This window comes from Peromyscus eremicus, chromosome 3 (assembly GCF_949786415.1).
Source record: "Peromyscus eremicus chromosome 3, PerEre_H2_v1, whole genome shotgun sequence".
Taxonomy (NCBI): domain Eukaryota; kingdom Metazoa; phylum Chordata; class Mammalia; order Rodentia; family Cricetidae; genus Peromyscus; species Peromyscus eremicus.
The window spans coordinates 19,444,725-19,588,903 of NC_081418.1; the positions used below are offsets into that span (position 1 = coordinate 19,444,725).

Sequence of the window (144,179 nt, forward strand, 5' to 3'; positions counted from 1 at the left end):
CAGATTCAGATCTTGAGAAATTCAAATTGGGTCCCAGCAAGGTTTTACAGTAATTGACAAGCTTATTCTAAATTAAGTCAAAATACAAAAAAATAAAGAACACTCACAAAGCTTTTTGAATAAGAACATTTGGAGGATTTTACTACCAAAAATTAAGGTTTACCTTAAGTGTGCTATAATTGAAACAGTGTGTCTGTAACATGACCGATAATCCAGTAGAAGGTAAAAGAATACAAGTGTAGACCCCCATGGACATTCTCATTTTTGTTTGGTTGGTTGGTTTTGTTTTTCAGACAGGTTATCACTAGGTAGCCGTGACCGGCCTGGGACTCTCTGTGAAGATCAAGATGGCCTTAAACTCACAGAGATCCACTTGTCTCTGCCTCCTGAGTACTGAGATCCATGTACCACCACAGCCAGACCTGTGTCTTCATTTTATTCAAGGCAAAGTGCCGGTAGGATGCAGTGGATCGAAGAGTTTCTTTTTGTAAAGGACACTAAGCTCATTGCTATGTACATGTCTGTAAATCTTAATCCCTACTCAGAGGATGCTCCAAAATGTTTTATAGATATCTAATACATCTAAATGCATAACAATAACCCCTTCATAAAATATCAAGCAAACATACTTAAGAGCCTTGGGGACCATGAAGATTTTATGAATGGATACAAAAAGCAATATCCTTAAACAAAAACACTGATGAATTGAACTTCACCAAAACTGCAGTTAATCAAGTTAATCAAGATAGGTTTGCAAAAGTGGTAAAACTCACCAAAACATGGATGAACATGTTTCAAATGCATGCATCTGCAAAGGACTCATGCCTACAAATCAACTTCAGAAATAATGGCAAATGTTTTAATGGGCAAAAAATTGACTATTAAATTTTGGCAAAGTAGAGTGAGTAGTATTTTCAGCTGCTGTGTTACTTTCCTGAACCTTTACAAGAGCAAATTAACGAAGGAACCATTTATTTGAGCTTACGGTTCAAAGGTACAGTCCGTGGTAGCAGGGGAGTCATGGCACCGGCAGTCTAAGGATCACAGGCATCCACAACCAGGAAGCAAAGAACAATGAATATCACTCCCTAGCTCCCTTCTCTTTTTTACATAGTCCAGGGATCCAGCCCATGAAATAGTGCTGCCCACATTTGGAGTAGATCTTCTTGGTGCCTCGATTATTAACCTAATTAAAAAAAAAAAAGTCCCTCACAGGAACACCCACAGGCTCCTTTTCTAAGTGACACTAAGACACTGACAATCAATCTAAATAAGTACAAATCCTTCTCCTGTCAATTGCTCTCAAACATAAGACTTGTAAGTCGTAGCCTTCTATAACTTGTCTGTATAATTCCATAGCCATCTTATCATGCAAAAATATATTTGGTCAAATTTTTAAAGTCCTTGTAGTCTTTAACAATTCTGACATCCTTTAAAAGTCCAAAGTCCAAGTCTCATCTAAAACTCAAGGCAGTCTCCTACCCATGAGCTCCTATAAAATGAAAAACAAATTATATACTTCCAACATATAAGGGGAAAGTGGGACATATCAAGGAATGATCATAACAAAGCATGACCAAAACCCAGCATGGAAAATAACAAATCTTGGAGCCTTGACTTCCTCAGTGTGATGGACTGTACCTTTGAACTGTGGGCCATCAGAAAGCCTTCCTTTGAAATTAAGTCATTTTTCAAAAATAATTTTATCATAGTAACTTAGACACCAGGATTAGTTAAAATCTATTAAACATTCAGATAGATGTTGAAACAGGTTGTCTGAATTTATGTTCAATATCTATGTCTGGTTCCTTAAAATTACAACATCTAGGGCTTATCCACACCTTGTTTTTTTTTTTTTTTTTTTTTTTTGAAAGCTCGTTAGAAACTCTCCTGGAAATTCCCAGCAAGATAAGGACAGGGGAAGAGTCAGGAATCTAAATCTGTGTGCTGGCATGTCTGACTATTGTTTTCAACATTTACTCATCTATTGGCATGCTTTTAGCTCACAATCTTATGGTTTTGAAGACCAGTGGCCTCTCTGGAACCCACTCATGAACAGCATAGTCTCTCAGATCTTCAGTGTGTATGCAGACTTACTGTAAAAATCCAGTGTTTTTTCTGTCGTGGAAATTGATAGTGATCCACCTGCACTGCATTCAAGTTTTCCTTCCTAGAGTCTACGGCATTCTGTGGCTGATGGGATTCACCAGTTGGTTTGAAGAAGCACAGAGATGACCTGATGCACAAAGTCTGCAACCTGATGTGCATGAGTCTGTGCTAAGTACTCCTTGTTCCCTTTCCTGGTCATCCTAGATGGACAAAGCCTTTTCTGCTGCGTGGGGAACAGAGAGCATCTGTCATCCCTGCACGCATTTACTTTCCCACTGGTGGTGGGTAAGGTTCCCTGTCTCCCCATTTCCCCATCAACACTTGCCCATGCCAGCCTTTTAATGTTCGCTGGCTTAGTGGGTATAAAGTAATTTAAAAGAGCTTCTGTAATTGGCACTTTTCTGATTACTAAGGGTTCAGAACATCTTTCATGTGCTTCATTTTTCTCGTTTCTGTAAATTGCTTCTTCACACCATCCACCCTGCTATTCCTTGGGGTTAATATCCCCACTTCGTTATTGTCAAAGATTCCTAATATACTACTTGTTCATATCTTGTTAGCATTTGGATCTTTCTGATTCTGGTGTTCATCTATTCTCCTGTCTTGGAATGAGAGAGGATTTTACCTGCATCCTATAAAATTCCCTATATTTTCTGTTGTCACACTCCCCATATTTCCTAGAACCAACCAATACCTAGACGTTTATGATGACTACCACCTTCATATTCTGTCTGGCTCAACCACCTATGCACACATCCCCCAAACAATGTTGGTCAGTTTTGCCTCTATTGGAACTCCCCAAATAAAGACCTACAATGTGGATTCATTTTCACCCACTGTAGCTTCGCATTATATGTGAACTATACACGCATTATTAAGTATGGCTCTATCTGTACTCTATAATGCTGTATTGTATTCTAATCATTGTATTTCTTTATCTAAGTATTTATGGGCACAGCTGTTTTTAGGATTTAGTTTTGTTTTATGTCAGTTTCTTAAACTCATTTTTTTTTTTTAGTGATTATAGAGTTATACAAAAATCTCCAAACTCTTACTAAAATTTTATTATAAAAAAAACTTGCGAACACCTCACCTGGGCAGCACAGTAGAGCTGGCCCTGTCAGCAGGGGTAAGGGGGACCTGACCCTGAGTGTGTGAGCATGGGAGAGCTGTCCTCACTACTCATCTGCCGCGTGGCAGTGTGGGTGAGTGAGAGATTCCCCCTTGCACCTCACCACTTGCGGTAGGCAGGAGAGCGCCCCGGGTCATAAGAGTGGGAGAACTGGTCCTGCCTGTCACTGGCTGCAGCACTCAGGGGAGTGGGTCCTGCACCTTGCCTGGGCAACACAGTAGAGCTGGCTGGGATGGTGTGGGTGTGAATGAGCCACCCCCAGGGCACAAAAGTAGGAGAACTGGCCCCACCCCTCGCTGCCTGCCACATTGGGTGAGCTAGATGGGGCAATGCTGGAGAGCTCACCCTGGTGGTGAGGATGGGGGAGAGCTGGCAGGCTGACCAACCCAGCCACCACCAAGGTCCAGAACCAGGGCCGTGAGTTGGCCCACCCCGACATCCACCCCATCCATGAACTGCCGGAGCATGTGAAGGGGCTGGTCCTGCAGATCCAAAGCTGCAGAATCTCCATGACACAGGGCAACAACAGGGTATGTAAGAGCAGTCCCAGTGAAAACCCAGATAATGTGACAAAAGCCAGAGGCCTCAAACCAGACCAATGACTCATTGCAATGAACATTTGCAAGTAAAGACACAGGGACTAAAGGGTAAACTGTGTGACTCACTGGGACAGACTGCAGCTTCCATGACACAACAAAATTTGTTTTCTTTTAAATTTTCTTTTATTTTTTTGTGGGGGGAGGTTCAAGGGCAGAGGGAGGATATGAAGGGACAGGGAAATGAATGGAATGGGGGTATATAATGTGAAATCTACAAATAGTCAATACAAAGTTTTAAAAACTTGCAAATAAAGAATATCATGCATCAAAATTAACCAACCTCCTAGTCTCCACGTCTCAACAAACTTCTATACCATTAGAATGCCCATTCTGAAGCTGTGGAACTTCCAGGTTTCTGTGTATAGCCTTAGCTGTCCTAGCACTCTCTCTGTAGACCAGGCTAGCCTCAAACTAAAAAGGATCTGTCTGCCTCTGCCTCTGCCTCTGAGTACTGGGATTAAAGGTGTGTATCACCACTGCTGGGCTGGTAAACTGGTTTTGATCTCAAAGATACACACAGAATTGTCCTACAGGGTAACTGAATGGGAAGTTCTTAGTCCTAGTTGGACATAAAGGCCAAACTTTTCACAATGAGTTGAAACAGTCATCTGGGATCTGTAAAAGCTGTTTCTTTGATAGTGCTGAGGTTTGAACCACAACTGTGTGTATGTCACACAAGCACTATGCTACTTAGCTACATTCTTAGCCTTTTTAATTTTTTTCTTTTTTACTTTGAAGCACGGTCTTGTCCAAAGCTGGTCCTGAAATCTCCATGTTGCTCAAGATTCAACACTGTCATATAATAAGCACTGTTCATTTATTCATATATATTAATATTTTTAATCCTTCTATCACTTGTAGGCTGTAGTTACTATTACTGCCTCAACTTTAGGTTTGTTAAACGGTAGTTACTAAAGGTAAATGATAATCCCTGTATAACTGAATTTATAGAAATCTGAAACCCAGAGGCCAGAGTCACACAATTAATAATGGACTGAATGGGGGTCAAGTCCCAGAAAACTGACCTCCCTGGTCTCCCCTTGTCTAAAACACCATTATCTTCCAGCAGTATCTGTATCTAAAGCACCACGATCATCTAGCAATGTCTGTATCTAAAACACAGTGATCATCCAGCAATGTCTGTATCTAAAATACCATGATCATCTAGCTATGTCTGTATCTAGAGCACCATGATCATCTAGTAATGTCTGTATCTAAAACACAGTGATCATCCAGCAATGTCTGTATCTAAAACACTATGATCATACAGCAATGTCTGTATTCTGTAAGCATCTATATTTAAGGAGCTCTCATTTTCAACCACTTAAGGTGAGCTTAAACATGTAGGAATTTGAGCCAAGAAGTGGATTATATAAAACTTTAAACATAAGTTCAAAGGAGAGTGGTGTCACATAGTTGCAAAACTGGGAATCCTTGTTTTGTTATCAGAAAACAGTCAGTCAGTCCCACTGTTTGCTGCAGTGATTTGAAAGGCCAGTCACTTCCACAGAGATGATCAGAACGTTTGCCAGCCTGGCTACTGCCTGAGGTTTTTGTCAGAGGACCATGAGAAAGCAAGGGACTCGGGTAAGATCTGGTGACTGTAGGGGAGACATCTGGGCTGTAGCCGTGGCTCAGGAGTAGAGTATTTACCTAGCATATGCAAGGCCCTGGTTCAATCCTCAGCACTGTAAAATAAAACAGTAAAATAAAATGATTGAGAAAAGAACTAAAAAACCTAGAGAAAATATCCCAAATAGAGATTTGATTCAGTGTCTCAACAGCAGGAAGTAATATTGTGACAGCCACTGCCTCCCAGTTAGGAAATCCAGAGACACAGTCCTGTGGACTGCAATAGCAAGGCCCTTCCTTACCACTCCTTTGTTCAGACAGTCGCCAAGGAGACAGAATTGAAACAAGGGAGTAAGAAACGGATCATGAATCCGGGAAGTAAAGTCAGAGCTGTGCTCTGAAATGGAATCTGGGTTAGCATGGACGCTAACCAGAAGGAAACAGACTAGAAGCTTGTTGTGTTTCCAGGGTACTTGATTTCAAAAGCGACCGGAAGGGAGCCCAGCCAAAAATGTCCCGACTCTCACCCTGACACCTCTCGAAAGCAGGCCATTAAATAGTCTTTCCAAGATCCCCTTCAGATTCTGCCTTGAAGCTGCATTGACCGGAAAACATTTTGAGTTATGGAATTTTCATATTGCAGAAGACCTTGGAGAATAGATGATGGCTAGGATGGGGGACATTTCGGTTCCTCTGTGATGGGCTGGTCTCGTTACTAGGCACTTCAGAGCGTTGAAGACATTTATTTTTCCATTTCATTAGTGGTCACACTCAATTACTGCAATCGGATATGATGGAGACAAGATTTCTATTTTCTAGCCTTGTACCTGCAGCCACATCTGGAACTAATATGGACATTAGAACATCATAGCATGATTTTGAACTTTGAGCTGCAGGTAGGATTTAGATGGAGCTTTGGGGAGAGGGAAGAATTGAATGTGTGAGGTGCAGATGAATTATTCACTAAACTTTATTCTGCACTTCTTCTTGAACACGTTGGTCTCTGGCTGTATGCCACTACCCATCTTTCTTTGCTCTGAGTTAGATATGGCCATGCAATTAGCTTTCTGCACTGGAGGGGAGTGGAAGAGATGAATGCCGTATCTGGTTCTGAGCTCTATTGCTCCTTCATATCTTTTCTCATTTTTCTATTTCCATTTTGATTTTGATGGACCACAGATAGTGTGGCCTGGCTTCCACCATGCAGGAACATGTAGAAGACCAGGCCCTGCTAAAGTTACTCTGTCATGGACTCCCTGCTGACCTGCATGTGGGTGGCTCTAAGGTCCCCATCCAAAGCTCCTGTCTTCTGACTTCTAGTTGGGAGGGTAAAAGAAGAATGAAATCAAGTTGGGTGTGATGGCTCATGCTGGTAATTCCTGCACTAATGAGGCTGAAGTAGGAGGATCCGAGAGTTCAAGGCCAGCCTGCACTTACAGTGAAACTGTCTCAAAATTAAAACAAGAAAGGAAAAGAATTATTGTTTTCTCCATTGTCTCTTTATTGAGTGGTTACGTGTTGGCTAAACATTTTTAAGTAGCTGTTTCTGCAAATATGCTTGCAAAACCCAGGGAGGGAAAGAGTTCCTGACCCTTCACCACCTCATTTCACCCTTCCCACTGCTCACACTACCTATTAGATTTGTTTGTTTCCTGTGAGTCCTGCCCTTATACCAAGCGCCCTCTTAAAATGTCCCTCCAGGCTTAGAGGTGTAGCTGAGACAGTAGAGTGCTTGCACAGGGTGACAGATTCCATCCCCGGCACTCACAGTGGTGGTGGTGCACGCCTACAGCTGGACAATAGTGACAGGAGGATCGGAAGTTCAAGGTCATCCATGACCACACAGAGAGTTCAAAATCAGGCTGGGCAACGTGAGACCTTACCTCAAAATACGAAGGTCTCTTAAGACTTTCCCTCAGCAGACCTTCTCAGTGTGGCTTCTCTCTCCTGTGGAGACTGACAAGGAGGGTCTCTGGAAATCAAGAAGAGCAGCTGGGAGCCAGAATGCCAGCTCAGCAGGTGAAGGAGCGTGCCACCAAACCTGACAGCCCGGCTCAGCTTCAATGTGTGGGACCCATGTGGCAGAAGAGAACCAGCTCTAAGCTGTCCTCTGACAAATGCATAATAAATAAATAAATAACTATAAACACACTTCTTAAAAAGATGTGGTCCCTGAGGACTCGTAAATAAAAGAAATAGATGTACATTTGTAGGCACTGAATTTTTATTCTATTTGTTATAGTAACAGATTCAACACTAATTAACAAAGTTATAGTTTTCCAATTACTTTCATTTCATAAGATATCCAAATTTATTGGTATAAAATAATTTTTCAATTTTTCTATCTCCCATGACATCTGCATATTCTATTTTCCATTTCTGACATTACATATTTGAAAATTTTTCTTGTTCATCTCAAGTGTGTATTATTGTTTGTTTTAGTTATTTTTAATCTTCTTAAGGAATAAACATATAGCTACTGCTGAATTTTTCCATAGCTACTGTTAAAATTTTCCATTACATGTTGATTTTCTGTCTCACTAGTTGTACAAGCTATCATTAACAAGTTAATCCAGAACACAGCTTCTTAAAGGAATTAAACTTTTGGGATGTTGTAGGCATTCTGTTACAGGATGTGCAGTTCTCATGAGCAGGCAGAAAGGGCCAAAGTTTTCTGTGCTATCTTCTGCAGTCACTGGACATAGTGATGATAATTTTTCACCAACAACCAATCCCTTCCTTCTATTTTCTCAGTGCTAAGGCAACTTTCCTTTTAGGCTTCTGGAAGTAGAATGTAGAGGATAGTTTACATTTACTTTGACCTTAACTGGATATTCAGCTCTTTGAAGTCTTAGGTTTTAACTTATATTTCTTCTGTTTGGAAAACCTTAATAGCCAAATCTTAAGTAATCCAGAAAATGTGAGGGTCAGAGATAAAAAAAAAAAAAAGATTGTCAGGTTATTCAAAATGGACTGAATTATAAGTATGCATAGCCTTGATTTCTATTTTTATTCTGAATCTTCTTGATAACTATGTTTTGTGTGTGCATGAAGATGTACATGCTTGTGTACACATGTGTGTGAAGGCCAGGAAACAATCTCTGGTGTTGCTCTGTAAGCATCATCCACATTTTATTTTCTTTTGTTGTTTGAGACAGGGTTTCTCACTGACCTGAAGTACACCAAATAGGCTAGCTGCCAGCTGGCAAGCCCCAGTAAATCTATTCCCCCACTGTTGGGATTACAAGCACATACCACCACACCTAGCTTTTTTTATGTTGGTGTTGGGGATCAAATTCAGTTCCTCGTGTTTGTAAGGCAAACTCCATAACAACTAAGCTAACTCCCCATAACATATAGCTATGTTTTGAAACTTAAAATATGACGACTACCTATAATATTCAGCTGGACCATTCCTTCCTTGAAAGTTATAAAATCTTAATGTCTAAATCAGAAATTATTACAAAGGTTAAAAGAGTACCATTTTATTCTGGCACAAAACTATTTACAAAACTTTTAAGTAAGGAGTGTTCTTTAGAATGTAAAGAGGTCTCCTAAATTCCCCATCACCAGAAGAGATATTGTATTGGGGGGGGGGTGGTAATCCACCACTAACAGAAGTTGCAAAAAGGAACATGGGTGCATTGATGTTCATCGATGATTTGACAAAAGTCATCATTGTGTGTGTTTTGTTGTTGTTGTTGGGTTGTTTGTTTGTTTGTTGGTTTTTTAACCAAGAAACGAAGGTCTTTATTTATTGTCAACAATAATAAGTTTAGATTTGTCCTTAGGACATGCTGTTTGTCTATAATAATATTAATCATTTTAGATTTATTGGTACCAATCAGCTGGAGTGCTTATTAAATGTCTTTTGAGTTAACTAGTAGAGTGTTAGGGTCGGCAAGAAGTCCCATAAAAGACCGCCAGTCATGTATGTAATTAGCAAGGGCGTTTATTAAAAATTACCAACATATTGGGATCTAACCATCTGACAAAGTGACAAATGGTGACCCCCAAGAGAAACTCACAGGCTCCTTTTAAGCAAGGTTAGGGGAATTCCAGAGAGGAGAGATTAGTCTGGGGACTGATTGGTGGGTTTAAACAAAAAGTTTATAGGATTGGTAGGTAGCCCTAGCAGTTAGGGACTTCCAAGCAGCAGGGTAAGGAAAGCTATTTTTAGCTAGCAGAAGGCTGTGGGACATTGGCTGATTGGTTGCCTCTGAGTTGTGGTTTCCCAAGAACTGCTTGTTCAGCTCCAGCCAGCTCCAGTAAACCAAAACTAAGGCCTGGTCTCTGGCAGGGCTACTAGGAGCCTGTCATGGCCCTTGTCTGACTCCCCTGCCCTCTCTTAGAGAAAACTGAAGATGGCTGTCCCAAGGCCCATCTTACGTTCAGAGCCAAGATTAGTGATCCTCATAATGGAAGCATCAGTATAAATAGTCGTATTTAAACAAGCACATTAGCATAGCTTGCACTAAGCCAGCTGACGAGACTCATCTATGTCAAATTTCCAGAATCCTGTTTCCTTTATGGCCACATTTTAGGGTAAAATCAAGTCCAAGGCAGGCTTTGCGTTCTCAAGAGGAGAGTTATAGGTCTGGATACTTGATTTTAAGATGGTGTCCCACACAAGAGAGAAAAGAGAATAATAATTGTAAGTAGTTAAATATTGTCTTTTTTCACTAGTGTGGACTGCAGCAGACACAGAATATCACAGTTGTGGGAGGCAATTTTGCTAAACAGTTACCAAGAGACACAAACCTAAGTGAGCGGGAGACCTCAGTGGTCACAGCCTGTATATCCCACTATATACAGGATATTGGGGACACTCGACAAAGCAGTATGTATGGATTTCTGGTTGGCTCAACATTAACTTGACTCTTGATTTCATAGATATGAGTTTCTGTACTCCTTTTCTCCATAAGAAAAGCCAAACACACTTCCCTGGTAGTTGCAAATAATTATAGTTCCATTTAGCATACAATTATAATTTTACTTTGCCAAATATGAAAATTATGAAGATTTTTGAGAAAGACCTAGAGTTCACAATACAGAGCTTTGTGGAACACAGTGCCTATGAGCACTTTCTCACGGTACACAGAAGCTACAGTGCTGGCCTGAAGCACAGAGCCATCGTTGGCATAGAGTGTGCTCACCCTGGGGTTATCGGACAAAGCATCCTGGATGCGTAGTACCTGTAAAGAGAAGACCAATCATCAGTGTCCAAGAAAAGCTGTCTACAGATATTTCCCTTCCCAAGAATTCTGGGTCAAGGGAATACTTTCAGAAACCAATAAGCTAAAAGTCTGAAGTGTATCTGAATTAAGTTTTCTCCTAACAAAGGTACTAGTGTCCCAACAACATCTCTGCACTAAAAGGGACTAACTGTTAACATTAGTCAAATTCCTCTATAGAGACCTTCAGTGGTTTGATAATTTGGCATCCATAGAGAAGAAACTTGGGTCCCTAAACACTTGTCTAACTCCAGCGTTTGCAGTAATTCTCTGACTGTGAATGTGCCTTTGACTGAGCCCACAGCATGAGGACAGAATCCTGGACAAAATGACTAAAGGACACCCAGTCAGCTAGCCCAACCTGCTAGTCAAGACGGTGGCAGTCTTCACTGCTGAGGGACCTCATAACTGTGAAGCAGCTAAGAAACAGAAAGAAAGTGTAGGAGTTTGGAGGCACCCCTGCCTAGGGCTGTTGTTGATCCCCAGATTAGCACACCCAGCTTTGCTTATCAGTGAACACACAAGCTCTCAGGTTTCCAAGTAGCCTGGATGAAGTTCACTGGGCAGGGTGGGGGTGGGGGAGGGCAAAGATAGAAATCGAAGGAAAACAACCAACCACGAAGCAAAGGTTTGCTTTCCTGATCTCTGGCAACAGAACGAAGCTTCAGATGTTTTTTTTTTTTACTTGTTTCCTTTCATTTTTGTTTTTCATTCCAAGCTCCAACAACTTTGTTTCGAGTTTGCTAGGTGGAAATAATGGAGCCTGGATCTCGTGCAGAAAGCACAAGACTACTAAGAGGAGACGGGTCCCTAACTGTGGATACATAAGGCTTATCTAGAACGAACAGGTGTTCATACGTGAAAATAGGGGCATGAGAAACAGATCCTCAACAAGTTTTCAATTATCTCACAGTGATATTTGCATTCCCTTTGTGCTGGCTAGTTTTATGTCAACTTGACACAAGCTAGAATTATCTGGGGGGAGGAAGTCTCAACTGAGAAAATGCCTCCAGAAGATCAGACTGTAGGGCATTTTCTTAATTACTGATTGAGGTCCCAGTTCACTGGGAGTGGTGCCATCCTTGGGCAGGTGGGCCTGGCTTCTATAAGAAAGCAGGCTGAGTGGGCACGTGGAGCAAGCCAGTAAGCAGCACCCTGCCATGGCCTCTATATCAGCTTCTGCCTCCAGGTTCCTGCCCTGTTTGAGTTCCTGTCCTGACTGCCTTTGATGCTGAACAGCGATATGGAAGTATAAGCCAAATAAACCCTTTCCTTTTCAAGTTGCTTTGGTCCTGGTGTTGTATCATAGCAATAGAGACCCTAACTAGGACACACTTAAAGCAAACGCTGTGGCCAGGCTTTTGTAGGGAAGCTCTGTTTGTCTCTAGAAAGGCAGCAGGGTGTGTATCTGAGTAAGATTCTTCTCATTCTAGGCTTAGTTTGCACTTCTGGAATTGAATAATAGAATCTAGGGCAAAGTCAGAATATGTTGACTAACTCAATCTCAAAGTCCAAGGGATAGCTCTGTCTCCTTGAGAGCTTCCTGTAGAAACACAGAAGTTGACTGCATGATTTTTATGCCCTAGGTGAACATTCTAGCTCTTATTTAAATTACCACAACATAGAATCTAGAATTTCTTCAGTATGTAGAATAACAGCTATATCTATCCAAAGGCACTTAATTGGGTTGTCTTAAATCTTAAAAAAAAAAAAATGGTTTAAAGGAGAAATCTATCACTTTCACATCTGATGTGTTTTTATTTACTTTATATAAATGTAAATGTGAAAAATTTAATAATGAAACTACATAAACATATGCCATGCTTTAGATTGCTCCATATAATAGGTATCAGTGATATAAAAAAGCTGGTGTGTAGATAGCAAGTGTGTAATTGAAAGCTTGTATTCACTACCTATTTTCACTACGTAATTGTACATCAAAAGCTGTTCTACTTTGCTGAAACTTATTAGTGAATTTTTATCTAATATTTTTGAGAACCTCCTACATAAATACTGTATTCACATCATTTCTACCCTCACTCTCCCCAGCCCAACTCTTCTCATATCCCTCTCAAGTCCATGGCCTCTTCTTTAATTATGACTATTAAAGGCACACACACCCTGCTGAGCCTGTTTAGTGCTGATGTTCACGTGTTTAGGGATGACCACTTGAGACTGTGACATCTTCCCCATCTACACTGGTATGTCACCTGCTGTTGTCACTGAGTGGTTCTTATTTGTAATGTCTCCTAGGCGTTACTGGAAACTGCACCCATACAATCTCAACAGTATGATTGCCTTAAAATATTTCTTGATGCTCTGTCTGATCTGGGCGGTGGTGGCGCACGCCTTTAATCCCAGCACTCGGGAAGCAGAGGCAGGCGGATCTCTGTGAGTTCGAGGCCAGCCTGGGCTACAGAGTGAGTTCCAGGAAAGGCGCCAAAGCTACACAGAGAAACCATGTCTCAAAAAACCAAAAGAAAAAACAATCATGACTGATATGTTAAATTCAAATAAGAATAGTTAAAAACCAGCCATACTCTTCTGTGGAAATGACCTCTCCTGGGTCAATGAACAAGCTAAGATTTGAATCTCAGTTTCTCAACTTCCCAAACATGTCATACCTTTCTTCCAGCCACACCTTCTATTCTCTTCTCTGTCTTCAACCCAGGACCTGCCCACAGCTTTTCACAGCAACCTTCACCCTCTACGTAACTATGCTGTTTCTCCTACACAACTTACCGTCTGTGTAACTTATACATTCCTTTCGTAAATGAACTTACATGTTCAGTTAGTGTCTGGCCTTCTGTCCCCTAAGAGCAGGGGCCTTGTATGTATTTTTTTAATATTTGTTTAAAGTTTTATTTTATTGTTTATTTTTTAGCGAGCATGTGTGTTTGTGTGAGCAGACACAAGTGCAGGCACCCACAGGCCACATCACTTATGGAGATCAGAGGACAACTTTCAGCAGTTGGTTCTCTCCTTCCACGGTGGGACCAGGATCGAACTCAGGTCATCGGTCTTGCATGGCAAGTGCTTTTTTACCATCTCACCAGCCAATGTGTGTTTTATTTTCTGATATAGCCCAAGCATTAGAACAATATCTGGCAAATGTAGACATCAGCAAATAAGTCTTTCCAAGTATATGTGAAAGAATTTGTAGTTGTAGTTAAGTTCAATTGAGTTTTAAAATTTGTTATTATTATTAAACTCAATGTCATAGAAAATGCAGTGTCTTATGCAATTGGTTTTAATGCTACAGATAATTCAATGGTTTTTTACTTTAGATGATGTAATTTTAAATTAAAAAAATCTTTAAAAGAAAACACTCTTGAATACTAGCATATCCATTAGAAGCCAAGAACAAAAATTTATCTACTTCAGAGTCTCCAATCATTCAAACCCTTGGTGTGGGCTGTGTACTCAGTGGTATGAACAGAGACGGTTCTATGCATGTCTCCACTGCAACAGCTTCTCAGAGTTTGCATTCTGTTGGAAACACAGTAGGGCCATCTATGTCAATATCAACTCTCATGCTCATCTTTCCTCATTACTCTCAATAGCAAAAAAAAAAAAAAAAAAAAAAAAAAAAAAAAAAAAAAAAAAAAAAAACCCTTACCAAGTTATGACCTGCTGTCTGGCAGTGATATTACATTAGCCCCCAGTGGCTTAAAAAACTTAGGGACCCCATCTCTTTAAACTGCCAATATCTCTACTTTTTTTTATATAAACATTTTGTTCAGTTCTGGAACATAAATGTGACCCATATAAATCCCCTCAACATCACCTCAGCATATTTCCAGTCTTGCAGACTTGCCTGTGAGCTCAAGTATCAGTACTTACTTCTGACCCTGGAGGGTCCTCAGGGTTGTAGGTCAGTAGCTTCATGGGGTTAGGATGGCATCCTGCCAAAATATCTCCCGTGGCAGGGTCCACAGTCAAGTTATCCACTAAGGTGCCTAGTTGAATGACCTTAAACAAAGAGTAAGTAGTGAGGACATTATCTCAATGCTCTCTGCCCTTCCTCTCTCCTACCAGTTTTTCCTGGTACTGGACATTGGTATATTTAAGGGGCTTTATGATTGCACTCTAAAAGTGTAAGTAGCCATGGATCCATAAGAACATTTCATGGGTTAAATATGAGACTTATGTATGGGTCCCTATTGTGCAAGTTGGCTGGGGAACTCTTACCTTCACTTGAGTTAAATCCCAATTATCATGTTTTTTCATTATGTGCATGTTCTTAGCTATTACATCAGCTACATAGACATACCTGTAAGTAAGTAACACTTAGTGTTAGCAAGTAGTAATGAAATACGATACAATCTTCTTTTTGGAGAACAAATACAAAAATTCAAGTTGGTTTGAAGTACTACTGTGATGTCTTTCTACAACACCATAAAAGTAGATAAAAGGGTGGTACTTTTAAAATTAGTGAAATGTTCAATAGGCTTTTAATGTGAAATGGGACCATGAAGTGAAAGGTAGTATTGCAGATGACATATAGACTCAGTCTCATTACTTAGGAGTTATAATTTTTTCAATTGAATGAGGTAAGAACATCCTTCCAGGATGAAAGAGTCTGTACTTCCAAACTTAGAGCTTGAAATAACTGTGGGGTGGCCACGGAGCTCAGTCACACTGTGCTTTCAAACCAGGAAGAATGTCTAGAGACATTTTCTTTTTTGTTGTCAGTTTTGTTTTGTTTTGTTTTGAGAAAGGGTCCCACTATGTAGCTTTGGCTTTCTTGGAACTCACTATGTAGACCAGGCTGGCCTCAAAATCACAGATATCCTCCTGCCTCTGCCTCTCAAGTTCTGGCATTAAAGGCATGCACCACTACATCCAGCCTAAAGGCATTTCTATTCATGATCTCAAATCTAAATGTTGTTATTCATAGTATATCTCTGCTTTAAAAATCTTTAAATCTTAATTATTTGCCCAGGATGTTCTCTGGTAAAATTTCATGTAGCAAGCTTTCTTGTCTGAATATCTTTGGATCACCAGTCCCCTAATAATGACATGGAGACTTAGTATTGATTATGAAAACTTGGTCTTAGCTTAGGCTGGTTTCCAACTAGCTCTTATAACTTAACTAACCCATATTTTTTATCTGCATTCTGCCACATGGTTCTGTTACCTCTCCTCAGTATGGCACGTCTGACTATCTCTGAGTCTGCTGGTGAAATCCGCCCCTAGATTCCTCGTCCTCTCCCCCTCCCTCCCTTCCTCTCTCTCTGGGGAAATTCCACCTATCTTCTCCTGCCTAGCTATTGGCCATTCAGCTCTTTATTAAACCAATCAGAATGTGTCTTGGGAAAGACATATCTTCACAATGTACAAAAAAGATGATCCCACAATATTTTTGTGCTTCTTAAAAGCAGTCATGGTATTATCCTAAGTCTGCCAATTGTACCATCACATGAACAAGGCAGGCTTCTCTCTCTACTAAGAGCTTTTAGTCAATATGGCCTTATATTATGTGGTTAAATACCTTCTGGCCTTATAAGGAGCAAAGATATTGCATATTCATCCTGCTTTTAGAAAGAATGTTGGAAAAGAATGTATTTATTTATGTAAGAATTTAGAACAAAGATCATATTTTTGAGTCTCTCTTTTTCTGGAGGGGACTTGAAATTCAAGAGGACAAATAGTTTTTAGGATCACATATTTCTTACGAACTCTGGGCGCACCTGAGCCTTCCTCCTACATACTGACTGCTTGCACCTCAGGGAGCTCTTGAAGGAGCTCTTTAGTGTCTAGGACAAAGGGCAGAACCATTCTGAAAGCACATACTTCTGGTCTAGCGAGACTGTGATTCCATTGGCAGAACTAAATCCTTGGGCCACTACTTTGACCTCACTTGGGCTGTAGAAAAGAACATAAGTCCAGTGAAAGTCCATGATCATCTCCAGAAGTACCAAGAAGTAGCTGGTGAAGTAGTGGTCTCTTGTAGCATAGAACTGCTCTGGCCCAAGAACCACAATGTCATTCACACTAGAAAAAAAAAGGAGGGGAAGAAACTCATAAGATATTTGAATGTCTTGATTATTGACACAGCCGCTAAGATTCATCTTGATCACCATGATCACCAGTTTTAAATGATAGACTCGAATTAAGATGAATTAACTAATTCCATAAAACATTCTGATTTTACTTTCACATGTTATCTTTGGGCTATTTATTATTTTAAGTAAAAAATGAATATGTATGCTAACAAACTCTAGACTTGTAGATGTTAATGATGTTTTTCTGTGACAGATATATTATCTTTGTTTTTCTTCTAGAATGAGACTTAATTCTTAAAGTTAAGCCTGTCATGTGACTTGTTTTAACCAAAAAAATAAAGGAAATGTATATGGCTTCTTTTGTTTGTGTGTATTTGTGTGCAGATGCACATGTGTGATGTGTGTCTGGAGAAGGCAGACCAGAGGTTAACTTTGTGTATAGTTCCTCAAGTCCCATCTACCTCGATTATTGAGGTTTCTTGTTGGTCTGGAACTCCCCAAATAGGCTAGGCTGGTTGACCAGTAAGCCCCGAGGATCTACCTGTCTCTGCTTCCCCAACACTGGGATTATAAGCACATGCTACCATGTCCAGCTATTTTTTTTTACATGAGTTCTGAGAATCAAACTCCAGTCCTTATGCTTGCAAGATAAGCATTTTACTGACTAAGCCATCTTACCAGGCCCCATGTGTGGCTTTTTAATGAAAGACTTGGAGAATCAATGAGTAATCCATTGTTTTTTCATGGGAACAAGCAATTTTTCTGAGGGTGTACTATTGTGGTCCTCATAAGACCCTAAGTGAGGATGATATGGCACTAGGTCCTGATCAACACATGGAGCTTGAGTGAGGAAACAGAAGAAAACCACATAGCTTTGACCCACGGGCATTCCTTCCTGTCATTATAGCTTAACCAAGTCTATCTTGACATTTATGTTTTCTCTAAGCAGGTAGGATAACGGGTGATACTCTTTCTTTTGTTCTTTCTTGTTGTTGTTGTTTTGTTTCTCATTTTGGGGTTTCTCTGTGTAACAGCCTTGGCTATCCTCAAATTCACTCTACAGACCAGGCTGGCCTTGAACTCAGAGATCTGCCTGCTGCTGCCTCCTGAGCACTGTGGCGTGTGCCACACCCAGCCTTTTTGTTCTTTATTTTAAGAAAGTAATTAGTGTTATAATACAACCAATGAGTGTATAATACAAACGTGTGTGTATTTTGGAAAAGAAAAAATGTGACTTGAAAATTAAAAAGAAAGATGAAAGGTATTTTACATTTAGTTGTGTGTGTGTGTGTGTGTGTGTGTGCACATCCGAGAGCTCTATAGCACATCTGCTACAGTGCATGTGCAGAGGTCAAAGGGCAGTTTGCTGGAGCCCATCCTCTCCTTCCACCATGCACAGCCAGAGATCAACCTCACGTTGTCAGGCTTGCTGGCAAGCACTTTACGCACCATGCCATCTCTTACACCTGAAGCATTTTTGTTTTTGTTTTAAAGAAATAAAATTTTAGAGAAGGGAAATTTGGACGAGGAAAGGAAATATTTTGTAATTTTCATGCAGTGTCCCTTGTCACTGGCCTATTCATCCTTCCTGACTCGTCCTAAGTGCTCCTTCTTCCAAAAGATCTCTAGTGACACCATAACATTAAAGGCTTGCCTGGTGCCCTGCATTAAATTCCCTTAGTTTCCTTTTGTGACACTCTATTGTGCCCTTTGTACTTGCTACTCAATGTGTGTGTCACGGTCCCTCTCAAGCTCCAACTTAGAGCCTCACAGCCCCACCTGCCTCTTTCCACTGCCAAGTAGGAGCAAATTCAACCCGTTCTGGGGAGATGGAGTCTGACAGATTTTCCACCGGTGCCACTTCGCAGCGCCTTACCCTGTACCTTGGCCTCTTGTCTCCCACTACAGACTTGTTGCTGTCAAAGCACAGGATACCATCCAGTCTGACTTGTACACACACAAGTGGGCAGGGTAAGGGTGAGAAGGCCTCCGGGTCACCTTTGACTGAGAGGAGAGGGAGGTTGTAGGATAAACTCTTCTCTCTTTCTCATCTGGGTCAGATCATTGTGAAGTGAGGCTTATGTTGCCTCTTCAGGGTTAACCCCATGATTTTGAGCTGTGTCTTAACTGCACCTTGTAATGACTGACTTGACAAGGCATTTTCACAGCTTCCCCATGTAAGTGTTTTCTGGATCGGTCATAACAAGCTACCGTCAACTGTATGGATTAAAACAGCAAAAGTTATTATAACACAGTTTACAGAGTAAGAGTATGGAATCAAGCAGGTAGCCCAGTCATGTTAGCAGAGCCAGGTTCCCAAGTTTCTGTGGAAAGACCTGGTTTTTGACTTCTAGATCGAGGTAGCATTCACTGACTTGGAGATCTCTCACTCCAGTGTTGGTATGGTATCCATCACTGGGTGCCGGTCTTCTGTATCCCTCTGCTTTCTTACTGGATTAAGAATATATCGTACGTTATAGTACAAAGTAAAGCTTCATCTTCAATTACCTCTGCAGGTATTTTTCTAAGTAAGGTCACATTCTGAGGTATGTGTGGTAGGGATTTAAATATATATTTTTATATAAAATTTTAGAAAAGTAAATGCTGGATGACTTGGGAAATATTTTACAATTTTGTGGGACCTAATTCAACTCATCACATTTCCCTTTCTTTACTTCAGGCTGATCTGACTTAAGTTTTCTAGGACTGAACATTCTGATAATGTTTTCCCATAAGGGGTGTTTTCTAGGATTCCTCCTGTGAGGTTAGATGAGCCTCATAATCTACCACTGAGGTAAGTCCAGTCAATGGGAAAAATCCTCATTTTACTGTGAAATTGAGGCACAACTTAAGTGACTTTTCCCATTCCCCAGAAATTCTGTGAGGTTCTGATCCACTGTGACTCGAACCTGGTGATATGCTCACTTCATAATAGAAAAATCCTTTATTGTTTAAGACCTGAAATTGACTATCCATTAAAAATTTTAATTTTCTAAATCCAGTAAGAATGATGTTGATCATTGCAAATTAAGAACTCAGTTTGTAACTCTGATGGACCCAGGCTTAACCTGCTGATCGCAAATTGACTCAGGCAACCTACCTGGCCCACAACTTCTACGAGACTCAGTTTCCTCTTGTTTGTTACTAAATGCTATGTGAAAATTCAGTTAAAGTATTTTGACATAGCACTTGGTACATAGTCAACATTTAATAAAGGTAATTTTTATAAGTGCTTACAGGTTGGTTTGTTTGATTTTTTTTTTATCAAATTCTTCTTTAAAATAATTGGGTACAAAGAAATAAACCATCTGGAGGTGGGTTCTAATACCCAGTGGGTAACGCTTGGAGAACACAACCTACCTGGACAACTGGGAGAGGGAGTAGGCGTTTAAAGAGAGCACAGTATTGAGTTGCTGTAGCAAAGAGGTTGAAATTAGAGCTGGGAATCTAATTGAGCACCTTTATAGGATTAAAGAGCTCTCAAGAAGTTGCAAAATATAGAGACATTCAATACGGAACACAGCAGTTTCTACTGAGGTCCCACCCAGGGAAGCTCTGGAAAGCTTCAGAGGAAAGCATGGCTGTAAAACCAAAGTTACGAGAATGCCTGCTGCGGAACCAAAGCTAATGATGTGCACAGCAGCGGTGTGAAGTGAATAGAAGCCCACAAGGCTTTAATTCCATACCTCTTGAGAAGTTCGTGTTTTATAGTTTTCAGGTGGATGAGAGAACGTTGCTGTTCTTCAAATTTAAATATCTCCACAGTGGAATCCATGTGAGGATGATTCACCACATAAAGATACACAGTGTTGTCTAAATGGGGATGGGTGGGTATAATTTCAAAGGAAGATGTAATTTCCAAGAAGTTTACTTTTCTTACAACCATTATTAGACTTCTTTAAGACCCTGATCATCTCCCAAGGCTTTGGGTTAGTCTTAAGATGGGGTCTTGCTATGCTACACAGACTTATCTTGAACTTCTAGGCTCCAGATCTGAGTGGTTGGGACTATATAGACATGTACTACTGTGCAAGGGTTTCCTTTAGGCGTTTTGCATGTCCATCAGATGGGTCATTAACACCAATGCTAGATTCTTCTGTTTTTGAAGAATTGAAACTCAAATGGGGGTGGGGTAACCCAGTGATTTTACCAACACCAGGACACAGAGCAAAACATGGATGTTTCTGCAATGGTCTTCTCAGCCTCAACAGCATACCCTCTCAGAGGAGAAGATACAGAATTATAACAGGAGGTAAACACCTACAGTTTCCCTTTCAGTGACTGAAAGCAAGCTAATCTCTACTGAGAAAGTTTGGGGTGTGTCACAAATGTCCACATGTCAACAGAAGTTCAAGAAATCTCTGGACATGTGAATGCTTTAAAATAAACAATAGTTATTTCCCAGTTACACAATGAATTTCTAGCTCTAGTCAAATACCTGAGGTTGAGTAACAACTTAGTAAACTCAGTGGACAAGTAAAGTAAATATGCCAAAGGAAACAAACCAGCTAATTCTGGGAATTATCAGCCTCAAAAATATCCCTACCTTCCTGTTTTCACTCTGGAATGTTAACTGCTGTGAGATTGAAAGCAGTGACCTTTCCTGACTTATCAGAAGGGGTAGGTCTGAGTTTTTGAGAGACTGGTCCCATACTCTCACTGTGGAACCTGTTCTGTATTTGTTTCTAGTCACTTCCTTCATGTAGATACCAAACATGTAATGGAGCAAGTCTGAGTCATGACATGCGACATTTGCACTCAGGGCCCCTGAACACATTGAGCTGTTTGAAGCAAATTATGGGGAGCTACTCCCCACACAGGCAATCTCTCCTTTGGTCTGTTCTTGCTGTGTTACAGGGCTCAGCCTTTGGCAACAGGACATGGGTTGGATTTCAGGCCCTAAACAAACAGACATTTTGTGGGATGCAGTATGGTAATCATTCATTCTGCCCTGGTTTTGCCATTCTTATGCTTCTCCTGGATCTTCCTTCCATGGAAGAGAGAGACGCTTTGTGAAGATAATTTTGTTCTACCTCCTTGCTCTATCCTGACAGTTCCCTGTGTAATGTTTTGGTCTGGTGAAGTAGTCCCTTAATTAAGGAAGGGGACTAAATGAATAAAATGGGCTGTCAATCATAATACATCGAAATTTTGGAAGCCTACATATGTGGCTGGCAGTTAATCCAAAAAATGATCCCATCTTAGAATGCCAGCTGCTAATAACCCTAACTCTAACATCCTATGCAGTTAAATAGTGTAGGTTAATCTGACCACTTCATTACATCAACTCTCATGGAATGCATTAGCCAGCACAGTGTCAGGCAAAGAAGGTTTGGTTTGCGGGGATTAAGTACGTGGTGGTTCCCTAATTTTTCCCCCATAAAAGACACAGATAAGTGAAACCACCTGGCTTCTAACTCTAAGGCAGCCATTTGCTAAGCCAAGTCAGCTCTGCCTTGCGCTTCTCTCCACTCCAGCTTTTCCATCTTATTAAACGGAGTATTTATAAGCTGTCCTGTCCCACAGTATCGATATTCACATGCTCACTGAACATCTGTTTGCTCAGTTCCTAGTCTGTCTCAGTCACTGTTCTTGACTCTCAGATTCCAGTAAGGAACATGTTACATACACTTTTATGGTGAATATACCTAGAGATGAAAAGAGGAGAAATAACTAGTAAGTAAAGTAGAAACAAAGAATGCTGGAGGAGGGAGACACCCTCATTATACAATGGTACCCATGTGCTCAATAGACTCGCACATATATTTAATTCAAATTAGTTTGGAATTATGGGTTACGAACAAGTGAAATGTATCAGAGATTGTTATTTTGAGAGTGAATAATAATAATATGATTTGTTTCTGGGGTAGTTTCTCCAGATATGAGTCATATGTCATTAAATTCAGTCTTGCAAAATGTAAAATTTAGTGAGTTTTGGTATATTCTTGTGCAGTAATGACCACTACCTAATTCCAGAATATTTGCATCAGCCCCTGAAGAAATCCCTCATTGTCAAGTTGTTTCTCTTCATTTTCCCTTCTTCCTAGCCTCTGCTGACTACTGGTCTACATTTTGTCTGTATAATTTCGCCTGCTGGATGTTTCATGTGGATGGAATCATACAATCAGTGCCCTTTAGTGACTGAATTCTTTCACATAGCATAGCATTTCCAAGGTGCATCTGTCTAGCATGCACCCCCAGCTCATTCTTCCTGTTGCCAAATGATGCTCTTCTGTACAAATTATGTTGCTTATTTATCAGGAAATGGGCATGTGGATACTAGGAGAAATGCTGCTGTGAACATTCGTGTAGGAATATATGTGTGGAAATGTTTCCAGTTCTGTTGATCACACACCACAAAGTGAAGCTGCCATGTCACACAGTAACACCATACTTGAAACTGACAGACTATTTCCCAAGGTGGCTGCACCATTTCACAATTCACCAGCAACAGGGCCCAATTTCTCAACATCTTTGCTTGTCTCGTGTGTGTGTGTGTGTGTGTGTGTGTGTGTGTGTGTGTGTGTGCGCACACGCTCATGCATGTGTATGTCTGCATGTATATATGTGAGCTGCATGCACATGAGTGGATATGGGGGCTAGAGCAGAACACTGGGTGTCTTCCTCTGTTGCTCTCTACCTTATTGCCCTGAGACAGGGTCTCTGGCTGAACTGGAATCTCATTATTTTGGCTACTATGGTTGGTTGGTGGGCTCTGAGGACCCACCTATCTCCTCTCTCAGTATTGGAGTTTCAGGAATAAACAGCCATACTTACTTGGCTTTTTAGGTAGATGCTGAGGATTCAAACTAGGATGTCTTTGCTTGAAGAACAAGTGTTGTGACCCACTGACCCAGGTACCTAGCCTCTTGTCTCTTTTATTATTGTCATCCTTGTGGATATGAAGAAATGACTTATTTTGACTTGATTCACATTTCTCAAGTGGCTGAAAATGTCAAATATCTCTTAATATCTTAATGGGCATTTGTATATTTTCATAGTATAAATGTCTATTCAGATACTTGTCCATGTTTAAATGGGGTTATTTGTTTTTTGGGTATTAAGTTGTGTGCTGAATATTTTTATGTCAACTTGCCATAAGTTAGAATCATTGGAAATGAATGAATCTCAGTTGAGAAAATGCCTCCATAAGTTCTGGCTGCACAGCATTTTCTTAATTAGTAATTTATGAGGGAGAGCCCAGCTCATTGTGAGTAGTACCAAACATGGGCTGGTGGTCCTAGGTTCTATAAGAAAGCAGACAGATCAAGTTATGATGAATAAGCCAGTAGGCAGCACTCCTCCATGGCCTCTGCATCAGCTCCTGCCTCCAGGTTCCTGTCCTGTCTGAGTTCTTTCTCTGACTGTCTTCAGTGATGAACAGTGATGTGGAAGTGTAAGACGATGAAATCCTTTCCTTCCCAGCTTGCCTTGGTCATGGTGTCTCCTCACAGTAGTAAGACTATGTATATGTAAGACACATATATGTATGTATGTATGTGTGTGTGTGTGTGTGTGTGTGTGTGTGTGTGTGTGTGTGTGTGTACAGTCTGGGTACAAGCTCTTAACCAGAAATTATTATTATTATTATTATTATGATGATGATGATGATGATGATGATGCAGATATTATCTGTCATTCTTTGGGCATTTTTACTTTCTTGACAGTATTTTTAGGTACAAAATTCATGGTTTCAATTTCCACGATTCAAATTTATTTTTTCCCTTATGCTATGATTTTGAGTGTTACATTACTATTTTCAAAAGACTTTTGGTTTATATGGTTGATTTCTCCGAAAAGTATTCAAACAGGTTCTGGAAGTCAAATAAGAAGAAGAGTACTTTCCTCCCATCCCTCCTATCCATTCTTCTTTAGAACAATGTTTTAAAGTTTTTTTTTTTTTTTTGTGAACATTAACAAATTTGCAAAGATTTGCACACACTTCTTTGGCAGAATAGCCCCTGTCCTCTCCCCTTAATGAGGACGCTGAGAGGTAGTGGATCTATGAATCCCTTTCCCCCATTTCCCTTAGTCTCAGTCATTAGGGTTTTACCTTTGTCAATGAAGGTGCTGATCCCATGAGGATTCAGTGACTCCTTGTCGAAGCCATCACTGATTTCCAGTGCTTGTGCCTTTGGGTTTGGCTCATTCAGATCCATCAGGAAAATGCTTCCTGGTTTGTCTGGTGCAAAGTTTGGCATGCCTGGATATTTCAATCCCTTTAGAAAAGAGAGTCAGTCTACACACATATGCTTATTTAAATAGCATTTTCATAGGGAAGCCAAAATCTCAAAGACAAACAAAAATGTTCCAGGTTCTGCATTTCATTTCGATTTGGGGGATTTTTCACTCTGAAGCTATAGCCATTATCTGATCTGGGGAAGGGTGTCAGCAATGCCTTTCCAACCTTAGCTGCGAATACAGGAAGAGTCATGTTTGAGATAAGAAAGCATTTTTAATTTAGAAAGAGTTGAGCCACAGATTACAATGCCAAGGACCAAGCCATGTTACTTTCTCAGAGTCCTTTGGTCTGCCTAGGTCTTGGGGTGCTTGTCTATAAAATGAAACAACTGAAACTTACAATGGTTAAGATCTTTCCAATCTTGATGTCTGATATTTTCCTTTCCCAAAGCATAGATAAGGGGTGTGTGGTTTAAATCTATTGTTCTTTTTCTTCCATTACTTATATTATGTAGTCATAAATAGCATCAGCCACAATTCAGTACAGGGTGCTAGCATCATATAGATTTATAATTTATTTTGTTCCTATAGGAGTGTCTGAAAATTCTAATTTGAATCCTATTCCAATGAGCATAAAAAGTTCATTCTAGTACTTTTGGCAGTGACCCTTTCTACCAGTAGGGCTAACTCTTTATCAATCAACAACAGACCCCCACAAGGTATTGAACCTTTAACATACCCTAGTTCCTTGTGTCAAACTTTGGGGTTGGTTTATCTTACACCAAGTACTAAACAGTTATTTCATGCTCATATCTCTTCCCCATCTCTCTGATTTAACTCAAAATAGACCAGCTTCTTTCTTCCCCCTCAACCACTAATCTAAATATTCTCCTCTCTACTCTATTGTTTCTCCTTGTTTCTCTTTCTGCTCTTACCCTTGCAAACACATATACTTACTGATCCTTCTGTTGTCCTCTCAATGCAGGGTGGTCAGTAATCTCTGAGCATCCCCGTCCAGATCACTTTTCAAGTGTTTTGAAAAGATTTAATCATTCTTATTTTTTATATATGCATGTTTGAGTGCATGCATGCATGCCTGTGTTCCACATATGGGTCTGATGTTCTTGGTGGTCAAAAGAGAGTGTGAGATACCATGAAACTAAAGTTTTTACATGGATGTGAGCTGCCATGCTGGAATAAAAGCATTAAGTGATCTTAACTGTTGAGTCATCTCTCCATCCTCCTTCAAGTTTTTCTTAAAATCCTCATCATCATCCAAGGCTTGTACCTCAGTGTTGTTGGAAAGAGGTCTCTGAAGCCATCAGAGCAGTGGTAGCCATTCTTGAACTTCCCTTCTTTGCCATACCCAGAAGGAGAGATGGGCAGGGCCTTACTCTCAGATTCTGTTTCTGGGTCAGATTCAGTCTCTGCCAAGTAAAGAGGCTCTCTAAGGAAGCTGCACCACTTGCTTTTTCAATGGATCCTCTCTCTGCTCTTTCTTTGCTGGTCAAGCTCTTAAGAAGGTGGATGCCTTCAGCCAGAAATGGGACATCTACATCACAGCATCAAGCCAGTCAACATTCTAGCAGGGAGCATGGAAGAGCTCATGAAGAGCTATTGACACTTGGTGTCTGCTAGGAAAGGAAAAGTCAATTTTCTTTAAGGCTATGGCCCCTGATAGGTCAACCAAGCTCCAATGGGTGACCCCATACCAATGAGTATATGGAATCAACATTCTACCTCTTGTATCCTGTCAAGCACATTTCTCCAGGTTGTGCAATAGTCTCAAAGTGTCTTCCTTGACAACTCTTCTCCTTTCTGTAGCTGCAGCCCTGGGGCCCTGGACACTGCTTCCTTCCTTCATGACAACAAGTTAGAAGTAGAGTTCTGAGATAGAACTTCTGTCTATTTCTGCCTCCTGGATTTGTCTTCCTTCTATCCTCTTAATGCTTTCCTCCCCTGTGCTCCCTCCTTATAGCTTTCATTCATAAAGCTTCAGTTACTTCATGTCTCCCAGTGATTCCCACATATACATGTTTCCCCACAGCTTGTCCCTGGTGCTGTGGCTTACCTTTCCCACTCTCTCCTCAGGTCAGCTTCAAATCAACTTGTCAAAAACCAAAGTCAAATGTCATCACTCCAGATCCTCCCTTTCATGGATATCTATTCTCAGTTAAGAATGTCACTATTCCATCACACCATAAAATTCGATCCTCATTCCCCCTCTCTACAGCTAATCTGTCCCTAAGTTCTTTGGCTCAGAGACTGGCAATACCAAAGGAGGAAATGTTAGGGGCATCTAGCCATTTGCCTGCCATTCATTGTACAGCCCCCTTCTGCCGCAGCATAAATATATGAAAGGGTAAGTGTGTGTCTCAAGGCAGCACATCTCTACAAGTGCCTTGGTATCATGGATACAGATGAGGACATTGTCATCCAAATGAAGAGATCAGAAGTCCTAAATATGGAAAAGATATGACAGGAGCAAGAGCAAGGTACTGCAAATGAGTTTAGCTTGGAATAAGAGTGCTAAGGAAATTCTTCTGGGAGCAGGTTTAGGTTTCTGTCTATAGTATTCTGTGGGGTTGGAATTGGTAGCAGCAATCCTACAGTATGCTACTAACAGCACACAATTCCATTCCTACCACTCATCACTGGAAATATTGACAGTCACCTTGAGGTGTAGGCTTCTGATTTTCCCCAATGTATTGCAGGTATGTGAGGACATTCATTGCAACCTCCCACGGTCCTCATTCATCCTCAGACCTCATGTGTTCAGTATTATGCTGGATACCTGGGGTGTTAATGAACACATCTAAGTCCCAGATTGAAGAAACTTAAAGTAACATGATGTCACAACAAGAACATATCAGGATAGGGTGGTACCTATGATAGCCCATCCACATCCAACAACAGAACCAGGGAAGACTTGCTGAGGAAACTGCGTACCTTCACAGGAAGGCTTCACTGAGAAATAGAAGTTAACTGGCAAATGAGAAGATGAGAGTAATCCTGTAGGCAAGAAGCGTGCCAAGTCTCCAGGCTAGGGGAAAAATATCTTCCTTGTCATTTTAGAAAGGCTAAGAATATGTATTTGCCTAGAATCACTCTCTGGATCAGCAGCTTCTGAACATTGTCAAAAGAGGCAAGAAGGTCATAGGAGAGACCAAGGAGAACAAGATGTTGAATACAGGAAGATGAGAAACAGAGCAAAGAGCATAAATCCCAAGCACTGAGTAGGAGTTGCTGGTTTACAGAGAGATCAAAAGAGAAAAGGCATGCTGACATCTCTCATGCACTGTTTGGTATGAGAATGCTTTCTTTCTGTTTAGTAATAACTCTGAAGCTCTGCTGCTGGGGGAAGCAGACGGTAGGAATGACAAACACTTCCTAACAGCAAAGACATCGTCTAACTATATGGAGTAATCACTTTTGCAGGTCTGTTTGGTGTAGCCCTGAAAATCAAACTTGACAATAGAAAATTGCGGTCAAAGAAAAAAAAAGGCTTTTCCAGACACTTTTGTTTTGTCTTTGAGTTTGGAGGAAAAGTGAAGGAAGAGAATCCTGCCTCCCACCATGTGAAATTTACGGAGCCCTTCTCTGTACTAGTTTCTGCACACTTAGGAATCTGGAAATTCGGGTTGTGGTTGCCATAGGATGCCTTGCTTTGAGCCAAAAGTATTTAGACTTAAAATTCATGCAAGTTAGTGGTTTGGAAAAAGTAGAATATTTCCACATGCAATTCTAGCAACAGAAATTAATTCACCCAAAAAGTATGGTAAATTCACATTTTCAAAATCTTGGACCCAACCTGTGGACTTAACCAGGCAGTGGAGTTCATGCCTGACATGCACACATCCCTGGTTTCAGTCTTTAACAAACCCTCAAGAACAAAACCAGCAAACAAAATCTCAGACCCGATTCCAATGTGCTATTGGCTTGATAAATCCATGACAATATTCAACATCTAATAAAGATACTACTCTTTTGTTTACTGATTTTGTTGTTGTTTTATTCTTCTACTATAGCTTCCTGGTCATTTAAAATTTGTCAACGTGGTGTTGAGAACAAAATACACTTTCTTCTCTACTCATGGAAACACATTGAAGGAATAGCTGGGAGTCCTAGTATTGATGTTAAACTCTTTAACATTAGAGTGCTCTATGCATAATCAGGCATGGCAAGAATACTGGTTAGTGCGAAGGTGACTATCAGACACGAAAGTACCATCCAATAAGGCAGTGATGGAGATGAGATGTAACAGGACAGATCTGAAGACCAGCCTGAGAGTCAAATGCACATCAATACACATTTACAGAGGCCCTAGCCGAGCATGCAGCTGACCACAGGGAGCTGCCCACATGAGGCAGCCAGAGTTAGCCATGCCTGTGGTGTTCTAATTAGCCTTCCAGATTGCAGTTTGGCTTTTGTAGTTGACTGTTCTACCCAGAGGTGGGATGAACATGTAGGGGTCCATCTGGCATCTCGAGCTGGAAACTTTAATGCACTGTCTATACAGCTATTGATGTGAGCATCAGAGCGTTTGGCAAATACTCACAGTAGAGATAAAAGCCAGCCCACTAGGAAGTATATCAATATCTTCAGAGCCATTCTCTGAAAAACAAAAAACAAAAAATAATCACAAAAATGCATATGTGGAGCCTTCAAAGAAGAAGCTAAATGGCCCAAACTTTTGAGTTCTTTTGGAAAATGCATTAACTGTTTCAACCATTTACTTGGGAAATTATGGTAACATCCAGGAATCCTACAGACATAGCTGTTCTATTAGAACATCTGAGTCCATCTCTACAAGCATTAAACTCTTCTTGGAATTCCATTTTCAGGATGAAAGTGCAAAGCAAACTATCTGACAGAAATAGATTCATGTCCTACGTTTATTCTTTAAATTACAACTTGCAGGAGATGTCCTGAAAAAGTCTGTGTTATTCCCCATGAAAGACTATTCCTCCCATACTGAATAAGAAAATTCAGTCATCACTGAAAAGCTTCCAGAGAAGCCTTCCTGCCAAGTGTTCCTCATTTTACAACCTGTCAGATCTAAACATGTACAACCAACAACCACACTGAGAAATTATTCAATAGGAGATCTGTGTGATAATGATCTTAAGACAGATTGTGGCAAGAAATTCATTAGAAAGAGTTGGGTAAGTTCACTTCCTCCTTAAGAGCCTTGAGCATTTTTCTGTGGAAAAAAGTATATAATGTGTGAGCAGCGATGGAGGGGAGGATGAATTCTAGTAGAGAATGAAGTTCATAAGACACTGGGGAGGGGCTGATTCTGGAGGTGATGATTATCTAATACAGCTAACTGTATTCTACAACATCAGAGCTCAGTCGAATGTTCCTCTGAAGATGTGACATTCACATTATTCCACTGGGACACAAGGTGTGTATTCTCACCCCTTGAGCCTGGGGGAACTTAGAAGTTGCCCTGACAAGGGGAATGTGGTGAATATAATGCCATGTGACTTCCAAGGGCTAAATGTCAGCCCTAGATGTCCTGGAGTAGTCTCTCTCTCCTCTTCCTCCCTCTCTTTCTTCTTCTCCATCTCTCCCTCATCTATTCTCTCGAGGATGTACCTTGGGATCCCTGAAGGGAAATACAGAAATTCGGTTTTTCAAAGCCACAGAGCACCAAATGTAGGGAACACACGAGATGAGGAGAAAAGCCAGAGGATCCCAGGTGGCTTGTTACTAACCTTTGAGTCATCTTTGCCAATGCAAATGAAACAGTTGGGCTTTCTTCACTAAGCCCTGCCAATGTCATAAGAAAAATAACTAGGATTTTCTTTGTTTGTTCTGAGACTGGGTCTCCCTAGGTAGCCCAGGATGGCCTTGAACTCATGATCCTTCTGCCTTAGCCTCCCTAGCACTAGAATTATAGATGTGTGTCATTATGTCCAGGCTTGTTGTTTGAAGTCACTAAGTGTGGGGCGGTCTGCTACACAGACACAGTAATTGGAACGCATGGGAAATGGTTACCTGGGGAAATGGATTACTAGGCTGTCACTAGGCAACTGGGAGAGAACATGGGTGGATGAGGACAAGAAAATGAGAACAAAGCCAAAGAAAGTGTAAATTTGAACCAATAGAATAATGAGCAGCCGGTACTAACAACCAGGGACCAGGGAGAAACTAACTCTAACTAGTAATGTGAAAACTAAAACTAACCAGAGTTTCCCACTTCCTAAGCATTTTGGTGCATCAAGATTTTTACCTATCTGTGGTGCCCAGATGGCTTGAGAAACTTGATGCTATTTCCATATGGAGTGGAACACACACAGGGAAAACCCACACATCGAATAAAGCAATTTTCAGCATCACAGGTTGGTTATTTCTCCGATAATTCTCCCACCTCTCTGCTCAGCCCTTCTTGATTTCCTGTTGCCTTTATCTCTGACTCTGTTCTGAATATAGAATAAGGTCTGTCCGCCCTTGCCTGTTTCTCATGGCAGAGCCAGCAACAGTCCAGCCTTGTGCTTTCGGTTTCCACCCCCGTGCTCTGGATTCTCTGATTTGCGCCAACACATTCTTGCAAGTTCAGACTTCTGCAATCACCAGGTGCTCAACACTTCACCTGGTTTCTCATGCTCAGCAGGTTGCAAACAGATCTAGAAGTTTCTTCCATTTATATTTTCCATCTTTCGATGGCAATGAATTGTAGCAGGAATCTTAAAAGTTCTTATTAATAAAAACAAACCCGGGGCTAGGTATTGGGTTAAAGCCGGAAGATCAGAGAGACAGAACAAGCCACAGCTATCTCACCTCGCCAATTCCTCAGCTGATCCTGTTTCCTCGGACTGGATGCCTCTGACTCCTCATCTGAATGGCTCTCAGCTGAACTGTGCTGCTTAAAAGCCTAAAAGCTTAACCAGCCAAAAGCTACTAGTTTCTGGTTTTCACGCCTTATATATCTTTCTGCTTTCTGCCATCACTCCCTGGGATTAAAGGCTCGCTTTCTGGGATTAAAGGCGTGAGTCACCATGCTTGGCTGTATCCTTGAACACACAGAGATCCAGGCAGATCTCTGCCTCTGGAATGCTAGGATTAAAGGCGTGTGCTACCACTGCCTATCCTCTATTTAATATTGTAGCTGCTCTGTCTCTGACCCCAGTTAAGTTTATTAGAGTGCACAATATTTCGGGGGACACAACACCACCACAATGAATGGCACTTCTCTCCTCACGTACCTAGAGCAGGGAACTTGGAGCTATCTTTGCTTTTCTTTCTCCCCCAAAACATCACTTGTTTGTCAGATGTGTATCCTTGGGTTTCTACAATAGTTTCTTAATAGGTCAGCTTTGCTCCCCTATCCCATTGTCTGTACTGACATTCATCTTTCTAAACTGCCACGTTGACCCTAGCATTCCCCTGCTTAAAGCCTACTAAAGGTCTGCTGGAGCTCGCAGTATAAATCTCATGCTCCTTGGTGTAGATTCAAATCCATCCATACCTTGGCCGAGGCTAAGTTTCCCTTGATCCTGCCTTCCTGGATCCATTCTAGCTGTGTATTGATGCTTCCTTGAGTAGTTTATGAATCATACTAGAGTCATTAATTTGTACACACACACACACACACACACACACACACACACACACACACACACACGAATGTCTTCCTCTCCCTCCTAGTTTGGCCTTTTCTTACACCTTCCTTACCCCTAGTAGGCTGCTGGGCATGGGGCCACTGCTTCAGCTTTTCAACCTTTCCTGGGTTTGGCATCTATCTTTATTTGCAAATACTGTGGTCTGTGGGTAACTCCATCATGACATTTTTCACACTGTGCCCTGTGCCTGCTTGTTAATTTCCTATTAGACTAAAAGCTTCCTGGGAACAAGGCCTGGGGTTAATTCCATGTTGTATCTGTGTGTTCTACATAACACCTGCCTTTTCCTTGTAGACGCTCTCAATACAAGCTGTTTCACTTCATAAATAAGCATGTTAATAATTTGAACTTTGTCTCATTTTGGAGTTCAACGATATGAGTGTTATATCTGAGTACAGATGTCCCAGTTTACAGTGATTTGATTAGGAGATTTCAACTTTCCAAAGACATGAAAACGAAACACAGTCAGGAGAAACATTATCCTTGATTCTGAATTCTGATCTTCACAGTTCTTGTTTAAGTCTGAGCCATATCAGCAGAGGCTGCTCCCAATCATGAGAGGAAATGATAGGCTTTCTACAGAGACGTTCCTGACAGCCTGCTTAGGAAGGTGCTGTGAGTTATGGGTATGAAATACATTTTTCACTGACAGTCTTTTTAACCTAAAGGGGTTTATCAATGCAAAACCCACATTGCAATTTAGCTTCTTGCTTAAACAGCTATACAAGATTTTATGAGTTGTGTGAGCTCTGATTTGGCTCCTTTTCTCTCTAAAATATCATTTTATATATCTCCCATGGTAGCATCACTCTGACCTAACCTGCAATATCCAGGGGTGCTTTTTTTTTTTTTTTTATTGTTCCTGCAGAGTACAGAGAAGCTTTCAGTCCAAGATGGAAAAGCAGCATCAGCTGGACTGGCAACATTCCCACTCCCCCCCCCCCCCAACACCCTTGTCTCCATGGAATTGACAAGGTAAGTCCCAGGCATCTCAACAGCAGGGAAACCAGCTGGAGTGAGAGCTCCAGGGCTTTCCTCTGGGTTCTCCCTCATACCTGTCAGTGCATGGCTATGGTCAAAACCCTCAGTTACATTGTTCTTGAAGAAGTACCTATTGCAGTTCAACCTATCAACCCTACCATGACTTGCCATCACTTCAGTAATTTCTTTCTTTCTTCAATCATTCCCCATAAGTGCCCCAAAAGAGTGTCACTCTAGAAGAGTTACTGTATGTGTCATTTTATTATTTTATGTAGTTTCTATAACTTGCATATATAAATTATATCTTTTTATATAAAATTATATATTATTTATATAATTTTGTCATTTCATTCCTTGGGGAAGTGCCAGCTAAGTAAACAAATGGAATTCACTATGGAGTAACAGCACATCTTAGAGACCAGGAAGGTGCAGAAGGAAAGAAAAGCAGAAAGGCACCAAATACAAAACTGTGAACTTGACAAGCGTGCTCCCCAAAGCCCTAATGCAGTGAACTCATTTCTGTGTAGCTTTGGTTAGAGGCCAAGAGACACCACATAACTTCCTTGTTGAAATAATCCTCAATCCTCATAGGCTTGGAAAAAAAGACAAAGTTACTCCAAAGGGAGAGAAGCCAGGAGATAACGTTATTGAAGGAAGAATTGTTTTACCTTTTAATCCTCACTTTAAGAACGCTGAGGAGCACATTTACAATCCCAGTACTTGGGAATCCGAGGGAGGAGGATTGCCGTGCATTGGGGGCCAGTAATGGCTATATAGAAAGACTATCTATGTATGAATAAAATCAAAGGATGAGAAAAGGAGCAGGGAGAGAGGGAAAGGAAAAATGAACATGTGAAAAGGAAGAGATTATTCCACTGATAACTTAACTTTGCAAGCTTGCTCTTCACTGAGGCTGATAGCTCAGGCCTGTAACCCCAGCTACTTGAAGGGTCCAGGCAGGCAGATTCCAAGCACAAGGCATGGCTGAGCTATACAACGAGTTCAAGACTAGCCTTTGAGGCTAGCCTGAGCAACTTAACAAGACCCTGAGTTGTAGAGTAGGGTGCTTGACTAAATATGCAAGAGGTTCTAGGTTCAAGTCCCAGAAAACCAAACACACACACACACACACACACACACACACACACACACACATACACACACAAATAAAAAATTAGGTAAAAAAATAAATTAAATAACAAACAAACAAACAAAACCTGTCTGATTGTAAGGAACATAAAATCAGAACTTCCTTTAGCTCTGTGCCTGCTGTACTCTGCTTAAAGTCCTTTACACTGTTGTGTAAAACCTTCTACCATCAAGCAGTTTGGGCTTGTGCACTAATGTTTTCTTAGCTACCTCTATTTAAATATCTAGTCAGCTTCTTTTGTTCAGTTCCCATTTAGTAATATTCTAGCTATTTGCATTTTCTGTTGCAATAAGGCTTTGCTGTAATGCCTATAATAAGACGTGTTGTCAGTAGATAAGACATTATACATCAGCATTATACAACAAGGACTGCAAAGACTTGGAAAAAACCATCGCAACCCTAATCTAGGTGAACATCTGGACCATCAGGCAACTAACTCAGTCCCTCTATGTCTCAGTGTCCTTCATGTAAAGCATTGATAGCCGCATCTGCTTTATAGATTTGTGCCAAGGATAGAGCAGGTGCTTGCAAAGGGGGCACACACCTTTGACATGGGAACTTCAGTTTTTTAGAAAATAATTACCAGTATTGTTCTCTTATCAAATGGCCCGTGCTCATCCTAACATGTTCAGTCCTTCAAATATAAAAAATAAACATGTGACAGATGCAAAGCATGGCGTGTTATTTTCTTCTTCATTTCTTCTAAGCCAGCTTCCAAATATTAAAACTATTTGGGGAATCAGGGCATTGACCTATGGCTTACAATATTAATTCTAGCTTTAGTTTCTCAAATTTAGTTGACTTATATAATTTGAGAATTAGACTAGACATCAAAAATCCTCTCATCTAATTATCTCTCTAAACTGCTTGGCAAGCTCATGTCTTGAGATATATATTCGAGGTGAGGGAGATATTACTCTCTAAATCAATGGTTCTCAACCTGTGGGACATGACCCCTTTAGCAAACCTTTATCTCCAAAAACATTTACATTACGATTCATAAGAGTAGCAAAATTACAGTTATGAAGTAGCAACAAAAATAATTTTATGGTTGGGGGTCACCATACCATGAGGAACTGTATTAAAAAAAAATTCAATGTTAGGAAGATTGAGAAACACTGCTTTAGATAGTAAACAAGTGGATGGCTATCAAAATGCCTTATTTCTCATATTAAATTAAATCTGACCCATTTTAGACGTGTTTTTGGTTAATGTGCATGCATGTGTGTATGTGTGTGTGTGTGTGTGTGTGTGTGTGTGTGTGTGTGTGTGTGTGTCTTTGGTCCTTTACTGGGACTTGAACCCAGAGCCTCATTTTATGCACAGGTCAAGCTGCTCTGAAGACACATTGTGAGCTTCCATCTGGTGCTTGCTTCTTCCCAGAATGTTGTGAGGTGGTGGGCAGGGCCCCCCTAATCTCAGAAATCCGTATATGCTGCATATGCTCACCCCTTTCCAGCAGAATTTCTTGAACACTTTGGTTTCTAAAACACCAAGGTCACCGAGGGGGTTATCTCATTCTTCTGGCCATTTCTAAGAGCATGGAACAGGGCTGGAGAGGTAGCTCAGCTGATACAGTGCTTGCCTAGCCTGGCCAAGCCCTGGATCCTATTCCCACCATCACACAAACTGGATGCTATAGAGCACCCCTATGATCCCAGCACTTGGAATGTGGAGGCAGGAGGATGAGAAGTTAAACTTCATCTTTGGCTCTGTATTGTGTTCAAAGGCAGCCTGAGATACCTGAGAAATGGTCTCGAAAATAAAACAAACAACAAAAACAAAGATAAGGTTATTCTCCTTTAGAAATTGGGACAAGGTAAAAGTAGGGAATCAAAACCAAAGGGCTCCTTTTCTGTTTTTTTTTTTTAAATACATATATAAAGAAAAAGAAAATACAAATTCACATCACAAAAGTGGCTGTGTTATCCCATACCAATAAATAAGTCACAGTCTTTGACCCTGGGGAGTTTACAATCTGATAATGAAAGAGAACACCAGCTCAGAAATAAACCATGTGGTAGGCGTGGAGTCCACTGAGCTTCATGTGAGAGTGAGGAAGAAAGAGTGGCTGACTTCAGTGAGCAACCACGGGGGAGAAAATAGCATAACAAAGGTGAGAAAGACACAACACATTCCGCAGACAGTGAGCAGAATCCGGCTGGGTTTTCGTTTTCTTTTCTAGTAGCAAAACTGAGGCTTGCAGCCCAAGGAAACACTGTACCCAAAAATGTGGGGTCAGTGGGAACAGCGGAGACTGTTGCCCGCTGGGTTCTTGTGGAAGCAGGAGGGACAGAGAGGAAACCAATGCTCCTGAGATTTGTAACCAAGCCTCCAGAGGCTAATGGGCCCGCTGTGGGTTGAGGAACCTCAGAAGGAATGGCAGGAGTGTGAAGTTGGTGTCAGTTAAGCCTGAATGAACAAAATTGGCCTCAGTGATGGAGGAAGAAGCCCCTCAGTTTGAGAGGCTGGAGATGTGGCTGCAGAGTTGAGATTAATATTTTTGAAAGACATCTAGGTAGGATGAAAGTCTGAATATATATGAGAAGTATTTGCCAGAAGATGTTGAAGGAAAGGATACCTGAAGCCAAGATTGTCGAGAAGGGGGGGGGGGGGACTAAAAAAAGAGGGGGAGGGGCAGGAGCCAAGAAGCAGTAAGTGAAATTCATCAGACGATGGAGAAATGCCTTTTGCGTGAGGTAGTCTGGGCAAAATCATGCGCAGAAGCCACACCACCACGGAGTAATATGGAATTAAATCATTTAGCAGACTTGGGAATGATCACCAAGAAATGTGGCTGTCTCTCTTAGCCCTGTCATGTGCTTACCGAGTCCTTCAATCAGGTGGCAATTCTTCGGTTCTGTGGACTTTATTTCTCGTGATGTGGTAACTCTTTCTCTACAGAGAAGATTAAAAATCAACATGGAGAAACCAGCACAGATATCAGAATACTGTATCCCAGGTCAATGTCTGAAAAGACCTGGACGGCCTCCAGTCACTTTCCTGTTGTGAAAATAATGATGCCTCTTTTTTTGGATGCCACACAGATGAGCAGGCAACACCTTTGGTTTATAGTTACACAATATGTCTCTTGTGAGCACTGTACCCACACAAGCTGACTTATCACTGAGAGAATAAAGCACAATTCTATACCAAACATAAGCCCCCGTTTGATGCCAGGTAGAAATGCACAATATTGTTCATTTAAATGAACAAAATAGCATTACATTATTTTCTTAAGCCTTATCTATTATAAATCTGCATTTTCTCCCTTTCATCTCCTCTTGTTTCCTTTGACTTCCTTCCAAACTTCTATGAAGTCTCCAAGGACCTAAACCTGTAACTTTTGCTCTAACTTTGATCTTTTCAACAAAGCTTATGCTGACTTACCTTAAAATATGTTCATTCATGGACCTGACCACTGTTATAGCTGTTAGCCGACCTACCTTTCAGCAATGTTCTTATTTCTGCAGTGAAACATCCTTCTAAATGTTAGGTATAACTTAAAATATGTATTGAACTCTATTCACGAAGACTGAAGTTAGATTTATCTTTTGATCACTTATAAAAAGTACTCTTCAGGGATGGGGTTGTAACTCTGTGGAAGTGGGCTTACCAGCCTGGCTGTACTAGGCACAGGTATGTGTATGTCCGATCCTTACATTTACATTTGACAGTTCTGTCATTTGTTGTTTGGGGAGCAAGTGGAACAGTAAGCACTCCCAAGCTGGACGCGAAAGTGTTGCCAACAGACATCAGGTATCTGAACAGATTGCAGCAGTGAACTGAGACCAGCCCCTGCTTACAGGAAGAGTAAAAGCAGGATGGCAAGCTCCCCCACCACACACCCAGGAATACGGCTTTAAAAAACTTTTGAAAGAAAAGTTCTTTCAGACTAGACTGACTTTGCTTGAGATAGTTCTGGGGTGGCTGTCCCTGCTGAACCTTCTACTTCAAAATGTCAACCACCCTCCAAGCCAGTTCTGTCTGCAGAGTTCAGCTCTCTTCCTTGCTTCCCAGCACATCCTCCAGTGTGGCATGGGTTCCATTGCCCAGCACTTTCAGTGTCTGAGTCAGCTATAAACATCCAGCTGTTAGTACGGTCCCTCCCCCAAGTTCAGCACTTCCAAAGGACTTTGGTATCTCACAAGGGCAATGTATCAGAAGACCTGGAAAAGGTACCTAACCTTCAGAAATCAAATGTGGGCTTTCCTACCCTGGCAGCCTAGAGAGGCAAGCAGCTCTCCGCTTTCCTAATGAGTAATTCTCAAGGCGAGGTTGACTGGTTGGCACTGAGGACTGACACTGCTCCTTTCCACCCGCTAGGAAGTTGGAAGCGGGTTGTCCTTATCCTAACTGGGACCAGAAAGGAAAAGAGATCAGAAGACATCTCCATGGAGCTGTCCACTCACCTAAATGTCAGAAGCCTCTCGCCTATTAAGGCCAAGCTGGCCCCCAGCACGGTCAGCACCACTAGCTTCCCCATGACGACTGGGTGCCTAGAGGTGATCAGCCTGCGCCTGGTGCTGCTCCCGGGAGGGGCGGGGCGCACATGCTGTGTCCCCACCCACTGATCATTCCCTTGTGCCCCGCCCGCCTGCTGCTCCTGGCAGGTTCGCCAGTCTCCCTGGCAGCAGTCAGCAGTCCCGGGGTCTTTGCTCTCTCCTGCTCCAAGCTAAAGGTCACCTCTGCGTGGGGGGCTCAAAGCCACTTCTCTGCTTGAGTTTCAAGGAAACTTTTGCTCTTGGGTTCAAGACCATCTTTGCCGACAAGATTCAAAGTCACCTTTGCGCTGTGGTTCAAGGCCGCTTAAAGGTACAGATTCCAAGGCTACCACTCGGTGACAGGAGTTCAAGGACACTTTTCTGCCTGGGATTCGGAACTCGCAAGACTCTAGTCAGGGATCAGGAGGCGGTGACCTGTGGCTAAGGTCAGCTAAGCTCTTAGCCGATCTAGTTTGAACTCACAGTCCATGCAGGGTGGAGAGAGTTTGTTTCTTAAAGCCACAGAACTTAATCTCAGCTCCACCAGTGGACGAAGGTGGGAGAGCTGCGTGGGGATCCAGAATTCAGAGACAGAGCTTCTGGGTTCTGGCAGGCAAGATGTACGAGTAGAAATTGCTCCTGAACCCCCTAAAGGGGAGAAAATACTGAAAGCCAAGCCCCTTGACTCATCCTTCTCCAGGAATCTGGAGCTCTGGACTTTGGCTCCGGACCTTCACGGTGCCATCAGGATGCTGGACGTGATCAGAGTCCAAGTTCACCTTTCTGGGGACCTGGAGGATGAGCCGAATACAATAAAAATGACAGTTTCCATGGGAGATTCTTGCTCTTCTTTCCTATGGACCTCGGGTCCTTCTGGTGAAGAGGACCCTTTCCTCTCAGATAAACAATATGACTGGAGAGTCTGAAGATGATGGGGCACTTGAGTTTAGGGAACATCGCCCCTTCAAGCATCATCTATTTCTATTTACTAAAGGAGTAATAGCAATATAACTCAGTTTTTTTAAAAAGAGCAATTTTCTTGAAATGTGAAGATTTTATAGGACTAAGATGTCAAGAAGAAGAAGGTGGCCCTTGACATATAGGATACCTATAGAAAATATTGGGTGATGGACAGATGGCTCAGCAGTGGCAAAGAACACTACTGCTCTTGTCTCTGCAAGAGGTTTGGGGAAAATGTTATGACATTAGTTCCTTCTCGAGAAGTATCTTGGTGCCAGGCAAAGCTCATTTTGTCCAGTACACAGTGTGCCAATGGCTTAAGTCTTTCAAGAGTTTATTCTCAAGCTAACTAAACAAAGAGAAGACAGATCCAGGTCTGAAGCCCACCTCCCTGAGGATAGGGCATGAGGATGTGTATGGTATAAAGAAGCAGGTGAAATCGACTTGGAAGTGAGACCACCAATAGTCAATGCACGTATCTGTCTTTGTGACCCTTCATGGAACACATGATTGTGCAGGCTTTAGCAGGATCTGGGGATAGAGTATAGGCCCCCCTACATCAAAAGTTCTGAAGACTTGGTGTTCAACACCTAGAAAAGTAATTAGGGCAAAAAGTAATTACCCATTGATCAAAGTGTCATCTACAAAAGTATTACTAGTAGATCAATACACAGTTGCGTGGTTTTCAATATTAGTGAGTAGTAGCATCAAGTTGGAGAAAACAGTTGAACACTCAGGAGGATAGGATAGGAAGACCAAATGTCCAAAGCCAGGCTGGGGCTAGACTCTCTAGTGAGATGCTGGTTTTTTGTTTGTTTGTTTGTTTGTGTTTGCTTTTGTTTTAGGTGAAGCTGGAAGGTTTGAGCAATAGCATCCCTTGTATTCAATCCTCTCAATGCTTTGAATGCTTAAAATTTTATGTTGCTTTCTGTTTTAACCAGAAACACAATTCCTTGCACTATCAACTTCTATTAAGAATTACAGATCTGGGCGAATGGGTCACTAATGGAGCATTTGCCTAGCATGCACGAGGCCCTGAGCTTCATCTCTAATACTATAAAACATAAAACTAAAAAAAAAATCTGAAAAATTATTATTAAAAGTCAGCAATGGGAAATTTTCTGTTTTATACATGTAAAGAATTCCAGGGCTGGCTGGAGAGATGGTTCAGCAGTTAAGAGCACTGAGTGCTCTTGCAGAGGACCCGGATTCAATTCCTAGTACCAAATGGCAGCTTACAACCCTCTGTAACTCCAGGTCCAGGGCAACTGATGTTTTTTCTGTTCTCCATGGACATTGCATGCATGTGGTGCACAAATATACATGTAGGAAAAACACTCAAACACATTTTAAAACAAAAAGAATTCCCATCCATAGAAAAAGGTCAATATCTTTAAAGAAAACTAAAGACAAGAAAATTCAGTGAAACATAATGTAATTCTCCTTACATATCTAAAAGGGGATAGTCATTCATTCGTTCGCTCATTCATTCATTCATTCATTCATTCAGATAAGATCTCACTATACAGCCCTGGCTGGTCTGGAACTCACTATGTAAACCAAGCTGGCCTGGAACTCCAGAGATCCACCTGACTCTGCCTCCAGAGTGCTGAGATTAAAAGAGTGCATAATCACACCCAGCTAACAGAGTGTTTAGATTCACTTGTAACAAGAGAATAAGGGGTTGGGGATTTAGCTCAGTGGTAGAGCGCTTGCCTAGCAAGCGCAAGGCCCTGGGTTTGGTCCTTAGCTCTGGAAAAAAAAAAAAAAAGAGAGAGAGAGAGAGAGAGAGAGTAACAAGAGAAGAAAAATTAAACACATTGGAAGAAAACTTTTGAAAAGCAAGTAACTCCAGTTACAAGCAAAGGCTAAAAGAATATTAATGTGATCTCCCAGGCCTCCTTTTCTCACATGCAGAGGTTCGTTCATGAAAATCGTTTCAGGAATGAACAGTGTGGAAGGCAGATGAGGTGGGTTGGTTTCTGTACTCTCCATGGCTTTCCTGCACTGTAGTCGCCAGACGAGGTAGGTGCTGGCTTCAAGACAGACTGAAACTGAGCGACTCAAACCTAGTGAAAGGATTGTCTTCTGATTAATTATCAGGAATGGTTAACCCATGGGAAAAAATGAAAATAATACCACATAGCTTATTTAATTTTCCTTGCTCGTCATATTAAGTACTCATGTGTCATAAAAGAGCTGAAATTTTATTCAAAAGAAAGAAGAGTAAAGGCTGAAGAGACGGCTGGGTGGGTCAGAGTGTTTGCAAGAGATTCTGAGTTGGAATCTCCAAACCTGCATAAAAGCTGGGCATGGCTGATGTCCCTGCAACCCAGTGCAAGCCGAAACAGAGCTTAAGGCATAAAATGGAGAACAACAGAGGAAGACACTTGAATGCTCTCCTCTAGCCTCTGCAGTTACATGTATGTAAACACACACACACACACACACACACACACACACACACACACAGGTACACACAGAGTGAGAGACAGACACACACCGACAGACAGACAGACAGACAGACAGACACACACACACACACACACACAGAGAGAGAGAGAGAGAGAGAGAGAGAGAGAGAGAGAGAGAGAGAGAACTAGTGTCTCAAATGTGTCCCCTAGTAGTGCCAAATCGCAACTGCGACTGTGGTTTCTGTCGCTTTGGACAATGATAACTTAATCACCAAGTCGTTCCTCTCAGTATATGATCATAAAAAGGTCACCATAAATTAATACGCATTATACTTACAGTTGACAAAACAATCTCTCATACCCATTGATACCCCAAATCAGGATTCATTCAAACCTTTCTTGTATGCCAGAGATAAACAAGGCATGTGCTTATTATTAATGCGTGCCGACTTTAGCACAAATGAAATTTTGAAAAAAATGGAATGGAAAGCAACTTCACTTGACACCTATTGCACTCTGGTATTTCTTATGAGTGTGCCTTTTTAGATAGATAGCCATTGTTAACATCTCCTAAAATCGAAAACATTCCTTTCTTGAGTTGTGTCCTTAGGTAAACAATATTTAATCTTGCCTTATTCATCTGTGAACATTTCCCCCTTGGATAATGGAAGCAGCAAGAATCATTAATTTTCTTGACCTGAAATACACCCCCAATTTATTCTTACCAGAATGAATTGAAAAATCGAAAATAATAAATAACAGAAAAATATAAATACAAATACAGGCTAAATGAACCAGAGCCCAAGTTTAAGACTACCTCTGCAATTTCCATTCTAAAGCCATTAAATCATTCCACAAAACACAGAATTCAAGTTGGTATCTTGGAAGGAAACCCTCAGCAGAACACACTGAATACAATAGGGAATGGGTAACTCTGAAGTGCTGTTTCTATGGCAGTAGCTTCATATGACTGCTAATGGCACAGGGTCCGGCATTATAAACAGATTGATATTCACCCTTAGGAGGTGTGTGACCTTGACCGGCTGTGAAATGTTAACAATGGTACAATATCGACATCTATTCCCTCAAGGCTGCAATTAAGATTAAATGAAATAATGAGAGTGGTGCTTCCCTATTGTTGGACATTTGATAACTAACTGACAAGCATCTTAATGATAATGAGGAAGATGGGGGGAAGCGAAACAAAAGGCTTTGACAATGGTGACGATGGTGATTATGTGCAAGTTCTTTATAATAAAATTTTAATAAAAAACGTAAGTGACAACAGAAAGAAACACATTAAAGTCTCTCTTCAGGACTCTTCTTGGAGCTGGAGGGGGGGAAATGTGTCTCTTGTGATGTTGGCACCCTTAACCCTGATGGAGTGTAGCGCTACCTAAGCAGGCAGGCTTGGACAGCCGACCACACCTCTCCTGGCTTCTGGTCATAGTACTGTTCACTGAGTAGGTAAGATATAAGATGCCAGATCCGAGTTTTTACCTCCTCTTTGTATTGAAAGTGAGCTTCTATTTAGGAAGAGAACCTACAGGAGATGCTTTAAGAATTGAAAATTTGAAGGCTGGCTTTGGCATTGGTAAGTGGATCTCTGTGAGTTTAAGGCCACTTTGGTCTACACAACAATTTCCAGGTCAGACAGAGCTATGTAATGAGATTCCGTTTCTAAGAAAACACAAATAAAAATTTGAACTACAGTATTCAGTTGTTTGATTTTATTTTTCTGATAAAGAGCCCCTTTACATTGAGCTTTCATGAGAAATTAACATGGCCATTCTTGTCCAAACCAATTCCCTAAAAGTCACTTCCTTCCTGTTCTCCTGAGAATCTGCTTCAGGAATTAAACACAAACACAACCTTGATTTTGGTTAGTCTTTAATACGATTCAAACTTGTAAACCAGTAAACAAAGCTGTAAGTACAGAACATCAAAATGTTATCTATCAGTAGTCCTGAACATGCACAGTGGTCACAGCATGGGGACAGAAGCCGCTGGCATTTTTATAGCTCGGCCTGTTTCAGTAGCTTCTACGTGGTGGGGCACGAAGGTGAAGCCCCTCTGTGCAAAACGCATTCACTTTAGGAAAAAGCAGCTTCTTCTTTCTCCCTGGATTGGCATTTAAAGAATAACAATAATAAAGTTCATTTTCTTTTGATGCTAAAAGTGCATCAGAATTGTGGGCCTTTCCTTATTGAAATAAAATTAACTATGCATGTGGTATATTCCTAGGTCAGTACTGATGGTTAAATTCCCTCAGAATTGCAATTCATCAAAAGATTATTTTGCCACTTGCATGCCAAAAATGCAATTTAGAGTTCACAGTACAAGGCTCGCTGGTATAAAGTGCCTACAAGAAGTTTCCTATCATATATGGTCGCCACGGAACTTCCCTGGAGGACAGACCCGTTGTTGATATACACTGTAGTCACTGACGGCTTCTCGGATAGAATGTTCTGGATGCGGAGAACCTACTCAGGAGATACAAAGTATTAATAAAGAACTTCACACACCCATGCCACTCCAGCACCAATAATTCCTTGTCTTCCCCAAAGACACATGATTAAGAAGGCATGCTGTTACAAACAGCAGTCGGTTACCAATCTCCTTAATGCCTAAATTAATGTACTTTCTCCAGCCCACAAAGAAAGGACTTTTTAAAGCACCTAGTCATGCCATGCCAACATGGGATTTTGTGTGATTACAGCAATTCAGCATTAATAGAAATAGGCTCCCACCACTGTGCCCACTTTGACGCTACTTCAACATGCACAAAACTCATGTCATGTGGTGAGTTGACAATAAACCAGATATTTTTAAAATTGCCAGCATACCACATGAACAGGACCCATGTCTTTATAAAAATGACTTTTGACTAGTTTCCACCATAATTTAATTCATCAAAAGATTACTTTTCTCAAAGCATTTGAACAATGTAACATTTTGCCAATTATTGGCTTAAAGCAATTACAAAACTACCTCCCAGGTTTATTGTATTATTGGTTTAAAAGAACTAACAAATCATCCTTGTGACAGTTTATTGCATTATTAGTTCAGAGGACTTGAATAATTAAGGTTGAAAAACTCAAAATATAAAAACCTCGGACGACGGAGGATGGTTTGGGTCATACACGAAGAGCTTCTGGCCGTTAGGATGACAGCCAACCCAGAGGTCACCCGAAGAAGGATCAATAGACAAATTGTCCACCAGCGTGCCCAACTGCAGAACCTTACAAAGAAATAATGTCAATATCTAAATGAGGCAAGCAACCTGATTAAATAATTTAGAGCTAACCTTTCCTGTTCCTATGCATGTGGGAGCATTACACGCATCTCCCCACACCTGCCCTTCTAACACCGATAGCGCAGAAAATAAATTTAATGAACTGGCTTGGAGCTGTTCTTCATCCTCTCTGAAAATAAAGAACCCAGGGTGATAATCCATCTGTACAAATAACAAAAATAATGAACTCCTTTTGTTTCAAAAGATACACAATGATCAGTTAGCTTAAGAAAGTCCATCAAAGCAAGACAGAAAATTCTTAATCAGCCTAAAATATGTGTTTGTTGGCAGGCAGAAAATAATAACGGTGAGCAACTCAATTTCTACCTTCATTTATTATTGAAAAAACTGAATGCACATAAATCTTCATTTGAAAACTCAACTATTTCTTTTCAGTTGTGAAAAGTCTTACTGGGATTCATTAGACGTCGTCAATACTTCACGGAACAGTCCTAAAACCTCATGTCAATATCACTCAGTCCACTGCTAGCTGCAATCACTGTCCGTCCTAGTGACAGCTGCCAACAGATTTGTCTTGTTGGAGGGAGGGGATATGGAAGATCATAGATGGGCTGCCCTGTCTGGACCCATGATGTGTTTTCAATGTGACACTGTTACAGTTAGCCCAGCTAAAATACTGCAAAGAACAATCAGTCAGTAGCTACACAGAAAACGAAATACTTGCCTTCAGTTGAGTTAAATTCATATTAGGTTGTTTTTCCAAAACATGGATTTCATGAGCTAGTATGTCAGCAACGTAGACATAGCTGTTCAGAAAAGACACCGGTTAGCACTTTCTGCCAGCAGAGATGTCTTAATACAGCAGGAAAGAGAAGGTCCTGAAACCTGCTGAGGAGGTCATAGGGATGTGTGGGAGGAATGCTGGATAAAGGTCAACTTTCATTTTTAAAAAAAAGCCTTCAAAATCAGTTCAGTGGCGCTACAACAATCATGGGGTATTAAATTAGTTTTTAAGAGGTTTGTAAGAAAAAATATCAATTGAATATAAAGTTTATAATATTATAAATATATTTCATAATATATAAATATCCATTTATATTTCAAATATAATTAAAGAAAGTTCACTGAAATAACAAAAAAAGTTTGGTTTTATAAGAAAAAGGTTCTACCTTATGCCATACATTTTAATATTTTTAACATGGGCACATACAATGACATGGCATGGAATACTTTAAGTATTTATTAATATGTATTAATGCTTAATAAAATATTAGTACTCACAGTGCCTTAATATTAAGGTAAGTATTTATCCAGAACTGCATGTCTGAGGGGTAGTGCGTTAGATTAAGCCCCGAAATTGGAATCCAGTATTCCATGGCAGCTGTCTCACTGAGCAGTCTTCCTGTGTGAGGCCAGACTCCCTGACTGTATAACATACACACAGGAAAGGGACACAACTTTGCTCTTCAAACATTTCTAACGTGTTGACCAGTTCAAACTGGTTTGTGCACATGAAATCCCGGAGTCAATAACTGTCACAGTACCATGAAAAATAGTCAAGTCTAGAGACTGAAGAAATGTCTGGGTGCTGAAAGACCCTCACAGGAGGGGTCTCTTACACCAGAGCAGGGGACAGAGCTCTTTCTGAAAGCAGGTGAGCCAAGGCCAAGGGGTGTGAGCCCTAGACAAGTGTCAGCCACATAAAGAGCTCATTGTCTTATGGGAAGTGTGGAAACGGCTAAGGGAGGGTGGAACTACTCCATGACAGCAAGTCCAGACCTTCCCTCCTTGATCTGACAAGGACTTGGACTCTACTGAACGCTTAAGAAAGAAGTAGCCTGATGAGAAAGTGTTGGCTGGTGCTGTGGTGGACACTTGCAGCCAGAGATGGGGATGGGCTACCTGACCACAGAAGGACCACAGTGGCCAGAGAACAAAAGATGGGGGAAGGCTGAAAGCAAGCTGCAACAAACACAGAAATTCCAGAAGTGGGAAAAACAGAGACTTGACTGGCAAGGGCGGACTGGGACAGTTAGAGACGGGTTAAATGATCTATATCTGTTTTCTGACGAATTGCACCACAAAAGGAGAACATTTAATTGTCAAGGAATGTCAGATTCCTTGTGGTAGTTTAAATTGTTCAGTGAGGTTAAGGCAGAGGAAAACTAAGAATAAAAATAAGAAAAGAATTTTTGGAAAACAATTCAACAACGTATATTAAGGCTAACATAGAAAAGATTCACAGGAGGTCTGTCTATTCACAGGGTTTCATTCTACAAAAATTTTGTACAAGTGCTCAAGTAAGTGGCACTCACCACAAAGTAACTGATATCTTACCTGGGATTTGAACCCAAATCTGTTTAAGTCTAAAATCCTCAAGTTTAACCTCAAGTTTAAATATGTTTTAATACTGCCTTAGGGAGCTTTTACTTTAAAATAGTAACTTGTTGTGGAGCTAAATGAGAAGCATAGGTGGTCTAGACATGGAAAATAAATAATCAAGTATCCACCAACAAAGAAATGGTTTTAAAATCATCCTTATGACAGAAGAATATAATCAATAGAGGGACTAATTAATTAATTTAAATTTTTGTTTTGAATGAGTTTTAAAACCTGGAAATTTTCCTTTCATCTTATACTTAAAACATCAATTCATTCTAATGTAGTGTTATTTAATATGCAAACTATATTGCTACACAAGAAATTAAAAAGGATATATTGGAACCTAAGGGATTTGTTTATGGGGACAGTTTATTTAGGAGAAGTGAAGATCCTGTGTAAGGAGCTGTACTTTTTATCAGGTGAAATTGTGATCCCATTGGCTGAATCAAATCCTTCTGCCACCAGCTTGACTTCTTCTGGACTGTAGTAAACGACATTTGCCCAGCGTAGGTTCAAGTATGTCTCCAAATACTTTAAGAAAGGATCCGAGAAATAGTGGTCATTGGTGGCATAGAAGTGGGCCGGCCCAACAGCTATGATGTCATTCACACTGAAAGAGAAACAGCACGGGAGAGGAAATCAAAAGCATAGAAGATTAGATGACTGTTCACAAGCTTTACGCAGCAGGGCTTTAAAATTTGGGGCAGGTTTCCAAGAAAAGCGACGCTATAATCACATGACGATGATCCAGATGACATGATCCAGAGCCAGAGGCAATGCACTTTGGAGAGAACTGCAAGGGAACAATATCACACAGTACCAGGTAATTAGAGGACAAGCCCTTTGGCAATCAAGGCAGGACCTTTTATAAAAGGAACGCTATCTAGCCAGGAGCAGTGGCACACACGTAATCCCAGAACTTGGGAAGTAGAGGAAGAAGGAACCTGAGTTCAAGCTCAGGGTCACACACTGAGACTCTGTCTCAGAAAAAGAAAGAAAAAGGTATTCTTTTATTATTATTATTTTTGACACAGGGTCCCCGGTAGGCCAGGCTGGCTTGGAAATCACTGTGTAGTTGAAAACAACCTTGAATCCCTGGTTTCCTCTAACACCTCAGTCTAGTATTACAGGTGTGTGCCATCATGGCCAGCTAAAAGCATGTTTTCTGACATGAACATTACAGCCTATAAGGACAGAGCCGCTCAGGTGTGGAACTGGCCAGGCCCTGGCTGTCACCAGGCTGTCACTCACATTTATTCCACTCTCATTTATTCTGCTGCTGGACTTTCCTCAGGTCTCTTGCTTAGTCATTAGTCAAACTAAGGTTGACTGTTCAATTTCTACCTGCCGCGCAAAGCTGCCAAGCCGGCAATGAACGGACATTCAATAAACACTTACAGAGAGACAGATGATGAAATGTTCTGAGCACAGTGCTTCAAGAGAGAGATTGATATGCTAAAAACAATTACCATTTCCAGCCAGTTAGGCAAGGGTGTTATTAAATTGAAATTCCAATTATCTTATGCAAAAATTTCTGAAAGCGCTGCTTTCTTCTCTGTCAAATGAAAAAAATACAGAGCTACAAGGAAGGCTTTATTTATTTTTTTTCTGAAAAAGCTCCACAAATCAGACTCTGCCTGACTGGTATTCATGCTCCTGTTTATTATGAAGTACATTTTGGGGAAGAATGATTGGACGTTACATGCTTATAACCTAGAGAGGGAAGTAAAGATTAAAAAGTATCTATCAAGTTTAAACTCAAAGCAGGAGTCTAGTGCAAGCCGAGCTGGAAGGAATCCATGGGACCCCTTTAGTCACACTTTCCATCAATGTCCTTCTGGTAGTAGTGCTGCTCTTCCAACTTGGATACTCAATTCTGCAGGGACATTAGCCCACAGCAATCATGAACCCCTCAAGTATGCTTTGTATAAAGCATGTGAGCCCCACTGAAGACTAGCTGCTCCCCCAGGGAAGGGCAGGGATTTGAGCGCTAAGTTATTGAGATGAGGGTGACAGCTATAAAAAGTGGCAGGGTTTATCTTCTGTTCTCAAACCGGGCCTGAACAGTGTCACCCTGAAGTCTGGTGTTTCATCATTTCTCAAGGGAGTTCATTCAGAACATTAATCATTATGAAAAGGGGCATCAGCCATACTTTCCCTATCTACATGGAAAACACACACACACACACACACACACACACACACACACACACACACACACACGACAGAGAGAGACTGAGACAGAGATGGTGAGTGTCCCTTATCCAGAATCCTTGGGAGACTAGAAGTATTTCTGATTTTTTGAGATTTGCAGAAACATAATGAGATCTGTCTTGCAGATGGGGCCCAAGTCTAAACATGAAATTCATTTACATTTATTTCACAGACCTTAATTTTACAAAATAGTATATATATGAAATAATATATATATATATATATTAGTTTCTTCCTTTGAGAATTTCATATATTTTTACAATTCATTTTGATTATATCTACCCGTACTATCTCCTTCCAACTCCTCTTGGACCTCAATCCCCATCATGTCTCCCTCCACATTTCATGTTCTCTAATTTTTTAAAAAATGATCCACTGAGTCCAATTTATGCTGTCTGAATGCCATGGGCATGGTACCACTCACTGGAGTGGTCAGCCTATGAGAGGCCACACCCTCCCTCCCCCAGGGACCAACTGCCAACAGATTCTCAGCCAGGGATGGGGTCTCTTGAACCCCTTTCCATCCAGGCTAGTATGATGACTGCTTGATACTGTGCAGATCTTACACAGGGAACCACAAAATGATTTTTTAAAAACGTACGAGAAAGAAGATGTCATGCTGTGGATTATCTGCCTGCGGCATCATGGTTAAAAAAGACTCAAATTACAGCTCATTTCAGACTTTGGATTTCAGTTTGGAAATGGTTTAACCTGCTTAATACACATATACATTTATAAACTCCCGAAATACATATAAGATAGCATATGTTAGGCTTTATATTATGTATTAGCTAACGTAAGCAAGCCCTTACAAAAGGTGAGAGGATCACCCAAAATAATGAGTGTTTGAAAATGTCAGCAATGGGGGCTGAGAAGACAGCAGTTAGCAAAGCTACTGCCATGCTTGCATGAGGACCTGAGCTCAGTTCTCACAATCCATGGCAAAAAAGCCAGATGTCAGCACATGCTTATAGTCTCAGATAGGTAGGTGGGAAGAGCATCCCTGGCCACCCAGCAGAGATTACTAGGTAAACTCCAGGTCGACAAAAGACCATCTCAAATACACGGTAGATAGCTTCTGTGGAATGATACCCAAGGCTGTCTCCGGTCTGCACACACGCACGTACGCACACATACATAGACATGCCAGAGATAACCAGGCAAATGAGGACAGAAGGAGGGTACCTTGGAAGGAGCTCATGTTTAATTGTCTTCAGGTGCAACAGAGAATTTTCTTCTTCTTCAAATTTAAAAATTTCCACTGTGTTCTTGAATTCCGGGTGGTTCACAACAAAGAGATAAACGGTGTCATCTAAAGGATGGACAGAGCAGAGTTAGATCATAAGACATACACACAGGACCCGAGGGCAGGCGGTGACACTTGAGTACCACGGGCATGAGAAGGCTGAAGGCACAATACCCTACCAGATCATTTTTTTTTTTTTTTTTTTTTTTTTTTTGCTAGACCTTCCGGCTGCCATTGGCTTGGCGTTAGTCCTGATCACTGGTCCCCTGACCTTTAAGAAGGAGTGGCCCCCACTCTATATACAGAATTCATGCATAATGTGTTCATAGGCTCAATGGGAGACCCAGCTCTTTGTAATCCAGTGGTCACGGGTATATGAAAATGTCAGGACACCTAAACATTCTTTTGGTTGTTAATTGCTAGACATTTCAAAATGCAGCACAGTGTACTGCCAGCCTAGGAGACCTGTGAACCAGCGGCTGGTGGGAAGAACACAGGCTTATTTCATGAGGTCATCGTCCCCTTCGTGTGTGTGTGTGTGTGTGTGTGTGTGTGTGTGTGTGTGTGTGTGTGTGTGTGTTTCACGGTTATTTTCCACAGCGCCCCACTGAGCACTGTGTGCTTCTTCACCTCGGTAGCTCATCAGCTCTTACCACCATCTATGAAAGTGCTAATGCCATGTGGGTTAAATGAAGCCAGATCGAAGCCCCAGCTGACTCTTAATTCCAGTGCCCTGGGTTTTTCTTCTTTGAGATCCATCATCAGTATTCCTCCAGGTTTATCTGGTGCAAAGCTGTGGAGCCCTGGAAACTTGAGGCCCTTTGGAAACAGTGGGAGGAAAAACGAAACACAGAGGCTTAAGTACCCTCTTGAGTCAGGTTCGTACTGCACATGAATGATAAGCAGCATCACTTAAAGCTGGTGGCGCAGAACCACAGATATAAAGAAAAAGGCGGGGTGGACAGGTAGGAGCACCAAGGAAATGGAACAAAAGAAGAAAGAGACCTGGGAGCTGGAAAGATAAACAACAGATCGTTTTGCTGTGCTCTGACAGATGACTCAGATCGGTTCTCTGGAACAGCTACCAAACAAGGGGTGGACTGAGAGACTCCAGGCAGAACTGAGGGTCAGGAGAGCAGAAGGTCACATATGAACTGTGAAAACCCTCACATCCCAGGCCTGCACTCTGCAAGAGGCTGGAAGGCTTGAGCAGGGCAGACAACTGGTCAGCGAAGTCTGTTGGTGTTACCTTGAAAGGACATCCCTTCGTACAGAGATGGGTAGTTTACTCCACTCCTCCATGGCTACCCCCACTGACATTTCAGGACCAGGAAAACAGCTCCTTTGCTTCTGCCTTTCCTTCCTGACATCTATGTTCCCTCTGCATCCAGATTGTGGCAGATTATGACACACCTTTAACCAAAAGGCTAATGGCTTCCCACCTCAGTCTTATTACAGGAAAAGATTTTAGGATGGCTTGAAGGCCCTTTGTGACAGGTCTTTCTCACCCTCCCTACCTCCCATGCCCATCTCTCACCTCAGCCCATGACTTTCTTCCATACCCACAATGCCTTAGACATCCAGGTTTCCTGACCCTTCTTAATAAGCAAGCATGTTCTCACACCAGAGTTTACTCACAGAACCACTGCCCAGGAATGCTTCCCTGCAGAGATGCAGGGCTCCATCCCTCAGCTTATCTACATCTATTCCAGATGTCACATTTCAGGTGAGGCACCCTCCATGTGCAACATCCACCTGACCTGGCCTTCCCCCTTCCTCTGGCTTCCTTTTCTCCATCCCGACAGTGCCACTGGAATGCATAAGTGTTAATGCCTACGTGAGTACTATGTAGTAGATACCATTGCATGGGGCAAGGGAGAAGTGTATACGGTGGTGAGATTACCACCTCCACCCAGCTTGTTTGCCCAGTCCTCGGGGCTTGAGTACTGTCCTTGCCATGCACAAGTCTCTTCTCACCAAATGGGCAAGATTCACACTCTCATCCACCTGAGTTCAGCCATGTCCTGAACCAGCCAGATCTCATCTCCATTCCCAAATGACAGCATGATGCCACACGCACCAGAACCATCATTCTCCACTGCCCCATCTCTATCTCATCTTGACCAGAATGGTAGGAACATAAGCCAGGATTCTTTTCTATTTCCTGCTAAAGCCCAGGACCTGGAGCATGGCAAATAACTCAGTCCATAGTGTCTCCTTTCCCCTGTCCTGGACCATCATTTTCATATTGGTCTGTTAGGGGACTCTCTATTTTGTTCTTTTGATGTCTATTATGATTTCTGGTACCTATGCCCCCTCTAACATACTACTTCTTAATCACCAAGTGAGTACCTGTGTCTGAATGGAACATAGCTGATCACTTGGTCTTTGGTATAGCATGGGGAAAGCTCTGGCATTTTATATGTTCATTTTGAGCCCACATCTTCTCTAATTACTAACAGTCTATTACTTGACTCTCTGGGTTGTTTAAAAAAAAAAAACAGGGGCTCACATTATCCAAAAATAATGGCCATTTCTGTCTTTTTGGTTTCTACCTCACATTTCTTTTTCTTGTTGTATTAGGTTATTAGGTATTCCAATTGACTGGCAATCGTTTTGGGGTACAACACTTTGCCATCCTCTTGAACATCAATGGGAACATGGTTTACACTTTACTGTTAAGAATGGTGCTTGCCAATAGTGGAGAGGGATGCCTGAACTGGGCTACCCCGGTAATCAGATTGGTGACTACCCTAACTGTCATCATAGAGCCTTCATCCAGTAACTGATGGAAGGAGATACAGAGATCCACAGGCAAACACCAGGCTGAGCTCCAGGAGTCCAGTTGAAGAGAGGGAAGAGGGAGTCTATGAGCAAGGTGGGTCAAGATCATGATGGGAGAATCTAAAGAGACAACTGAACCAAGCTCATATGAACTCACAAACTTTAGACCAACAGCTGTGGAGCCTCCAGGGGACTGGACTAGGCCCTCTGCATAAGCAAGACAGTTGTGTAGCTTGGTCTATTTAAGGGACCCCTGGCAATGGGATCAGGATCTATCCCTGGTGCATGAGCTGGCTTTCTGGAGCCCATTACCTATGGTGGGATGCCTTGCTCAGCCTTGATGCAGTGGGGAGGGGCTTGGACCTGCCTCAATTGAATGTACAAGGCTTTGCTGACTTCCCATGAAAGGCCTTACCTTGTTGGAGGGGGGAATGTGGGATGGGTTGGGGGGAAGAAGTTGGGGGGAGCAGGAGGAAAGAAGAGAAGGGGATCTGTGGTTGGTATGTAAAATAAAAAGAAAAAATTCTTAATTAAATAATAATAATAATAATAATAATAATAATAAAAGAATGGTGCTTGCTAGCCGGGCAGTGGTGGTGCATATCACCACCAGGACTCGGGAGACAGAGGCAGGCAGTGAGACAGAGGTGAGTTCAAGACTAGCCTAGTCCACAGAGTGAGTTCCAAGATAGCCAGGGCTGTTACACAGAGAATCCCTGTCTTGAAACACCCCGCCCCTGCCCCCCAAAAGAATGGTGCTTGCTGTTAGTTTCTGGGAATTCCTCTTATTTCCAGTTCCCTTGGAACTTTTAACTGAGTGAGTATTGAATGTACTAACAGCTTTTACGCATTTGCAGAGATGGTCTGGGTTATCTGGCTAACTATAAGATGCAGAGTCCTCCTTCTATTCTTAAGGGAAGCCTTACTGGTGGTAATAAACTGTGTGAGAACTCACCACTGTATGCAGTTTACTAATGCAATGTAGTCACAGTTTACGTAAATTTAAGGGCGCAATAAAAACACTCATGATAAAGACTGATGTTATGCCCCAAAATGGACATAAGAAGAAATTCTTAATTTTTAACATCTATCTGTGATTGCCTACTTTCACGCTGACTGGCCCAAGAAGCAAAATAAACTACCACTGTGTCAGAATCATACCAACCCTGTGCCAGCAGCTAATAATCCTCTTTCTTCACTCATGTCTCTCAACAGTAATGTGTCTCCATCACCAGGCAGCACTACAGAGGGTGATGACTATTTGTAATTACAGTAACAGCCTCAGCTATTCCAGTATCCCTCTGCTTCAAACATTTGTTTTGTTTTTATTTTTATATTTACTTTTTTCAAGACAAGGATTCTCTGTATAGCCCAGACCATCCTGGAACTCATTCCTTAGACCAGGCTAAGCAACTGGGAGACAAAAGGCAACTGATCAGTCAGCAGAGACTCTTCAACTCTGCACTTGGAAAAGCTGAAGGACACTGCTCAATCCAACCTGCCCTGTCTTTTCCTCCGAATTTACTTTGAGAGGTGAGGAACTTAAAATCTGTTTCTACTCTATGGGCTTAAATGAACGGCCTGGTCTGCCCCTGACTGTGTATGGGACAAGAAGATGCTACTCACCACACTAAAGAAAGCCAGACCATTGGGAAGAATGTCAATGTCCTCAGCGCCAGCTTCTGCAAGTTCAAGGAGGAGATAAATGTCATTATCAAACTCGGCTATTGGTTTAAGATAGCATAACTGTGGCTTTGTTTACTTTATCTGAGTGTCTATTTCTTTAGGGATGGTTCCAATTTCTTTTCCAAGGCACTATTGTTTTTAATAAATGTCAGTCTAAAATCTCTCCCACAGTGAACTTCTGACTTTAAATGCTAGATATTTTATGTTTACTCAAATCAAAGTCAAGTTATCACCACATTTTCAAGTTCGATACAGAACAAGTTGACATCTGCACACTTGTAGGGTAAACATCCAGATGTCTATGTAGAAGTAATTGACAACAGGGGAATATTACTTCCACAAGGAAGGGCCCACAGTCATTTAACCATGCAAATCTCCTGTCCCCCTCTCTGCTCATTCAGTCTGAAGCAAAAAGACATTTTTCTCATTAACAGAGAGAAAACACCTGGGATTACATACTCCCTCTCAAAAAAAAAAAAAAAAATGGAAAAGAAAAAGTGGCTATTTGTTCTCATAAGCAAATAAAACTTCCAATTTAATCTTAAAGTTATAGGAAAAACTAGAAAAATAAAATGAATGATAAGTACGGTAAACTTATGCCCACCACAGCTTCTGATTCCAGTCTCTGGGCTAGGCTACAATTACTATTGATTGTTATTGATTGTCGGCAGTAACCTCCACACAGTATAGCAAAGAATTAGGCGAAAGACCTTCCCCACGGCCTCACTGTACACATTTCGCAGACAGATAATAGAGATCCAAACACAAGAAAGGGATAAAAATGGCTTATATTAAGCCAAATCATGACTCATTCTTTCAGTCCACAAGATCTAATCTTCCTCCTTAAGACCACTCCAAAGGTTACGGCTGAGAAAATTTCTAGGCTGTCAAAACCAAAAAGCATTTATGCCACCGTTCGGGTTTTGATTCATGACCCTGCCCATAGGTGGCTTTTTCCCCCTGTATCTCTTACCTGATCATAGAACAGAAAAGCAAAAAAACCTAATTGAGAACACAAGGAAGTTTACTTTATAACAGTGAGCCCCTGTCAGCTCCTCAGAAGGAAGTCTTAGTACAAAAGATGCTTAAGCGTGTTCTAGTGGTGGGGAGGGGACCTTGGGTCCCTGGAGGGCCACAGATAGGCTTTGGGAAATTTATGAGTATGCTGAACCTCTGCACACTGAAAAATGTCTTGTTTATTTTGCAGATGAGAACTTTTCTGTGACAAGGGTTCTTGATTTATAGCAGATTCATGCAAGGGGCTGTGATAAACTCCAAATGTCTAAGAACCACCAAATATCCTGGTATGTTCAACTTTTGACATTAGATGCTATGTTGTTATTATCATTTACGAAGCTCATGCTTGAGCTGAAAGAAAAAAAGAGAGCTGGGTGGTGGTGGCACACGCCTTTAATCCCAGCACTCGGGAGGCAGAGGCAGGCAGATCTTTGTGAGTTCGAGGCCAGCCTGGTCTACAGAGTGTGATCCAGGAAAGGCGAAAAACTACACAGAGAAACTCTGTCTCGAAAAAAAAGAGACTCTCACAATGTTTAAATCAGTTTAGGAGTTAACTATCATTGGCCTCAGGTGGCCCACATACATGTGCACACAGACACACAGAAACACACACGTAATTCTAGCTGAAGGGTTTTTTCCCCCCTGGGCCCATGTAGTAGAAACTCGATTGACTTTCCCCCCTGAAAATCATTTAAGAAAATTTAACTTCATGTACATATTCATACATATAAAAAAAGAATAACAAAAGCATTAGCACTGTTTCTTGAGTGGGAGAAGGCTGAGGGAGTTTTATTACTTTATTCTTTTCGCTTTTCAAACTTTCTATAGGCAACAGGAATAGCTTTGTAACGGGATTCATGCCTGGCATGTGTGGGGCTGTGTTCAACCCCCAACCCCCAATCTAAATGCATACATAAGTAAATGAACAAATAACTCAATAACAAGATAAAGATACAAGTTTCTCCAAATGCCAGTAATGTAGTAATAACTAAGAACACAAATTTCAAAGACATTTCATTTCGGCCACATTGTACCTTTTTATCCCATTTAATCCTATGGTCCCACTCCAGTGAGGAAATTAAACTTTGTGTCTTGCTTATTTTGGAACATTTTCCAGATCTACTTTCCCATGTTCTTGTCTAGAGCTAATACCACAGTCAGTTTTTATCAGCTCCCATCACCCTCCAATGGCTCCAAGTGAAATCATTTCTTCAGGAAGAAGCTTTCTCCCTTCTCTGACTCTATAGTAATATCAGCAGACAGAGCTGCTAACAGAATTCAGTGCTTACAAAACTATGAGCTCTTTCTAAGTAATTTCCATCATTTCACATAATTTCAGAATACTGAGAAGCAGTATCATTTTCTCATATTTTCTATATAAAAAGAGAAGCCTCTGAAAGGTTAAGCAGATTGTAAATCAATCAATCAATCAATCAGTCAGTCAGTCAACCAACCAACCAATCAGTGTCTCAACTGGGAAGGTGGGATTGGAGTCCTTTGTTATGACCTACGAGTATCAGCCTATTATTTAGTGAACTTTCTGTTCGAACCACAACCTGGTTCTCCCTAAAAACATCACGTGTAGGCAGCAAGATAGCTCAGTGGATAGAGCTTGTCACACAGCCTAACTATCTGAATTTGAGTCCTGGGGCCTACAGAACCTACCCCCAAAGCTGTCCTCTGACTTCCACACAATGATTGATTCATAATAGATAGATAGATGATAGATAGATAGATAGATAGATAGATAGATAGATAGATAGATAGACACATACATACATACATACATACATACATACATACATTTCACTTTGTAAATTCAGTCATGAACAATTCCAAATCTGAGGTTTTCTCCCCAAATTTTTTCTTTGATGCTTTTTACTAAAATGATCACCAGCTCAAGTCTGGAAGCTTTCTTTAAAACCCTTTCTCTAGAAATTCTTCTCAATTAGCACATCTGCTTAGACCCTTCTTCTCAAGTCACCAGCTGTCTGTCTGCGTCAGAGAAGGCCAGCTCTTCCCTGGATCCACACTCCCCTATTTCTTGTTATTTCAGCAACTGTCCATCGTCTGTGTCAGAGAAGGCCAGTGGTTTTATGGTCCCACCTCCTGCTTCTCCCTTAGCAACAGACACGTGACAACACAGCCGCCACAATTCCTTGCTGACATCGATGACCACGTGTGTAAGTTCAGGTCAATAGACATGAGGATAGAAGATATACACAACCATTCAGCAAAATAAGATAAAAAAAAAAAAAACTATGTGCATTCTTTCCTACCCTTTCCTGCATTGAAATGCCAACAAATGAGGTTGTAATCTTGGACAAAAATGGAAGCAATATGTTGGAGACAGTTTTATTACATCATTAACCTTTGCTCGTGAACGTTGACATACAAAGCAGCCATCTGATCACTCTGAGTCCTTTGCTAGACTACCATGTAATAGAAAAATCAAAACAAACTTCTTTAACTACTGTAACTTTCTGACAGTGATTTAGCCCTTAACAAAACCAAAAGGGTACATGTGTGTTACTGTAGCCTGTCTATTTGTTGTTGTTGTTGTTATTATTATTATTATCATCATCATTATTATTTATTATTATTATTATTTAGTCCCACTTTGTAGCTCAAGTTAGTCTGAAATTCACAAAATAGACCAAGGTGACCTTGAACTTATGGTGTTCCTTCTGCCTCTTCCTCCCATATTTCAGGATTACAGGTCTATATCACCATACCCTACCTCTTCTAAATTTTGATTCACTACTCTGGTGCCTATGCCAATCACTCAGAAAAAAAGATACTACTTTTTGTTTTTGTTTTTGTTTTTGTTTTTTTTTGAGACAGGGTTTCTCTGTGTAGCTTTGTGCCTTTCCTGGAACTTGCTTGGTAGCCCAGGCTGGCCTTGAACTCACAGAGATCCGCCTGGCTCTGCCTCCCGAGTGCTGGGATTAAAGGCGTGTGCCACCACCGCCCGGCTTACATTTTAAAATAATGTATAATATCTGAATAATTATCTGGACTCTTTAGTTCTCAGATTCTTGTGTGTCATAAAAAGGGAAAAAAGAAATGTAACTCTGTATTTCATTGACTTGGGCTTGTTTGTCTATTTTTTACACAGGTGGATTGTAGAGCAGACAATAAAAGGTCTAAACCCAAAACAAACTCAGGAGAAGGGAGTGCAGTGATGGAGAAGTTAAAAACTTTGACTTAGTCTATAACTCTGATGCCTACCTTTTGGAAAAGGAGATTATTTTGAGTCTTAAGCTAAGCTCAACCTAACCGGTTCTTGGCATTACACTTTTGATTATGTAGATGCTGGTATTACATGAAATTGTCAGTATGTGAAAGCTTGCCTGTAAGCTAGATCAGGAGGAATTTAAAAACGCAGTAAGTAGTAAACTGACTTCATCACAGAAAATACGCATCTTGTGTGGTACATGGTTAATACCTATTATTGATTGACAGATGATATGGTATGTGACAGATATACATCTAAAACACTTAAGAAATACAAAGAGTTCATTTCCAGTGATGATGAACATAGCACTGTAGTGTGTGTGTGTGTGTGTGTGTGTGTGTGTGTGTGTGTGTGTGTGTGTGATGGGGACAGAGCACTAGCAGAATGGAGTCTCCATTCTTGAATGGATTAGTGTTAAGTGTCAAGTGCACAGCTACTAAAGTCTCCCCAAATAGTTCATCCTCATTCTTGTGCCTCCACAAAAAGATGTTTGTGTGTCCATGAGGATGTTGGCCCAACACACTTATTCCTTGTAATCAAAGACCATCGGATAAGCACCTGCTGTCAATATTTATACCCAGAAGTTTTATTATCCATTACACATTGCTAACATGGCACTCAGCAAATGTTCATATGGTGTGTTCTAACCACAGAGCAAAAACAAAACAGAATGGGGAAAAAAGCACAATTGTAATTAGATCCAAAAATGTATCCCAAATGTGCTTCTAATCACTTATCGTCTCCGCTCGGTTGGCTTCTGAAGAGCCTCAGAGGCATTAAACACTTCAGGAGAGGGGGCATAGGTGACATATCTCCCCCTTCTCTCCAGTTCCAGACAGCAGCTCACACACATCACAACATAAAGGTCACAAATGCAGACAGACGCCTGTTCAGAATACAAATGCTACTGGGCTTGTTCTCCTCAGAGGCACGCTCCATTCCAGTGAGCTGTAACAGGAACACATTTGGCAGTTTGTCCAGTAATGTGTCTGAGTGTGCCCTGTTGTCTTCTCTGAGACTGAAAATCACAGAAGGTGGTCTTCACAGAGCCAAGGGCTGTTCAATAATGTGACAATTATTAACTCAATAGCAAAAGTAACCAAAGAGTTCAGTGACCCTGCCTCCCACTCTTGTCCAACACCCTTCATAGATGTCTCTTGGGTCTTGCCAGATCAGTTCTGAGGCGCTCTCTCTTTCTCTCTCTCTCTCTTCTATTCTTGCCAGGAGGCAGGATAAAGTAAGTTGTTGGATTACTTGGGACTCCACAAAACCTTCAGTTCTAGAACTGGCTGCATCATCCAGCAGAAATCAAGTCGGCCTGGCTTTTGACCCTGAGTCTGGGTGCTCCCCTTAAATGTCTGGACGGTACTAAGAAGGAGAAGCCCCATGAGAACTATTCAGAGCAGGGAGAAGGAGCTAGGAAAGTACGAAGACAGCAATGAAGAAAAGGGGACAGACTCATGAGAAAGACATGAAAAGAACATGGGGTCAGCAGCACACCTGCAGAGAAACTCTGTGCTAACACAGAGACTTAGCTTTTGCTGGGAAATTACTATAAATGCTGTTGGGACTTAGTGTGGTTATAAATTGGTGGCATTATCAGTTTTGTCAACTTGATGGTAATTCAGTGATGATTACCAAAACGTGAAACATTTCCTAAAGACAGAAGTCCCTCTGTTAAGTATCTATTCACAAACATACAAACGAAAGAGCAACAATGATCACTGATTTATGTAAGGAACCTTTCAGCAAGGTGAAGAGAAAATGCAAAGAACAGGAGGACATGTGCATCAGCTGCTCATCTGAAAAGGAGTTAGTGTGCAGAATGCATAAAGAATTCAGATAATCGGGCTGGAGAGATGGCTCAGAGGTTAAGAGCACTAACTGCTCTTCCAGAGGTCCTGAGTTCAATTCCCAGCAACCACATGGTGGCTCAAAACCATCTGCAATGAGATCTGGTGCCCTCTTCTGGCCTGCAGTCATCCATGCTGTATACATAATAAATAAATAAATCTTAAAAAAAAAAAATAGAATTCAGATAATCCCGGAACCAAACCAAACCAAACACCAAAATACAAAATCCAGCTGAAAAATGGGCAACTGTCCCCAGTAAATATTTATCGAAAGAAGACATACAAAGAGCCAACAAAAAAGTTGAATATCTAATTATTAAGGAAGTACAAGTCTAAACTACAGTAAGATAAGATATATCTCACTCCTTTAGAATGGCTCTAATTAAAAAGACCCCCAAACTAAGAAATGTTGGTGCAGATGCAGAGAAAGGGGAAGTCTTACCTGCTGCAGGTGGTGGGGTGTGTGTGTGTATAAATAATATAGCCATTGTGGACAGCAGTGCAGAGGTTCACTGAAGCAAACTACCTATGATCTAGCAATCCCTCTACTGGGTAGATATGCAAAGAAATGCAGTCATTAAATCAAAGACCTATCTGTATGACTATGCTATTGCAGCGATACTTACAACGATAAGAGATAGACTCAATCAAGATGTCCACCCATGGATGTAGACTTAACACATTTGGTAGACCTCATTTGTAGTTATATTAGAACATTATTCTATATAAAAGGATGAAGTCTTGAGCCGGCTGTAATCACAGCACTCAAGATCGTGAGTTTGAGGCTAGATGGAGGTAAACAATAACTGTTGGGCCAACCTGGCCTACACCGTGAGCCTGTCCCCCAAACCAAAACCAAACCAAAAACCTCTCTACAACGAAAACGAAGAGGCAAAGGACAGTCTCCTCTCATCTGCAGCAACAAGACTAGACCTGGAAGATTTTGTGTTGTCAGAACAACCAGGCTCAGAAAGAGAAGAGGTAACCTGTTCTTACTCAGTCGTGGAAGCTAAAAAAACGTTTGTCACACAGAAATAGACTATAACATGGGTCACTAGATGCTGGGAAGACAAGGAGGCAGGGGAATAGCAGACTGAACAGTTCATACCAAAACAGGGTTGGATGTTGTCCTGATGTTCTATAGCACAGTAGAGTAAGTTCGGTCTATACCCACTAAGTAGGTCCTTTAAAATAACAAAGACGGGAAAGTTTGAAGATGTTCAACACTTAGTAGTAGTAGTAGTATCTGAAGAGATGGAAATCTGATTCATTTGATTTAATCATTGCCAATCACATATATGTATAAAATTATAATACTGTACCCCCAAAGAAACATAAACATTTATCATTAAAAAGTTAATAAAGGAAAATAATATGAAATATTTATGTTTGATATAATAAACAAACAAGGTTTCATTTGATGTTCCTTATATACTCTGACCGAACAGGATAAAATAAGTTACTTAGTTAGAAAGTTTGAGGGTTAATATGTTTCATGTAAATATTTAATAATAAGGCATAACTTTGTAGACTGAGGTAGCTCTATAATATCTTTGACAGAAAGAATGTAATGGAAATCTTGTGCACAATTCCCCTTGAAAGTTGGTTGGAAAGTTGACCAGCCACTGGATTTCCCAATTTGATATTTAGTTCAATATTTGTTTGATTTTCTCCTCTTTCCCACTTCCATCTTTTCCCCCTTCCTTTTCACTTTTTTCTTCTCCTTTTTTATGTCCTGGAAATAGGGTGTGCTAGTCTACATCAGGCATTCCTTCAGTTTTAAAATATTAGGTACCTTAATCAAAATAAATATCCTGCCCCACCTTTTTTTTTGTTTGTTTCTAGGTAGTCTATAGAATTCCTTTGCTGAATTAATAATTAAGATAAAATTCCTCTGGAAATGCTCTGTAATCTGGGCAGGAAATTATAAGGTAAGGTAAGAGGTTATAATTAGGAGCAGCCCAATGGGTAAACAAATGTGGCACATATATACAATAGACTTTTTTTCAGCCTTAAAGCCCAGCATGGGAACCCATACTTGTAATACCAGTACTTTCGAGGCAGGAGCAGAAAAATTTTGTTGTTGTTGTTGTTTTGAGACAAGGTTTCTGTGTATAACAGTCCTGACCATCTTGGAACTTGCTTTGTAGACCAGGCTGGCCTTGAACTCACTGAGATCTGCCTGCCTCTGCCTCCCAAGTGCTGGGATTAAAGGAGTGCACCACCACCTCCTGGCCCAGAAGGATTTTTATGAGTTCAAGGTCAGTTTGAGCTACAAAAGTGAGTTCCAGTTTAGCTTGGCATAAAGTATAAGTTCTCTGATAATGAAAATACATTTAACATTACTGAATTTTATACTTCAGATGGTTAAAACATACTTTTTAAAAATTTAAAGAAACAAAAAGCCTCACAACATACCAAATGTGCATTAAAAGGAAACTTAACAAATAAATCATAGAACATGGAAATATTCTATGATTCGAGGCCAAACAAGCATTTTGAGGCCAGCCTGGTCTATATGGTGAGTTCCAGGCTAGTCAGGGCTATATAGACTATATCTCAAACAAAAACAAGCAAACAAATGAACAACCCCCCCAAAGTAAACAAAACAACAACAAAAGAAAGGCCGAGGTGGGACTTGGGTCATCATAGCTCAGGTGATAAAGTGCTTGTCTTGCTGACATAGAAACCTGAGTTCGATCCTGTCTAGGCAAATGAGAACTACTGTCTCCAAACAAAATGAAGAAAAGCAAGGTAGATAGCACCTAAGAAACATTAGCTGAGCTTGTCTTGTAGCCTGCACACCTATACACACAAATGCCCCCCCCCACACACACACATTCACCTGTGAATGAGTGCAGGAGCACACTCACAAGCACGTGTACACACACACACACACACACACACACACACACACACACACAAAACTGTGCATACAGACACCTGTACAAACCTGAGAAATAAATCTACATACTCCAATTCATGGTGCTGCCGGAAGGACAACAGATCATTAGGATGCCATTTCTGACAACAGTCATGTATATATTGACCTGCACGTGCACTAAGTCTGTGGGGGAATCTCTAGAGCTGCCCCTGAGAAAGAATGAAGTTTGCTGAAGACTGTTCTGTTTGCCACTTTAGATTGCATTTGAACACAAAATGTTTATATGAACTTCTCACAGAGAGTAGTGTTCAGCTATTAAAAAGGAAGGTAGTTATGTGGATAGAATTGGCCAAAACATAGTATTAAGTGAAAAACTCTGATTCAGAAATATTCAAACTTATTAACAGTGTTATTGGCTATAAGGAGCAGGACACTTCTGCACAAGATCAATTTTAATTTGCTTTGAACAAAATCCAACTTTCTCTCCCATGGCCAGATGCTGTCTCACAAAGGCTAGAAGGGGCACAATGTTACTTACTTCCACACTACAGCTCTTAGAGTATTCTTTAAAAAAGCCCAAGAGTTTTTGAGTCTAAAAATCTTCAAAGTCAACACTATAAGTAACGAACAGGAAGCCCAAGCTTTGCCCATGTTCATGCTGCAGTGTGTGTAGCAGGACCAGAGCAGGAAACAAGGTGTTCTGACATCTGACTCTCTCTAATCACACCATGGGCTGCCGTTAAGAAAAGCCAGCACTTCTGTCACCTGTTGATAAGTTAAAAGTAATTACTAAGAATCTACTGACTCCTGGGGACTTTGGTAGATGGCAAAGGTAAAAACCAACAAGACAGGGACTCTGCCCTGAAGGAAACTACAGAGAAGGTGGAGAGGCCCACTGCGCCTGTACAGATCCCTCGTTGGCTGCTGAAGACCCGAGCTGTTCTTAGAAGCTGCCCCTGAGACTTGGACACCATGCCACATCCTACCTAGAGTCAGGAGGGCAGGACCCACCCTGAGTATCTGCTCTGCCTTCTGTGTTCACAGCTAAGAAGATTAAATAAGAGTTTGTTGTTGCTCTTCTGGTGGTTTGAATGAGAACGGCTCCCATAGGCTTGTACGTTTGAATGCTTGGTCCCCAGTTAGAGAAGGTGGTTACAAAAGGTTGGGAGGTGTGGTTTTGTTAGAAGAGGTGTGTAACTAAGGGTGGGCTTTGAGGTTTCAAAAGCAGGCCCATTTTTCTGCAAATTGTGGATCAAATGTTAGATCTCAGCTACTGCTACAGTGACATGGCGGTCTGCATGCTTCTGCAGTCCTGGTCATGATGGCCATGGACTAACTCTGAAACTGTAAGCAAGCCTCTAATTAAATGTTTTCTCTTATAGGTAGCCTTCGTCATGGTGTCTCTTCACAGAAACAGAAAAGTAACTAACACCCTGCTGCTGTTGTTGTTTCCAATAAATAATAGTAAGCATCAATTGAAGAAGTGAGTAGCTGTTCCAGGTTTGACCTGGAAGTACTACCCCTAGTGAGGCTTCTGGTAACTGTCATGCCTACCTATGACCTGCCCCTGGGGCAGGGCCAAGATGGGAGCCCTTAAGACCCGAGGTCTGGATGTGCCAGGTCTCTTGGTTCCTTGTGATCCTGGATGCTGGATGATAGACCCAGCAGAGTTCTCCAGAGAACACCACTGGACTGCACTTCACCTCTCCTGGATCCTGTAACCAACCCCTTTACTGGCTGTAAGTTACCCCAAAATAAGCCTCCTTTTTAACTACATGGAGTTGCCTTAATAAATTCCCCAATATCTGGCACCCAATGTGGGCCATGAACCCATGACCCTGGGATTAAGAATCCCATGCTCTACTGACTGGAGTTGCCTTAATAAATCTCCCAAAAATTTTTCAGGGAGAAGACGAGATGTTGGTGACAGAACGGTGAGCAAGATCAATACTGTTCCTACTTATGCAGAATACACCTTCCTTCCAAATTCCCACCACTAGTTGACCACTAAGATATCAGAACATAGACTGCAGGGGGCATATAAAGTTTTAACTATATAACTATATAAACAATTTAAAGAAGTCCCCAAGGGAACCAGAGATCAAACAATAAACATATACACAATGAAATGGCCCAAGAAAGAAGAAATACAGGAAACCTAAGATCAAAAAGAATGGGCCAAAGAATGAGCTGTACTAATAACTGTTGAATGACAGCAGAGACATAGACAGCACCTGCCAGCGAGCACCAGACGGTACCGTGAACCGCAAGCATCTTCTCATACATACCGATTCCTTTAATCAAGTGGCAGTTTGGAAGGTCTACAGACTCTACTTCTCTGGAGGCTTTGAGTCGATTTCTGGTGGAAAAACAAAAGAGAACTATTTGTGTATGTGTTTCCTGCTTCATCTCAGAAAGGTTTTTAAGTGGCATAGAGCAAGCCATAAAGGAGATGAGAGAGATGGGGTGAAAATGCATGTAGGAACATACAAAGCACAAGAAACAACATTAATTTCATGGGGCACTTAGTTCTCCACATGGGCAGGGTTGAAAGACAGAGCTGTGAATTCAATAAATAACACACGCTTGCAATTTCCTGGAAAAATATAAACAGAGCACCGGCTCTGTAGTCTCATGGCTCTATCTCGGGAAGGGAGGGCAGATGTTCAGCCAGAAGCCCATCATTCTACTGAGGATCCAAGTGATGAAAAATGGCAGTGAGTTTCCCTCTGTGGGGAGAAGCTACCAAGAGGAAAGGGCTGGAGAGGTGGGGTTCACAGTGAGATGGTTCAGTGGGTAAAGGTGCCTGCGGCCAAGCCTGGCCACCTGACTTCCATCCCCCGGACTCACCTGGTGGAAGGGGAAAGCATTGCCACAAGTTGTCCTCTGCCTCTACATTGGTATCCTTCTCACTCTGGCACATGTACAAAGTAAAAATATGAATGCAATTTCAAAAAGGAAGAAAGAAAAGGCTGAGGATGTGGCACCATGGGTAGAGCCCTTTCCTGACTCACACAGAGCCTTGAGTGTGCTCCTCAGTGTGGTGGCACATGGCTTCAATCCCAGCACTCAGGAGGTGGAGGCAGAAGGATCGGTAGTCTGAGTTCATCCTCGGAGGATGTAGAGAGATTGAGACCAGCCTGTGATGCATGGATGTCTCCAGCATTAAAAACTTTAAAAGATACTAGCAATTTGTCAGAGCCTGACACACAGCAGAGACTCAGGAACAGTTATTAAGGAATTAGAAAGTCTCCATCCTTTTGATAATATTTTTGGGGATTAGAAGTTTGGAGAACAGCAGTCACATCTGTAACTAACAGAATTACTTGCTCAAGTGCATGTGTGTGTTGTGGGGTTGTTTAAGGAAGACTCCAAAGTAATAATAAAGGAATGTTGGGGACTAGGTGGTTATCTCCTACTTCCCTTCCGCCCCTGAGGCCTGCCAGGCAGTCTGAGCCAGCACACATGGAAACTTTTATTTTGAAGGCCACATACTCTCGGCTTTCTGCACCCACCTCCTGTGTTCTCATCCTCTGTCTCTGTTCTGCAGCCTGCAAACTGACAGGGAATGTTACACTTCCAACCTGGTTTCCATACATTTAAGAGTCAAAGTAACAATTTGTTTTGTGCTCCTCTGTCCTAGTCTCTGACGGCTTCTGCCTCCCAGGCCTGAAGAAGGGCCTTAGGCAACAGGAAGGAGGCCTGGGCCTAGATAACCCAGAACCTACAGGATGGTGCCGACTACACGTGGCCGTTCATAGCATATGTAAAGTTTACAGAAAAATGCTTTAAATGTATTATTAATGTTTGTGAGGATAATGTGTGTGTTGGGGGGATGCAAGCAGGTCTTACAATATGTGGAGGTCAGAGGGCACTGTTGTGGATTTGGTTCTCTCCTCCCACCGTTAATGGGTTCTGAGGATAGAATTCACACGTCAGGTTTGTACAGGAAGCACTTTACCCTCTGAGCCATCTTTCTGGTGCCAACACAAAAATAATGCAATCAAATAACATTATATTCCTTGAAATGCAGCCATAAAGCAAATAAATACTCTGTGAGTATGTAAAGGCAATAAAAGATACATTAAATAAATAAAAGTTTAAAAACGAATGCAATAGAATATAATGAATCTCAGTCCTAGGTGTTCCTAGAGCAGTTTAAGAAGCAAATAGCAACAACAAAAAGAGGTACAAATAATTGAAGCGGCTGTCGCAAGAACGGTACCGATAAAATTGATGCCAGTGGTCACGGCGATTGAAGGAAGGAAAAATAGCTATAATTTGCCGTGGATCTACATTGGTCACTGTTTTATCCGATATACCTCAGTGAATTCATTCAATTCTTCAACTAACCCGGTGAACTGGGTACCATCAGCCCCATCCAACATACGATAAAACCAACTCAGAGAGACGGAGGCAAGCTTCCTTGCAGTTGTTTGTTTGAGAGCCTTGGCTTTTCTCTCGGTTCTTTTCTCAGACAAAGGTGAAGAGATCTGGGTTCTTGGGTTATCAGTACTACATCCATGACCCCTGGCAGGCAGGTCAGTGGGTCCCTGTAGGTCTCAGTCTTCTTCACAGATACAGTAAGGAGGAGCCTAGAAAACTTCCAGATCCCACCGACGGCATTGTGGGATGTGGAGATGTGGAGATGCATTTAATCAACGGGTTCTAGTAAGCGTCCTGTGTTGTCGTGGATGCTGATTTTATACAACTTGCTGATGAAACCTGCTACACTATATACAACTGGGGATGAAACAATGCTCGTCAACCTTCTCAAAGGAGAGCTGGAGGACTATTAAGTTGAGAAACTGTGCAACTAAATGTAATTTATTCCAGGTAGCAGGTTCTGATGCACTGTTACTAAACAGGGCCATCTTCATCTAGGTTAGGTGCACTGTGCCATCGCTATAGATGCAATCTATCTAGTGATAATACTGTAGAGTCACAGGAGAGCTGAGTGTGACTGTTAGTTAACCAAAGAATTTTCCCCTGGCTCTCCTTCATTAGAAAAGGAGAAGGAGATTTGCTTAAATCCTCCATGGCCCAGTTGCCCCAGGAGGTCATTTTCCCTGGAAGGGCTCTCTGCCTCCGCTAGCGACTGGAATATATATTCTATCTACCCCAGATGCTACGGCTTCCCAGAACCAACACCACCTCCACTTTTCACGCTTCTTCCATGGTCTTCCCACGGGAGAGGTGGGAAGACCCATGACCTTTTATGTAGGTGTATTCAAAGGAGTTAAGTTTTGAAAAAAAAAATCTCCCTAGTGGGGACAACACAACAAGAAATCCAGCTACCCTCCATTCTTCCTCTACAACCGGGACACACACATAATGCTTGCTTCAACTGCAGGCATTCTGCACTCCTAAGGGGAATGAGGATGTAAAGTCGAGAGTGAAGGGTTAAGTCACACAAATATACAAATAATCTAGTTGTTTGAGTCCCATGTGATTCTCTCAACACAGAAGTAAAATGACTAGTCCAGGGTGTAGGGTAAGCAGCACTGTCTGTGGATTTGGGCTATCTGGCTACGAACCAGGAACTCTTAAATGACAGTCATTGACAAGAAATCAATCTCTTTTTCATTCTGGAGACAGCAGGTCCTACCTAGACTGGATCTGGACAGAGGGCTGTTGTCATCCTACCTGAAGACAGGGAGCAGTAAGACATGCTACACAATGGTGCAATGTGCTCTGGGTAAAGGGAACCCTGCAACAACCAACCAGACTTTTTCTCTTCACCATATCTCTCTGCCTTTGAATTTAAAAAAGTTGACAGGGCTTTATCTTCTGTGTACACACGTATATAAAAAGGAGTTTTATCTTCTATACACAGACTTAGAAAGCCCTTTGGAATTTGCCCCTACGGCCCCTGCAATGCTTACACTAGGTAACTGAAATTTGTTCTTAGGCATGTAAACCTGGGGAATTTCGTTCAATCATGGGGAAGCCAGGAAGCTTTGCGGGAACTGGGCCATCGGGTACTAGAAACTGAAGAGCACAGACACAGCCCTAAGGAATTCCCAGTTGGACTCACCAGCTAATCTCTCCAGAAGTCAGTTATTTACATGCGAATCAGAGAAAGGAAAGTATCTATCTAAGGAGACAGTGAAGGCACAAAAGCAAAAGGATGTTCTCCTCAAGTGTCAATCAATGTACCTTTGGGGTACGTAGATCAGCTGGTGGAGGGCTTGCCTGGCACACACAAATCCCTGAGTTCGGCCCCTAGGTTGGCATAAACTAGGCTTGCCTGCACAAGCTTGTAATTCCAGGACTCAGTAGATAAAGGCAGGAAGACCAGACATTAAAGCCCAAGACCAGCCATCTCGGGCTACATAGGAAATTTGAGGCTAACCTGGGCGACATGAAAACCTGTATTTTTTTTTTCCTTTTAAAGTTTACTTATTTATTGCCTAACATAACGAAGTTCTACTCTTATTTAATGCACGTGTATGCATGTATGGTGCATGTGTGTTGGGGGTATGTGTGTATGTATCTGTACATGCATGGGTGAAGGCCAGCAGTCAATCTCAGTTGACTACCTCAATAGCTGTCCACATAATTTTTTGAAAGAAGAGCTCCCACTGGACTTGGAACTCACTGATTAGCTAAACTAGCTTGCTAATGAGCTTCATTCAGGGTTACCTTCTCCTCACTCTAAGTCTGTGCTGTGTTTATAGACAGACACTCACATTGGTGGCTTTTATGTGGTGTTGGGGACCTGAACTCAAATCTTCATGGTTGCCCAGTGGCCACTTTACTGAGCCATCTCCCCACCCAAGAAGACTCTGGACAAAGTGAGCAGCACATTGTAGTCACACAATAAATGATGATGATGATGAGGATGGCAAAGACAGAAATAAAAAGGCTGCCCCTTCTGAAGGGGTCTGAAGGGAACTCTAGAACTTTCCTGTTAGAGTTATGATAAAAGGCGTCCGGCATCAGCTGCTGGGATGGCTCAGTGGACAGAAGTCCCTGCTACTCAGTCTTGACCTGAACATAAGGTAGATGGGCAGAACCAACTCCCAGAAGTTGTCCTCCGAGTACATTCACACACACACACACACACACACACACACTAATGACAACAATAACATTTTTTAAAGTTTTAAAGGTACAAGCATCCAAGCAAACTGTTGAGACTTGTGTCTTGGGGTTCCTGGCCACGCTTTGTTCTCTGGTGTACTAAAGTCTCACGACTCGTCCATGTCTGTCTCTGCAACAGGCAGCAACTAGCCTGGGAGTGCCGGCCTACCTCTACTTTCTCCTCTGTTGCCCAAAAAGGGAGGAGCAGAAAGGGTGGCAATCTTCCCTGGGGAACCTTAGCCAGCCACAGCTCAGCGGGATAAAAGACAACTTCAATGACATTTATCCATTGGGGACAAACTTAATGAAAATTTATCCATTGTTTATCTAAAATGCAAGTTGAAATTTAAGTGGGCATCCTGGGAGAGAAAACAGCTTGACAGCCAAAGTCCCATTTTTAATAATTGAATAAGCAGATAGAAGGGACTAGATAGAGCAAAAGGAGCAGCACAAAGCAGCCAGCTTGCTCTGAAAAGCCTTTCCAACAGGGAGCTCGGAGCACCCTGTTCTTTGAAGTAGGGTCTGAGAGGAGCAGGCTGCATTTGATCTTGTCACCACACTGCAGGCAGGAGACTCAAGCTATGCTTCAGTTACACGGACACCATACTAATACAGGGTACCTAGTCAGACCTGTCCTTAGTGTAATGATGTCATCGCAAACTGCATGCTTACACTAAAAATATGTTATATGTATATTGCTAAGAATGACAGGGCCTGCTGAGATGGCTCATTGGTAAAGTGTTTCCTGTACCAACATGAGGACCTGAGCTTGGTCCTTTGCACCCATGTGAAAGTTGTACACAGTAGCACAGGTCTGAAATCCCAGTTCTAGGGTGACAGAGACACTGGAATCCATGGAGTCTACTGGCCAGTAGTTGAGGAAGACACTCAGTGTCCACCTTCAACCTCTGAGTGTGTGTGTGTGCACACACAAATTCATACATGTACAAACATACATATAGCATATATACACACACAAAATGGTTCTCTATTTATATGAAACCCAACTTAACTGGTAAACACGTTTGTTTTGGGGGGGTTGGGACAGGGAACAATCTACACAACACTGATCTCCCCCATCCTATTCTCACATCATCCCATTTGGAGCTTCAACTATCCAATGAAGTCACCAAGTCACCAGGCACAAAATCACTATTCATAAAAGTTTATCTCAGTCAGGGTTTTGTAAAGAAAGTTCGCACCAAGTTGTAAATTACCTATCCTGTGCATTCAGTGTGTGTGTGAGTGTTTGTGTGTGTGTGTGTGTGTGTGTGTGTGTGTGTGTGTGTGGTGTAGTGTGTGTGCGTTGTGGATGCGTGGATGTGGATGTATGCACCCATGTGCATACATGTAGAAATCATATGAGGACCATGGGTTTCTTCCTCTGTTGCTCTCCACCATATTACCGAGAGCCAGCCTGGGGTTATGGGCATGCACGGCCCTGTCGGATTTTTATGTGAGTACTTTGGATTCAAACTCAGGTCTTTGTGCTTGCACTCCCAGCACTCACCAGTAGCCATCTCCCCAGCCACACTAGCTGTTGACTGTGTTTACTTTTCATAAATCTGTAACTATAATTGTCACTCAAAGGGACTTAAACGTTGGACTTTAAGGTCAGCAAGAACAGGGGGAAAGTTGACTAATGACTAAGAAAAATTCATCTCGTGGAAACATTAATGATTTAACTATTAGTGATGACTGGATGAGCCCAGGAATTTTTGTGTCTTATTCTTAACGCTGAGAGCTGAACGGACGGCACAAAATCACTGAAGTCTCAAGACCTCAAAAGCACAGGAAACAGAAACAAGAGGCTACATCCAGCTGGAAAGCTTCTGTCGAATGAAACAACCAACCAAAAGATTCGGGACACAACCCACGGAAAGGGAGGATGCATCGGAGATACATTTGATAACAGCCCAAACCTGTAAGAAACTTGCACAACGCATTAGCAAAACCAAGCAGCACAAGCCAACAAAAACCCAAATAAGCCAAAGCCCTGAGTAGAGATTTCTTAGAAGACAAGTGTTGGCCAACGTGCTTGTGAAGAAATAACCAATGTCATTAACCATCACAAGATGCAAATGGAGCTCTCCAAGAGGTACTGTCTCACTAGTTAGAATGACTGCTACCAAAGGGAGCTAAAGTAATAGTGGGCACATCTTTAGACTGGAGATTAAACACATGGTCCCACATAGGCTGACACTCTACCACTGAGCTATGCACCCTGTTCAGAAAGAGAACATTTTTTTTCTTTTCTTTTCTTTTTTTTTTTTGAAATTGTGGGTGATAATGTTAAATGTTACACCACTGTGGAAACAATATGGAGATGCCTTAAAATGTATTTAAGTATAAGTACTGTATAGGATCCAGCAATCCCAGTACTGGATATAGATCCAAAGGAAATGAAACTCAGACTGTAGAGATACTTGCATTGTGATAGCTTCCCAGCATATACACAACAGCTCCCAAATGGAAACTCCCTAAGGGCCTAGCAAAGATAGATGGGAAAGGACAATGCGGTAGACATGTAAAATGGATACAATGTCATGCTATTCAGTGAGAGAAAAGGATAACGGAGAAGCAAGGTGTTGCATGTCAGTAATCTAGTCCTGAGGAGACTGAAACAAGATTTTCATGACACAGATGCCAGTCTGGGCTAGAGAGAGAGAGAGGCCCTGTCTTAAAGAGCCAGGAAGGAGCCAGTTGTGGTGGGTGGTGGTGCACACCTTTAAACCCAGTACTCAGGAGGCAGAGGCAGGCGGATCTCTGTGAGTTCAAGCCAACCTGGTCTAAGGAGCGAGTTTGAGGACAGCCAAGGAAGGATGTCAGGAAGAAAAGGAAGGAAGCAAGGAAGGAAAATGGGAAAACTCACAGATAAGTGTGAAGACTAATAGAAGTTGAAGTGTAACTGGTTACCAAGGCTAAGGATGAGCCAGTGGTGGCAGAGGCATTGGCCAGAGGGTACAGCACTGGGATAAAAGGCAGGGGCAAGGAGTTCCGCTGTCTTCAGCAGCGCAGCGACCGTGACTAACAACAGTGGATGCTTCCATCTAGAAAGGAAGGGTTTTTACTGTCTGCATCTCAAAAAACAGAGCAGTGCTCAAGGTGCTTATCATCACAGGTCTTATATGTCGAAACATGAACATTGTAGCCCATAAGTATGTATACTTATATCGATCAAAACCAGAACATGGCCCACACTGATCTAATGCATGAATGTTCTGCAGAAGCATTACAAAGAAGGCCAACACTGCCGTTCCCTACCACGGGCATAAGCACCCCTCCTTGTTCAATGCTCCCACCTCCACACGCTCTTCACACTGCCTTATCACCAAGGGAAGCTGCAGCTAGGGGACATTGGAATTATCTTGCAAGCTGTACTATTACTTTGGCCTTGCTGCTCATTCCTGGAGACGCAGTCTGGGTCTCCTTTATCAGCCTTCTGTGATTCTTTAACTCTTTTTCCCACATCCAGTCCAGTAGCAGCATACAATACACAGGATTATCAAGAGAAGGGTGGGGTCTGTGTTTCGATTTCGTACCGTGGTGCTGGGGCGGGAACCCCGAGCTTCATGCATGCTGGGCAAGTGCTGTGTCACTGAGCTGCACTGCAGATCTTTAGGAAAGAGCTATACTATACGTCAAAGAAAAGAAAATCCTGTGGATGGTGATGGTGTGTGCCTGTAATAGCCGCAAGGCAGGAGACCAAGAATCCTGAGTTTCGAGACTGACTGGGCTTCAAAATAGAGGATACACAGTGAGACTTCACCTTAAAAAAAAAAAAAAAAATTGAAGGCCTAGGCCCCTCCTGGACCAACTGAATTAGAATTTGTCACGTGGTGCCACTTGGCCATCTCCAGGATATCCTAACATCCATTGCTCTGCTTCAGGCTCATTTGTACAACGCACAACTCCTTAGATCAGCTTGATACTAAACAACCAATAAGCACTAACACCTCCCTGCTGCCCATCAGGGAGAGCCCAACTTTGCCACCTCAAAGGTACCCTCCAGGTTTGCCCCGCCCTTCTCATCCGACTTCACGCTGCCCTGTGGTTGCTGCTCTACAGCCTTCCCTAATATGGCCCCTTTGCGGGCGCTGCGTTTGCCACAGGGGGCTGGCCTCCTTCACCGACCATAGCTGTCAGATCGATGCCCTTCCTCCTTCCAGAACACCTCCGGAAGACCGCAACCTTTCTCTTTAACTCTAGAAAGGGATTTTCCTGTTTGGGATAGCCAGTTACGATAGTTTTCTCCTGTATCGGAAAGGACTTCACTTAGGGCTTCCAGTTCTCTACAGGAACCTGGAGCAAAGGTGTACCTATTACCTAGAAGGCGTTCAACTGTTCTGGAACTCTTTTGCAAGAGGCTTATAAAGTTTGAATTGGTAATTTGAAAGCATGATATCTACCCAGAATGTTTTCGCTGTAGTTAAAATCTAGCAATCGCTCGCTCGCTCGTGCTCCTGGAGCTCTGGTGAATAAATAAGGAAATGATGTAAGAACAGTAGCCGCCTCTGTCAAGCGTCTTTGATCTCCAGAGCCAAGACTAGAGCGCTGAAGTTTCCCCAACTATTATGGTGGGGAGGGATGGGTTCCGGCGGAGAACAGCACCAGTGACCTGAAATAAAACTGTATAATTAGAGCGTCCACGCATGAGTAATAGTTTTGTTTTCAAATTAAAGCACTGGGTTTGCCCTTGGGAAATTTGCAAAGCTCGCACTTGTCCGCCTAGGCAGAGCAACTTCCTTAGCCACCAGCAAAGGCCAGGAAACTTTTCACAAAGTCTCTAGGTCGTGGTGGCAGTGGGCTGGGACGGCTGAATGGGACACCGGTGGAGATCCAAAGTTCTTCCCTCCGCCGGGTTCCCCGAGCTGCGGAAGCTCGATCACCGGTGCCCCCACAAGCTGCTGGGCCATTCCAACCTGAGGACCTGCGACCCGGGGTCCTCGGCAGCACCTACCTGAGTGCCAGGAACCGCTCGCCCAGCAGCGCCAGCCCGATGCCCAGCAAACTCAGAGCCACCAGCCGCCCCATGGCGCGGGACCCGCCCGCCGTCTGGCTCCGGCCTGGCCCGGCTGCTCGGGACGCTGGGCCAGCTCCCCGCCCCGAGCGCGCGGCCGCGCCCGGTCCCCGCCCCGAGCGCCGGCTCTGCAGCCCAGGCTCCGCCCGGCGCCGCCGCGGCCTCGGAGCACACCCGCACATGCCGGCGTGGGAACCCGACTAAGCCGACTCCTGTCCAAACACCCCGCCAAAGCTCGCCCGGCTGCACCTGCTCAGCTCCCTGGGAAACTTTAGGGTGACCTTTGTGGAGTTTTCTTGTCTTAGTTAAGTTTGGGGTTTGCTTCTGTTGTTTTGATTTGGTGTTTGGGGGGATTTTCCCTCCCTCCCTCTTTTTTTTTTAAATTTTTTATTTTTTTTATTTTTATTTTTTTTATTTTTGGTTTTGAGAAACTAGGAATCAAACCCAGGACCGTGTCCGTATTAGGCAGATACTGAGCCACATCTACAATCACAGAACAGTTTGGTTGTTGGATATATGTGTGCAATATTTTTACATTTAAATCCAAAATGTATTTAATATTAAATGATGTCGAAAATGGATTAAACATTATGTATTAAATATATAATATATATTAAAATTGTACTTTTTATTTCCTTTTGTTTTATTAAACATCATATACTAAATGTATAACATATATTAAAGTTGTATTTTTTTTTTATTTCTTTTTGTTTTTTAAAACAAGGTCTCATGTAGTCGAGGCTGGCAGTGAAATTCTGATCCTCCTGCCTCCAAATGCTTGGGCCACTCATGGCCCTGACTAGAGTAATATGTTTTGGTTTAGGTTTTTTATTTCATATGCATGGATGTTTTGTTTGCATGTATGTCTACAGAGGTCAGAAAAGGGTGTCCAATACCCCAGGAAGTGTAGCTAGTGTTCTTAATGCTCAGCCATCTCTCCAACTATGATAGTTTCAAATAGCTCTTTCCTTTTTCTTTTTCTTTATTGTTGGGGAAAAAAAAAGTTCTGGACTGTTTATAAAGGTGGAATAACATCCTTTTATATTAAGATTTATATTGGACAAAAATCCCACAAACTCAGAATTCATTGAGTATTAGTAAATTTTCTCTTCTTTCTCCCTTTTCATTTTAATACTCATATATTTATGTACACTTATATTTTTATATTCATGAGGAAATAAAAGGTATAAAAAGGGAGCTCACACACTGAGATTGGGACAGCTGCTGACTGTAACTGCAATAATCTGAAATCAGTTTCTAATTGTTCCAGGGTTTAATTGCCACCTGCAGAAGTTAATGCAGAAGTTAAAACCAGTGGATTCTTAAAGAACATCATTCTTTGACAGTGTTTTATTATTGTAGCCTAGGCTGACCTTGAATTTGAGGCTTTCTTGCCTTACCCTCAAGAGGATTACCAGCATATGCTGCCACATCAGGCCAAACTTCTGTTTTGTAACCAACTATTAAGGAAAAGCAGATGCCAGTTTGTACCTGGCCCCTCACCAAAGGGAAAAGAAAAAAGATCTCTCTGCTCCACACATCTGTGACCAGCCCTGAGGGACCCTGGGTTGTATCCAATGGCCGATGGAGAGCTGAACAACTGTTCTAAGTCCCAAAGGCTGTATCTTTTATGCACTCTCCACTACAGACACCTTTGCAAAATAATGTTTGCTAGTGCACACAATTGGATGCATGGGATTGCAAAAGAAACCAGTTGCACTGAAATGTGATCACTGAAGTGTTTTTAAAATGAGTTCATGCCACAGAAATATATAATAATGCCATACCCCTCCAAATCCTAGCATAGAAACCACCTTGTGCCCTTAATGGCACCCTTGTCTTAAGTGTGATCTTTAACACATCAAATAAGAAAGATCTAGAAGCATTCTTTCGGATGAAGACAAAGGGCCAGGGTTGTAGTGATATATTGTGTACTCTAATAATTTTTTTCTAAAGATCAGAGAATAGAACAAACCACTAGATTAAACGTAGATGCCAGGCAGTGGTGGCACACACCTTTAATCCCTTGGGAGTCACTCGCCATTAATCCCAGCACTAAGAAGAAAGTGATGGCTGGAAAGAGAAAGGTATATAAGGCATCAGGAGACAGGAGACAGGAGAGAGGCCTTTTCAGGCTGAGGAGTCCTAGAGGTAAGACATGGCAGTGGCTTGTTCCTTTGTCTCTCTGATCTTTCAGCATTTACCCTGATAGCTGGCTCCAGGTTTTTTGTTTTGTTTTGGTTTTGTTTTTTATTAAAAGACCTATTAGATTCGTGTTACACAGGGTTGATGACTGACTGCAATCTCCCTCATGAGGCTGAGGCAGAGACTGGAGAATATTGGGTTGAAAACTAGTCTGGACTAGATAAAAGATGTTTATAGAAAAAAAAACCCCTCAAATGAGGATAAACCTGTTATTTAAAGATACTTGTAACAACTCTAATGAACTATATGAAGCTGTTACTTCCTTTGGTAACAAGCTTTCATTAACGCCTTTTGACCTTCATAAATGAAGAAAACAACATTTCCTTTGAAATTAAGGTGTTTTTTTCCCTTCATCCAAATTTATCAACTGCTCTGAACTTACTTCCTTTTTCCTTCCTTTCTTCTTTGTGTTTTTCTTCCCTTCTCAAGCACCCTGACTCTAAAATATACCCTCAAATTCTTCTAACTCATTGATGGGTCTCTTAACTGACAGCCTCTGACATGAGGCTTATGACTAACTGGACAGACAGGTATGGAATTCTATCATCTGTAACATGAATCATCAGGGAGAGGAACCTCACAAATATGATCAGTATTTAGAAAGGTGTGGCACTATTACCTAAGACCCTGGCTTAAGTCTAAGAGCTTGTTTGAAGATTCCTGGGTAGTCTAAGAAGTACATAAAAATATGCCTCATGTACTATGAGGCACGAACCAGGCAAAACACCTTCCCACATGTAAAATGAAGTAACATATCACGAAATTTACCTAATTCTGTGCTACTCTTAATGTCTAGGGAGACACTAATAAGTAGATCCTTACAGTATTTCTCACCAAGCCCAGACTTGCCCTCACAGTGTTTCCGGACAACAGCTGGGAGAAAAAAAGAAAAAAAGAAAAAAAAAAAACCACTGGCTGACTTCAGTCAGCGCAGAGCTGGTTGATGACTTGTTGCTCTGGGAACAACATTCTGGAATTCAGCACACATATCAGAGGATCTGAGAGAAAGCATGCTTTACTTACTTAGCTTGAAAGACTTGTTTTAGTTATACGTGTTTGTGTACCCGTGTGCGCAGGTGTCCATGGATGCCAGACAGGGCACTCGATCCCCTGGAGTGGAGTTGCAGGTGGTTGTCAGCCATCCACTGTGTATGCTGGGACCAAGCCCCAGGTCTCTGAAAGAACAGCAAGTGCTCTTACTCACTCCACCCCAGCCATACTTTGATTCTATTAACATAGCCAGTGAGGTCAACATCATTCTGTACTCATGTGAACAGTACTGTTCACCACGCTCTCTTTCTCAATGTTGCAAGGTGAAGCAGTTTCTCTTGAAGAAGTTCCCATAATTATACACAGCCATTGGGCATAACTGCAGCCATTTCTTATAAGCAATTTGGGGGGGGGGGGTTGAACATCAGAATTCCAGTTTCTCCCCTGCAAGAATGCTGATTAATTGTTGAATTTCTTGAATAACGTAGCTATCCTTTCAGATATTGGGGATTATAAGGAAATATCAAGAATGTAACTCCATGTTTTGTGTGGTTTCTGCCTACCAAATAACCAAGTTACTCAATACAAACCAAACTTGTTCCAGAACCTGCTCACATATGGACAAGTCCTGATGCTCCACATGAAACAGGGTTTCTCGGTTGTATGCTCACATATGGACAAGTCCTGATGCTCCATATGAAACAGGGTTTCTCGGTTGTATGACTGGTTTGTAATTAGAAATTTGCTGTTCTTAAGCAAAATTTCAAAAACTAATAACACCTTTTGAGCAATGCTTCTCAGCTTTTGTGTAGGGATGGACAGGTTTTTCGTTGCCTTTGTAACACACAATGAAAGCAAATTACTGGGGAAAATGAAGTAATATCTCAGACATCTAAAATACAAGCTCAAATCTTTCATTTGATACAGCAGACATAAAATTATTTTGTCCCATTTCCATAACAGTCCCTAAACACTCACTCTCAATTTTTCATGCTTATTCCACTGTGGACCAGAAACAATGGGTTCACAGATTGAAATGGTCCTGGCAGCACACTGCCTTTCATGACCATACTTACCACGTTCAGTCCTATTGTGACCTTTTGTGGTCCTTGGCAGAGTATTGTCATATGTACTGTTGATGGAGGTTTGTGGAGAGGCCTCATAATTATGTTCATTTTATGTAATATGTGGCAGGGGTACCTCACAACCTCCTTTTCCTTTCTCTTCTTCTTGCCTATGTTTCAAAAAGGGAGATATTTGAAAAGATATTATAAAGAGGCAGTTATTACTGAAAGAGAAACATTTGCCTTCTCAATACTTCACTCCAGGGCTTCATAGAGGGTGAAGGATATCTCCCTGCTGCTAGGCTATTTTCCAAAACATTAAAAAGTAAAGCCCCATATGCTTGAGACTTGGGGCTGTTTCCCCAGGACTAGAAAAAATAAGAATGAAAACAAGAATGCTATAACTGAAGCATAAAGATTGCCACAACGTATTTTAAAATATTTGTAATCAACAAGTTAATATCCTTGTTATTTATTAAGCAGCATTGTTTACTGTATGAGAGAAGTCACGAGGCACAACGAAGTCCACTAGAAGAGCTTATTAAGGGAAGGGACTAGAAAGGGTGTGCATAGACCTGTGGAATGACCTTGCAGGAAGAGAGGGAAGGAATAGGTGGAACCCACTTTTATAGGTCCCCCACCCCCACCCACTGCTCCCTGCACATGGTCATATGGGCTTACGTAGCTACGCCACACTTGCTCATAGATTACACAACCATGCTGCACACAGATTACGTGATCAAGCAGCGCAGGGATTACATAAGACTCAAGGCCCTGGGATAACTAAGCATCTTGCCTGGCTACTGGACAGTGTGTGTGTGGTCATGTAGCTGGGGGCGTGGCTAGGAATTCTAACAATACTCACATACTGTTACTGTCTAGAGGTCAGGATCAGGTTCATTTTCTCTGCCAGTTACGGAAATAAAAAGGAGGGAAAATCTTGAGCACAACAGGTAGTACCAGAGAAAGTCTCAACCAGCAGCAGACTCATCTGGTGGGGAAGGCTTTTTTTCAGGGTAAGGAAACACAGGAACACAGCAAGACACACAAAGAGAAAGACCCTCTACCACTCCAGAGCCCCAAATCTGCTCTCTCTGGGAGACTTTAGAGTTTGTGACGACGTATCTTCTTCCCTCCAATAAAGACAGGGAAGCTGACAGGCCCACAACTTTGGGATAAACATGTTGTGATCTAGCCTTGAACTTGTCGGCACAGGCAGGCTTCTACAGGAGAAAAAGCCCCCTAGGCCTTTAGGCCTTTGTCTCTGGTCAGGAGTGTGAGGAAAAAGGCTGGAAGTTTGCTATCTTTCTCACCCATTTGTGGCCCCTCTTTCTACCCGTCTGCCTGTCGAGCATCTGTCTAACTCCTAGTCCCTCAACAAGAGGTTGAGAAAATGAACTTGCCTGTAGAAGTCAAAAGCATATACGTAAATATAAAATACAATGTAATATGCTAGTCATGAAATAATTATTTATTGAAAATAGTTATTCCTGGTGAGGAGTGGCCCAGCTATGGATCCCAAATGTTAAATTAATATTTTCATTGGATTAATATAGCTTTATGCTATACATGCATAAATTAATTTAATTCAATTAATTTAGAAATTAGAAAGTCAGCCATGAAAGTTTTTGAGAATTTAAAGTTTAGGCCAGAAAGTATATGTGTCTGCTGAGGCTCAAGCATATTTCTTCATGTCTATCTTTATCTTTTTCTTTTTCCAGTATTTTCAACTCCTCAAACCCCCAAACTCCATCTGAGCTAGACTTCATATCCTTGTATTCTAGGAGGGAAATACAGATATGTTTCAATGTGATCTAGGAAACACACTTCCAGAGCAATGGAGAACACAAGACAGAAACAATATAATATAAGGAGATCTAAACACATTGGGGCTTAAAGGGGGCTGGGGATGCTTCCAGGTAAAGCCTAGAGTTTCATGAAAGATGAGGTGGGGAGGGAGGAGGGGAGATGGGAAGGGAGAGGGGGGAGAGGAGAGAGGAAGGGAGAGGGAGAGGAGAGAGAGAGAGAGGGGAGGAGAAGGGGGAGAGAGGAGGAGAGGGAGAGAGGGGAGGAGAGAGAGGGGAGAGAGAGAGGAAGAGAGGGAGGGGAGGAAAAGGGGGGAGAGAGGAGGAGAAGGAGAGAGGGAGGGGAGAGGAGAGAGGGAGAGAGGAGGAGGAGAGAGGAGAGAGAGAGAGAGAGAGAGAGAGAGAGAGAGAGAGAGAGAGAGAGAGAGAGAGAACATGCTCCTGTGAAAGGAATCTCATAGAGAGATGATCTGGAGAATTCTCTTCAGAGAACAGTCTTTATCTCTGGACAAATGCCCTGAAGTATCTCATAGGTATCTCCAGAACATTGGAAAGTTCTGACTCTATAACCTTTCAGGAGTGGCAGGGAGTTTCACAACTTGTGATTCAGTTCACTCTAACATACATGACAAGGACTGTGGAGGAATCAGACACCATAAATTGAGAGCCGTAAAGTCACAATGCAGCATGCTTCTTAACTCTCTGTCCCAGAGAAAGCCCCAGGAAGGTGTGGCCTGATTCAAGCTATGATATCAGACCTAAAGACATCCGCTCTAACAAATTTCTTACTGGTTCATTGAAGCTACTATTCTTTTTAAAAACCAAATTATTCTTAAACTGACCCATAGAAACGTAGTAATTGTATATTAATGAGGTACCATGAGGTATTGTGCTATGTGTATACATTTTGTAGCATTCACTTCAGGGTCAACAAGCACACATCCCTTAAGTGTTCTGAGGCCCTGAGGCCTACAGCCTGCAATTGTTATCCACAGTCCCCTTGTTGTGTAACAACACAACAGAACATCTCGCTTCTATCTAACTGTACCTTAGGACCCATGGGTCAACCTTTCCTCCACTTTCCCTCCTCTTTACCTTTGATAACACCCATTCCCTCTCCACACTCAACTGTTGGAGATTTCACATCTAACTGAGATCATGCGGTTTTAATTGTTCCGTGCCTGGCTTATCTCAGTTGACTCAGTGATCTCCAGTTTCATCCCATGTCATCCCAGGCTTTTGTTTTATTCACCTTTGACAAGCGGTTGCTCCAATCCCTTAAAAGTTTTGAGTAGCTTTACATCCATGCATGGTGAAAACCAAAGGTCTCAGTCCCTGAAATGGAAGGTGGAATGAAGTCTCTCTCTCTCTCTCTCTCTCTCTCTCTCTCTCTCTCTCTCTCTCTCTCTCTCTCTCTCTCTCTCTCTCTCTCTCTCTCCCTGCCTCCCCTTCCTCTCCCTCTTCTTCTGTAACAGAGGAAGTCTGCCTGGAGACACAGAACACAGTAAAGAGCAGGTAAATAAAGGAAAGCAGGCAGAGGAACACACAGGAAGCCTAGCTGCAAATCCTCTCAAGCTACGTGGACCTGAGACCACACTCTGCAGCTCACGTTTCTTGCTCATTCCTGTCTGCTTTACCATGGATAGCAAAAAATATAAAAAGAATAGAATAGGGTCTGAGAAGGAATTTCCTGATTGTGATGGCTAGTTTTATGTCAACTTGACACAAGTCAGAGTTATCAGAGAAGAGGGAGCCATAACTGAGAAAATGTCTCCACAAGATTGGGCTGTAGGCAAGTCTGTAAGGCATTTTCTTAATTAATGAATGTTGTGCTAGGGCCCAGCCCATTTCATCTCTGGGCTGGTGGTTCTGGGTCCTATAAGAAAGCAGGCTGAGTAAGCCATGGGGAACAAGCCTGTAAGCAGCACCCCTCCATGCCCTCTGCATTAGCGCCTTCCCTCAGGATCCTGCTCTGTTTGAGGTCTTGTCCTGACTTCCTAATAATCAACAGCAATGGGGAATCCAAATAAACCTTTTCCTCCTCAACTTGCTTTTGGTCATGGTGTTTTATCACAGACGTAGTAATGCTAACTAAGACACTTACATTGGGTCCACCACTTTCCAGGTTTATAACCCTGGTCATGATTCTTAATATTGGGCCTCATTTCTATCACTTAGAAATAAGAGACAGTAATAATACCTAAATAAATGCAGTAGTAAATGAAATAGGAAGTGCTCAGTAAATAATTGTTATAGCTGTTACTTCAGCTGGCCCTTAACTGAGTCTTCATTAAAGATTTTGAAAGGCAGTGTCCATATTTTTTATGAATGACCATGATGAGATCCCATTGTGGTGTCCAACGAATACCCTTTCATTATGATAAACCTCACTGAAGAGAGTTTTCAGTGAGTTCCCTATGGGGGAAGACTGTTGGGATACTGACGTTATCATCTTTTGTAACAAAGTTAATTTTATGGATAGAAAAAAAAAGGCAGAAGATGGTCTAAAGAAAAAGAGGAGTCATTTCAAAGTTACATTCTCTCTAAGGAAAGCAGCTGGTCAGTAAACACACGCTGCTGCTTCGGGGTTCCTTTCATTGTGTGCTATTGAAGGCAGAGGGCTGGGTGCGGTGGTCCACCTCTGTAATGTCAGCATTCCGGAGGCTGAGGCTGGAGGCTTGTGTGTTTGAGGTCAGCTTGATCTTTTCGATGGTGGGACGCTGTCTGAAACGGGGGGGGGGGGGGGGGGGGGGGGGAGGATGAAGGCTGAGGGAACTTGGTCAGCAGGCTAGTTGAAACTGGCCTGGCCAGTTGGAAAGTTGGTTATCTCTCTAAGGCTGACGTATCTGGGAGGGTCTGATGACTGCCATTGTTTCAGTTAGCGACTTGGAGTTGTGGCCTGTGACTCCATTTGGACTTTCAGCCCTGTCTGCGGGAGAGCCTTAGTTAGTGCAGGTTAGTCCAGAACAATAGTCTCCCACACTGTATTTATATTACTTAGTCTTGTGTGTTTGTGGAGGGGAGGCTGAGGGTGCACACCCATGGGGAAGTCAGGAGACAGCTTGTAGGCGTCCATTCTCGGATCCTCGGGACTGGAAGCCTTGGGCTGTCAGGCATGGAGGAAAGGCATCTCTAATCCCTGGGCCATCTTAGCTACTCAAGGTGTGCTTAGTTTGTTGGTTGCTTTTGTTTTCCTGGAAATTAAACTCAGGGTCTCACTCCTGCTAGATAAGCTCTGCCATTAAGTTATGGTCTCCTAGTATTTCCCCCCATCTCCAACTCTAATCCCTGCCTCCATCTTTCAAAAATCCTTATACCGCTAGACACCATAGCCATACCAAAAGCCCGTATCTGTTTAACATCTCTAAATTCTATTCAGCTTCTTGTGCTGTCACTACCAGGGCACTTCCCCATCTGTTCTGGAAAGTTCTAGGTCCTAGCTGATAGGACATTCCCCTTTACACCATGCTAACAGATATCTTGGTGGCTTTGGCTGGCACACATCTACCATTTAGCACTTTTCCCCAGCTTACTCTTCTGTTCATTTGACCTAGCCTTTCCTTTGCCACCTACTCCTGATCATTCTGTAAGACTTGTTCGGCTTGTCGTCACTACCATGGTTACTTGGGGAAACTCAAGTTCTCTTTGGGCCTTAGTCTCATTAAAAGAAATAGCTTAAAAATGGACTCAGAAGGAATTGCAAGGACAATTTTATTGAAGTTTGAGAGGAAAACACCAGAACAAGAAAAGAAACAAAACCAACAAACAAACAAAACAGGACAGGGAAGTTGAAAATCCCCAGCAGCTACTGGGAGGAAGGGGAGATGGAGAAAAAAAATGCCTTTTAAGTTAGTCACGGAGGTCAAAAGAACAGGGAAAAAGCCCAAGAGCATCAGGGAAAGCCTGCTTAGGTGTGCTGAGCTCCAGATCCAGGCCAGAGGGCACCCAGTTGCATGCTTTTGAATCCCAGAGCAAAGGAGTACCCTAGTATAAGATATTTTATATCTAAGTTGTCCCTTTGTATAGCAGGGAGATTGGATCCAGGACCCCTTTTCCATACACACACAACCTTAAATCTTTTGAAAATCAATTTCCCTTACATAAAATGGTGCATTATTAACCTACAACTTGCACACATCCCTCTGTGTACCTTACAGTCACCTGCAGATTACTGATCACACCCAATACAATGTAAATGTTATACAAATGGCTGTATTGTACTGCTTAGGGGATAATGATGAGAAAAAGTCACTTTGTGTTCAATACATACACAGTGATTTTTTTTAGATATTTTGTGTACATAGTTGATAGGATTCATATCTGTAGAGCCCACAGATATGGAGGGCCAGTTGTGTATGAGGCCTGCAGAGTATTGTAAGTACATGCATTTTCCTTGCGTTCTAAGGTCCACTGTGTTCACTTACCTAGTAAGAACTAGTAAAACTCTTTTCTGGTAATTTGTTTAAGTACCTGAGTGGTCTACAAGACACATTAATTCCTCCTTTGGATATTAACCATAGCATCTGTTTGTTTTGACAAACAGCTCACTCATACCGACTCTTGACAATTCCCAGCTTGCCACAGCACACAAAGGCAGGACAGACCCCTGTCTGCCCCCGTATCAGGGTTGGAGGATTGAGCTAAACCCCACTGAAGGAAACAGCTGAGAAACGGCTGAGATTGGTAGATAATCAAGGGCTGGGCTTGTGGACAGTATCAGGGACAGGTGGAGTTGGACTGTAGCCTGGAAGGTCAGATCTACACTGTGATAAATAGAGGCTGGGGTCAGATGAGGGACAGTGGTGGTCAATGGACTCAAATCCTCAGGGACTCTTTGGGTCAAGACAATGGTAGGAAGACAGGAAACAGCACTCTCAGCCCCTGCTCCGGTTTCCGGCACACATCCTCTGCTGCTTTAGGAGACTGCACACGGGGGACTTTGAAGAGCTATTTTTGAAGAGTTCATTTCTGCTTTTCAATTGCTTTTCCTGGCAGAAGTGCTTTGTTATTTACTATCTCATTTTTAAGCCTGGTGTTTTCTGTTTTTTTATTATTTGTATTTCACAGAAGCTGTGGAGCTTTGAACTGTCTACCAGCCTTAAGAGGAAGGTGAGCTCACTCTTGGCATGAGCGTTAGGTGGAGGCTTTTTTCTTATCTCAAACACACAGAGTCCTTTTCGTCTGCGTTGACTTAGTACTTCCCCCCTTTAAAGAGAACGGCCTTTTACAGGCATTAGCACTCATGGCTAATGTAGAGCCATCCTCTGGGCTCATCATTCTCTGTGGATGATGGTGTAATTCACAGGGCAGCCTCTGGCAGATTACCCGAATCTTCAAGCTCTGAGCGTCTCCTTCTCTTTAATGTGTGTATTCAGATTGCTCAAGCTCATCTCACTCGTTCCACCACATTACAGCTCCAGATTTCTTCAGTGGTTCCCTAGCGTGGGTTTTAGAGACTCTACCTCCCCTCCCCTCCCCTCTCTTCCTTTCCCTTCTTCCTTCTCCTGTCTGCCCTTCCTCCTTGCCCTCTTCCTTCATTTGTTCTCGTTTGGTTTGTTTTATTTTTTGAGACAGAGTCTCACCACGTAGCCCTGGCTAGTCTGTAGGTCACTATGTGAAAAACTGAAATGATCTTCATTTTCTTGATGTTCAGAGGAAATTAAAGGATGTTTACCTATAAATAATTCCATTGGCCTTCCCTTGGCTAGGTCCCTTTTAACTAACGTCTTGACTATGTAGGAGAAGATATTATCTTTCTCAGGCTGGGTATTGTGGCTCAGTGGTAGAGCACTGGCTTATTGAATGTAAAACCTAGTACCCCAAATGCCAAATTCCTGGTTTCCAGGGTGTCATAAGGCTATCTCCAGTGCTGAGCAAGTTTTTACATGGATTTGAAGCACAGAATTTTGGTAATCCTGTAGACATTACTTATAAGGCTTCACTGTTTTATTTCTTAAGAAAATAAAGTGTCTAGCTCAAGTGTTTTTGTTTTGTTCTTATTTGTTTCTCCAAGCACAAGGTCTTGATCCAATCACACTTTGTTTCAAGGGGAACCACCCAAGCTGGCTCTCAGATAGTCTTCCCCAGCCCTGGGTTTGGCCTTCACTTCTAGACCATGTCCAAAGCCTGCATTTCACAACCAATCTGCCTACAGGGTCTCTCTGGAAAGCAAGCAGGAGCTTAGTCTTTAGACAGAATTGAGGAATTCTGTCTTTAGTTCTTTGAGAAGAGCAAGGTTGCTTCTGACTGTCCTTGGAAAATTTGGTCTTGTGAGACAACAGCTCTGCACCCTGTGTCCCTTTTGAACACACTTTCTTCCCTCATTGCTATTCCTTAAACCACTGAAAGATGTTTTAGCCTTTGCCGTGGTAATACTGTCAAATACAACTAACTCTCGCCGTTTGTGCCAAAATCACATTCTGAGCCTTGTGTGTATCTTTTGGTTTTATGCATTATACAAAGATCTCAAGCAGGACAGTGAGTAGAACTTGCAGTGCGGGGAGACTAGCTTTCTGTTGAGAACGGGCCCAAGATTAACAGCCTCTGTCACACCTGTGTTTCGAGGAGAGCGAGCCTGTTAGAAGGATGTTGACCCTGCTGATGGAATGCAAATTGGCACACATGAGTTGAGAAGGATTTTCTTCATTGTTACTTATACAAGTAATACATGAACACTTTGACACTGCAGAATATTGAAAGGCTACTGATAAAATTAAATTCTGTTAAACTTTTCTAGGGCAAAACACTAGGGCAAATCACAGGTTTTTGTTTTGTTTTATGACTCAATATCATGTAACCCAGGCTGGTCTGGTACTGCTGAGGATGCCTTGAACTCCAGCCTCCACCTAACAAGTGTTGCCATTATAGGCATATGCCCCATGCCCAACTCCACATGTATTATTTACTTATATTACATTCTATTTTCTTATTATCACTTAAATCTTATATAATTATATATATTTACTTACAAATACATATGAAAATATTTTTGATTTTTAAAAACATAGTTTATTAACATTATAGGCTATAAAACTTAATTTTTATATTTCAGGTAAAACTACCAAATCTTATAATTCTATTATTAAGAGTATCAAAACTAACAATTGTGTGTAAAACTTTTTAAATTAATATTAAGTTTAATTCATAAGCATAGTGATCTAGATTTGTTTGTGTTAAATTGTGTTCATGAAACCAATATTTCCTTTTTAAATTCTACATTTAGCAAACAATATTTTCCTGAGTAATTTAGTAACTCATGTATTAAATAAATTACATTTATTAAACAGATGATTATTAAATTCTTTGATGTTTATAGAGCAACATATTAATTTAAAATCACTGACCTCTGCTGTGGAATAATCCTCTTGTGTACTATAAAGATTTGTCACTTGAATTGGTTTAATAAAATGATTATTGGTCAGTAGCCAGGCAGGAAGTATAGGTGGGGCAACCAAACTAAGGATGATGAGAAGGAGAAGGGCAGAGTCAAGAGTTGCCACCAGACTCATTAGCATGGGTACTGCCACATGGCAGAGTGTGAATAAGGAATATGAGTTAACTTAAAATGTAAGTGCTAATTAGTAATAAGCCTGAGCTATTGGCTGAGCATTTATAATTAATATAAGCCTCAGAGTATTCATTTGGGAACTGGCAGGCAGGAGAGAACTTTTCATTTACAAACCTCAATAAAATACATAATAATACATTTAAAATTAAAACCAAAAGACTGTCATTCAAATAAGGTACCATTCTACTGGACAAATCATACTGATTACTAGAATAGAATAGATGTCCAGTATTAAAAAATATTTATTTTTATTATTTTTAAAGTATGAGTCTGTGTATAGTTTGTGTATATGAATGCAAGTACCTTTGGAGTTCAGCAAAAGGGTGTCAGATCTCCTGGAGCTAGAGTTACAGTCAGCTGTGAGCTGCCTGGTATGGGTGTTGGGGACAGAACCCAGAGCTTTGCAAGAGCAATGTGCTCTCTTAATCACTGAGCCATCTCTCCAGACCCAGATATCCAAATTTTAAACATAAAATTGTTGATAATACAATTTATTTATTGATATTTGCACACTTATTTCAGGTATTCAATGACAAATGAAAAATAAGGTCATCACATAATTTTTTAGGTTATTTTGCATTACTTAGGAAATGCTTGAGTCAGAGAAATGCTTGACTTTTTTCTCCCAACTAAACTTTTTGATTTTTTAAAGTAAATGTATTATTATTATTATTATTATTATTATTATTATTATGTGTATATGTATGTATGACATGTGTGACTATAGGTGCTTGCAAGCTAGTGTGAACATATGGAGATTAGAAGACCGTTTTCTCATATGTGGACCCTAGCTTCTGATTCTTATATATGTGCATTTATGTGGGAGAGAGTGTGTGTAGAGGCCAGAAAACCAGAAAGGAGCCATGCAGGGAGGGGAAGGAGGTTTGTGGCGGGGTGTGGGGTAGTTAACAGGACACATGTGATATGAAAGTTGAAGTGGCAATACTGGTGGGTAGAAAATTTTTACTGAGGATGGGAGTGGGGAGATGGGGAGAGGAGTGGCTTGGAGAAGGGTCAGCCAAGACTAAGGAAGTCTGAGAAAGCTGTAAGTAAACCTGCTATTTTTTGTAAGCTAATTTAAAAATGCTTGTTATAAGAGTTTGTATGGAAGCACTGAGTATAGAAGAATACAACACTCCTAGAAGCTGTCGATTATTAAATGATAACACCGGCACTAAGGGTAGGCTACCTCCTTATGCATTGTTATCAGAGATTCTCTTCAGGTCCCTACAACAATGAAGAATACTGGTTGCTGATTAGACCTAGGTTGTTTGACTTTAATTCTAAAGACATCACAGGCTTTGATTGTAGAACATAGAGATAAGAAGTTGGAACTGAACTGGCAGGTTCCTCCATGCTACACAGGCTGGGTGGGTAATCATCAATAACAGTACACAGCTGTAGATCCTGTATTCCACAGTACTCATCTGCCAGAAAAGATATACCCACTTGCTGCAGAATAATCCTTTTGTACACTGTGAAGACTTGTCACATATTGGTTTAATAAAGAAGTTGACTGACCAATAGTTGAACAGGATAAGGTTAGATGGGAGAGCCAAACTGAGAATGCTGGGAGAAAGAAGGGCAGGCTAGGGAGTCTCAAGCAGATGCAGAGGGAAGCAAAATGGGCATACTGTACTGAGAAAAGGTACCAAGCCATGTGGCAAATCATAGATAAGAAATATGGGTTAATTTAAAATGTAAGAGTTAGCTAGTAACAAGCCTGAGCTATTGGCTGAGCATTTGCAATTAATATAAGCCTCTGTTTGGGACTTGGGACTGGTGGCTGGGAAAGAAAAGTCCGCCCATACCCAGTGGTGCAACAGTGGCATGCTGTGGGATGGTCTTTCTGCATGCTGTGATATGTGTTGCTACTATTGGTTAATAAAGAAGTTGTTTTGGCCTATGACAAGACAGGATAATAGCCAGGTGGGAAATCCAAGAGAGATACAGGTAGAAGAGGGTGGAGTCAGTGCAGACGTCAGCCCACTGCCCAAGGAGCAACATGTCAGCAGACCAGTAATGCCACAGCCACAAGGCAAAACATAGGTTAATAGAAATGGGTTAATTTAAGATAAAAAGAGCTAGTTAGCAGTAAGTCTAAGCCAAACAGTTTGTAATTAATATAAAGCCTCTGTGTGTTTACTTGGGACCGTGTGGCTGCGGGACACAGGAAAACTCCCGGCTACAGTGGTATGACGTTACAGGGATAACTGGTGGTTTAAATGAGAAATTTCCCTCTGTAGCCCCATGTATTTGTTCCTTTGTGGGTGATGCTGTTTGAGGAGGGATATAGAAACTTCAGGAGGGACAGACTTGATGGAAGAGGCATGTCACAATGGAAAGACTTTGATAGTTGCATGGTCTAACTTCCAGTTTGCTCTTTGCTTCCTTGTATGATTGAGATGTGACTTCTTAGCTTCCTACACCTGCTACCATGGCTTTACCACCATTAGGGACATTCAGCCATCCAGAATCATAAGACAAGACAAACTCTTCCTTTGGTTGTCTTTGGACATGGTATTTTACCTCAATGACAGAAGAACAGTTAGTATAGTAGCCAACTGCCTTCTGATCTGATTTGAGGCCTACTCAATAGGAAGGAGTGTGTACTGTAAAGTTGGTCAAAAGGCTATCTTGGGAGGTCATAGGCACTAGGGGTAGCTAGTATTATTGTTAAATAGGCAAGTTGTGGCCCTCAAGGATGGTTGTAGTTTCAAGGATGGAGCCTTTAGCTCATGTGGTTGCTGTCCGACTTTTGCAAAGCACATACTTACATCTCTTAGCACACTATATCAATGAAACACAATAAAACCAACAGTCCTTTTCCAGGCTTGAGTGGCTAGTATCTGCAATCCCAGCCTCCCTGAGACTGAGGCAGGAGGTTTGCTGTAAGTTCAAAACTAGCCTGAGGACAGAGTGAGACCCTGTCTTGAAACAGAACAGCTAAAACAATTCTCTTAATCTTCATTAGTGTCCTAGACGACAAAGCTTCCAATGGATTCTTGACACCTTTCCCTGCCTGTTCAGCTCCCAGTACTTTGGTTTCTCTGCTGTTGCCAACATTTTCGATCCTCTAAATATACCATTCCTCCATTTTCTTGCCCTGTTCTTCCCTGAGTATTATGAAACTTGCTTGTTCCTCTTATTAAGCTCTCCATTCAGAAAGATCTGCCTATCAGAAAGGGAATCCCTAACCACCTGTGCAAAGACACAAAAAACACTTTCATGTTCATTGTCCTCTCCCACCCCTCTATATGCTACTTTTTGTCCCAAACACCTGTTGCCTTGTATTTTCTTTTTGCATTGGTTCCATTTGTAAATTGCAGTGTCTACGATGTAGAAACCTTGCACATTTTAGCACAGTAGATGTTAAAGAGCATTTAAATCATGTAAGAGAGACTTAAGGAACGTTTTAAGTGAGCAGTGTGCTGGAGAAAAGGCAGACATGACCTGGCAGCCAGCCTCCTTGGCACACCGTGTTCCTCAGTGAGAAGCATGGTACACCATGCTCCTGAAGTCAGAACACTGAATGCTGAGGTAGCCTGAGTAGCCAGTAGCTGGCCTGTGGTTGAGTCTGCACTCTCCATGTCTCTAATGTGCTTGTTTGCATAGAGACCATGGTGGTGTGAGCGCTCACTGTCCAATCTGAGGTAATGTGCTAACCAACCACAGTCATAGGCTTCCACTACGTAAGTGGTAGCTTATGTGCAATAAAGCAGGCACTGTTCCCTAAAACCATCTCAGGAGTGTATCTCCACACCCTCTACCGACCCATGGGCTTTGCTGCCTTGGTGGGGGACCACCCCGGGAATGCAGGGATTTCCAAAGTCTATTTCCACTTGTTCTATCAACTGTTCCCTGGGTGTTTATTCATTTATAATCAGTGCTCTTTCTCAAGATTCTGGGAACTTCACCTGAGGGTTGGTGTGCACATTTTTATCTGTGATGCTATGTTGTCAACCTATGAAACCTATGAAAGATCATCTATTTCCCCTGTCCTTCTGAGGGTGGAGGGAGTCTAAGAGGGGACTGGCTTTCCAGGAGAGGCAGAATAGGCTCCTGGCTGGGATGTGCTAGTCACTGGGATGGGTGTGTCCCACTTGTCCTGACACTGAGCATTACTCTAAGGCCCCAGTTCTTTCCAATAGAGGCCTCTGCATGCACAACTGCTGTCCACAGAAGCGTGCCATGCGTGCTTCTTGCCACATGCAGAGGGAAGCATGGAACACTTGACCTATTTGTTTATTCTCACTGCAAGAATAGCATGGTGGTTCTTATTGCTTTGCCCCAAGGCTGCTCCTACCTAAGAAATATTGATAATTATTTTAATTGTATTGCATCTTTATTTAGACAAATAGAAATTTACTTCAGCTATCTTTCATCCATGAACATGAAACAGTGACCTTTTCCTAAAATAAAGGTTTTTTTGGTAGTAAGTTAAGATTCTCAAGAAATCACAAAATAGCACCACAGAGAATTCCGATGTGCTGTCTGTGAAAACCATGGTGGTCCAACACTATAAACCTAGGTATGGAATCTTACAGATGCTTCCAGTGTTTATGTATACTCTTTTGGTTTTAAAACGGCCTTATTGAGATAGGATTCATGTAGCATACGACTATAATATACAATTCATATGCCATAAAATTGATGCATTAAAAAGTACAATTCAATTAATTTTAGTGCATTCACAGAGTGGTTTGTTAATAGAATTCGAAACCATTTTAATGCTTCCCCCCAAAAAAATACTACTCACCTGTGATAACTCTTTTTTCTGCCCTGCCAACCCTCTGCAAACACAATTTCATTTTTGCCTCTATGGATTTTCCTATCTTTTTAACCATGGCAAAGCACACACAAGTACTTCATTCCTTTCATTGACAAGTAACATTTTGTTGTATCTTATACATTCTACAGTACATCATCAGGTGGGCATGTAGGTGACTGTGTTGTTCCTACTTCTTATCTATTTTGAATAATCCCAGGTAAACTTCTATGGAGGGACATTATAAAATGTCTCATGGTTCAAGTTAGATTTAATTTACTGTTACCGTGACAGGGACACAGGGCTGTCTCGCCCCACAAATAAAGCATCCATCTGCCCCTTAATAGTCATTTACATTTCCACAGACTAACTCCACCAGCCACTGAGCCATTCCCTGTCAATTCAGTTTGTCACTCTGAAATGCTTAACATATGGAATTAAACAGCACCCAACCCCTTTGAGAAGAACTTTCATTCTCTATGAGAGTCTTGAGATCCATCTAAGATGACATCTATATCTGAAATTTGCCTCTATTTATTATTGAGAAGCACTCCGCAGTATGGACATATCTGTGTTTATTCACACAAAGAAGGGCACTGGGATGGGTGCCAGTTTTTAATGGTGACAAAGAGAGCTACTGGGAACAGTCCTTTATTGGTCCCTGTATAACTGTTTTCAGTTCAGTGACATGAACCTTGGGAAGAACTCTGTAATTATTTGTTAAATGTTTGGTTCTTCCAAAACCGACAAAGCTGTTCGCCATAGCTTTTCGGGTTTAAGATCAGATTTCTTCCTGTCCTCTCCAGTGCTTGGTTCTCTGGGCAATTCTGAACTATTCTAAAGGGAGTATTGCCCTAGTTCGTTCTTTCATGACTTCCTTGTTGTTTATTAGTTTCTTGATACAGGATGATATCACGTAGCCATGGCTAGTCTGGTGCTCACTGTGGAGCTCAGGCTGATTTCAACTCTCAGCAATCCCTCTGCCTCAGCCTCCCAAGGTTGGGACTCCAGGCAAGCACCACAATGCCTACCTCTTATTTACACACTGGATGACTAATTGTTTAGTTTTTCATTATCATCATGATAAATAAGACTATACAAATTTGCTAGTCTAGTAAAGGTCTCCTGGTGTTAACGACTGTCGGTAGCCTGTCCTTTCTGGGAGGTCCCTGTGGGAGGGAACCTACTTACTCTCCCTTCTCAGCTTTTTCAGCCACTCCCTGCCTTGTGCCCACTCACAAAACCTATAAGGTTGATCTCTCTGACTATTCTGTTTCATAGACTCCTGACTGCCGCCAGGCACACTTGTCACCTTCTAAGAATTAATTTAGTGAAACTTGACCTCCCTATGGACAATCCAGGAACTCTCCTCATGTTAAAGTCCTTAATATCAGTCATACCGAGTCACTTTTGCCAGTAAGAAAGCACATTCACAGCCTTCAGAGATTTGTATGTGGACAATTGTTCTACTCACCATGCAGACACTGTTGAATACTCTGTTAGGGTTCTTAAGAGGAAAACAACTGATAGAATGTGTGTGTGTGTGTGTGTGTGTGTGTGTGTGTGTGTGTGTGTGTATTCATATACATACACATACATACTCAAGTTGTAGGCTGCGGCCCAAGCAATTCATCAATGGCTGTCTCCTGACTGGAAGCAAGGACCCAGTGGTTTTTCAGTTCATGGGACTGGATATCAGCTATTCTAATCAGGTCTAGAGTCCCGGGGAGGTCCTGTAGAGCTGTGTGTCTTTAGCCTATGTTGGAATCCCAAAGAGGTAGGTTCTCACACTAGTGAAGACATGCCCCAGCATTGGGTAGATGAACTTGACAGTGAGGATGAGGGTAAGCAGGTAAAATGCAAAAGCTTCATTCTTTCACTTCCTTTTATGTGAGCTGCCACCAGGTGTGACCTAGACTTAAGGTGAGTGCACACTTCAAATGATGCAGCTGAGAAAATCCTTCACAAGCATTCCCAGTTGCTTAGATTTTAGCCGATTCCAGATGGAGTCAAGTTGACAGCCAAGATTAGCCATCACAAGTACCTTTCTGTGTACTCATGTACCAGCCACATCCAACTTTGGTAAAGTTTCTCTTCAAATCTTTTATGTGTTAGAAATTGGCTTATTTGGTTGCTCATGAGTTTAGCAAGTCACTCATTTTGGATATGTGAGTAATGGGTTTTCTCTGTTTTATTAGCTGTATGATTAACAAACATTCATTCCTAGTCTTGTTTGCTTTAATGACAGGGTGTCCTGAAGAGCAAATATCTTCAATTTAAAATAACTATCATTCACTGGCTGTTCCCTTTGAGAATTTATGTCTTTGTTGTCTCGTCTAAGCACTGTTTACCCTAGATCATTGATTTTCTCTTACATTTTCTTCTAAAAGCATAGTTACATTTTTCACTCAAATCTATAATCTATTTGTACAGGATAACACTAGTGTTTTCAGGCTTTCATGTTATCAGGGCTTTCTGAGAAGAATTTACCCCAATTTGGCCTAAGCCTAAGCCTTTTGTTATAGTAAATTCCTTCTATTTATTGCTCTAGTTGCACCACGCAGATTTGAATGACTGCTCTACACTTTGCTTAGTCTCTGTCAGGAGATAATTTTAGCGAATTATAGTAAAAATATCACTCTTAGGATTTTGACATTGATAAAAATTTAATTTTATTAATTTCCCCATTTATGTGTTTGCTGGTGTGCATATATGTACTAAATAATGTTGCTGCTTTGGAGGTTTCCATATCTTCTAGCACAGTCAACACACTAATGAGCTTCAACAAAGTCACAGATCCGTCGTGCTGCCAAGCATAACCACACCCACCTTCCTTTTAGTCTCTGTGACCCTAACCCTAAGAATTCTAAAATATTGTCTTTTCAAAACTGTTATGAGTCAAACAACATGCTATACAGTTGAGGAGATTGCTTCTCTGTTCATTGATGTTTAGCATAACTCTTTGAGAACACCTACAAGTTACGGCACCTGTCTGTAGTTTGCAGGTCTGTTCTTCTTGCTGTTGCCTGTGATCAGTCTGCAGGTACCTACACACACACACACACACACACACACACACACACACACACACACACACACATGGGGGGGGAGAGGCAGAGACAGACAGACAAAGACAGAGAGAAGGAGATGCATATGCATACCGAAAAGATTTTAATTTTTTTTTTTTTTTTTGGTTTTTCGAGACAGGGTTTCTCTGTGTAGCTTTGCGCCTTTCCTGGGACTCACTTGGTAGCCCAGGCTGGCCTCAAACTCACAGAGATCCGCCTGGTTCTGCCTCCCGAGTGCTGGGATTAAAGGCGTGCGCCACCACCGCCTGGCTAGATTTTAATTTTTTTAAAGAAAGAAACTGAAAACTATTTCCTGAAGTACTGTTACCACATTATATTCTTACCAAAGATGTATGAGACTATAGTTTTTCTTCGTCATCAGCCATATTTGATATTATTACTGCATTTTAGAAAAATTTATCCATTCTGAAAATTAAGCAATTACATCCCGTTGTGGTTTTCCTGATAGTCACATACTAAATTTCTATTTTGCTCAGTTTATTTTGAAAAGGTTTCCTTGAGACCACCTCCATTTGGAAGTAGATTGCTTAATTCACAAGTGTTAGAAGATTTCTTTCTGATGTTTGATTCTACTGTGACCAAAGAACATGATTCTTAGGATCCCAATCACTTTGAATTTACTAAACTTTACTATCTACCTCATGGTATGATCTCTGGTGGATTTTTCTATGCACTATTTTAAATGTACTTTTATTAGTTCTTTGAAAATTATGTACAATGTATTTTGACCACATTCACACCCCACTCCTCCCACTAACTCCTCCCACTAACTCCTCCCACTAACTCCTCCCACTAACCCCTCCCACTAACTCCTTCCACTAACTCCTCCCACTAACTCCTCCCAGACATGCCTCTCACATCTTCACCCTCTCAATTCCTGTCTTGTTTTTTTAATAACCCACAAATCCAATTTGCTTTACCTACGTACTCACACGTGTTGCCATTCACTGTAACATGGTCAGCCTATGAGAGGACACACCCTTTTTTTTTGTTTGTTTTAATGAAAAATTTTTGTAAACAGTTTATTCTGATTATGGTTTCCCCTCCTCAAACTCTTTTAAGATCCTCCCCGCTTCCCCTCCCATCTGCCAATAAACCTTTTGCATCTCTCCTTAGAAAACAATCAGACATCTGAAGAATAATAATAAAATAAGATAAAATAACAAAAAAATAAACAAATCAGAATAGAACAACATTAACAAACAGACAAAAGAAAAAGAGCCAAAGGAAAAAGCACGAGAAACACATATAGAGACACACCTGTTCGCACATACAAGAATTCAATAAGAACCCGAAGCCAAAAGCCAAGGTTTAAAAAAAAAAAACAAAAAACAAAAAGCAAAAAAACCTGCCTGGTGGTGGTGGCACATGCCTTTTAATCCCAGCACTCAGGAGGCAGAGGCAGGAGGATATCTGTGAGTTTGAGGCCAGCCTGGGCTACAGAGTGAGTTCCAGGAAAGGCGCCAAAGCTACATAAAGAAACCCTGTCTCAAAAAACAAACAAACAAACAAACAAACAAAAACAAAAACAAAACCTGAAGAAACATGAAACAAAGACTTTACAAGAATGCTTTTCTGATAATGACTGAGCAAGGCACTGATTTATGAATATAACAGAATGCTATTAGGAGTCATATTATTGCTACTTTTTTTTTTTGTTTGTTTTGTTTTGTTTTTAGACCAGTAGTATTTGATTTTTCCCCTAGGTTTGTGGCCTATCTGGTCTCAGGTTCTCGGCTACCCAAGCAGTGTCAGGGATGGGCTCCATTTCATGGAGTGGTCCTTAAACCAAATCACAGTTTGGTTGGTTACTTCATAAGTTTTTTTCCACTAACACATCTTGTAGGCAGGTCATCATTATAGATCAAAGAATTTATAGCTAGTTTAGTGTTTACTTTTTTCCTTTGATAGTGTGCAGAGTAAAACTTCTAGTACCATGAACACTATTCACTAGGGTAAAGTCTCTGGTTAGGTGCTAACTCAACTTCTCTGTCAGGTGAGTTATATAGGTACTGTCTTCAGCAATGGGGACTTACCATTAGTTTGGGGAGAGCAGCCAATGCCTGGGTTGTTTGGGGGTGCTTATGGGGCCCCGTTGGCCAACAACTTGATTAGATGAAACCGGTACCCGATACTGGAATCTTCATTTGGTGGCAAGAGATGTCCAGTTGGAGCTCTGTCTTCCCCATTATTTGACAGTTTTATTTAGATCACTTCATACATGTATATATTTCAGGAAGTTTAGGCTGTATTTGTTTTCCATCCCACCCTTCAAATGGCCCTTTGTTTTAGTTATCTCTCCCCTTCTTTCCTCCTTTCCTCCCTCTTCCTTCCTCCTCCCCATGTGTCTCTGTTTCCCTCCTTTCTATTGTCCATCCATAACTATCTATTATATTTCCCTTTCCTAGGGAGATACATCTCTCCCTACTATTCCCTTATTTTAGACCTAACTTCCATGGTTATATGGATTTTAGCTTCCTTATCAAAGACTTAACAGCTAGGATTCACATATAAGTGAATGCATGCCATATTGTCTTTCTGGGTTGGAGTTACCTCACTCAAGACCCTTTTTATTTTTCTCCATCCATTTGCCTGCAAATTTCACAATTTCATTTTTACACAGCTAAATAATATTCCATTGTGCAAATGCACCACATTTTCTTTACCCATTCTTTGGTTGACAGACGTCAAGGTTATTTTCAGTTTCTGACTATTATGGACAAAGCTGCAATAAACATGACTGAACAAGTGTACTTGTGATAGAATGGAGCCTCCTTTGGGTATAGGACCAAGCAAGAGTGGTATAGCTGGATCATGAGGCAGATCTATGCCTGCTTCCTGAGGAACCGCCTCACTGATTTCCATAGTGGTTGTACAAGTTTGCAAACCATCCCCCACCCCCAGGACTGGATTAGTGTTTCCCTTACTCCAGATCCTTCCCAGCATAAGCTGTCACTTGTTTAATTGATCTCGGTCACTCTGAGAGTTGTAAGATAAAAATCTCAAAGTTGTTTGATTTGCATTTCCCTGATGACTAAGGCTGTTGAACATTTCTTTTAAGTGTTTCTCAGCCACTTGTATTTCTTTTTTTTGAGAATTCTCTATTTAGATCTGTATCCCATTTTGTATGTGTGTTGTTTGTTTTGATGCCCAGATTTTTTAGTTATTTGTATATATTAGATATTAGCCCTCTATCACATGTGTAGTTGGTTATATATATATATATATATATATATTTTCCCATTCTGTATGCTGCCACTTTGCCACTTTGTCTGAATGATGATGTCCTTTGCTTTGCAAAGGCTTTTCATTTTTATGAGACCCCATCTATTAATTGTAGATCTTAGTGACTATGGTAATGGTGTTCTATTCAAAAAGTCTTTTTGCTTTCTGTTCAAAAAGTCATTTCTTGTGTCAATGAATTCAAGACTATCCCCTACTTTCTCTTCTATCACATTCAATGTATCTGATCTTATGTTGAGCCCTGTTGGGTTTTGTGCAGGTTGATAAGTATGGATCTATTTGGATTCTTCTACATGCTGCTGTCCAGTTTGACCAGCACCATTTGTTGAAGATGCTTTCTTTTTTCCAGTGAGTATTTCTGGCTTCTTTAGAAAATATCTGGTGACATGGGTGTATGATTTACGTCTAGGTCTTCAATTCAATTCCATTTATTAATGTGTCTTTTTTTTGGTGCCAATACCATGCTGTTTTTATTGTTATAGTTCTGTAGTACAATTTGAAATTGGGAATGGTGATACCTCCAGCAGTTCCTTTATTATTCAGGATTGTTTTAGCTACCCTGGAATTTTTGTGTTTACAATATGAAGCTAAAAATTGTCCTTCAATTTCTGTAAAGAATTGTGTTGGGCTGGGCGTTGGTGGCGCATGCCTTTAATCCCAGCACTCAGGAGGCAGAGGCAGGCAGATCTCTGTGAGTTCAAGGCCAACCTGGTCTACAAAGCGAGTTCCAGGAAAGGTGCAAAGCTACACAGAGAAAGTCTGTCTCAAAAAACCAAAAAAAAAAAAAAAAAAAAAAAAAAAAAGAATTGTGTTGGAATTTTGATAGAAGTTGCATTAAATCTGTAGATTGCTTTTGGTAAGGGCCATTATTACTCTATTAATGAATTATTGCCACAGACTGGCCCATTGGGGGTACCATGACAGTAGGAGAACCAGGGCTTGGGTAGTCAGGAAGGCAAGGATTCAGCGAATGGCAGACCGACAACACACTCAGAAGTGGTTTGAATCTGTTGCAATTTTACTTCTGTAAATCAGTAGTTTATATACAGAAAAGAAAACTATCAAGTCATACAAGGAACAACAAGAGCTTGGCAATAATTCAATTACATCGTCTTTAAAAAACAGCAAGCACACAATTATTAATCGGTGCTAGACATATCCCTTCACCCACAAGAACTTTATGACCCAAAGAGCAGTCTGTGTTTTTTAAACTTAGTACAGTTCCTAGACTTGTGTAGGCTTCTTTGTGGTCACGGCTGTGTCCTTCATCTTTATCTCAGCCACTTGCTAGTTTATTATGCATTTTTACTTTTCTGGTTCTCATGGCCCACTTAGCCAATTTGGATGCTGCAGACCCTCTTTAAGTTTTTCTTTTTTTTTTTTATCATATATCTCTTTTAATATAAAACCTTTTTATCTGTTGGAATATGGACTCTTGTACTTTTACTCCTGTAAGGGGAAGGGGTTCTGCTGTAGTCCTTAAGTTTCCCATGCTGAACTTCCTCATCAGAGGGGCTCACCATCTGCCTCCTATGAGATAACGTTTTCTACCATAAATTATTTTAGTTGGGATTCCTAAAGGATTCCTAGTGGGTGAGTGTTCATTCCCTAGAAGTGCCTGAACCTTTATACTTTCTTATCTAGTGGCTTGGGGTCTTTAAGAAATAGCTCATTCTGCTATATCTGATTAAGATCCATGTCCATCTTCCCCTTTCCTCCATAGTTCATAACCCAAGCATTCATTAATTTTGGCTGTGCTTCATAGATTAATTAGAAAATTATCAGAAAAGCAGTTATACAGAACCCATAGCCCAGGGAGCTCATGATCTGTGAAGTACGTCTTCTTCAAGAAGGAAGCATAACACGGACACTCTGCCAGGGACCTCCAGGGAGCTTAGTCCCATGGGACACGTATCTCCTGTCCGCTATTATTGACATAATTGTTCATGTCACACAGACGACACTGGAGTTGGTGTGGCAAATTATTAATAATAATTATTACTATATTAATACCACTGATCCACGAACATGGGAGATCTTTCAGTTTCTTCCTTTAGTGTCTTAAATCTTTTGTCATACAAGTTTCTCACTTGCATTCTTAGAGATACCTCAAGATTTTTTATTTTTGAGGTTGTTGTGAAAGTCGTTATTCACTGATTTCTTTTCATTACATTTGTCATCTGTATATGGAAGGGCTATTGATTTCTGTGTATTCACTTTGTACCCTGCTACTTTGATGAAAAAATGTTTAATGGCTTTAGGAATTACCTAGTGAAATTTTTTGGGTCACTTCTGTATATAATGATATCATCTGCAAATAAAGATACTTTGATTTCTTCCCTTCCAATTTGTATCCCCTTGATTTCCATAAGTTGCCTTATTGCCCTAGCTAAGATGTCTAGTACTACGCTGAATAAGTATGGAGATAGTGGACAACCTTGACTCATCCTGATTTTAGTGGAAATGCTTTTAGTGTGTCTCCATTTAGGCTGATGTGAACTATGGGCTTTCTGTAAACTGCCTTCATTGTGTTGAGATATGTCCCTTGATTCCTAGTCTCTCTCTAGATCTTTTTTCATGAAGAAATATTGGATTTTGTCAAAGGCCTCTTCTTCATCTAATGGGATGATCATGTGTTGTTGTTGTTGTTTTAGTCTCTTTATATGGTGGATTACATTTATGGGTCTACATATGTTGTACCATCCCTGCATCCCTAGGATGAAGCCTATTTGATCATGGTGGATGATCTTTTAGATTTGTTTTTGGATTTAGTTTGCAAGTATTTTATTGAGAATTTTTCATCCATATTCATAAAGAAAATTGGTCTGTAATTCTCTTCTTTGTTGGGTCTTTGTGTGGTTTAGGCAGCAGAGTGACTGTGGCTTCATAAAATGAATTGGGCAATGTTCCTCTGTTTCTATTTTGTGGAATGTGAACAGTATTGGCATTAATTCTTCTTTGAAAGTCTGGTAGAATTCTGCTCTAAAAGTATCTAGCCCTGGGCTTTTTTTGGTTGAAAGCGTTTTAATTATGGATTCTATTTCACCAGGGTTTATAGGTCTATTTAAATTGCTTATCTGGGCTTTATTTAACTTTGGTAAATGGTATATATTAAGAAAATTATTCCTTTCTGTTAGATTTCCCAGTTTGTTGGAGTACAGGTAAAGTATGTTCGTATGATTTCCTGGATTTCAACTCTTTGTTCATTGATTCTTTGTATTGTTTTTGTTGTTTCTATTTTATTAATTTCAGCCCTGAGTTTGATTGTTCCTTGCCATCTACTCTTTCAGAGTGTGATTTCTTTTTCTTTTTCTTTTAGAACTTTCAGGTGTGCTCTTATAAATGGCTAATATGAGCTCTCTCTAATTTTTTTTTAATGTAGTCATTTAGTGCTGTGAACTTGGCCGTTGGAACCACCTTCATCTTGTCCTCTAAGTTTGGGTATGCTGTGCAATCATTTTCATTCACTCCTAGAAAGTCTTTAATTTCTGTCTTGACTCATTTTTCATTTTTAGCCTATTCTTCTTTCATACAATACACCCCAACTGCAGTTTTCTCCCCCTCCACTCCTCCCAGTCCCCTCCAACACTTCCATTCTCCCCCAGATTCTCTCCTCCTTCGTTTCCCTTCAGAAAAGACCAGGCCTCACAGGGATATCAACTGAATGTGGCATGAAAAGTCACAATAACACTCAACACAAATTCTCATATCAAGGCTCACATGGCAACTGCATAGAAGGAAAAGGGTCCCACGAGCCGTAAAAAGAGTCAGAGACACCCCTCACTTTTAGGAATCGCACAAGAACATGATTGCTGCCTGTTAGGGAACCAGTCTCCAATGCAGCTCAGGGTTTGAGAGGAAATCCACAGTGATGGAGAAGCTAAAACTTTTTCTATCTGAGGGGATAAGGAAAAAGACACTCACACACTCTCTTGATCATTTCCTTCTTTATTCATCAGCCTCCTCTGCTGGACTACCTGGCTGGATTTCCTGGGTTCTCCCACAGCCGTACAAAAGCATATTTATCAATTGTTACATAAAGTGTTTCCTCATTCCAAGGTCCCTAACCTTAATCACATGCCTCCATGACTCTGGTTTTCATTAAGCATTTTGTGCAATACACAAATAATACAAGAGCCCTAGGTATGCCTGAGGTGACTTGTGGCCAAGGTCACGGGATGACCGCAAGGCCCCCTCAGCTAAACAATTGTTGTTCTCCCCAAGGATTAGTCAGGGTCCAAGTGCTTCTAAGAAATGTCTGTTTATTCTAATCTCCATCCCATACAGCGATTTTGCTGAATTCTTACAGAGTACAGGTAACATGTTTTTCATCTCCCTTATATGATCAAAAGTGAAGTCATCCCAATATCCAATATCCATTTACATCTAAGTAACTTATTGCAGATCAACAGAGCATAAGCAGACAGAAAGTGTTTTTCACAGATAACTCCTTTGCTGGCAGGGCATGCACAGGGCTACCAAGAAAGAATCAATCATTCTACTGTCTGTCTTGAAAGTAATCTTACAAGCAATCCTAAAGGAATCCCAAACCTAAACGTTTGTACATAAAGGACAATCAGTGGGCTGTGCTTTAGATCCTCAGGGTGTATAGTCATCTATCTCTAGCTTCTTAGATCAGGAGAATTGAGGGCAGGAATGGGTACAAAGACACCGAGACCCTGTGTCGGTATCTTTTAAGCAGTAAGAGAATTAGGGCCAGTCCAGCTTCCAGAGAATTCAATTGTTCTCCTTAATCTTTCACCTGAGCTGCAATCTAAAGCAGCTTCTAAGGTGGAACCCAAAGGTCTTGGCTGAAAAGCCTACTTTTATTTATCAAGGCTCTGTATAAGCTAATGTTATCATTGTCCATTAGAAGGTACAGGTAGGGAGGAGGTCATCTTCACAATAATTAACAGGTAAAATTGCCCAGAAGAATGGGATGTTTCCAAGGAGATAAACACATTACCTTATACGCAGCAGGGAATTTCCCCACACCCAATTCAACCACGCCAGATATCAGAAAAAGATAGCAATAGTAAGCATGCAAGGTCACAGCAGAAGCAAGAGACAGACATTCTGGGGTCTGTGGTCTCAGGGGCCTTGCCTTCCCAAGAATCATCCAGCAGGAGGTTGCCTCCCGGTGGGCCGACACCCTGAACCTCAATCACCACCTGCTGCCCCCACCCCCCCCAACGTGGCTACCAGCAGAACACCAAGCTACACAACCATAACATATATTCAGAGGACCTAACACAGACCCATAAAGGACCTGTGATTGCCACTTCTGTTTCTGTGAGCTCCTAAGAGCCTTGATTAGTTGATTCTGTGATCCCTGTTCTCCTGGTGTCCTTGAGCTTTCTGTCTCCTACAGTCCTTCCTCTCTCTATTTCATGGGGTTCCCTGAGCTCTGCCCAATGTTTGGCTGTGGGTCTCTGCATCTGCTCCCGTCATTTACTGGATGAAGCCTCTCTTATTATGATTGGGCTAGGCACTGATCTATGAGTATTGCAGACTATCATTAGGAATTATTTCATTGATTTTATTTATTTTTTCCTTTTTGGCCAATCATGTTTCATTCTATCCTAGGTCTCTGGGTTATCCAGTCTCTGATTCTTGGCCATCCAGGCAATATCAGTCATGAGCTGCCTTTTATGGTGTGAACCTCGAGTTAGACCAGTCATTGGTTGATACTGCCACAAGTTCTGCCCACCACTATTACCCCAGCACATCTTGTAGGAAGGACAAATTGTAGGTCAAAGGTTTTGTGGCTGGGTTGGTGTCCCAGTCCCTCCACTGGAAGCCTTGCCTAGTTATAGAAGATGGCCAGTTCAGGCTTTGTATCCCCCATTACTATGAGTCCTCATTAGGGCAACACTTGTAGATTCCAGTGAGTTTCCACTGCACTAGATTTCCACATGACCCCCAGATGTCCCCTAATTGCAGTAGTCTCCCCCTGTACTTTCTACCTCAGTCTCTCTCTCCTCTGCCTGATCCCTTCCGTCCTCATCTCCACCCGCCCCCAGGACACCCACAAAATCTATTCTATTTCCGCTTCCCAGGGAGATCCATATGCACCCCCTTGAGCCCTCCTTGTTACTTAACCCACTGGATCTGTGGGTTGTAGCATGATAAGCCTTTACTTAACAGCTAATATCTGTTTATAAGTGAGTATATATCATGTTTGTCTTTCTGGGTCTGGGTTACCTCATTCAAGGATGACTCTAGTTCCATTCATTTTCTTTCAAATTTCATGATATTTTTAACAGCTAAATACTACTTCACTGGGTAAATGTACCACATTTTCTTTATCCATTCTTTGATTGAGGGACATCTAGGTTGTTTCCAGTTTCTGGGTATTATGAATAAAGCTTCTATGAACATAATTGAGCAAGTGTTCTTTGGGTATATACCTAAGAAAGAAATAGCTGGGTCTTGAGGTAGATTGATTCCCAATTGTCTGATATTGATTCCCATAGTTACTATATAAGATTGTACTCCCACTAGAATAGAGAAATGTTCCCTTTGCTCCACATTCTTGCCAGCATGAGCTTCCAATTGTGTTTTTGATCTTAGCCATTCTGACAGGTGTATGATGGAATCTCAGAGTCATTTTGATTTACATTTTCCTGATGGCTAAGTATGTTGAACGTCTCTTTAAGTGTTTCTGAGCCATTTGAGATTTCTTTATTGAGAATTCTCTGCTTAGATCTATACCCCACTTTTTAAATTGGTTATTTGGTTTGTTGCTGTCTAGGATCTTGAATTCTTTATATATTTTGGATATTAGCCTCTGCCGAATGCAGAGTTGGTGAAAATCATTTTTCCATTCTGTAGGCTGCCATTTTGTCCTATTGATGGTGTCCTTTGCCTTACAGAAATTTTCAGTTTCATGAGGTCCCATTTATTAATTGTTGATCTTGTGCTTTTGCTACTGTTGTTCTGCTCAGAAAATCATTATATCATCTTCAAATAATGACACTTTGGCTTCTTCCTTTCCAATTTGTATTCCCTTGTTCTTCTTAGCTGTCTTATTGCTCTAGCTAAAACTTCAAATACTATATTTAATAGACATGGAGAGCATTGACAACATTGTCTTGTTCCTGATTTTAATGGAATAGCTTTGAGTTTCTTGTAGGATTAATTGCTAAATGATCTTATTAATGAAAGACCCAGAGCTAGACATTGGGGTTAAAACCAAGAGAACAGAAAAGCAGAAAGAAGCCCTCCACGTTCTCACCACTTAGAGATCCTCAGCCAAATAGACCTACTTCCTGTATACCCATGCCTATATACCTTTCTGTTCTGCCATCTCATTTTCCCTCTCTGCCAGCTACATCAGTCCCTTTTCCTGCCCAGCTCTATCACTTCCTGTCTGTCTATAAAGACCTCCAGATCTTTATGGTTAGTGCTGGGATTAAAGGTATGTACCACTATGCCTGGCTCTGTCCCCAGTGTGGCCTTGAACTCACAGAGATCCAGGGATCTCTGCCTTCCAAGTGATAAGATTAAAGGTGTATGCCACCACTGCCTGATCCCTATGCTTACTATAGTTGCTGGCTTTTTCCTTTGATCCTCAGATAAACTTTATTGGAGTACACAGATAAAATATTACCACAGTTTCTCTCTGTTTATTTTGATGTTGGCTATAGGCTTGATGTAAATTGTCTTTATTATGTTTAGGTATATCGCTTGCATTCATAATCCCTCCAGGACTTTTATCACGAAGAGGTGTTAGATTTGTCAAAGGCTTTTTCAGCTTCTAATGAAATAATTCTGTGTTTTTTTTCTTTCAGTTTGTTTATATAATGGATTGCATTGTCTGATTTTTGTATGTTGAACCATCCCTGCATCTCTGGGATGAAGCCTACTTGATCATAGAGGATAATATTTTTCATGAATTCTTGGATTCAGTTTTTGAGTATTTTATTGAGCATTTTTGCATCTATGTTTATAAGGAAAATTGGTCTGTAATAATTCTCTTTCTTTGCTGAATCTTTGTGTGGTTTGGGTATCAGGGTGACTGTGGCCTCATAAAATCAATTAGGCAAGGTTTCTTCTGTTTCTATTTTGTAGAATAATTTGAAGAGTATTGGTATTAGCTCTTCTTTGAAAGTCTAGTAGAATTCTCACTAAAACCATCTGGCCTTGGGCTTTTTTTGGCCAGGAGACTTTTAATGACTACCTCTGTTTTCCTAGCGGTTATAGGTCTATTTGAGTTGTTTATCTGATCTTGATTTAACTTTGGTAAGTGCTATCAATCAAGAAAAGTATCCATTTCTTTTAGATTTTCTGATTTGTGGAGTACAGGTTTTTAAAGTATGACCTAATGATTCCTTGGATTTCCTTGATGTCTGTTGTTATGTTCCTCTTTTTGTTTCTGATTTTGCTAATTCAGATATTTTCTCCATCTTAAAGCTGTAGGTGTGTCTGTTTTTCCTTTTATCCTTTCCTTTCTGTCAGCTTCCTCTTCTTCTTCTTCTTCTTCTTCTTCTTCTTCTTCTTCTTCTTCTTCTTCTCCTCCTCCTCCTCCTCCTCCTCCTCCTCCTCCTCCTCCTCCTTCTCCTCCTCCTTCCTTCTTCATCCTCCTCCTCCTCATCATCATCATCTTCCTCCTCCTTCTTCTATGCTGTCTGTGCACACACACATATTGCTATGATTCCCTGATAAACTAGTTTCATCATTATCAGGGTTTTCCCCGATACATTGTTCATTATGCACTCTGCTTCATCTAATACTAACACAGCTTCTCTGATTTTCTTTTGACAAGCAGTTCCCATATTCTTCGGTTTTTTCAGCTTTAACCTGCCAGTCATGTCCAGAAGTGAGGTTGGTAGATCACAAGGAGTTGATTAGGTTGCTATTTTTTTTTAACTTCTATTCTGCCATTCTTTATTTTTTAATTGGTATGTTTGTCCTGTTATACCTGAGGTAATCATTGCTATTTCAGAGGTTTTTTTTCTATTTCATTACTTTCTTTTCTTGTTATCTCCACTTGGTACTTCTGTGTTTTCCCCTCCCTGTTGTACAATACTGTTTTAAGGTGTGTCACATTTGTTTATGTTGCATTTGTTTAACTCTGTGAAGCTGTGTTACTGAGCCTATGTAAAACACCTGATGGTCTAATAAAGAACTGACCAATAGCAAGGCAAGAGAAAGGATAGGTGGGGCTGGCAGGTAGGGAGAATTTATAGGAAGAGAAAACCGAGAGGAAGATGATAAGGATTCACAATGCGCCCCCATGGTTGCGCATGCCCAGCAGACCTAGACACTTCCGCCTAGCCATTTCCGGTCAAAATAACCATTTCTGGGTCAAAACGTCTCGCGTGACCAGGCCCCGTGGCTTTGCGTGGTTGCGTAAAGCATGCAGCACAACCATGTGATCTACACGCATGCGTGGAGTAGCCACATGATCCTGTGTGCGCAGGCGCGGCCCAGCCTTTATAAGCCAGCGCCATATTCCTGGCTCCACTCTTTATTCACTTGTCTTTCCTGCAGGCCTGAGCATATCTGTCTCTCTTTCCTATCTTAATAAAACTCTTGTTAGTGGATTCTGTTGTGTTTCGTGACATTTCCTCGAAGGGTAAGAGTACCGCAAATAACTAACAGAAGAGAAGAAGGAAGGAGTGAGAGAAGGATGGAGTGAAAATAAGATTTACAGAAGTAAGAGAATGGGAAAAGTCTGGAGGCAAAAGGTAGGTGAGATAATCAAGTTAAGGAAAGCTGGCTAGCAACCAGCCAAGCTAAGGCTGGAAATTCATAATTAAGAATAAGCCTCTGTGTGTGATTTATTTGGGAGCTGGGTGGTGCCCCACACACACAAAAAAAGAGCAAAAACAACATTCTTTTAGTGTCCAACATGAGGCTTATTTTCATAAGGCCCGAGAAAGCTTTGGGAAAAAAGGGATATGTAGCTGTGTGGTCGCTACACGAGTGTGTGGGTTCACGCGGGTCCGTGGAATGAAGACACAGAGGCATCTTAAGAATGAATTTAGCCTATCACGGCTGCAGGGGGGTCCAGCCTTGAAGGACTGAAGCACTAACCCTTCACCTAGGGTAGTTTTATTTCTCTCCATTATAGTTTAGCCAGTTAATTTCTGTATGCTCAAAACAACCTGAAAGGGGCTGGCTCCCAACAATACAATGCCAAATGCTAATTCCTTGATTTGTCAGATACCATGATTTTCTAGGTTTCCTGAATCAAATTTTGCAAAGGCCTTTGTATCCTTGGGAAACTCCCAGACAGGATTCACATAGAGGGCAAGAAGGGAAACAAAAAGGTGTCTGCTAAACAAAGATGGATTAGGGCTAGGTGCTACTCTCTGGAGCCAGGCCAGGTGCACCTCAGCAGGAATGCCAAAACAGGGATATCTGTTCTTTAAGAGTTTCAGTTGGACAGTTTCTGCTGGTCAGTGAGCAGTCAGTACATTAAGTAGGAATGAAAAACTAAGAAAAAAAACGCCTGCCACGGTGCATGCATTGGCATTCTAGAGCTCTGGGAAAGTTGAATGCAGTTCTCAGTCACAAATCTCTGACTGGGATGCAAGCTTTAGGCTTGGCTCTCAGAACCCGAGAAGTGGACAGAACCAGTCGAGAGTCTCGGGAGGATCCAGGTGTAGGTTAGTAGTTTAAAGGTTTGCTTACAAGGTCAAAAAAAAAAAAAAAGCTAAAATATATGCAGTAAAGAGGTCCAGATGGGAAAAAAAACCTTTAAACAGCTTCCAGTGTGTTTTACAATGTGCGTAAGCTTAAGAAAGGAAAAGGGCATGGACAGTCATAGAAAGAAATGAATAGTTTAAAATAAAGCCTTTAAAGAGAGAACTAAAGTAAAAAAGAAAGGATAAGCCACATAGAAATGGGAAATACACAGGTAGTCTGGATCCTGTATGTTATTGTATTGATTTTGGAGTTTTTGATGAAAAACAAAGGACAACTGCAGAGAGACCTGGAATTGAAATAGGGACTGTTGAAATAAATCAGCCTATATTCTTTAGGAATGCCTTAACTTTTAAAAAGTCAAAAAATATATTTGCCAAATGGAAATCAAAAATGCTTTGCAGTTTTGTTCCCACAGGAGATGAGAGGCTGTGGATTCTTTCAGGGTTAATATATATCAGGTTTGATCAGGTTTGATCAGGCGGGACCTCCTGAAACTTGACAGGTGATATCTATTAAAGGTTACAGGACTTGGCCATTATCTGAAAATTTCTCTCTGGGACCCAAAAGATATTTCATCCACAGACAGCAGGAAGCAGTTTGGAGAACATGAATGACATCTACATTCCCAGGAGGGGTGTGGGAGGCTTTTGTTTATTTGGTGGGTTATGGATGTTTGTTATCATTTAGGGGAATATATAATATTGATACAAATTTAAAGTTATTTTTGTTACACTGTATATATGTTTCTAGTCTTGTTTAAAGAACTTTTGTATGTTGATACAAATTTAAGGTTATTTTTGTTACAACATATTGTATGTATATTTCTATTTTTGTTTGAGGTATTGTGCTTATGCTGTTCATTTGGAAATGTAGGGTGAAGTTCTAGTTTTTGAAAGCTATTTTATAAACTATATAGGATATTCAGGAAACATAGGTCAGCCTAGCTATAAATTTGATACGTTAGGTATGTTCTCTAGATTAAATAGATATATTTTAGATAGATAGATGGTCTTCAATTCTTTCAAAAACCTATAGGATATGACATTTACAAAGTTTTGTTAATTTAAAAATTTTCGTGACAATGAGGCACATCTGCTCCTGGCAGCACCAATTTATTTCACAGATAATGGGGATTGAAGAAACTCCTTACTGAGTTTGCTTTCATTGTGGCAAGGTTAACCACTGGGCAAAGAAACTGCTTTTACCTTTGACTACTGGCAATGTGCTGTGAAGACTAGATATGCAGGACACACAGGAGAAAGACTGTCGAACTTTGCCAAAATAAAGCAGGATGGTCCTTCAAAATTCCTGCTTTACAGAAGAGTCTGCCAGATATTCTGCAGGAAACAGAGAAGAGTGACTAGTGAACTTTGCCAATACAAGGCAGGACAGTCTTTCAAATTTCTTGCTTCATTGAAAAGTCTGCCAGATACTATAGACCTGTAGGCTGAAAATGGATGCTCCAATGTTACAGAGGAATTTCAGGTGACTGTTCAGGCAGTCAAATGTCTCTGTTGTTAGATAATATTACATCCTTCTGGGTCTTTGATGGAGTTGAAGACTAAATAGTTATAGTTGCAGTTTTTCTTAGTTATGATAGATGTATTTAGTTAGATGTATTATTTTAGCTATGATAGAAAGTAAAGTAGATATACAATTTTGGATTCACTAAGATAGAATAGATAATGGATTATTTTCTCTAAATATGCTGACTATAAGTGGACAGAATATTGTGAATGTAATCCTTACTTGAAAATTGTTATTGTATATAGTCTAATTATGTTTAAGTCAAAACCTTTTCATTTTAATTTAGACAAAAAGGGAGAAATGTTGTAGAATATTATTTTAAGGTGTGTTACTTTTATGTTGCATTTATCTAACTCTGTGAAGCTATGTTACTGTACCTGTCCAAAACGCCTGAAGTTCTAATAAAGAACTCAACAGCCAATAGCAAGGCAGAAGAAAGGATAGGTGGGGCTGGCAGACAGACAGAATATGTAAAAGGGGAAATCTGGGAGGAGGAAGAAGAAGAAAAGAGATAGAGAAGATCAAAGAAGTAGCCAGAGAGGAAGAGGACTCCAGGGGCCAGCCACCCAGCTACACAGCAAGCCATGGAGTTAGAAACAAAGAAAGGTACAGAGGAATAGAAGAGGAAAAGCCCAGAGACAGAAGGTAGGTAGGATAATTTAAAGTTAAGAAAAACTGGCAAACTAAGCCAAGCTAAGGCGGCATTCATAAGTAATAATCAGCCTCTGTGTGTAAATTTATTTGGGAGCTGGGTGGCAGCCCCCCCCCAAAAAAAGAGCAAAATCAAACAACACCTCCCTGTCTTCCTGTGGGATAGTGGAGTGTGTGTGTGTGTGTGTGTGTGTGTGTGTGTGTGTGTGTGTGTACACATTTTCCATGTTTGGTTTTTGCAGTATAGCCCTTGAGAATGTGTTGTGTCTCTTCATTCTGTGTGAGACAAAATAGGATAGTAGCTAACTGAAGTCTACTATTGTTAAAGTTTTTCCTTCTCAGGCGAGTTTTTGTATGGTTGGTTGGTTGGTTTGGCTTGACATATTTTTATTTGTTTGCTTTCTTTTTTTTGAGACAGACTACATAGGATCTCACTATGTAGTCCTTATGGCTAGCCTGGAACTCATTGTGTAGGCTAGGTTGGCCCAGAACTCACAAAAAGATCCACCTGTCTCTACAAGTGCTAGAATTAAAGGAACATTCTACCACACGTAGTCGTTAAATTTCCAGTCCAGGATTTTTCTTTCTTTTTAAATTACAATTCATTTTTATTATTTTAGTTAGATGTATGTGAGGAGGGAGGGGAATGTGTGTGTGTGTGTGTGTGTGTGTGTGTGTGTGTGTGTGTGTGCAAGTGCTCAGCGGTATTGGATTTCCACAGTTACAACAATTGTGGGTACTGGGAACTGAACTCAGTTCCTCTGCAAGAGCGGTTTGTACTCTTAACCACAGAGCCACTTCCCCACTGTTCCTTCCAAGTTAATTTTCTTTTGCTTTATCTTTCAGGATTTTTTAACCTTGTCATAAATTTTGATAGACTATGCTTGAAAAATAATGTAAGTGTTCACAGACAGGGTGGATTTTTACTAACTCTCATGGTGTAGCCCAGGCTGGCCTCAAACGCCTCATCTTCAGCCGGGCGGTGGTGGCGCACGCCTTTAATCCCAGCACTCGGGAGGCAGAGGCAGGCGGATCTCTGTGAGTTCGAGGCCAATAGCAAGGCAGAAGAAAGGATAGGTGGGGCTGGCAGACAGACAGAATATGTAAAAGGGGAAATCTGGGAGGAGGAAGAAGAAGAAAAGAGATAGAGAAGATCAAAGAAGTAGCCAGAGAGGAAGAGGACTCCAGGGGCCAGCCACCCAGCTACACAGCAAGCCATGGAGTAAGAAACAAAGAAAGGTACAGAGGAATAGAAGAGGAAAAGCCCAGAGACAGAAGGTAGATAGGATAATTTAAAGTTAAGAAAAACTGGCAAACTAAGCCAAGCTAAGGCGACATTCATAAGTAATAATCAGCCTCTGTGTGTAAATTTATTTGGGAGCTGGGTGGAAGCCCCACCCCCACCCCCAACTACCAAGTGAGTTCCAGGAAAGGCGCAAAGCTACACAGAGAAACCCTGTCTCGAAAAACAAAAAACCAAAAAAAAAAAAAAAAAAAAAAAAAAAAAAAAAAAAACCTCATCTTCATAAGAACTGGGGTTATCAGTATGTGATAGTACAACTGGTTTACATTTTCAGAATTTTTACTCATTTATTTGGACATTGATTGGGGATTTTATTCTATTTGTGGTTTCCTCAGCTTCTTTAAATTTTTTTTTTAATATGTATGTGTCTATGTCGTGTGTGTGTGTGTGTGTGTGTGTGTGTGTGTGTGTGTGTGCACCCAGGGAGGCCAAAATCATCAGATTCGCAGGAGCTGGAGTTACAGGCAATTAATTCTGAATCACTGGATGTGGATCCTGAGAACTGAGCTCTGGTCCTCTAGAAGAGCATTGAGCATTCTTGGCCACTTAACCACCTCACCAGCCCTTTTCTCGGTGTTTTGAACCTACTAATTTATGTCTTTGCAGCCTGTGACCATGTTGGTGTTCGAGGGTTGTGCTGCCACTGGACTAGGCCAATGTGAGTGACCAGTACTGTCAGTTGAGGCCATGGTATTGTTTGGGTCCATAGGCCTGCTGCAGCCAGGGTCTGTGTTGATGTCGGTGGCTCCTGAGACCACTGAAGATGATGCCAATGCCAGGGGTCTGGGCCACCTCCTTGGGCTGTGTTAGAGTCTAAAGGCCACGCTGTTTTGGGGACTGTACCAGTCCAGGTGGCCTGCACTGGTGACATCCTGGCCCAGGTTGCTGCCTAAGACCTTGTCTGGGTCCGTGGTTCTGCCATAGCCAGGGTCTATATTCATGTCTATGGCCCATGTTGCCACCAAAGGCCACTTTGATGACCGGGAGCTAGACCACAGCCTGTGGCCACGAGGATGTCTGAGGACTGTGCTGCCACTAGGGACATCCTGATCTGAGTGGCCTGCACAATCACCCAGGGCCATGGTGTCGTCCTGGCCAGGGCTGCTGCAGAGGTCATATCTGGGTCCATGGCACTACCCCAGCCAGGGTCTGAGTTGATGTCTGGGGCTCCTGTTTTAACCCAGGACCAGACTGGGATCTGGTCCGCCACAGGACAGTGCGGTGCATGGGGCCATGCTGATCTGGGTCCTGCTGCAGCCAGGGTCTGTGGTGATGCCCACTGGCCTGTGTTAGCACAGAGGTCATTGGAACCATGATGTGCTGAGACACCCACCTTCACTGGCCCTGGGATGGCTGGATACTGCAGCAGGTGAGCTGACCCTACCCTTCAGTGAACAGCTTGCCCCACCCCACCCCCCAAAATCAGGAAAGATGGCCCCCACCCCCCAAAATCAGGAAAGACGACCCCACCCCTCGCCATAGGTGTGCACCTCACCTGGGCAAAATACTAGAGCTGACCCTGAGGGTGGAAGAGCAACAGAGCTGATCCTGCCCTCCCCATTCGCCGAGGGGTGCCCCCTCCCTCTGTCCCTTGTTACCTGTAGTAGGCAAGAGAGCTGCCCACCACCACCCCACTCCACCTCACCTCCGGCCCTCCGACCCCCCTCACAAGAGTGAGAGAGCTAACCCTACCCTACACCACCTATAACACACAGGAGAACAGAATAGGCCCTGCACCCCACCTGAGCAGCCATAGAGCTGACCCTGTTGTCAGGGCAGAGTTGAGCTAGCCCTGAAGGCATGAGAGCAGGAGAGCTGATCCCACCACCTCCTCATATTCCCCCTCCGCAACCAGGAGAGAGGGCCCTGCACCTTACCTGGGCAAAACAGTCAAGCTGGCCATAGAGATATGAGTGAAGGGGACCCGGGTCTGTGGGCCAGAAAGCAAGAGAATTAATTGGCCCTGCTCCTTGCTGTGTGCTCTATTGGATGAGCTAGCCAAGGCAGTCCTGGAGAGTTCAACCAGGGTGGTGACGCTGAGGGAAAGCTGGCAAGCTGACCAACGCAGCTACCACCCAAGCCCAGAACCAGGTCTATGAATTGGCCCACCTCAGGATCCACCAAATCTATGAACTGTTGAAGTATGTGGGGGGAAGAAACTACAGATCTAAAACAGCAGGCTCTGCATGACACGGGTCAACAGGATAGCCAAGAGGAGCCCCGGAGAGAGCTTGTTTTCGGTGGTGTAGCAGAAACCACAGCCTAGAGCCAGACCAACGACTGGGACAATGACCATTGGCAGGTAAAGGGGAGCAGACTAATGGGTAAACTCTGTGACTCAGTGGGCCACACTACAGCTTCCATGACAAGAGTCTGCTTTTTATTTTTATTTATTTTTTATTTTATTTTGTTTCTTTGTTTTGTTTGTTTGTTTTTTTGGTTTTCTTTTAAGTTTTCTTGGTGTTTTTTTTTTTTTTTTTTTTTTTTTTGGTGAGGGAGGTTACAAGGGCAGAGGGTGGATTCAAGGAGATGGGAAGATAAATGAGATCAGAATGCATGATGTGAAATCTACAAAGAATCAATAAACGTTAAAAAAAATTACGTCTTTCATACAGTTTTGGAAAATTGAATCATTATACTCACAAATATCTTCCAGGTTTGCATTCGTTTTTCTCCTCTTCGGGAACAATGATGACACAAAATACTCGATCTCCTGTTATTGGCTCATTTTTGCCTGGAACTCGGTTTGTGTTCAAGTATTCTGTACTGGTTTCTCAGCTCTACCCGTGTCTGTCTCCTAACCCATCCCAAAGCTCCCTGATTTGTCCCTTGCCCTCCCCATTCTGTTCACAGTCCATTCAGTGAGGTTTCTTTAGGTGACAACACTTTCCAGTTTCAGAACTTCCGTGGTGTTCTCCTTTACATCGTCTGTATTTTTCCTGTTCTTCCTCTAGTTTTGCTTTGTTGTTGTTTTTGTTTTTATTTGAGACATTGTCTTGCTATGTAGCCTGGGCTGACCGCAGATTTATGATCCCCCTGCCTGACATGCTTCTACCACCATGTCCAGCTTTTCTAATTGTCTGCTGCTTTTAAGCGTTGGTGATTGCTTATTGAAGCATTTTGAGAAAAGCTCAGACTACTGCAGCACTTGTAGCATCTTGTCAGTGTCTAACTGTTGTCTTCGCTCATTTACATTGAGACTTCCTTGTTCTTAGTAAATGGCAGTTTTGAAGTGTGACCTAAGAATTGAATTCCTATTAGATCTTCTACCCTAACAGACTATTGGGGTTCCAAACGCATGTACTGACACTCCTCTGTGCACTGTGGTTCAAATGCACATCATTTAAGAAACCTCTAGTGCATTCCAGTTGGCTTCACCTTCATGGTGCACAGGCCAAGGCTCTGCGTCCCACAGATAGCAAGGTGCCACATTTTATTGTAAGCCAAGCTTCTCAAAGACCAAGTTGTGACCTTAACTGACTGGGGCTGGAGCATAACACTGCTCAATGACTGAAGTGCTGTTCTAAGTTGGAGGTCTGTAGCCAGCTCTGAAGGAGGGGAACTGACTCTTGCTTCAACAGTCCTTGAAGTCATAGTCTCTGGAACTTGCTATTACAGTGGAAAGGGAAAGCCAGGGCTCTGTCTGTTGGTTCTGCCTTGGCAGTGCCCTTGTACCTATGGGGATGGTGTCATGCTTTGCCTAGTATTAATGCCAAGAACAGCCAGTGAGTATTAAAGGATTTCTGTCTTTTTGAGGTCCATTTTGCTCACTCTCAGACTTTTTTCTTTTTTCCTCTTTAAAATTTTCAAATCTATACACTGTATCTTAATTGTGTCCACACCCTCAACTCCCTCTCTCCAACCTTCTCCCCCATACATCTCCTTGCCAACTTCATCTCATCTTTTTTCTCCATAACCCGCTGAGCCCAGTTATTGATGCCACCATGGACTTGGGTAAGGGCTCATTCACTGGGGCATGAGCCACCTACAATTACCACCTCTCCTAAAGAAAAGTGGCTCTCCTTCCCTTGATAACCACCAACTGCCATTAGCTCATCAGCCGGGAATCAGACATAGTGAGCCCTGCCCGACTCCATGCTGGAATTTTAAACTTGATCTTTTGCAGGTCTTATGCAAAAAAAACCCAAAGCTGCAGTGAATTCATGTATACGACAGTCACATCATGTCCAGAGGAGAGCGTTTCATAGGGCTTTGCCTTCATTTTCGAACTCTTACATTCTTCCCATCCCTCTTCTGGGATGTTCCCTGAGCTTTGGTGGGAAGAAGTTGATGTAGATGTCTCATCTACAGCTGAGCACTCAGTCACTTAATCTCAGTGCTTTGAACAGTTTTGAGTCTCTGCATTAACCTTCACCCTCTGGGATACAAAGTTGCCCTGACCAAGGTTGGAAGCAGCACAACTTTATGGACATAAACATAAATGCTAATAAGGCAGTTAGACAACATGCCTATTAGAACAGCATTGTGGTGATTTGCATGAGAAGTGTCCCTCTTGGTTTAGGCATTCAAACACCCTGTCCCCAGTTGGTGGCACTGGTTGCTGAAATTATGGAGAGGTGCAGCCTTGTTGGAAGAAGTACTTCATCAGGTCCAGGCTTTAACAATTTAAAGCCACTCCCTACTTCCAGCATATTCTCTGCTTCCTGTTTGTGTTTGGAGATGTAAGTTCTCAGCTTCTTGCTCCAGCCACAACGTCTGTTACTTGCTGACATGCTTACTCACCATAGTGGTTTGAATACAAATCCCCATAGACTCATGTGTTTGAGTGGTTGGGTGTCAGTAGTAGGGGTTATGGCATTGTTGGAGGAAGTTTGTCAATGTGGAGATGGGCTTTGGGGATTCATATGCTCAAGCTATACCCAGTGTGGCATACAATCTCTGCTGCAGACCAAGACGTAGAACTCTGAGCTCCTTCTCCAGCACCATGTCTGCCTGCATGCTGCCATGTTTCTCATTATGACGATAATGGACTAAACCTCTGAAACTGTAAGCCAGCCCCAATTAAGTGTTTTCCTGTATAAGAATTGCCATGTTCATGGTGCTCTACACAGCAATAGAAACCCTAACTATGACACCCACCAAGATGAACTCTTTATCTACCTTATTCCTTAAGTTGCTTTGGTCAGTATTTTATCACAGCAACAGAAAAGTAACTAATACAAATATCAATAGTTCCCATAGGGCCTATGGTTTTCTTAGCCATAGGTTTGGAACATGTTTACAATACTAGACATTAATAACCTCCTGTGGAACAAGCTTCAAATCTAATTCAGGGGGCACCTGGCTACCTCCATAATCAGTCCTGCTACTACTACCCCAGTGCACAAAGCTTGCCTGAAAGGTCTATATTGTAGCATGTAGGGTCCAGTTCTAGGTAATACCACTGATGTCATTTCTATCCTAGAAGCCTGCATAGCACTTTCCAGCACTAGAAAAGCTAGCCAGCAGAGAGAAAACTTCCTGTTCAGTTCAAGATTGATTTCTCTTTGCCCTGCAACCAAAGTGTGTGGTGTCTTCTGTAGCTGAAGTTTTCCTGTGTCCACCCAGCTCCTGCAGCCACTCAGACCCAAGTAAACACACAGAGACTTATGTTACTTATAAACTGTATGGCTGTGGCAGACTTCTTGCTATTTAGTTCTTATATCTTAAATTAACCCATTTCTATTCATCTATAAGTTGCCCTGTGGCTTGTGGCTCACCGATACTTTTACATCTTGCTTCCTTTGTGTCTGGCTGGTGACTCCTGACTTCGCCTTCCTGTTCCCAGAATTCTCCTCTCTGCTTATCCTGCCTATACTATACTTCCTGCCTGGCTACTGGCCAATCAGTGTTTTATTTATCAACCAAATCAAAGCAACACATTCACAGTATACAGAGCGATATCCACAGCAGTCTTCAGTAATTGGTCCTTACCAGATAATTACAGTGGGAAACCAAGAACAGTAGCAATAGTCTGGGTGTTTGGGGTGCCTCTGGAGCCTTTCTGACCATCAACACGTAAGGAAGCATCCCATGTTTGCCACTGAGATTTTCATTTAATAACTCATTCTTTATGTATAGTTAACAAAGATTACTCCCTTTCTGTGGACTGCCTCTTCACTCCATTGACTAGCTCCTTTGCTATAATGACGTTTTGCAGTTTCGTGAAATCCTGTCTATTGACTGCTGTTCTTATTTCCTATGCTACTGAAGTCTTAGAAAGTCCTTACCTGTGCCTATAAGATGAAACTTTCTCTCAACTTTTTAGTGTATTGGGTCTTATGCTGAGAACCTTGATTCACTTAGAATTGAATTTAATGCAGGTTGAGAGGTAAGGATCTAGTTTTATTTTAGTGTGTGTTGAAATCCAGTTCCCAGAATCATTGGTTGAAGATTCTGTCTGTTCTAGAGTGCCTTTCTGGACTTCTTTTTAAAGATCAGGTGATAATGTATTCTTCTATACTCATTGGTGCCTAGCTCAATTGTGGTCAGAGAGGTGTCAGCCAGCAACTGACATGAGGAGATGCAGAGAATGACAGCCCAACACCAGGCAGAGCCAGAGGAAACCCACAGAAGAGGGGTTGAGAACATCAGGAAATCACAGTCCACAGAATCAACTATGCAGGGCTCATAGGGGCTCACAGAGACTGAAACAACCAGCATGGACCCTGTATTGGTCTAAGATAGGTCCTTTGCATATACCTTACGGTTGTTCTAACAATGGGAATGGGGGGTGTATCTGACTCTTTTGCCTGCTTTTGCGACTCTTTTCCTCCTATGAGGTTTGTGATATGAGGATTTGTGCCCAATCTTATTGTACCTTGTTACAAGGCTGTGCTCAGTGGATATCCTCGGGAGACCTGCTCTTTTCTGAAGGGAAATGAGGAGGAATGGTTCTGGGGGAGAAGGGAGGTGTTGAGGGGGGTTGGGAGAATTGGAGGGAGGGGAAACTGCAGTCTGGATGTAATGTATGAGAGAAGAATAAAAGTTAAAATAAAATAAAGGTCAGGTAATATAGTCCTATGGACTTAGTCTGGGTCTTCTATTATCTTCTGTGGACCTGTATGTCTGTATTTATGCAGTGTCACACTGTTATTACCATTACATCTCTGTTCTCTCCCACTGTCTCCTTTTGCTTAGGATTTCTTTGGCTATCCTTAGTCTTTTATGTCTATCTAAATTTTGAAATTGATTTTTCTGTCTGTAAATAAAGGCCTTGGGGTTTTTTTTATTGGCATTGCATTGAATCTGTAGGTTTTTTTTGTAGGATGGTCATTTTCATAAGATTAATTCTTCCAAGCCATGAGCATAGGAGGCCTTCCCATCTATTGGTGTCTTCTTTTCTTTTCCTTTCCTTTTCTTTTCTTTTCTTTTCTCTTCTCTGCTCTTTTCTTTTCTTTCCTTCCCTCCCTCCCTCCCTCCTTCCTTCCTTTCTCCCACTCTCTTGTGTGTGTGTATGTGTGTGTATGGTGTGTGTGTGTGTGTGTGTGTGTGTGTGTATGTGTGTGGTGTATGTGTGTGTGCATGTATGGTGTGTGTGTGGTGTGTATGGTATGTGTGGTGTGGTGTGTGTGTATGTATGGTATGTGTGGTGTGTGTGTGGTGTGTGTGTGTGCAGTGTGTGTGTGTGTGTGGTGTGTGTGTGTGGGTGTGTGTGTGGGTGGGTGTGGTGTGTATGTGTGTGTGTGTGTGTGTGTGTGTGGTGGGTATGTGTGGTGTGTATGTGTGTGTGTGTGTGTGTGGTGTGTGTGTGTGGTGTGTATGTGTGTGTGCATGTGTGGTGTGTGTGTGTGTGTGTGTGTGTGTAGTGGGTAGCCATTCCAGCTTTGATCTGGAAGTTCCAACCCCCATTGAGGCTTCGGTAATTGTCACGCCTACAAGGCAGGGCCAAGAGAGGGCCCTGAAGACCCGAGATCTGGATGCGAGGGCTCTCTTGGTTCCTGGACCCTGGAAGCTGGAGATAGAACGAGTAGAGTTCTCCAGAGAACACAGCCAGACTGCCCTACACCTTTTCCAGACCCTGTAGCCTATCCCTTCACTTGTAAGTTACCACACAAAATAAACCTCCCTTTTAACTACGTGGAGTGGCCTTAATAATTTCACCAATATATGGTGCTCATGTGGGGCAAATTCCAAAGGCCTGGTTGGCTCCCACCCTCAGCTTCCTCCCCGGCTGGTGGGCACTTGAAGCTGCAGGGTATTGCCTGCAGAGCTCTGTAAAACAACAAAAAACCCTACACAGTTGCATTCCCCCTTGATCGCTGGCTCCCCGCCCTAGCCCGAGGCTTCTACAGTTTCACCTAGTTAAAATAGACACGGCACTGTCCTGGCAGCACCCTACTTAGGCACAGAGAGGGCTTGGAGCTGTGCCTGCTGGCAGACCTCCTGTCTATAGAGGCAGAGGGGGGCTTAGAGCAGCCTGGAACTCTCCACACCCTGAAGCTCAAGGAAGTCATCGGAAGAACTGCCTACTGCCTGTGCTCACTCTGCCGCCAGCCAAGGCATTCAACAGGTATGTATGTGTGTGTGCATGTGTGGTGTGTGTGTGTGTGGTAGGTGTGGTGTGGTGTGTATGTGTGGTGTGGTGTGTGTGTATATGTGTGGTGTGTATGGTGTGTGTGTGTGTGGTGTATGTGTGTATGTGGTGTGTGTGTGTGTGTGTGTGTGTGTGTGTGTGTGTGTATGTGGTGTTAAAGTTTTCGTTGTAGATCATCTTTAGCTTCTTTGGTTAGGTTTATTTCCAAGGTTTTTGTTTTTTGTTTTTTGGTGTGGGGCTGCTATGAAAAAGACATTTCTCTGATTTCCTTTTCAGTATGTTTGTCATTGGACGGGAGAAGGTTTTGGTTTTGTATGTTTTTTGTATCCTGCTGCTTTGCGGAAAGTATCTATTTATCCTCTGTGAGTGAAAGTATCTATTTATCCTCTGTGAGTGTTTGTTTTTAATGGAGTGTTTAGGCTCTCTCATGTGTAGATCATCTGCTGAAAGGAATACTTTTCCTTCTTTGTCTCCTGTTGTTTCCCTCCTATTTCATTCTCTTGTTACAATGTCTTAGCTAAGACTTCAAGCACTGTATCTAACAGGAGGAGACAGGGGACACCTTAGACTTCTTCACCTTTGTGGGAACCCTTTGAATTTCCCTCCATGGACACTATGTTAACTACAGGTCTGTCACACACAGCCTCTAGTACAGTGAGGAATGCTCCCTCCCTCTCTGGCTTATTCACAATTTCCAACAGAAAAGGATGCTAGGTTTGCTGGGCCTGATGTGATGATTGTGTGGTTTCCGTCTCAGAATATATTTATATGACAGATAACATTCCTTGATGTCTGTATGTTGAACCATCTCTGCAGCTCTGGAATCTGAACCAACATGGGCATGATAGAATGAAGTTAGTTTGTTGTGATGAATAATCTTTTTGATAGGATCTTGAATTTGGTTTGCTAGCATTTTATTGAGAATTTTTGCATCTATGTTCATCAAGAAGATTGGTCTGTACTTTCCTTTTGGTATCGCTAGCTGGTTTTGGTTTCAGGGTGTATTTGTTCCTTTTTTTTTTCTGTGAAAAAATACTAAAAGCAACTTATAGACAAAAGTGTTTATTCTAGCTTATATTCCAGGGGATAAAGTTTGTTGTGACAGGGTAGTACGGCAGAGCAAATGTGTAATTTCATTGATATCTATTATAATGTTTTTCTTTATTTCTTTTTTCCTCAACGTAATATTTTTATTAATTATTTGGGGATTTCATACAATGCACCTCAATCACACTTATTTTCCTTTCCCCCTAGTTCCACTCCCCCCTTGTTACACCCCCCAATAAATAAAAACACACCAAGTCTACTTTGTGTTGCCCATGTACACACTGAAGCATGGTCAAACTCCCAGTGGCCAGCATCTTAAAGAAAACTGAGTTCCTCTCCCACCCTCCCTACAGAAGCCATAAACTGTGAAGAGCTACATTTCAGCATCTAATCAGTTTTTAAGGTCTCTTTTCAATAGCTTCCTGTCTAGACTGCTTCTTGTGTGTGTGATGGGGGGCGATTGTTCAGGGGAGAGGTTGTCACTGAGGCCTTCAATGTCTCTTTCTCAGTTATGCGTCTGCAGTCATCAATACCACTGCAAAAAGAAGCTTCCTTTCCCATAACAGCCAGTGACAGCATGGATCATGGACTTCCACGTGGTTTTTGGAGACAGCTTGGAACATAGACAGTAACATGGCCTCTGGTGGCAGCACAGACCACAGACAGCAACATGGTCTCCTGTGGCAGCCCCAGGCACAGACACCAACATGGTTTCTGGTAGAAGTACAAACCACAGACATCAACATGGCCTCAGGCAGCAGTCGAGACCACAGATGTCAACATGGCCTCTGGAGGCATGAACATTAACATGGCCTCTGGCCTCTCTTTTCATTACTAATTTTCTTAGTTTGGGTCTTCTCTCTCTTATTTAATTTACTTAAGGTTTTTAATCTCCCCCACCCCAGTATTTATGTATTTATTTTCTGTATATATGTGGGTGGAGGGTAGGTGGTTTCTGCATGCCAGTGCAGTACCCATGGAGGCCAAAAGAGATGTCAGATCCCCTGGAACTGGAGTTACAGGAAGTTGTGGATGCTCTGAAAGAGCAAAAATGCTCTTAACTGCTGAGCCATTGCTCCAGCCCCTTTTGGTATTTTCAGTCCAGTGATTCTCTTTTCATAATCTTTTAATTCCTGTTTTATTATTTTCATCCTTTATATTGATTATCTCTTTCTGTCTACTCCTTTTGGATTTGGTTTGTTCTTTTTTTCCAAGACCTTTAAGTTATTACTTTGAGATTTCTTAAATTAAAAAAATGTTACATTTATTTACTGTGTATGGGTGTTTTGTCTGCATGTATGATTGTGCATCATGTGCATGCCAGAAGGTGAGAGGAAGGTATTAGATCCGTTGGGAATGGAGTTACAAATGGTTGTGATCTGATAATCTGACTGTGGTCCTCTAGAGAGCAGCAAGTGCTCTTAACTGTGGAGCCATTTTTTCCAGCCCCAAGTCCTCCCCAAGTTCTTGTTATGAAAGAAGCCTTTGCACTACAGGTATCAAATGTCCCTCTCAACTCCTTTATTGTGTCACACGGGTTATGGTATGCTGTCTTTCCATTCTCATTCCATTCTAGGAAATTATTGTATTTTTTTCTTTGTCCTAGTAATCATTCAAGGGAGTGTTTTTGGGATCCATAAGATTGTGTGCTTTCTGGAGGTTCTGCCACTGTTAATGTGTAATGCTTTATTCCGTTGTGGTCAGATAGCATACAGGATGTTACTTCAGCTTTCTCAGGGTTGTTGAGACTTGCTTTACATCCTAATACATGACCAATTTTGGAGATGGTTCCACGGGCTGAGAAGAAAGTGTGTTCTGAAGGATTTGGATATAATGTTCTGTAGATGTCCACTATGTCCAATTTATTATCTTTTCCATTTTACCTCCAAAGTTTCTCATTTAATTTTTGACCAGATGATCTCTATTTTGGTGTGAGTAGGATACTGAAGTCATCCACTATCACTTTATTGAAGTCAATCAGTGGTCTAGATCTAGTAGTACTTACATAAAATTGTGTGGACATTTATTTGATGTGTATGTGTTTAGAATTATATTTTCTTAGTGTACTGTTCTTTTGCTGAATGTGAAGAATCCTTTATCTCTTCTGACTTGTTTTGTTTTGAAGTCTATTTGATCAGTTGACTGTTCCCAAGTGCCATTTGTTTGAATTCCTCTTTTCCATTCTTTTACCCTAAGGTTTTTTTCTGTCATTGGTGGTATGACATCTTTCTTGGAGGCAACAGATAGATCCTGTTTCCTGATCCAACCTGCTAGTCTGTATCTTTTTTATTGAGGAGTTGAGACTGTTAATATTTTTAATATTATTAAGATATATATTTTAATTTCTGTCATTGGTTGATTTTATGCTGTGTTCTCAGATCTCTTTTGAGTAATTGTCATGGTTTTGTTTATTTATTCCATGGCATGCTTCAGTGTGTTTGTCCTCCTCAGACTAAACTATTCCTTATCCTCTACAGCCATGACTTAGTGGTCCTAAATTCCTTTCATTTGTTTCCCCTTTAAGTTTAATGGATAATTTGACTGGGTATAGTAATTTGGGTTGACAGCTGTGATCTTTCAGAACATGGAACACATCTTTCCAAGTGCTTCTGGCTTTAAAGCCTCTGTCAAACAATCAGGTGTTATTCTGATGGATTTGCCTTATAAATGAATGAGTTGATCTTTCTCTCTTGTAGCTCTCAACACGCTTTTTTGATTTTGATTTTTAATATTTTGACTATAATACATTTTAGGAAAATTTGTTTTCTGTTCCTGTCTATTTGGTGCTCCATAGACCACTTGTGCCTGGATGGGTATCTCTCTAGATTTAGAAATTTTTCTTCTGTGCCTTTCATATGGCACTCTTCTTCTTCTACGACTATACTCTGAGAGCTAGGACACTTTTCACAGCGTCCCAAAGTTCTCCCACGTTCTGTTGTCCATGTATTTGTTTTAAAATGACAAGGGTGGACTATAATAAGGTTTGAACTTTGAGGCACTTTCAGCTAGTTGCCAAAATTCACTTCTTAATATCTTATTTAATGTTTACTTTATTTGCAAAAGGGCAACATAAATTCAGAAACCATAGTGCTTCTTTTTCTGCTTCAGCTAGAACCACTGGTAGGTGGAAAGTTAAATTTAGCTCTTAAAAGTCTTCTGATGCAGCCCAGAGAAATGACTCAGGCTTTTAATCCCAGGACTTAGGAAGCAAAGTCAGGTGGATCTCTGTGAGTTCAAGGCCAGCCTGGTCTACATAACAAAAAAATCAGTAGGATTTTAAAAGGCAAAATATTTGAGGTCCTTTTTCCCCCAATATTGAACATTAGTTATCAGAACAAATGCCAAAAGGAGCCGAGATCGCATTTGGCGTGTTTTTTATGCCACTACTATTACTCTAAGTAGAGAATCTGCGTGAATGGTGGCCTTTATACACTAAGTTCTGTCTCAAAGACTTTTGTGGCTTACATTCTGAGGTGAGCTAGCCGTTCATCTAGACTGGCTCCAGAGATCCCCTTGTCTCCACCTCCCAGCGGGTGTGTGCTGCCACTCCAGGCTTTTGACGTGGGGTCTGAATTCAGGACCCCATGCTTGCTTAGCAAGCACTTGACCCACTGAACTAACTCCATAGCCTTCCCTTTAGATTTCAATGAAGAAAGTAGTGCATACAAATAGTAACTTGATATTTGGTTATTGCCTTTGAATTTTTATTACGTACATGTGTACATATAGGCTTTATTTCACTGAAAAAGAAGGGTCTTGTTCCTTTGAGTCAATGAGTGTCTTAGTTGTGTTTTTTAGTACTGTGAAGAGACACCATGACCACAACAACTCTTATAAAGAAAACATTTAAGGTGTAAACATTGAGGTGGCTCACTTATAGTTTCAGAGGTTCATGTGGGGTGCATGGTGGCATGCCGGCAGACACGGTACTGGAGAGGTAGCTGAAAGTCCTACGTCTTGCAAGCAATAGGAAGTCGACTGAGACACTGGGCAGTATCCTGAGCATAGGAAACCTCAAAGCCCACCCTCACAGTGATACAGTTCCTCCAACAAGGCCATACCCACTCCAACAAGGCCATACCTCCTAATAGTGCCACTCCCTATGGGATTATAGGGGGCAATTACATTCAAACTACCACAAATAGCAATGTAAATTGCCATAAACATTGTTAGTATGTTAACAGGTACAAGTGCCACTGGACAGTGGTGGTGCATGCCTTTGATCCCAGCATTTGGGAGACTGAGGCAAGTAGATCTCTGATTTTGAGGCCAGCTTAGTCTACAGAGTGAGTTCCAGGACAGCCAGGGCTATGCAGAGAGACCTATGTCAGGGGGTGGGGGTGGGAGGAGTATAAGTGCCAGTCATATAATGCTACATGGTATTCTGTTTTATGTGTAATTGACTAGTCTCCTTTTATTAGATTCTTTGGATTACATCAGCTTACTAGATATTTTAGGTAATACTGCAATTATATCCCTAAAAGTGATATAAGTGATGGTTTGTCAGAATGTCCTCCAGGAAGTTACTTTTCATTTCTTGCAGAAATACAAACATCATTCATTTTCCCACCATCATGCCAGCCCAAGAATTTATCTTAATTGTAACCATTTTTCTTTCTTCTTTAAAACTATTTCTGGGTCAGTGGTAGACCTCCTTCCTAGCCCTAGTTTTGGTTCCCAGCTCTGCAAAATAACAACTACAACACTTTTGATGGGCAGGTAGGATCACAGTTTATAAGAAGAGATGGTAGTCATGTCATAAAGGAAATGGATAAAGGGAAAAAGGAAAGGATCCTCTACCAAACTTTAAGAACATGAGATCAATTCACAAAATAAAGTAACTGAAATTGAAAAGCAGAAAGTTTGTGACCAGCAGTTTGTGTCTGTGGGAAAAGAACTGCTAATTCATCTCAAAACTTGAGCCACAAAAGTCCTTGAGACAGAATTTAAGGTACAAAGGCCCACCATCCATGCAGATTCTCAGAGTAATATTAGTAGCATAGACATATGCAACATGAGATCTCAATTCTTTCTATGTATGCTTTCATCTGTGACAGTAGATTTCTCAGTGATGCACATCTTGTCTGCTATTTCTAGTATTTCAATGTCAAAGAAGCAGGTTTACACATGGACTTAGATTCAACAATAATGATAAGACAAAGAATATTCTTCCTGTGCACTTACTTATGTGTAGAAGTTTTTCAAAATATTAAAATCAACTTAAAGACTCATATAAAAATTCTGCTTGTCAAAAAAACCCAAAACAATATGCAAAGAAATTTCAACAAAAATATGTGTATCAATTAGTATATCATTTGAATAATTCTACCAGGATTATTTTTGATTTACCTATATAAAGACAGATTTTAAAAAATTAAATTAAGGTACTGTTAGAGTCAAAGAACAGACAAACAAAACCCTAAATTCTCTTCTGATCAAGAGATAGAATCCTTGTGTGAGGTCAATCACTTGGCCAACACACCACCCCTAGGAAAGCAGGCTCACCTTAAGCCATGCTAAAGCAATAGGTGGAATAATTAGTCATTTAGTGAGATAATCTACTTTTCTTTCCCAGAATACTTGCCCCTAGTTACGAGGCATCTCAGAAAAATGTAGCATCTCCTTTTCTTCTATCTCTTTTCTAATCGTGTTTGCCTTAGCACTTTGAGTTTCCCCAGTATTTTGAGTTTCCCTACTCTTTTTCTGAAGCATCCTTCCCTGCCTTGAGGCTGCTCATCTTCCCTATGTGTGGCTCATGCCATCTGACATGACTGTTTGCCTTCTCTCGCCAGGTCTCCAACTTCGGGCGGCTGCCTTGTTTTTATTATTATTATTATTGTTGTTGTTGTTGTTGTTTATTTGTTTTTCTAGTAAAGTTGTCTTTGCACTTCAGTTTGGGTCCGTTAGTAAATTTTTTTATTAATGAGACTGAGAATTCCAGAAGGTACCTGGTTTCCCCTGTATCGGTATTGGATTCAATGACTTGTGAGAAATCAACACTAACTTCTTAGTTATTATGATTGACCCCATAGACTTCACAGCTACAATTACACAGAAGTCAAATTAAGAAGGAAAAGAAACTGGGTAAGAATCCAAAAGGAAGCCAGGAAAAGGAGAAATGGCTTCTACAATGACCCGTCAGAAACCCAAAGAACAGTGACATCCCTGTCATTGTGTGGGCAGTGAAAAGAAGGTCATTTTGAAAGGTAAGACAGGCTGATTTAAGTCATCTTCAACCTCATCATTTATTTTAATAATTACTATTACTTATTATTTACATGGGCATACTTTTAACAAAAAATAGTCATGAGATGTAAAGACTTCAAGTGGGAAATAAACTGCTATTTTATTGAATGAATTAGATGAATTAATCTCGTAAATATTAGTGGAGGACAAAGTTTGTAGCTAGGAGACAACCGACTACAATTGTTCAATGCACGTGTGGTCACACTGCGTTCTAAACACTCGTGCTTGTTTCCAGTGCTGCTCTCAGCTTAGGTCAGATAAGGGATGATGGGATGCTCAGCCCTTGTGAGTCATCTGTATCACTTCTTCCAAGGCTCAAGGAACATCACAGAATGGAAGAGCCAGAGGATGGGGAGGTACATTGCGAAAAGACAAATTATAGACATTTCTCTTTGGGAGTGGTGCTGAATGCCTTTAGTCCTACCACTAGGGAAATAGAGGCAGTTAAGTCTCTGTGAGCTAGAGGCTAGCCTGGTCTCCATAGCAAGACCTAAGCTATCCAGGGCTACATAGCGAGACCTTGCCTCAAATATATATTTATATATTTGTGTGTGTGTATATATATATATACACATATATACATATATACACACACACACACACACACAAGTAGGGTCACTCATATATACTTAAGCTATCCTTCTATCATCTAGTTCTATTATTATTATCTTGATCTAACAAATTGGAGCTGGAGTATAAAGTCAACTTTTACCATTGTTCCTATAATTTTTTGGTCTTATTTTAGTGCTACACATTTGGAATATAAATATAAATTGTTAAACCTCAAAAAGAGTAATTCTGACAGGCTTTCGGCATATTCATGGACTTCATCTATTCCTTTCTTCATAGAAGTTTGCTCCTTGGTTATGTAGTCGAGAACATGAATCTGGTGGTTTCCTGAGTTCATTGAAAGCAAACACATGGCCTGGACTAGCAGGTACAATCTAATTACCTTAAAAATTCTGATTTCTATTATTGGAACATAAATGTGTGTACTCGCATTAGTAATGACTAATAAACACAACTAGACAGTCTGTCGAGTCAGGATTAATAAACAAAGGTGTCAGCTAAGAGCCAGTGAGCAGAGGATGCTCCTATTCTGTAGAAGACAATGCCTTAAGCACCTCCCATGTTCTGTAATTATTAATCAGCAAACTGCCCTTTCCCAGACCAGATCAAGGCAGCTTCAGTGCATTTGATGAAATGATCTAAAACTGAAATTAGTCCTGGACACATTGCATTCTTTCCTGAAACTATAAAGGTTGCTCTTTCTTAAATGTCAACACCTTTCCTCTAAAACCTCTCCGCAAGTCCATTTGTTAATAGTTGACCTTTCTTTTTTGTGAGATGCATCAACAGTAAATTGAGAGAATCTGGGTTCTCTCCGTTTTTTTTTTTTTTTTTTTTCTTCTTTGAGAGCTTATTTCGATGATTGGTGTAAGAGGTCTCCATCACAGCTTTGAAGATATTTTATGTAACCAATCTTGGCTTATAATGATTTCAATTTATATAAACTAGGAGAAGGTAAGACATTTTATGTTTATTGTCAGTGATAAGTTATTTTTCTCAATATTGAATTCTAAATTAAATTCCATAAGAATTATATAAACCAGTTCTCCACTCAATTTATGGCTAGGTATCTGTCACCTTAGGAATACTGCTACATTTTAAATTATCTGTTATAGCAGAGAAATTAAAGGATAGAGTTTGGAAAAAATATTAATGCTAGGTGGAAAAGTATTTTAAAACACAGCAGCACCTGATTTTTTTTCTCATGCCTTTATAAACTTAACATTATACCTCATTTTTCAACCAGTATAATCACTCTTATTATAGTCATATTTTATTCTGGGTGTACTTGGAGCTCAGTAAGCACAATAAGGTGACAGGGAAGCTTCTTTTGACTAAGACAATATGAACAGTGCCCCCTGGAGTCTCTGGCTCCTGTGCTCTCTCCCAGGCCAGATCCTGAGGTGTCATAGTTCAGTAGGATGCTCACAGTCTGGTTTGGGAAAACAGGTAGGCACATGAAAGGGTGTTTTTCATGAAACACACACACACACACACACACACACACACACACTCACAAAAAGCAACAATAAAAAGCTCAAAATCCTCCTGTACTCGTGCAAAGGATGAGCTCACAAGTCCTAAGTCGTCTTCCAAGTCCTATAGCCTCATTCCCTCTGTAAAACTAGCAACTGAGAGACATCTTCACAACAGAACAGTGCAGTTTAACCATTACAATAAGTGCCATTTATTCAACTCCGGATGTGTACCAGGCTCAGGCAGATGAAGTAAACTAAATTTAGTACTGACTTTAGTACTTTACAGTGGTATTTTTCGTGGAAACAGCATAGGTTATTCTGATTCTCCCAAGAGTAGGCGTGGAGGTGAGTTGGAGAAAGTTAACATCTCAACCCTCTATGGTTCCTTGCTGGAACACAATACACACTTACTGCACATTAAAGCAACTATTGACTTCAGCGAGTGGGATTGTGTGGTTGGGGTATACTGATCACAAATCCTTGGACATAGCACAAAATTGTGTGTATACTTGGGTGTGTGTAGTAATATCACCAGGATGTGAACTTAGACCCACAACCAATCATTCCCAAACATCGTATTTTTTAATGCCCTGAAAGTCAAATCAAGCTTGGCCTCAAGCCCTCATTCTGCCTCAGATGACAGAAAATCCAAAGTCAGTTATGACTGGTACTCTCCCAGCCCAACCCGCAGGCGACACAAAGGTTCCTGAGCTTTTGGGGGTGGTGGTGTGGGACTGCTATAATTGGATTGGCAGTTTGTATCCCTCACAACCTCAGGAGCACCATCTGCATCTCAAGAGACTTGAGCACATTCTTGGAAAAGGAGCGAAAGAAAAATAGAGCATGGAGCAACTCACCAATTAACATCTCAATAAATTATCCAGCCACGTGCATTTTGTTTTTGTTTTTGAGGGAGGAAGAGAGTCCATACCTTTTCTTAGATTCTCAAAGCAAAGAGCGGCTGATTTGATCCAGCAGTGGATGGATGTCAAACCTCTGTGCTCCACAAAGCAAGAAAACATCCTATTTGCATTGCTTATAGACCCTTTTCAGCGTGCTGACACATCTATGAGCTTGGAGTGGCCTCATTATTTTTTTATTAAATTGGGTCAGGGTGGGGCTCCCATTCAACCCAAATGCAGATGGGGTCACTGTGAATGGACTGCGATATACACAATAGGTAATAAATTCTGGAAAATGAAATCTGTCATCAGACCTCCTTTTCACTCAACAAAAACCAAGATGGGGTCTAACATTAGGACTGCAGGCCAAAAGAAAAAAAGAAATCCTCTAAGATAAAGAGGCAGAATTGCATTCATTGAGTTAGAAAGCAGGGGGGTGGGGGGAGAGCAGTAGAGGAGGAGGTGGAGGAGGTGGGTAGAGGAGGAGGGGGTGGAAGCGGGCATCTTTTATATATTGGACAGGAAAGGGCCTGAAGCTCTTCACTCCAAAGTACATAAAAGTACTGAACAGAAGAACATTGCCGTAATGGAGGGAGTGTGTGTTCAGCATGGTCTTTTCATAAATAAATGTGGATACCTGAATGGGAACATCATTATCAGCCCCATCTTCAAGTACAGAGAGAGAGAGAGAAAGCTTTCAGAGGAGCAGGAAAAAACCCTCGGGTTAATGAAGAGAGCCTGCACTAAGTCATAGCTGTCTTTTTAAGTGCTCCCGACAATGATTATTTTTAACCGACATTTAATTTTGTACAGAATCCAATTGATCAGACCTAGAGCCACAATTAATCACTTGAGTAAGAGCAGGGACAAATGGACTCGGATGAGACGTGAGCAGATGCCCAAGTCCTGTTTTCACTACTGTCCTCGACATGAGCATCATCCACTTGCTGCTTCCTGTTGCCTTTAGATGATGCTGGAAGTCACTATTTAGGATGGTTCAATTTTTTTTTTTTTTTTTTACTCTGATTCCAGAGTTCTCTAACAGTTTCAAAGAACCAGAGCTCTTGGCATTTCAACATGTCATGCAATCATGCTTTATATTTCTTTTGTGTGTGGAGAAGAGGGTTTCACACATGTCTGTGGGTGCGCCTGTATGTACGTGCATGTGGGTGTAGAGGCCAGAGGCCAATCTCTGAAGTCACTCTTGCTCTTCAGGCACTGTCCTTGCTTTTTTGGAGATAGGGTCTCTTACCTTTTGTGGGATATTTGTACACCATGTGAAGATATATTGCTATGACTGGTTTAACAAAGAGCTGAATGGCCAATAGCTAGGCAGGAGGTATAGTTAAGAATTCAGAGCAGAGAGAGAGGGAGTAGGAGATGAATTGAGGACTGTGAGACACCATGGAGATGTGGAACAAGTTGGGCACACAAAATGGGAGAGCGGTAAAAGCCACATGGTAGAACATAGATTAATGAAATTAAGGGTTAAATCTAAGTTGTAAGAGCTAGTGGGACAAGCCTAAGCTAAGGCCAAGCTTTCATAACTAGTAATAAATCTCCATGTCATTATTTGTGAGCTGGAGGCCCAGTGGAAATTCCAGTTATACTCACCTCTCAAAACTCCCCAGTTAGGCTCTGCAGCTTGCCCGCAAAGCCAGGACCTGCCTGTCTCTGCCTCCTCAGTGCTGGGATTCTAAGCATTGGGAAACTGCTAAGGCTAGCCTTTTCGTTTTGACTTGAGTTGTAGGATTGAACTCAGGTCCTTGTGCGTGTATGGCAAACATGTTGCTATCTTCCTGGCCTCTTACTATGTTTCTGTCATCACAGAAAGAATTCATCTGTAGGATGATGCGTACTGCTCTTTACCAGTTTGGCAGCAGGAGGTGACGTACCACCAACTGTACATGGATCCAAAAGCTCTCAACTCCGTGTCTGTCTCTTCACTTATGAGATGGGAAAGCCATGCCTATCATACAGTACCACTGGTACTCTAAGTTAAATACTCAGAGTGCTGTTTGAATCTGGTCAGTGTTAAATCTCAAACCCTGGGACAAATGGCTCAGGTGCCTATTTAACATATCAAAGTGGACCTGACTGCCAGGTTCTCCCAACATCCCTCAGTTCCTACCCGTTACAGGGTATTGTTGTGGAATATTACTTTATGTAAAGATGTGTTACATTTTTTTTTATGCTGCCTTTGTTTACCTCTGTGAAGATGTGTTACATTTGTTTCACCTTGCCTTCCTACAGCACCTGATTGGTCTAGAAAAAAGCTAGGCAGTAGAGGGATAGGTGGGGCTGGTGGGCAGAAAGAATAAGTAGGAGGAGGAATTTAGCCCTGGAAAGGAAGAGAGAATGAGGAAGAAAGGGAGGGAGATGCTTGGGGCCAGCCAGCCAGGCAGCTGCCAGCCAGTCAGACATGCAGGAAGCAGAAAAAACAGGACATATAGAATGAAAGAAAGGTAAAAAACACATGTGGCAAAACGTAGATGAAGAGAAACAGGTTCAATTAAGTTTTAAGAGCTAGTGGGACAAACATAAGATAAGGCTGAGCATTCATAATTGATAATAAGTCTCTATGTCTTGATTTGGGAGCTGATTGGCTGTCCAAGAAAGCCCGCTACAGGGTATGGTTGGCTTGCCCCCAACTCTCCACCCCAAGGACTGGGCTGCCCTTCCCCCAGAGGCTCATCCCTATATAATCCTGCCATTTTGGTTACCTGCCTCCCTTTTATCATTTGCCCTCTTGGCTGCTAGACCTGGTTCCCCTCTCTCCCGTCTCCCTTCTCCTCACATGGCTCAGGGTCATACCAACTCTGGACTCTCCCAGATGTCTCTGCCTCTGGCTATGCTCTCCCTTTTATCTACAATAACCTTTTCCCCCACCGTACCTGGGAGTAGTCATGTCCTTCCTTTTTTATTTCCCTTTTTTTCATTCATCTGGTACTGAAGCCCAGGACCAGTCATGTCTTTCCATTTTGTTTCTTTTTTTCATTCAATCAATACTTAGTAGTCATTTTCTTGAGTCAAGGTCGGAGTAGGAGTAACCAATGTGTACATAGTTTTATCTTGTGAGTTTTAGCATGGTGAACTTTTTGAGCTGGAAAGATCCTCAGGTGAGGAAAATGGAGGCTTGGAGAGGAAAAAGGCCTAGCCAAGACCTGCATCATTTCTTCATTCAATGGCCGTTTGCTGAATGGAAGAATGGTAACATTCATCATCACCAGAAACAAATTTCCTGTGTGTCAAGTATAATTTATTCCCTATAAATGTGGCCTATGATCTACATGTGACCCTGGGACATATTAAAAAGGGGAAAATAATGAGAATAAGGAGAAAATTTGCTTGAATTCCTCATAAGAAATAGAGGGGTTTTCGTTGTTGTTGTTGTTAGAAAACACGATTGCATTTTACACCTCAATTTAGCTGGCATTTATTTTGTTTGTTTGTTTTGAGACAGGACTTCCTGTTGCCTAGAATGGCCTCCAGCCTTGAACTCCTGACCCTCCTGAGATTGCTGTGCCTGGCTTATCAGCCTGCTTACTTAGTTAAAAAGCGGTATTAGTTTATCATGCCAAGCCCATTGTCTGCATAGACTTTTATGCTTACTATATCTTCTTTATACATTAAAGAAAAAGACTCAGTCACATGTGACTAATTATGAGAAATAGTAAGGGATTTCTGTTGGTTCATTGCTCATTCAAAACCCCCCAGAATCTATGGAAATAAATTCACCAGTATGTAATGTGGTTCGCTTGACACACTTCTGATGCTTAGGATTTAGTAAATTTTACTTCCCATTATGTCAGCCTTATCAGATTCATATATGAAAAAATACCTAAATGGTGGATTTCCATATAAAAGGAGAGGGCATTATGATGTATGAATTTTAAAATAGTGGTTTCTGAGAAATTGCACTGTGGTAGTCCTGCCTTCCTGGGGTTATTCAACAGCACTTCAGCTTATATAATTACCACACATGCCTCCAGTACAGAGCCCACAAGGCTCCGAGGTTGGTCACCATGGTAACAGATTCTGAATGAAGTAGCCCATCCTAATACTCTGCATAGAGCTTCTTCTTCCTGGAAAAAGTTTTATTTATTTATTTTTTTTTAGTTTTAACACATTTCCCCAAATTACAGCTATACAATTTCCGACTATTTGTTCTAGTTTTCTTGTAGGTATAATGTAACTACTAAATGCTGAGGCACACACAGTTTCTTGAATAACAAAGGAAACAGAATATAAAAATTTAAATAGAGATTGCTTTTTCATCCTGGAACCATTTTGAAAAGAAGAAAATAACCTTTCAGAATAGCAAACATGTGAAAAGAAAGCCACTGGAAGAAATCAGCCTCTCTCTTTATGCTGCCATGAGAACTTCCATGCTTATTTTTAAGACTTCTAAAATCCATAGATATAAGCAAAAACATGCAATTTTTTAACATTAAAAAAAAAAAAAGAATGCACAAACACTTGTTGCAAGCCCTGGGTTCATAAACATTGTGAGTAGCATTTTCTTTAACCAATAAAGCGGAGAACCCACAGGCCTGCTCACAGTCTGCTGACCCACCCCCTTCCCTCCAGGAGGCCCTTAACCTCTGGCTAAGGCTGAGGCTGCTGTGACAGCCGGTCCTGTTTGCTATTTGGACAGGTCCTGCAGCTGTGAGGCTGAATGCAAGAAGAAAGGCTGGCAATGCTGGGCTATTGCCTGGGAAATAAGACTTCCAAGGCCCTGCTCTATCTATTCATTTTTCCCATTTTAGGAAAGATACTTGCATATTTTATCGAAAAGTCTGTTTTAATTGCCTGGATGGCAACTCCTTTTCAAAATAAGTTAAGCTCGTAGGGTTATTTACTTTAGAGCTTTAGACTGAACTGATTTTATTCAGTATGTCCATTTTCAGCATCCTTGGTATGATTTTGATGAAGCCCCAGATCACACCTTAGAACCTTCCTCCATTGCCTCACTTCCTAGTGTTTTCTGTGTGCACATCCTTTGGACCTCTAGCCTCCTGTGGCCAAGGAAGGCTCCACAATATTCATTGTGTTCTACAGGAGCATCAGAAGGCACACTGTCCCTTCAACTGCTCTGTTTGCTCCACAGAAGTCAGGCTGGGTGTTGAGTCAGCTCTAATTTGCCAGAGCCCCAGGGCCAGAGTAATTGTCCTGTGGTTTTTAATGCAGACTCTAATTTGCAAAATAATGTGGATTCCTGCTTGCTCTTCTGCCTACTGGAGAAGAGGAGAAAGATGAGCAGGCTTTTTCATGTGCTCAGTCTCCAGGTGTATTTAAAAATGAAGTCCACAAACAAGACCATACTGGACTTTGTGGACTAAATATGGAGCAGTGATATTTCATGTGAGAAACGGAGGCTTTTCTTCTGATACCTTGAGTGTACCTAGCTGAGTCTATCCATCTTTCTTTATCCTTTCTTCTTTCCTTCATTTTTCCCTCTTCCTCTTCCTCTTCCTCCTCCTCCTCCTCCTCCTCCTCCTCCTCCTCCTCCTCCTCCTCCTTTTTCTTTTTAGACAGGGTCTCTCTATGCAGTCCTAGCTGTCTTAGAACTTGCTATGTAGACCAGGCTGGCCTGGAACCAACAGAGATCCACCTACCTCTGTCTCCCAAGTGCAGGGATTCCAGGTGTCCACCACCATGACTGGTTCATGACCCTATACATCATAACCTTGTTTGGAAATAAAAACAAGTGTTCAAATGTTGGATTCTTGGTAAGTTTGAGATCCTAGCTCAACATCCTTTTGCCTCAGTAGAGAAATATCCTAACGAGAGACTTAAGGAGTTGAGGGGAGTATGTGTGAGGAAAAAGAATAGCGGAGCAGATTGCACCGGAGACCATACACGGCAAGGTTAGTAGTGGCTGCTGCTCCTGGAGCATTCATGTATACCAGGGACAGTTCTGGGTTTTTCAGCATGCCAGTATGGTCTGCTTTACGAGACAGGTACTGTTACTACTCACATTTTTACAGACAGGAAAGTGAAGCCGTGAAGACTATACAACAAATGGTATTCTTGGGTCTGTGCTCTTGACTACTGTAACATTCTGTCTCTTATCACAGCAGAAAGCATAAGGACTGGAGGATGGGTGCGAATTTTCACAGAAGGCAGGTATGGCGGGGTTAGTCATGAGTTAGGAGATGTTTAGCCATCTGTGGGTTGTCCCCAGGGCTGAGGGAATTAGGTACATGAGGTTTCTATCTGTGCTCATATTATCTCCCCACAGAATGTGTCAAAGTCAAAATAGAAAGTATCTTTGTTCTGTGACACTTAGAGTCAGGGCAATTGTACAGTCCTGAGAACAACTCAACACTTAGATTAATTATGTGCTGTGGACATCTTGAAAGTCTTAATTTTTGAACCAAGGACACCCCATTTTCATTTTTCGCTGTGTTTTACAAACAATGCAACCAGTGCTGTGTGCGATGTTGGGAGACCCAGAGATGTTCCAAGGGGAACCAAGTTCCATTTCCCTGTGATTCCCTTGAATTGCAGTTGGCTGTGAGTAGATTTGCATTTTGCTGCAAAGTAATACTTTTCCTTGCAGAAGAAAGCAGTCAGCTCTCACTAACAGGGGTTTTAATAATGCTCTGCCAGAGTCCATGTGCACAGCCTCGAGCCAAAAGGCTCAGGAAGAACTTTGAATTCAACAGCAGTGTTAACCACAGAGGGAGCCTTTTGCAGAATGATAAAACACGGTTAACCTCGGATGGATGTATGGCTGGCCCCATGCAGCAATCTGCCGAAAAACTCAGGTCTATGGACAAAACTTCAGTTTTGTCCTCGGGAAGTTCACACTTCTAATCCGGTAGTGTTTGCATAATTTAGGCATGCTTCAGTAAAGTCAAGATTTACCAACACTCACAGAGAAAACAAAACGGCCACAGTGTGAGAAGCCAATCTGATAAGCGCCCAGTTGCCTCCAATGATGCTTGAAAACTTTGGCACTGGGATAAATGACGGCTCACCGTGGTGAGTTTCCATGGAGTCGCTTGCTGTTGCAGTTCGGCTTTCTCTGAAGTGAAGGGTAGTGAGCGGAATATCTCCATCAGCACAGCTATGGTACCAGTGAGCAGAAACTCTGCTGTGGGGAGGGAAGAGGTCAAGTTCTCAGAGAAGACAGGGAGTTTTGCACCTCTTCCTATCACTCAGAAGAGTCAGAGCCTTCATACTCAAGGAGAGCTGCCGGGTTACACTGAATTAATAATGATGGCTAGCATCTTCTAGCATTGACTGTGTGTGCCCCAGACACTCTTGTAAGGGCTTTACACATGTCAACTTAGTTAATCCTCACAACAGCTCAATGAGGTACATATTATTATGCTCTGAGTTTTAAAGGTGAAGGGCGGGAAGCTCAGAGAAAGGGTAAGCATTTAAGTCAGGAGAGCAGCTGCCTGGCTGGGGGAGCTACAGGTTCGTCCAGGACAATAACAAGCCCTGATGAGTTCCTGGTGGGGCCTGGCTGGGTGTGCAGCTGCAGGGCCGGCGTCCTGTTTGTCCTCACAATAAGCCCCCATTAATGAGGGAAGCACGATTGGGTTTCCTTGCTCCGGCAACCTGAAAGAGCCTATAGAATACAGATACTATTGTGAATGCTTTTGTAATCTGGAGCCCCCCCCCTCCCTCTTTTTAAAAAAATAAATAGAATAATCAACTTCTTAATGTATCCATAGGGAATTCAGGAAAGGGATGAAGAAGCTGCTTCTGTTTGTGAGGCATTTGCAATCATTGTTAGCGAGACAGAGCCAACAGATGGGGGACAATGGGGAGAGACTCAAGGCCTGGTGTAAGCAAACAGCGCTGCGGTCTGCCTGTGAATGGTGTGGGAAACAGAGGAAGGCAGGCGCTGGGGCTCGGAGGGGGATGGAAAGGAGAAAGTGGATGTGCTGAATGCATTGCCTAATCCTCAGACTTTACTTTCCTGAGCTGAAAATGAAGCCATAAATTATCGTCAAGACATTTTCCAGCTTTAACATACAACGAGTCTTGATCTTCTATGCAAGTAAGATTTTTGTGTGTGGTATTTATTAAAAGTCAGACACACCGCTAACTGATCTCCCCAGACTACAGCTCACATGGTCAGACTGCTACACTTTCTCTGTGAGCTCCCAAGTGCATACAAATGCCAGCTTCCCTCTCTCTGTTCACTTGGCAACTAATCTAAGAACAATGCTAGTAACTTCATGCGTTTACTATCTTAGTTATTTGTATTTCCATTTATGTGTCTAAATATGAAATTATGATATACATGAACTACAGAACTTAATAATTTGACTGATGTAACTTTTCAAAGAAATAAGCTTACCAAATGGAATACTCAGACATCTTGCTTGTTATCGGTTATTTTCTTTCTTTCCTTTGTCCTTGTATATGTTTTAAGTATTCATTTATTATTTATTCGCTTATTTAGGTTTTTGTTGTTGTTTTTGAGACAGGGTTTCTCTGTGTAGCTTTGTGCCTTTCCTGGAACTCGCTCTGTAGCCTAGGCTGGCCTCGAACTCACAGAGCTCTGCCTGCCTCTGCCTCCCGAGTGCTGGGATTAAAGGCGTGTGCCACCACCACCCAGCTTTTATTTGCTTATTTAGTTTTTAAGGCAAGGTCTCCCTATGTAACCCAGGCTTATGTTATGTAGTCCAGACTGGCCTTGAACTCTATTGGTCGGTCTTCTGCCTGAGCCTCCTCAATGCTGGAACATTCACACAGGACTATACACATGGTTGTTAATTTAAACACATCAACTTATTCTAAATACCAGTAACTGATCATGCCTGCTGAGCTGCGTGTATAGTTTAGAACTGATCAGAATGAAACCCATTAAAAATGATTTATGAGTTATTAGGGATGCTATTTATTGTTTTTGTTTTTTTAGATTTATTATTTCATTTATTTTATGTATGTGAGTCCCCTATCTGCAGACAGAGACTGCAGGCCAGAAAAGGGCTTCAGATCCCATTACAAATGGTTGTGAGCCACCATGTGGTTGCTGGAAATTGAACTCAGGACCTCTGGAAAAGCAGCCAGTGCTCTTAACTGCTGAGCCATCTCTTCAGTCCCAGAATGCTATATTTTCAAGAGTAAAGTGTTTTCATGCCAGAGGCATATGGCTAATATTAAAAAACAAAACAGGGAGTTTTGGGTCACACACTGAAATATAGAAATAATAAAGGAGATGGGATTCAGAAAGTACTTCTGTGGATGATTCTTAGGTTAGCTTTGTGCAGCCTGGACTATTCCACAGTATAGTTTTATAATGCTCTTTGGAGCTTATGGAACACTAAGTGTGGTTTTCAGACCAGCAACATTGACACTTAACAAGTTCTAGGTACCAGACTATCAGAGGGGGCCTGGTGGGCTGTTGTAACAGTACCTTCATATACTGGTTCTAGCACTGTTCTC

General features: G+C 41.6%; 2 protein-coding genes across 2 annotated transcripts; both read right to left on the reverse strand.

Annotated features, from left to right (window-relative positions):
* Positions 1-9,893: 9,893 nt before the first annotated feature.
* Pon3 (paraoxonase 3) lies at positions 9,894-39,114 on the reverse strand. The gene is made up of 9 exons (XM_059256504.1): positions 39,007-39,114; positions 37,422-37,492; positions 29,394-29,449; positions 24,708-24,873; positions 20,341-20,467; positions 16,443-16,643; positions 14,838-14,919; positions 14,490-14,618; positions 9,894-10,607 (listed from the first exon to the last, which is right to left on the reverse strand). Exons 1-9 carry the CDS (start codon positions 39,078-39,080, stop codon positions 10,449-10,451), a joined length of 1,065 nt encoding a protein of 354 aa, XP_059112487.1. The 5' UTR covers positions 39,081-39,114; the 3' UTR covers positions 9,894-10,448.
* A 5,211-nt stretch (positions 39,115-44,325) lies between these two features.
* On the reverse strand, positions 44,326-77,192 carry Pon2 (paraoxonase 2). Its single transcript, XM_059257352.1, has 9 exons — positions 77,059-77,192; positions 67,301-67,371; positions 55,961-56,016; positions 52,204-52,369; positions 51,490-51,616; positions 48,500-48,700; positions 46,433-46,514; positions 45,565-45,693; positions 44,326-44,935 (listed from the first exon to the last, which is right to left on the reverse strand). Exons 1-9 carry the CDS (start codon positions 77,130-77,132, stop codon positions 44,777-44,779), a joined length of 1,065 nt encoding a protein of 354 aa, XP_059113335.1. The 5' UTR covers positions 77,133-77,192; the 3' UTR covers positions 44,326-44,776.
* Between the last annotated feature and the right edge of the window lie 66,987 nt (positions 77,193-144,179).

Excerpts from the sequence above, each read along its gene's own strand:
- Pon3 (XM_059256504.1), bottom strand. The coding sequence starts at position 39,080 with ATGGGGAAGCTAGTGGTGCTGACCGTGCTGGGGGCCAGCTTGGCCTTA. Across the intron at positions 24,874-29,393 it reads GGCTGGCTTTTATCTCTACT|GGATTGAAATATCCAGGCAT; the intron begins GTGAGTATTTGC and ends TCTTTTCTAAAG. Across the intron at positions 16,644-20,340 it reads AAACACGAACTTCTCAAGAG|TGTGAATGACATTGTGGTTC; the intron begins GTATGGAATTAA and ends TTTTTTTTCTAG.
- Pon2 (XM_059257352.1), bottom strand. The coding sequence starts at position 77,132 with ATGGGGCGGCTGGTGGCTCTGAGTTTGCTGGGCATCGGGCTGGCGCTG. Across the intron at positions 67,372-77,058 it reads GAGCGGTTCCTGGCACTCAG|AAATCGACTCAAAGCCTCCA; the intron begins GTAGGTGCTGCC and ends TTTTTCCACCAG. Across the intron at positions 52,370-55,960 it reads GTCTGGCTTTCTTTAGTGTG|GGCCTCAAGTTTCCAGGGCT; the intron begins GTGAGTAGCATC and ends CTGTTTCCAAAG.